Here is a 144,179-nt window from a genome sequence, read left to right as displayed (position 1 = left end):
GTCCTAAAAACTTTTAGTAAAAGTTCATGAATTTATTCGTTTTATTCAAAAACTAAGATGAACCGGAAATTCTGTTGTATGATAGTGGTCTAGTCCATTGCAAACTAAAACTGTTAAGTTAAAGGTGTCACTGATGTAAACGGTTACAGCTCGAAGTGGCGGTGAGGTCTGGAAAAATATTGACAAGGTCTTTAAAAAGTCTTAGAAAGGTATTGAAATTAACCTCAATATTCCTGTATATACCCTGCACTCAGACTGCTTTTCATTAGTGGTGGTCTTATTATGTCTCTCTCATGTCTCTTTGCCCTGTTTTGAAGGCCAACAGCAGTCTCGGGGGGATCGTGTTAGTGGAGAAGACCAGAATCAGTGAGCAGTACTTCCCTGCCATGCAGAAGTTTGTGGTGTTTGAACTCGGTCTGACACTGCTACCTGTTGGCAGTCAAACAGAAGCCTCCCAACTCATTTCTCAGATAGTAAGTCATACTCTTTTTTTTTTTTTACCAAAGTATAGGCTACTTTACTTCCCCCGTATAAGAAAACAAGTAAAGAGTAATAATGAATGACTTTCAGTGGCTGAATAATTGGTGATTTTTGGTTACTTCCGCGGGTGTTTTCTGCAGGTGCATGGAGAGAGTAAAGAGAACCCGTTCCGCAGGAAGAGTGTGTCTCGGTTGTTGGACCCTGTGGTCCTGGCCCTGGTGCAGCAGATCCCGGGGGTGGGGAAGGTCAAAGCCATGGCTCTGCTCCAGAACTTCTCCAACGTCCACCAGCTGTGCAACGCTGGGACCCATGAACTAGAGCCCCTGGTGGGCCAGGCTGCAGCCCAGCACATCCATAACTTCTTCCACAATCCGTTGGTTTGATTTACGGTACAGCCGAGTGTCAATGCTGTTAAAGGGGACCCAAAAGTTGGGAGTTGTTGAAGGTCTGAAAGGAATAGCGATTGTGATATTTAAAATGTTAAATTAAACAAGTTGTGTTTAAGCTCGTCCCAACAGTCCCAACAGTTCAACTGCGGCCTCTCCTCAGGAGGCTGTAGAGGTGTATCAATATAACATGACTGCCTGGGGCTTATTTATTTTAGATACAAGAGGAGTCAGAGGGCAGTGTTGTGTGATTGTGTGTATCTGACGTGAAATATATGGTGAACCAAGAAAATATTTGCTAAACTGGTCTCACTTAAATTACTTTTTCCTCGTAAAGGAAATATATGTATTGTGTTGTTCAATGAAAAGTCTAAGCAATAAACTTTATTTCACACAATTTAAAGACCGCTCTTATCAGTTTGAATAGTTTTATATTTAAGTTGTGAAATGTCATGGGCTGCAAACTACCTGCCGTTCAGGACATTTACTCGAGGTGCAAGAGGAAGGTGGTAAGATCATCAGAGACCCCAGCCACTCCCTGTTCTCTGTTGCCTTCTGGCGAAAGGTACCGGAGCATCCAGACCCGGTCCAACAGGCTCCGGAACAGTTTCTATGCGCAGGCCATTAGAAATCGCAACTGATTCACCTCAACCGCCACTACCTCAACAATAGGTAAATGTGATTTGGTTTGATATGTATACTGTATGATATATGTTTATACTGTAGGCCTTACCCTATACAGCATGATGAAGCTCTTTATGAATCTCACACTATTGACAGACCTGTTTATTAAACACATATTTCTTGGTTTTTTTGTTGTCACCCTCAAGGACCAGAGAAGAAACACAGTGGTACAGGAGCTGCACCAAGCTTGAAACATAGTCTACAGATGAACATGATTAACAATGTGCACCATAATGATATAGCCCCAGGCTATATAGCCATATATACCGTAATGATATAACCCCAGGCTATATCTATGTGTAAAGACATAGTCACCACAGGTCAGGCACAGCGTCCACTGTGTTAGTTACAGGTGCTTAGCCTGAAGATCCAAATGTGGATGTACCCTGCGACCCCTTTAATAATTTTAATTAATAAATAATTTTGCCATTTAGCAGACGCTTTTATCCAAAGCGACTTACAATTACGAATTACAGGGACATTCCCCCTGGAGTAACTGAGGGCTAAGTGCCTTACCCAAGGGCACACTAGTAGGGGTGTGGCTTCAGGCGGGATTTGAACTCACAACCTTCCGATCCCAAGTACAACTCACTATCCACTAGACCACCACCACCCCACTTTACGCTGAACAACTGTGTTCATGGAACAGCATGATTGACAGACACCATGGAGAGAAACAAATGACCAACTTACAAAATGGAGGCTGTGAGCTGTAAATGTCATAGCTGAAATATTTCATTTTTCTTTTTCAGAATAAAAGAAAGGCAGTTACATAAAACGTGTGTGATGGACACATAGCCTTGTCAGTGCCTGCTGTTGCCATCTGCTGTTATGTTCTGGTAGTGCATGTTGTGTTCTCCAGTAGGAGTACTGAGTTGACACATGATAGAAGATGGCAATTAAACAATGGTTTAGGTTCGATCTGATTCTTATGATGAAAAAAGTCAAGCATTTTCAGGAAATAAAGTTCAAATCTGTTATACTGTTCCTCTCTCTGTGACTGTGTGCAAGCACAATGCACTGCATGCTATAGCTAAGTGTCTTTGCAGAGATTGACACAATGATATTTGAATAACACCACGCAGAAGATCATTGGATTTTCAGCATGCATGATTTTCACCCTAATTTGATGGTTGTGTACATAGAAACAGGCCACAACAGTCCTAAAGCCACTGTCCATGGTGATGGGGTGCTGAAATGTGTCATGTATAGGTATAACTATCAGTATATCCCATAACTATGTTTAAACAGTCTGTGAAAATAAGTGGAACTTGAATTCCTTATTTTAATCTGAATAACTGAATAACAGAGACCATGAATTCACAATCCCACCCCTTCCTTCCTGATTTACTGCTTTTGCATGTTGGATTAAGGTCGGAACAGGGAGACTGTGAAGGGTAGTGTGAAGAGACATTAGGACATCACTAGACTGTGTGAGTTGATCTGATCCGAAGCCTCCAGTTGGGGCAGTGAATGTGTTCCCCAGCCCCTAGTACACACACAGTTTCAGTGATTGAAACAGATGATTGAAAGGTGGCAGCTGCATTGCCACCAGGAGAGGAGGGGCAGTGGGGTCACAAGGGGTCAGGGGGTGAGTGGAATGCAGGGTAGGAATGTGGTGTGTGCCAGGGGACCAATTCCAAAGGACAAGGACCACCATATATCACTCCAGGAGCCACATCACAGGCCGTAAAAATGGTCATAGAATAGTTATAGTGAGGAGAATAAAAGTAACAGATACCACAGTATGAAAAAGCATGCACTGTAAATGGAAATCTAAGTGAGGGCAGATGGACAACATGTTTAAATTACAACTGTTTTAGCGGGACCTTTTTGCGTGATTTCCATCTATTGATTTTGTCTGTTATCCACATTACTTTAAAAAGTTAAGTCTTTTTTTTGTGCATTCCCCCCCCCCCCCCCCCCTCTGCTTTTCTGTAAAAGAGACTCAGATCTCAGTAAGATGTCCCTGAATAAATAAAGTAGGTAAAAAAAGAAAGAAAAAAATCCTCTTATTCAGACATCAGATGTTACCACTCAGAAATTTGACATTTAGAGAAAGGCACACAGAGAATACAGATATGACATACAAATAATTTCTCATGCTTGACAGGGCATTTCAAATCAACCAGAATAGTTCCAGTGAGTTGAGTTCTTTATTAACGTGAAATGTAGACCACAGAGATTATCACTGGGATGTTGCTAGGACAGGATGTGCCAAATTGACTTGTGCGTTTGTATGTCATCTGTATAACCCATCTGGACATATGTGTCAGTCAGTTGGTGTGTGTGTGTGTGTGTGTGTGTGTGTGTGTGTGTGCATGTGTATACAGTATAAGGCTATCAAAGTTGTGTATTAGGTTGTATTGGCAGGTTCTGTGGTGGTTCAGCAGGCAGGTTATTCTGGGCTTCAACGTCATGTTCAACCGGAGCTTTGGCACCTGAATGAGAGGGAGACCATTCCATTACTAACAGACCAGAGAATAAATAAAAAAAATGTCCCTGATTCACTCCATCCCCTTTCCTTTCAATCTGCTCTCGTCTCGTTCACCTTGATCTTCCAGTTTCTGCATCTCTTGGTGGAACTGCAGCTCTCCGTTAGGACCTGTAGGGGGCGCCACCTCCTCTACCGCCTTCTTCTCCTGTCTTTGAGACATCTCTAATACTGCCTGGAAGAAGACGTCAAAGACGTCTATTATTATATGTACACAATAATGGACACAATCTATAGGATTATGAGTGTATGCAAATTCATAATTTCGTTCCATGCATTACGATGAGCCAGTCCTTCGATGTGAATCGGGCCTGCACTTACATGTATATAGTGCCTTATTTCAAAGCGCTTTATAATGGCCTCTCTTTCACCCATTCACACACACATTCACACACCAATGGCGGCAAGCTACCATGGAAGGCGCCGGCCCGCTCATTGGGAGCAATTTGGGGTTTGGTGTCATGCCCAAGGACACCTCAACACATGGCTAGACGGGGATCGAACCGCCGACCTTGCGATCATTAGACACCGGCTCTACCTTCTGAGCCAAAGCCGGCCCAAAATGCTCCCCTGTTGGGCAGTATACACTGGGGCAAATGGCTTGGATTGATGGTATGGCGGCTTTACTAATACAGTGGGGTCATGCTCATATGAGATGTCAAGGGTTTTCTACCTGTTGGTACTCTCTCCTCTGTGCCTCTAGAGCTTTGCCCCTCTCCTTTAGCAGTTCCTGCTCCTGGCGCAGAGACTCCGCCCTCCGGCCCAGCTCCTCCTCCTTCTTCAGCAGCTCCATCTCAAACCCCTGGAGCTCCGCCTCTGTGTACACTGGCTTGGTGTCATCCAAAGTCTGGAAAGTGAGTGTGGACTGTAAGTGTGGATGCTATGGAACACACACTCACATATACACACCCTTCGTCCTTGAACATACACACGTCTGTAATCACTAGAGCCCGACCGTTACTGGATTTTTTGAGTCTAATACTGATGCCGATTTAATTATTATTATTTTTTATGTCCCGAAACAGACATTTCTGTAAAAGGCCAATTATATCGGTGCTCCGATACATCTGCCAGGCTCTAGTAATCAACCTATGTTTCTTTCCTTTCCTTACCTCCCATTCTTTAGCATTGTTGAACTCTTTCTTCTCTGTTGATTTGAGAAACTCTTCCAGGCTAACAAGTCGATCTTGATTGATGTCCACCTGCATTAAAAAAGGCAAAAGATGAATTAGACAGTAATTGTTGAGAAGGAGTGATAGCAGAAAGACAAGGATACTGAAAGGGTGAGAAGTGAACAGACAGACAGACAGACAGAAACAGACAGCATCAAGGGGAATCAGGTGAAAAGGGTGAGAAGTGAACAGACAGACAGACAGACAGAAACAGAAACAGACATACTGAAAGGGTGAGAAGTGAACAGACAGACAGACAGACAGAAACAGACAGCATCAAGGGGAATCAGGTGAAAGGGTGAGAAGTGAACAGACAGACAGACAGACAGACACAGACAGCATCAAGGGGAATCAGGTGAAACAAAGACTAAAGAGGGCCTAATACTGACAGTCTTCATGACATGCTCTCTCATTCTCAGCCTCTCTTCCTCCATCTCCGTCATATCATCCTCCTCATTCTTTGGGTCGTAGACCTTCTCCAGCTAAGGAGAGAGAGACAGGGGAGTTGGCTGTTACTGAACACTGCATATAACACTGCAGCTACTGAGAAGAGGTCGATATTAGAGAGTTGAGAAGGTTCACTACTGTACCTCTTTGGTGAAGAGGGCCTCTAGTTCCTGCTCATCTAGAACACTATCTCCATTTGTATCTGCAAAGAAGACAATTATATAATTATATATATATATATATTTTTTTTTTTTATCCTTAACTGAACAAAAAAAACATTAAGTGAGCAAGTGAGGTCACGTAAGCAGTGTTTGTAGCATTATTTAAGTCTCTGCCATCACTGACTGAGGCAAAGGCAAAACCAAGCTATGGTTCTACAGTAGAAGAGTACTCCACAGAGTCGTACTGAGGAATGAGGCTGGGCCTAACTGACCATGAAGTTTAAAGAAGGTCTTTGGATTGAATTCCTGTGGGTCCAGTCCATCTGTCTCCTCCCACACCTCGCGGAGCTGAGCTACACTGCCCTAAGGAAGAGAGAGAAGAGAGACAGAGAAAAAAGAATGAATTCTGCTGGTCTCTGAAGCTACTGACATGGATGGGAGAATACTCTGTGACTCCCTCCCTTTCCCTCTCTTACTGGAGCATTGACTTTTGGGTGCTGGCGATGTTTCTCCTTCAAGTCCTCCATCCTCTTCTCCTCCTTCTCCCTCTTCTCCTGGTCCAGTCCCTTCAGGTACTCCCGTCTCTCATGCTCCTTGAGCATCTCATAGCGTTTGAACTCCTCGTGTCTCTCTGCATCGTAGTTCTCCAGGTCCTTAGTAGCCTAGTAGGGACACAGGGGAGAGTGATGAGTGGAACGGAAACATCTATGACGTGATAAGAGCCTGTGCTTTAGATAGATAGATAGATATTGGGGTGGATAGGTCTTAAGTGTTGTTTTGCCTTTGTTCAATGCATTACCGTTGAGATGAGCAGCTCAAGGTCTTTGGCCTCGAAGGTGTTTTGATTGTGTGGATCCAGGTGTTCAAATTGCTTCAACAGAGAGACATGGTCCATCTGCAAACCTGGGGAATAGACACAGGAATTGTAGTAATCATTATGCCGACACACGCACACGCGCACATGCACTCACTCACTCACTCACTCACTCACTCACTCACTCACTCTGTGTGTTGGTGCTATCCAGTTTGGCCTTCAGCAGCATCCTAAGACGAGACACCTCCTGCCTCTTCAGTTCATCCAGGCGAGTTCTGACATGGTGACCCACCAGGTCCAGCTCCTTACTGAGACGCCCATTCTGGAGGAGGTGAAGATGGACAGACAAACAGAAAGACAGAAAGAGAGAGAGAGAGAGAGAGAGAGAGAGAGAGAGAGAGAGAGAGAGAGAGAGAGAGAGAGAGAGAGAGAGAGAGAGTCCGTGCAAAGAGGTGAGAGTGTACTTAATAATGATCAATCACTATTAGCAATGCTCATCTAATTACGATGTGAGATACTATAAGAAAAATAATCCAGGGAAGAAAATACTAAATTCAAGAGATTAGGTGAGAAGGGAGGATGAGATGCTGAGAAAGGAGAGAGACTCACCTTGATGTCTTCTGTATTGGCTGTCTGGAGTTTCTCTCTGAAGTGTGGGTCGGTCTCCAGCACCTCAATCACCTCCCTTAGGTACCTGTCATAGTACAGGCCTGTGTCCTACAATGTCAGACATAAAAACACAGGTCAAACACACACACACACACACACACACACACACACACACACAGGATGACAGAGGAGGGATTACCATCAGGGAGAAAATCCCAGGCATCTTATTTGAGCATGACCCCATGCTTACAGACACAATAGGACAACATTGACAATCTGATCCTGCCTGACACAGGTGGTACACAGGTGGTGTACACACACACACACACACACACACACACACACACACACACACACACAAAGAAAGAGGTGAAATGCAAGGTACTGAGCTGTGTCATTATGGAACACTACCACGCTATCCTCCGGTTTGTCCTCCTGCGCGGGCCGGGCTCCCTGGGGGGCTCCCTGGGGGGCTGCATGGCGGTCAATCGGCACCGACCACACCTCCAGAGAGACGGACAGGAGCAGGAGCAGCAACAGGCGAGGCTTCAAGTTCATCCTCCTTCAACAGAATAATAATAGGCCTATGCATGAATTCTGATCTGTCTATTATTATCAGGTATGACCTGTCATTTAGTTGCAGTGGAGGGTATAACCGTAACCAAATATGCCACTAAACACCATAGTAATAATGTTTCACTAGTCAGCCGTATCATCGGGCACTCTGTTGAGCAGACTTCAGAAGCTTCGATAGAGAACTAGCAGCCAGTGTCATGCTAGCTAGCTATCCATGGTGGTCGTATGCTAGGGCCATTTAGGACGTTCAATGATGAGAAACGTCGCGAGCTCAACAAAGTCATGTTCATGAAGCAGCATTTCTAAATGGCAACGCGCCTCGACAGTTTCAATATCTGAGCGGGTATAAATACAAATTCCGAATTCGTGTGTTTAAAAAAGTCAGTTTCTCCTCCAAAGCTGGTCAACAGCATAATGTACAGTAGCAGCGTTGTCTGTCGACCCTGGCTGTCTAATTCTATTTGGCGAAGGTGGAGAGGATCGGTCACGAGCTACACTAGCTATCACTATCCCCCATAGTCCACATTTACCATCATATCATAATAGATATAGCATAACATATTCTTGCTTACCCTTACTCGTTGATCAATACAAATGTATTCCTGTCCGCTGTAGCCACTACTTTCCTTTTACCCAAAAAAATAAAAACGCTCGTTTGCATTGTAGGAATATGACGTCAAAGGAAAGCGACTATGGGACTTGTTCGAATACTTTAGACATGGATCTTTCCTTTCTGTTCTTCCTCTTTCCTTATCCAAAGATAAGATATTTGCCTAAACAAATCTGAAATGATTTGCCTAGTGGAAATGAATAGCCAACTCCAACACGCACGTGTAGTATGTCTTTAATTTATCTAAAAATAGATTTGTATATTTTTCATCAAATATCATGGCACATAACATAAAAAAACAAACAATGGAGGATTTAAATAAATTAACATTATGCAATTAGACATAATAAATAGATTAATAAATAATAGATTAAGGACATTATGTCAACAATAAAATGACAATTCACAGTAATGACATAGATAATAAATATGGCACCAGCAACACAGTCTCACAATGATGTCAATGAATAAATAAAGAACAATTAAATTAACAATGGTAAATATCATTAAAAAGAATGTAGAACATGAGGTCATAATGAATTTATATCAGTTTCACTGATTAACTTGATTTTGATTCGCACTTTGAATGCTACACTCAATTCAGTGTTTAAAAATCAATCTCTCTCATATCAGTGGGAGTGCCTGCTCTCTCATCTTCCATCTCTCCATATTTCTCCATGGGGCTGTCTTGTCCACGTCTTAGTCGTTCTTTAAGAGCACCTTCTATCAGCTCGCTGTAGCATTGTAATACAGCCTGGGAGGAAAGACAGATTTGAGGGTTAACACATTTCCAGGAACCATAACACAACCAATATATCACTTGAACACCTTTTGCTCTGTGGCTATTGAGCAACAATCTATCTCCCCTTCTCAAAATATAACCAATTTCAACCTATTACTCTGTCTTTCATTAAACTTCTACTTTGAAAAAGAATTAGAGCTCCTGTGCCCTCAAGTTATTTGAAAGACACGTGGACAGTTTAATAGGTTCAGAGCATAGGCTAGTGGAGGTAGCAATCGGAGGACAGGCTTTAGGGTTTTGGGCACTCACCAAGTCAGTGTGACAGAGTTCTGCTAGTGTGGCACTCATGTGACCCAGCTGACCCAGACCCTTGTTGCCCAAACCCCGGAGGGCAGAGTTCAGAGCTGCGGCAGCAACAAGGGATGGAGGAGCTCCAAGGAAACGGGAGTCACAGACACACATAGCAACCAGGGTATCGCTATGCCGGCGCAGTGTGGAGATAAACTCTTCTGTGTCCATCTCTCCATCCTTCCTCTTTCCCAAACGAGGAAGGAAATGTGGGAAGAAATCCTGAGGGGTAACTGCTGCAGTGTCCCATCGAAGAGTCCCAAGGACAACACGTTCCATCTCCTAATGTGGGCAGGGAAATCATATCAATATACTGTACTATGCATGGAATGGAATAAGGAATAGTATCAAACATGTGTGGTTCTTCTTCCAGCAGCCTTCTCTAGTGTTATATCAAATCATAACACATCCTGTGTCACTAATCCATATAAGCACAGTCACTCACCCGTAGGTTAGAGGGCATGAAGCTGTACTCAGCTGCAGCACAGAGGGTGTCAGCAGTGACAATCTCACTCTCGCTCAGTTTGGAGGCAATGAGGATGCAGGCTGCAACCAGGCAGTAGGGGGAGCCAGGTGAAGACAGAGTGGCAGACAGGAACCGGTCCAACAGAGAGACAGACAGGGGAAACACCATCTCATCACAACCACACTCACCGCACACCTATCAGAGAGATAGAACAAATTAGCCTCACAGCTCAGTGACCTATCACAGAATACCTGAACAATCCAGAAATGAACAGAGAAAATGAAGAGAGAAATAGAGAAATGGACAGAGAGTTTGTACTGTACCTCCAAGGCCCATTTGGTGAGTTCCTCTCTGCGCTCTGGTTCTCTCTGGATGAGGGCGATGTAGAGGGCGGAGGGCTGGTACCTCTCCTCCACCTGCAGCAGCCTCTGGATCACACGTTGCCCAGAAACGCTGGGGTCCCATGGGGCCCGGAGCTGAGCTGAGCCCCTACCTTGGCCCCGGCCCTCCTCTTCACACCACAGAGACATAGACATCACTCAGCTCACTGACACAACTACCTGGGTGGCTTCACACTCCTCTCAGTCCAGAGAGAGAGAGAGAGAGAGAGAGAGAGAGAACAGTCAATGAAGCTTTGGTCAGCTTCAGAAAAGACAGAATATTGGACGTAGTGGCTATGGTGGAACTGCAGCTATTCCAACTTTATCTTCTTGAATTCTATGCTGAATGTCCTCTTCTAACCTTGAAACTCCTTTCAGTGAATCCCTCTGTGGTGTTCCTCTGAATCTAACCCTCCACCTCTCCTCTCCAATGTTTTATACCCATCGGAGAGAGAGAGTGTCAGAGAGGGTGTGGTGATGAGGGACAGAAAGAGAAAGAGGGTAGAAAGAGGGGTGGTGACATAAAATAATAACAACAATGCTGTCTGTGCAACAATGGCATCAACAGGTGGAGAGAGGGAGAAAAAGAGAAGGAGAGAGAGGATGGGGAGGAAAGGGAGGGTGCACACAAGAGAGGGAGTTGCCCGCAGGGACAGGGCAACAGCTTGTCTTCGACAGTGAACAAGAGAAGGGGAGAGAGAAGAGAGGAGAAAAAAAGGTCATCTCCAAACTCTGACAATGGGAATGGAAAACAAAAGGGGGTTGTTTGTTGACACTTTAAGTGCAGGAAGAAAAGTATGATGGAAGAAAATCTAAAATATATTTTCTGTTTACAGAAAAAATACAACATATTTTCTTCAAATTGTTTACAGAAAAAATACAACATTATGCTTCTCCAATGAATTCACAGCTTAATTTCTTGATTTAAGCTCTACTTAACCCTTTACACATTTATCATATTTTCCAAATATATTCAATTCCATTTATTTCTCAAACTGCCTCTGTGCATGCGTATATGTGTTACATCTTCTCTTTTGGTATAGAGCTCTCTCGTGCCTCATTCTCAGAGGAATCTCATTGTCAAAGCAACCTGTCCTGTCACCCTACTCCCCCCATTACCCTCCCTCTCCTTACCCCTCCCTTGCCTGTGGCAATCTGCTCCTCGTGTTTAAAGAGCAGTGAATCCACTGGGGATGGCAGGGCGAGGTATGTGCAACAGACAGTGAAGCCAGGCAGGTCAATGAGCCGTATTGTCTCCCTTTACAAATCAGTGTCAGACACCAGCCCCTGGCCTTCTGCCTTCTCCTGTGTCCTCTCTCTCTCTCTCTCTCTCTCTCTCTCTCTCTCTCTCTCTCTCTCTCTCTCTCTCTCTCTCTCTCTCATACACACACACACACACACACACACACACACACAAACAAACACACACACATTTCACATTCAATGGGCTGAAACACTCTCACACACTTCTCCTTGGGGACTCCCCTGACGGTCACAATGGGGTCACACTTCACAGTGGAGAACTCAGATTGTATTTGCCACAGCCATTACAGGTGGCTAATCACACATCAAGGGCTTTGATGGGAGCTTGGGTTTCCTTTAGACTTTGTTAATAGTTCAAGATGAAGGATTTATTGATACAATTTCATATTGTAGCTTTACTCCAATTGAATACTCTATGTCACCAACCTGATGTTACATTAGATTAGGTCTCTCAAAGGGGATTATTTAAAATCTGTTTAAATCTTTACAGCATTATTACTGAGCCATTTTAATAGTTTTAGCAAAGTGGACAGATTTTTCTTGTGGCCTAGAAGTCTGTATTCACTGTAGAACCACTTGAATTACAGATCCAAACCTTGCTCACCTGTTTGATTGTGTGTACTCAACATGGGTTCAAATCTGCTGGCAAACCTCAAGCATTTTCCAGAAGTGAGACTACAGACTCAGTGGGGATTTTAAAAATCCCAGAAATTAAGTCCTTTGAGGTTTCTAATAGTGCTGATAATAGCTCTTCTAAAAGCAACACAATCATAGCAAGAGGGATTATCACCACAAAACACTGGGACCATTGTAGAATTAGAGAGAAGAAATGGGGATTAAAGCTGTTGAGAGAGCCATCAACCATAAACAGTGAATTGAGCTGCACTGACTGAGTTTGAATGAAAGACTGAGTGAGTTTGGTTCTGGGAGGTCAGGTCAGGTCCGGGGAGAGAGGGGCGTGGGGAAGAGAAACAGACTGACAGACTGTCGGCCTGTTTAAGTGCCCTACTAAATTCATACATTGCAGCTGTATTCAAACTAACACAGTGAGAGCAGAAGAGGGAGGGAGAGAGGGAGACGGACAGCCGAAAGAACAATCCAATCGGTCTTGAGAGGGGTGTGTGGTTGCCCGCCCCTCATTTTCCACCCCATTTCCCGGGACAGTGGAGAACACAGCTCCCATTTTCCACAGCTTTTCACCTCACACAGACACCTGCTGACCGAGAGGGGGAGGGGGGAGGAGAGTTTAAGCAGCTCACTCTGTTAACATGCTGCATAAAACTATAAAATAAATAAACCCTAACCCTAACCACACTGGGCACAGACTAAGCCTGCAAGAGCTATAGTGCTGTCCCATACTGTTTTGGGATTACTCTTGTTTTCTACTTTTGCTAATACTCTACTGTGGGCTGCAACAATAACTAACAGTATCTAACTGTGCACAAGCAGAGATTTACTTCCAAATTGTATTCAGGTTACACACTAATGCAAAAAGGTTTAGGTAATTGCTTTTACTATTGTGGTGGCATTATTTCATTGATTAGTCTTCCTACAATATCTTATTATTACTTCATAGACGCTTCAGACGTGGGTGACTCACACATTAAGATTCATGAGAGTGGTGGGATGGACAGGCTTGCCTGAATAGGCAAGGCAGCACAAAAAAAATATAATAGGCAAGGCAGCGCACACAGATGTCTGGCAATAACCTGTGACAAACAACATATGAATAAAAGTCCATATAAACAGAAACAGAAACAGTTTTGATACTCTTTATTTGGTACACGATTAAGCCATATGAGGTCAATGGAAAATATTGTTATGACATAATACAGGTAGTTAAAAACCTAAAACAATACTGCATAGTACTACACTCTATAAGGCATGCAAAATCTGCATAGGGCTGGAATGGCATTATACAGTACTAACAACGGGCTGTCAGTGGGTTTTTCCTTCATTTTAATCCCTTAGAAAGTAAGAGTGGCAAGGGAACACCAATATGGTAAGGAGATGGAGAGATATAACAGCTGGGGTACAACTGAGAATAACTTATGTTGTTTATAACACAGAAAAACAGCAAATCCACGGGAGAAACAGTCAGAAAAAGAAACGTAGGGATAAAACAATCTGGGGACACATGTAAAAGCAACAGCATTACACACAATGTAGGATAGAGAAAAAGACAAATCAAAACAACTTATACAAAAGCTCAATGTAAAATAAAACATATAGGCTGTAATATGAAGACAAAGCACAGCATATATAGCGTTTTAATATCTTGGGGGATGAAAACACATTAAAACAACCTCTCATCTCTCACTCACCAACGCCCCCTGTATGTCATAAGTGGGAATAACAGTCTGCAATTCTCTTTTCCCTAGAGTACAGTATAGTCACCTGTATAATTCTCCTTAATTTGCAACACATCTTCCATTATATTATCCAATGTATATCTTCCTATATGACCGCCTCACACGTCAGTCCATTCAGTTCAGCAGCACGTCAGTTGTCTAGTCATTCAGAGTTAAGGGTAGCTAGGGGCCGGGCGTGCAGTGGCTCCTCCATTACTCGATTGGCTGGGAGCAGCAGCAGTTGCCTGTGACTGGCTAAGAAGTTGCTGCGTTTCGTTTGCCTCTGAGTCTGGGCTCTCCTCATCAGAACTGGAGGGAACATACAGACCCAGAACCTCCTGGACTTTCACTGGCAGCTCCTGAGAGAGAGCGGGATGAGAGTAAGAGAGGATGAGTGCAAAAGGAAAAAGGACGCAAAAGTGAGGATATTAAGCGCAAGAAAAGATGTTTTGTGTTTAAATAAATTACTTAGACAATAATACTTAAACATATCAATTTCCCAGTTCCCACCTTGCAGTGGGCCAGTTGTAGGTAGATGGCCTCTGATCCACGCAGCACGGTCTGCAGATCCAGCTTCATCGTCAGTTCATTGATGTGCTGCAGATATAAATGTTTATAGTCCTTTATACTGTATACACACGAACACACAAATGACATCACTCAGAAAAAAAAAAAAACTTCAAATACCCATCAAACACACCTTCAAAATAGTATTGAAGTCGTGGTTTGAACCAATGAGCTCCCCCCTTTGTGCTTCCAGAATGGAACAGGCCATCAGCAGGTGGAAGTTTGCACATGGCAATTGGGTCCATAGAACCTAGGAAAGGGGGTTAGAAGATGAATATGTATTGTATATGTTACGGTACATGTGGGAATACGGTACATGTGGGAAAACTAGGGTTAGGGTTAGGTGCTAGGGTGCTAGGGTTAAGGTTAGGATTAGGGTTAGGGTTAGAATTAGGGTTCGACATGCCAGCATGTACCAAGTCACCCTAGCACCTAACCCTAATTTTCCCACATGTACCGTATTCCCACATGTACCGTAACATATACACTGTATATTTACTTACACATTTGAGTAACGGTATGGGTGTTGTAAATGTATGTTAGAGTTTACAACAAGTGCTAAATGTGTGTTGCTCTCACCTCCCAGAGGGACAGGATATCCTCAAAGGAGAACTCCCTCTTAAACCAGATCAGTAACCAACGGAAACAGAAGCACAGAGACCCACTGTCCTGAGAGTCTGAATGAGAGAGAGAGAAATGCTGCATAATAAACAAAACAAAACAAAACAATAGTACTACTTGATGAGCGAATGAGGAAGTGAGCGAGTGAGAGAAGCCATCTTTGCTAACCTAGGTAGTCACAAAGCTCTGGGTCCAGAGCCTTCATGAGGAGACTGAGCTGAATGAGCTGCTGCTTCATGGCCTCCTGAGACTCCTCGAAATTCTGGTGCTGAACAAGGCAAAGAGATAACAAAAGATTGTCAGACCTTGTCCTACGCACAGCACTATACTGCTAAATATAACAGGATAATAAAACCGTGTTCCGTGTTTCTGCGAACATTTCCAAACTAAATAACAACTGCATTTAAACCACACCGGTCCATTGCTAGTTTCAATGTCATGTAACTAAGACATTTGCTGGATAAAAACGTGAACATTATGGACATATTCATTGTTGAAGTACTTTGCATTGAGCAAGTGGGGGGGGGAGAGTGGAGGAGACACTATACTGAATTGTCATCGCAATTCCCATTGAAGTGAAAAGAGGGAGCAATCCAGCATATGATGCCTTTGAATATAACAGTATAATAAATAATACAACAAAATAGCATTGGTATATGTAACAGTATAGGTACTGCTGTTTATTTTACTGATGTTCAGGGACTACGGATGAAAACTAGCCTTCTTGGCTAATTCTGGTGCATTCTTTGATGTACACTGTCCCTGCCAAATAAACAATAATATATATATATCTTTTTAAAATATATAACAGTTTAGAAACAACTGTTGAGGAAAAAAACCTAAACTAATGAGGACATGTCTGGCCATGAGGATGTGAGGTGCTCACCACCAACTCCATGAAGCCTGTCAGACACCAGAAGGACTCCACCTCGTTCTGGGTGATGAACAGCAGAGGGGCCAGGAGGTCACTCATCCCCTGGACGTAGCCTAGGGAGAGAGAAGGGAGGAGGAGACGGACAAAGGGGGAGAAAGAGAGATCCACTATCAAAGTGCAGAATTCATTGACTACATCAATCTACATCTTTCTCATACTTCAATGAATGTGACATTGGTGGGAATTTCAGCAATTCTCTGCATTTCGGCAAGTCGTGCAAATTACCAAAACGCTTTTGAAAAAGTGTTTTCATATTATGAGATTTCATAGTGCAGAACTGACGTGCAGTCAGTGCAGTCATCCAAAATCAACATTCCTTGACAGAATCAATATGAAATGTTCTCACGCTGTAATAAAAACCATTTGAAGTAACCATTAAAACACATCGTGTCCAGTGGTGGACAAATCAAAGTGTGGACCTCGAGACGAGACGTACCCAGGTCAAAGTTGAACATGCAGTAGGTCATCAGCACATCATTGAGAAGAGTCAGTCCGGGGTTGTCATTGCCAGAGAAAAAGGCGTTGTGTCTGTCCGTCCTACTCACGTCCCTCTCTGTCCAATCAAACCAAAGAGACACAAATGTATCGAATCATCCAAGAAGCAGCAACCAATGGGGTGTACAAAGATGTTTAACAGACAACAGGACCGACCTATCAGGCTACGGTATCCTCTGAGGAGGGAGTTCCTCATCTCCTGCTCTTCACTGACTGACTTCCACTGAACCTTCATTCTGAAATACTCGTCACTGAAGCGGGAGAAACACAGAGGTTGAGTACACGTCATTTTGACACCAGTCCAAATCCTCTGAGATAAAGGTAGCCCTAAACAGATAAAGTGATAGACACTAACGTTTTCATCCTCAAAATGTCCTCTCTCTCTTTGAAAGTACTGTTCCAGGGATAAAACCCTAGCAGAAACTTCCACACCTCCTTCCTCAAGGATTGAGTGATTCCCTATGAGAAAGATGAAAGGAGAGATGGTTTGGCTGGTATGATATGGACAGCATAAACACATCTGTTAGAAATATGGCATCAGACATTCCTTGCATGAGAGGACTGATATTTAGAAATGGTCTTACCCCTCTGAAGACCAGTTCTTTGACTCTCTGCGGATCCTTTACACGGCCCTCTGTGTCCATGAACTCTTCCCAATTGTCAAGAGGCGGTCCCCTGATTACCTCTGGTCTGGGGCCAAGCTCTGCCCCCTGGTGACACAGAGGGGAAAGCACACTCTTTCATTTCCATGTCTAAATTTACATCTGTTTGAATCCTATCCATCCTAACCATCTGTACGTGATACCAGGGTTTCCGTTAACCGGTAATTACCGGTCTTTGTCCGGTAAAATGTGTTGAAGTCCGACATATTTAAACCTCTTCGGTCATAATGTCCGGTGAAAATAATTCCCTCTAAGCACAATTTGAATACAATTCGCTATAGTTTAATTGTCACATTCTGATTCCTTCTATATTAAAAAATACGAATATATAGGCTATGTTTGTAATGTACTTGACAGACACGGACACGACTTTTTATTTCTGGTTGCTGGACGCGACCTACGGCAACTCCGTTGGGACACGACGGATACAGAAAGCGAATCGCATCAGTGTGTTAGTGTGGTGTAGTGAGACAACACACAGTATGTTACAATGTTGTGTCTTGTTGTTCTCTCTAACTTACAAGATACACTTTATAAGTACCACACTACTAGTGGCCAAAAAGTCTCGAGGGTTCCGAGTTAAATGGAAAGAAAATGTCCCCTGGCTGCGTTTAGATGGGGAAGGAAAAATGTTCTGCTCACCGTGCAAAAAATCGGGGAGGAATAACGGATTCACGAGAGGAGCAACGAATATGAGAATGTTGCACTTTTCAATAAAATGTTATAAATCTAGACATTGTGGTATTTCTTTATATACGTATCCCAGCCTGCCTATCAATTGTTTCTCAATAAACAGTTATGTTCTCCTCATTGTCATACTCCCGAGTCCGATTAAGTATGATTTGACAGGCAGTTAAACTAAATGCCTTCCCAACCAGCGAGACCTGGTTATAGAAATGACGTTGTTTTATTGATAAAAAAGGGTAAAACTGGAAAGAGAAAATAGAAAACTCACATTAATCCCAAACAATTTAACAGACTTCAGTTAACGTAATGTGGAGTCCGTTCATTGATCGATGCAGTCTGTTCAGTTCCCAGTGTGGCGCGCGTTCAGCGCTGGACATGACATAGCGCGCATGCGAATCATGAAAGCCTATTATTATATTTATTATATAGCTCGCATCTAATCGTATCGGATGAGAAATAGACATTAAACGGCATATATAGGCTAGGCTACAAAACAGTAATCACCGCGACAAACAGCTATATTATATTTTAATATGATGACCGGAATATCTCCCGTTTGTCCGGTAAATTGAAATCTTCCCGGACACGTTGACCGGCGCCAATTTTTTCTAACGGAAACCCTGCGTGATACATCTGTATGCTATAAGTATTAAGTCAGGTCCTATTCTCTGTCTACTGCACCCACCCCGTATCCTGCACCCCCCTTCCCCCACACCTCCTCCCCACTCTTACACAGGTGATAAGCTCAAAGCCGGGCTCTTCGTCAGCAGAGGGGGGTCTATGGGGGTCTTGAGGAGCACGTGGATGGAGGGTGGACTCTGGTGGTCGTAGGGCCCCCCGAAAGAAGTTGGTGACCTTGGAGAACCCCCCAAAGGTGGTTGCATAGGGGTCCTGGATGAATCTCTACAAGCAGAGAAATGCATATGTTTACTTACTCACACAAACATACCCCCATGATTAAAAATAAAGAAATGAAAAGATCAGATTTCTCACAGATGCAAAAAAATCTTACAGAGACAAGGTCCGAACTTCCATCATCAAACATCTGCAACTCATCAAAGGACTGAGAGAGGGCACCAGAGTCATGAGGATAAGCTAGGAAGAGCCGCCCGTCTACTGGGGACCTGAAAACCAGGGGGAAACATACAGATATTCAGAGGATGTGAGGCAGACAGTAAAGGACAAAACACAGACTATCAGAGAAAAAGGGTGCATTCACACCTGGCTCGTTTGTCCGAATCAGGGAGCGTTCCCCCCCTAATTCGGTTCGTTTTGGCATATGTGACACAGCAATCGCACTCTGCTCCGGAACAAATCAACCGGACCGAGTCCACCTAGAGAAGGTGGTCTCGGCCCAGAACTCAGTTGCTCAATTACCCTGCACCGTCACATTTACGTCTCAAAACTGGAGCTTGTGGTCCACCACAGCTTCTATGATGGAATAATTTGATAATTTAAAAATTCTATTAAAGTAATCTGCATTTCCATTTGTCGCAAAAGTCTTGTGCTATCTAAACTCGGCTGCAGAGGGTGTTTTCATGTGCTTTGGCTTCATTATTACATTTATGGCCGTGACCACTTGTTGTGAAATAATGCAGCATGTGGACAAGCCTATGCCAAAAAAATGGGAAAGGGAGAGGTATTCTCTAGGCGTAGTCTTTAAGCTTGCTCAAACTGAATATGTTATTCATATCGAACACTGTATATGAACCAGAGAAGAGATGGATGTATGACGGGCAAACAAAACTTTTGTAAACCAAAACTTTTCACAAAACAGTTAGCAAGCGCGTGGTGTTGACAGTGTATTCACAACCAGAGCAGACCTAAATATAGTTTGCTCTGTCAAGATTGCAGTGTGAACACAAATTGAACCAGGTCCAAGTGCAACATTATAACATATTCTGAATCGGAACAGTCTGAGTGGGACCAAATGACAGGTGCGAATGTACCCTCAAAGAAAAAGAAATGCAGGGGTGGGTCAGCTGATTGTGGAGTTGTTGTTGTCGCTACTCACGGGGCCAGGATGATGTAACGCTGTAGGGCCCTCAGCAGCTCCCTAGTACCGCCCCTGTGGAAGTGCAGAGCAGGTAAGGGGTGGCCCCCTCTGCTGGTCAAGACCAGGAAGTTACGCCCAAGGGAGAAACGAGCCCTCTTCAGAGAGTACAGCTCTGAGAGGGGCAGAGAGAACGACCACTGACCTGAAGAGAGGAAAAGACAGGAAAGACAAGTTGAACAGCAATCTCTTTATCAAACACACGCATACATAGAATAGAACTAGAACCGCTTACACAGACGGGCATTACCTGTCTCCTGTTTCACTGGGGGAAGCTCTATATCTCTCTTTACTGTGCTGATTACGGCCCAGTCTGGCTCATAACCTGGGTCAAAGTTTGTATCCTCTTCCCCTCCTTCTCCATCCTAACAGGAAAGAAAGATGCGTGAATAATAATAATAATAATAATAATAATAATAAAATAATACATATTATAGTGTTGCTACAGACAGTGAGTGGTGTATTAAACCTTGATGTGAATTGCATGAGAAGCACTTTACAGATAAATTATGTAGTTACAAAAACAGCTCTTACCTTTTTAGTGTAGAATACAGAAGGAGCCGTTCGACCCTCATCTTCTAATGGGCTCCACTCTAAAGCTGGCTCTCCTCCCTGAGAAATAGAAAACCATCTCTCATCTCTCTCTAATCAAGCTTAGAATGGCATGACAGAACAACAGGGGAAGTTTGAGGTCATACAAGTGCTGAAAACTGCTGAAGACCAACAACATCGTGTACAGGACTGATCTCAGAGGCCTTAGCACAACACATGAGAACTTAGTGTCCTGATCTGCATAAATACAGCTTCCTCTTACCCGTTCTACAATCCTGATAAACCCAGGGATAGTGGTGTCCTGGTTGCTCCTCTTGGCATTGGTGTGGAGGTAAACCCCCTCCTTCTCAAACACCAGCTGTGATGAAAAACACAAAACACACTTTGAGATATTTTGTTTTAAACACAACGCAGAGACAACAGACATTCATACAAACACACCAACAGCCAACAAAGGGGACACAACGTTTACTGTACGGGTGGGGTGCATGTTCCTGTTCCTAGTGTAGCTACATGACCAACCTAATAAGCCTTAGGTGAAATGAATACTAAGTGTGTGAATGGGGTGAAGCAAGGTTGACAATCCTATCTGATGATAGTAGGGTCACATGAATATGACTCACTCTCGCCTACACTCCCGACTCACAATCTACTACATGTGCCACCGGCTGTGATTCCCCCTGTCAACGTTGACCTGTCGTGTCTACATGTATACAGTGATAAAATGGCATTACATTAGACTACGTTTTTGGAAAAACAGTACGCCTGGTAGTATAGGTAACAGATAGAACACCTACTGTATGATCGTGGTAATACATGATTACGGTGTCGCTACGCTTGACACCTATTATACACACACAAGCAGTGGATTCTCAGTCATCTCGCTAACATAACCCTTAATTACTCTGCAGGACCAACGAGTTGTCTCAGGAGCTATTTAGCTAAGAAATCAGTGCAAAAATGTAGTTAGTTTGTACTAGACATTAGCTACATACAGTTAGTCACGGCCAAATACATTTAAACTCGCCAAAGCTACGGCTAGCTCCAGATAAGCAAATACGACCCAGTTGTTAGCGTCAGTCTCCACACACAAAACCAAACTACTTTGAAGGTGACACGGGCTACCTGCAACAAATGTGACACAATCAAAGTGTCTTATACTCACAGACGGGCTCATCATTCTGATTCATTTCAATAAATACATCGATCTTACCTTAATACTCTCAGCTTTCGCATCCATTCTTCCTTCAGTCGCCACTGTTTCCAAAACAATATTCCGTCAGACTTCCGACATATCCGGCCCTTGCGTCACGCCCCCGCCCCTTTTTAGGTGAAAACAGTCCCTATATTTTTGACTGGCGGTAAATTCAAATGCCGAGTTCTTTGTCAATTTAATCGCATACAATAAGAATACAGTATTGCTTTTTCGCTATTAGGTAGTGTCGGATGAAACTAATAACATTCACATTCAAAAGTTATGATTATTATTATTATTCAACACAAATTGTGTCGGAAAAAGTGTCGCTCTGTCGATGCAGTCGATACAGCAGCTCCATAATGCCATCTGCTGGTCAGGTCGTGGTATGGCGGTAATCGACTGATTGACAAGTCAGGAATTTAGGGCAAAATACAATAAGCCCACTGTCATCTGTGATGTCTTGTTCAATAAAGGTGCTGTGACAAACTGTGTCGATGTGTATGTGGCCATATATGCGGTCTTAAATATGGGTGTGTCTAGTAGTTGGGGGCCTTAGGGATATTTTGGTGCAAATTTGTGCAGAAGCACCAAATTCGGCCCAGATGTAGCTCAGAGTATGCTCTAGTCTAATGATTTAGCCAGGGCGCCCAAGCCAACCAAATCAATATGGCTGCCCTCTGAAAAAGGTTTCGGCTATAACTTTTGAACCAAATGAACTAGAAATGCAAGCCTGGTGTCTGTTTTATGTTTTTTTACTATTAGAAACACACTAGAATGCTTATATTCATGATTGGGTGTGTCTGGACCCCTAATTTGCATAATGCAATTTTTTTGTTTTGTTTGGCTTTTGGGTCAGGTCGATTGGCAAATGTCAATGTCCATGGAGGACGATATCATTGAACACTCAGGTTCAGCAACAGATGTTGTGAGACAGTTGGACGGGAAGGAGCCGTCAAATGTGTGGGCTCGTTGTAAGCAGTACTTGTGTAAAACCAAGGCGGCCCTCATCAACAGAATTGCCTCATCCTGAGCCAATTGTTCCTCTTAGCCACTTGTTCCTTGTTTGCGATGTAGGTTTCCCTCCCCTTCTGGTGTTCACTCTATTCAGGCAGATAGCTGAGGAGATGTTGCTTGAATGTTGTTGTGTGGGGTTCATAATCAGACACAAACACCTGCATTCTTTCATAAGGTTCCTGTAGATTTGCCGTAATAGGAGATTGTGAAGGAGGATCTGAATCCTCAACCAGAGCAACCATTTGTGCAATAGTTAGATGGTCAAAGGTTGTCCCCCACTCACTGGTAGATGCTTGGAATCAACATGATCTGTTACTGCCTTGTGAAGGTCATCCATATCCTCCCCCTCACATAGGCTATGACACAATGAATGCCACAGGCTTTGGGTTGACATGATCGAAGCTTTTTAGGACTCACTACTAAGGAGGAGCCAACGTCATACTTTGGAGCCCTTTTGACACGACAACTACTACAGTAGCTTCTACAGCGTTTGTGATACATAGCATTATGTGTTTTAAGCGTTGCTGCAATACCTGAACCGTCATTCAACTGATCAATTGTAACATTAACAGAAGAAGGAAGAACATTAGCAATAGCATACTCTGAGCTACATCTGGGCCAAATTTGGTGCTTTTGCACAAATTTGCACGAACATAACCTCATATAGCCCTAAGGCCCCCAACTATAGTAGAATATAGCCTAGTAGAAAGTTTAGCTTGTTTGAATTGATGACCTGTCATAAATGTGTCTGTTGTAGTGACTACATTATGGGTTCATGTTCTCCTCTTACTGTTGGTTGTGTAGTGGGAGGGAACCAGTTCTGGCACTAGGGGCAGAGGGGAGGATTATTAACGTTGCACCTTCCTGTTTAGATACACGAGTTTTGGTAACCATTTTCTGGTCCTGTACTGAGAGTACAAGTTGTTGTTTTGATTAAACAGTTATCATTACGTTGCCTACGTCTTTCCTTTTTCCTCCGGCACTACACTGGTGACCCGACGTGGATTTTTGTTAACGTAATTGTGTACGAAAACCAGCGACGAACATTACAATCCTGCAAAATGTCCGGGCGAGGAAGACGTTCAAACCAGCGGCAGCCATCACCATCCCCTGTCAGGGTAACGCGTGGTGCGCACACTCCCACTCTCAAGCTACCAGAATTCTGGGACTCAACGCCTGCTGCATGGTTTGCTATTGTAGAGGCACATTTCAATAAAAGTGACATCGATGACGACGACGACCGGTACAACCATGCTGTGGCAATGTTGGGCAGCTCCACCGCGGCTCGAGTGGTAGGTTTTTTGTCTGCTCCCCCGACGACGAACAAATATGAGCGCCTCAAGGCCCTGCTTCTAGAGACATTTGAACTGTCCACTGCGGAGAGGGTGCGTCGCCTATTTGCCATGTCGGACTTGGGTGACGAGAGGCCTTCTGCGAGCATGGAGAGGATGCTAAACCTGCTCGGTACAGAAGACCCCATGATCCTCTTCACAGAGCTGTTCATGCGCACATTGCCAGCTCAAGTTAGGATGGCGCTGGCCAACACCGCCATCATGGAGCCCCGCGCCCTGGCCAGGGAGGCGGACCGGTTCGTCTTGGCCATGCCTCAACGGTCCCCCGACCTGCTCGCTCCCGCGGCCGCCCCGCCACCCGACCGTCGCAGGAGAGCGAAGGATGACGCCAGACCTTCTGGCCAGCAGGGTAACGCTGCGGGCCATTGTTTCTACCACGCCACTTTTGGCGCCAAGGCCAAACGGTGCCGCTCACCCTGCACCTTCGGACCGACGGGAAACGGCGGGGCCGGCGCTCAGTAGTGGCCCTGAGCGCTGGCGTCACCAACAGGCTGCTCTTCATACAAGACACCGCCTCTGGTCGCAGTTTCCTTTGTGACACAGGTGCCCAGTGGAGCATCATTCCGGCAGAGAGATCGGATATGGCGAAGGAGGAGCGTGGTCCGCAGTTGGCAGGCGCGGACGGCACACCTATCTGCTCTTACGGCACTAGGGCGGTGGACGTGTGCTTCGGAGGGCAATGTTTTTCGTGGGATTTTGTCATAGCGGCTGTCACATTTCCCCTCCTTGGTGCGGATTTTCTGTGCGCCCACAACCTGTTGGTGGACGTGGGGAACAGGCGCCTGGTCAACTCACAGACTTTCGCTTCATTCGCCTGTACGCAGGGGGAGGCGGTCTACAGCGGGTGGTCCAATACGCTCGCCGAAAGTGACCAGTACCTTCGGCTGCTCGCCGAATTCCCCGACCTTACCAAGCCCACCTTCTCCGCGCCCACGGTGAAACACGGAGTGGAGCACCACATCGAGACCGAGGGGCCTCCCCTCCACGCCAGGGCCAGGCGCCTCAACCCGGAGAAGCTGGCCATCGCCAGGGCGGAGTTTGCGCATATGGAGCAGGTGGGCATCGTTCGGCGCTCGAGCAGCCCCTGGGCGTCTCCCCTGCACATCGTCCCTAAGTCAGACGGCGGGTGGCGCCCATGTGGGGACTACCGCCGCCTCAACGACGCGTCCAAGCCTGACCGCTACCCGGTCCCACATGTCCAGGACTTTTCAGCGAACCTGGCAGGCAAACGCTTCTTCTCCAAAGTGGACCTGGTACGGGGGTACCATCAGGTGCCGGTGCACCCCGAGGACGTCCCTAAGACGGCCGTAATCACGCCATTTGGGCTCTTCGAGTTTCTGCGGATGCCGTTCGGCCTGAAGAACGCGGCGCAGACCTTCCAACGCCTCATGCACTCGGTGCTCCGGGACCTACCATTCCTCTTCGTCTACTTGGATGACATCCTCGTCGCAAGCACCACGGAGGAGGAGCACCTGTCCCACCTCCGGGCCCTTTTCACACGGCTCAGCCAACATGGGCTGATTGTCAATCCGGCGAAGTGTGAGTTCGGACGGAACGCCATCGACTTTCTCGGGCACCGGGTCTCCGCAGAGGGGGTGACCCCCCTCCCCTCGAAGGTAGAAGCTGTCGCTGCTTTCCCGCGCCCCAGCACAATCAGCGAGCTCAAGGGGTTCATCGGGATGGTAACCTTCTACTATCGCTTCCTCCACCACATCGCTCACATCCTGCGGCCTCTGTACGATGCCCAGAAGGGCAAGACTCTGAAGCAGCCGGTGGACTGGACGGCGGAGCGTGTCAAAGCCTTTCAGGACACCAAGGCGGCCCTGGCCCGCGCTGCCATGTTGGCCCACCCCTCGCCCTCGGCACCCACTGCTCTCACCACGGACGCCTCTGACTTTGCTGTGGGAGCGGTGTACGAACAGTGGGTTGGGGACGCCTGGCAGCCTCTTGCATTCTTCAGCCGCCAGCTGTCTCCCAGAGAGCAAAGGTACAGCACATTCGACAGGGAGCTCCTCGGGCTGTGGCTTGCTGTCAGACACTTCCGTTTTTTACTGGAGGGCCGCGAGTTTACGGCCTACGTGGACCACAAGCCACTCACGCACGCCATGTCCAAGGTGGCGGAGCCGTGGTCCGACCGCCAACAGCGCCAGCTCGCCTACATATCCGAGTTCACCACAGACATCCAGCACGTTGCTGGGAAGTCCAACCAGGTCGCGGATTGTCTCTCCAGGGCGGTGGTTGGTGCGGTCCAACTGGGTTTGGACTACGCGCGCATGGCTGCAGACCAGGCCGCCGACCCCGCCGTCCAGGCTCTCAAGTTGTCGGACACAGGACTGCGCCTAGAAGAGGTGGTTTTCGGTGACGCAGGGGCCACGCTCCTGTGCGACGTCTCCATGGGTCAGCCACGACCGGTGGTCCCCGCCAACTGGAGGCGCCCCGCCTTCGAGGCGATACACGGCTTGTCTCACCCTGGTAGGAAACCGTCCTCACGGCTGGTGTCAGAGAAATTCGTCTGGCATGGGCTCAAGAGGGATGTGAGGGCCTGGGTTGACACGTGCATCGCCTGCCAGCGCGCCAAGGTGCATCGACACGTCAAGGCCCCCCTGGAGCAGTTCTCTGTGCCTGAGCGGAGGTTCGATCATGTAAACGTGGACCTGGTAGGGCCGCTGCCCCCCTCGCACGGATACACCTATCTCTTTACCATGGTGGACAGGACGACTCGCTGGCCGGAGGCAGTTCCGCTCTCCTCAACGACAGCCCCCGACCTGGCCCGGGCGTTCATCGCGGTGTGGGTCTCCCGCTACGGCACCCCTGCTGATCTCTCCTCGGACCGTGGCTCACAGTTTACTTCAGAGCTGTGGGCAGCGGTGGCGGAGAATCTGGGGGTCAAGCTCCACCGCACAACCGCCTATCACCCGCAGGCGAACGGGCTCTGTGAGCGTTTCCATCGATCCATGAAGGCCGCCCTTCGAGCCAGCCTCACGGACAGCAACTGGCTTGACAAGCTGCCGTGGGTCATGCTGGGGCTCAGGACAGCGCCTAAGGAGGACCTCCAGTCGTCGTCCGCTGAGCTGGTGTTTGGACAGCCGCTGCGGGTCCCCGGTGACTTCATTCCCAAGTCAACGGAGCCCTGGTCCGCCGCCGCTCAGCGCGCCTCCCTGCTGGACAGCGCCAGGACCTTCGTCCCGGTCCCGACTACGCAGCATGGTGTCCCTACTTCGAGGGTGCCCCCGGAGCTGCACTCGGCGAGGTTCGTTTTCATTCGTCATGATGGCCACAGGACTCCACTACGTCCTCCTTATGACGGGCCTTTCCGTGTCATCGAGGCCGGAGCCAAGAACTTCATGGTTGACATGGGGGGTAGGCCTGAGTGTGTGTCCGTTGATCGCCTCAAACCGGCCCACTTGGACCTTGAACTGCCCCTGGACTTGGCCCTGCCACCGCGCAGAGGCCGGCCTCCAGTCCTACCTCCCCTGCAGCGCCCTGGCCATTCCCCCCTCCGACCCCGACAACCCCCCGCAGCTCGCGAGCCCCCGGTCGTCACTGCCCCCCGTCCTTCCCTGCAGGAGGACGTGATGGGCGATGTCACACCTCCTCCCGCACCTCCTGACTTTACCTACGATCGTAGGGGCCGGGCCATACGCCCTCCTCGCCGTGAGGATTTCCAATATTGAGGTGAACACTGGGGGGGCTGGTGTAGTGACTACATTATGGGTTCATGTTCTCCTCTTACTGTTGGTTGTGTAGTGGGAGGGAACCAGTTCTGGCACTAGGGGCAGAGGGGAGGATTATTAACGTTGCACCTTCCTGTTTAGATACACGAGTTTTGGTAACCATTTTCTGGTCCTGTACTGAGAGTACAAGTTGTTGTTTTGATTAAACAGTTATCATTACGTTGCCTACGTCTTTCCTTTTTCCTCCGGCACTACACTGTAGTCAATATGACGTAAAACTTTTCTGATATGTAAAGACAAAAATGTGAATGACATTTAGGCATGTGTGGGACATGGCTGTGTGACAATTGGGGCAGATATAGATGGTCAACATGTCAAAAAAGGGGCCACGGTGTTGGTACGTGCTTGTGGGACAGGGAAAGAGTGCAAAACAAGGCTATATTGTGGGAACTGGACAGAGATGTGCTTATGTGGACAATAACATATTGATTGCTTGTGTACATGAACAGGCAAAGTGTGAGAGGGACATGGTTGTGTGGGGCAGATTACAGATTTTTATTCAGGAAAAGAATTTGCTCCACTGTGCTGCGACTGAGACTATTCTCTTCTAACAAATCATGATACAGGTGATGGTACTCCTGCTGGGCATTGCTGCCTGACGCACCTCCAACAGTGCCTTTAGAACAGGTGTGCTGTGACACCTCACTGAACACCTATGTGGGCCTAACTGGGTCATCAGCTGGGGACCACCAGTCATTGACGTTTCGCTCCTTTAACCCCAGTACATCTCCTGGTGGCGGAGCGATGGCAGGGATCTCTCCCTGCCACCCCCTGCTGATGCCCTAGGTGTTGTTCGCCCCCCAACCCTTATGCTTCCTTCTTAGCCACAGCCAGAAGCTGCCTTTCTCCGCCTCCTCAGCCAGCTCTTTCATGACTTTCCGATGCCTTGCTCCTGTGCATCCTATGTCACGGAGTAGGCGAGCAGCTGAGGAACCTACGAAGCCCCTACACCCCACTTCCACAGGGCACGTAACGGCTTTCCAGCCAGCCTCCCTGCACTCCGCCGCCAGATCTGCATACTTGGCTCGCTTCCGCTCGTTGGCTGCCTCCAAACCACCCTCCCAAGGGACAGTGAGTTCGACCAGAAGGACTGTCTTGCAAGCCTCTGACCACATGACCAGGTCTGGTCGGAGCGATGTTTCCACGATCTCCCTGGGGAACTGGAGCTGTCTCCCCAGGTCGACCCTCATGGTCCACTCACTACCCGGTGCGAGGAGTCTTGCTGTATCTCTCTGACGGGAGGGTTTGACTCTCTCTCCAGCCCTTGCAAACTGGATGGGATGTCTGTCTGGAGCGGAAGGTCTGCTGTTTGCCTCCTGTCTGCATGTCTCTGCCACCTCTGCCAGCTTTTTCAGCACCAGGTCGTGTCGCCATGTGTAGCGGCCTTGGGACAGCGCTGTCTTGCAGCCTGTCAGGATGTGCTGGAGGCTCGCATTGATGGTGTTGCAAAGGGGGCAGGTCTCTTCGGCAGAAAACCATTGGTGGAGGTTTCGGGGACAAGGCAAGGTGTCATATGTTGCTCTGATCAGGAAGCTGAGCCTAGCTTGGGGGATCTTCCACAGGTCAGACCATGACATGGGCCTGTTTGTGAGACCTTCCCATGACGTCCAGCGTCCTTGCTGGCCCTGGGACACCGCCTTTATGTTAAGGCGTTCCTGCTCAGTTCTTGCCACTTCTGCCACCACCATGGCTCTTCGATCTTCTTTGGAAGCCTTTGACCAGAACAAGGGAGTCTCGCCCCTTCCAAGGCCTGCTCTACCCTCCTGGACTCTGCCGACCACCTCGCGGTGCTTCAGCTGGCCGATTGCCAAATCAACCTCCTCTTGGGCTTTCCACTTCCTTCCAGTTCTTATCTGGGTGCCCGCTGCTCTCACCAGCTGGTCAGTGGATTCCCTCAGCTCTAGCACCAACCGAGCCTTCTCCTGCTTGTATCCAGAGCTGATGGATCGCAGTGGCAGTTGAAGCGTGTTCCTACCAAAGAGGCCCACGTCTGAGAGGCATCTTGGCAGTCCCAGCCACTTCTGCCAAGATGCCTCTCTACTAAACTCTACTAAAACTCTTCTTGCTCACAATGTCCTCTGCTTTGGAGAAATCCATTTTTGCAGGGCACAGAGGTTGCTGGCATATGGAGGTATTTCTTGGCAAACTTATACAAGTTCACATATACAGTTCCATGTGTGGCCCAGTACTTCAGTGGGTCCTCCCCTCTGGGGAGGTAGGGGTCACTCAGGTACTGCTGCACCTCCAGTGTGGCATCTGTTGTAGGGCTCTGGACATTATGTGCTGCCCCTGTAGCAAATTGTCAGCTTTTTCATGTGATCCTCAACAATTGACTATGTTTTGCAACCAACCAACTCAAGTGTCCAGAAGCTCCCAAAAGTTGTCTGACTCTTCGGCAGGCATTTCCTGTGCTGAGGTTGCCTGCTTAGAGAAAGATAAAATTAACTTTGTGGTCCTCTGGGACATACAGTATGTGCTACTGTTTAAATACATACAGTGCAAAGGGAAGGGTATTACCTGTGAGGTTGAAGGTGCGTTCTGTGTGCTTTGAATTGCTGTTGTACACTCAGCTGTCAGCCTCTTGACTGCCTCCTGTGCATGGGACTGGTTCCCAAAAGCCAGTGTTTTAAAACGAGGCTCCAGCACTGTTGCCATCGCCAGGACCATAACATTCTCCACAATGCACCTTGCTGTCAGGAGCTGGAGCAGGTGCATCCCCAACTGTTAGGCAGCAGTGTTGGTCATCCGTCCACACTTATCAGACACCTTGCGCTGTATAATCCTGATGATCGGTATGACCTTTGAAGGTGACACCCGCTTCTCCTCAGACAGCTCTGTCGTTGCATGATTAAATGGTGCAAATATTTCAAGGTACTCGGCCATAGTGTCAAATTCTCCACTGCTCAATGCAGAGATGTCTGTGCTCAGGCTGGCGAGGGCCGCTCCCATCGACAGGTGCTGCTGCTCCTGCATCCTCTGTCGATCTGTTACCTCGGTAGGCAAATTGGTGGCGGTCTAGGAAGGTCGGTAGCTCCCTGCAGATCAGGATCTTGATGATTTTCTCAAAGCATTTGCATACTATTCAGATTCAGATTCATTTATTTATTCAAGGGACAGTGCATATTAATAAAACAAAAATAAATTGTAAATACGCCAGAGTTAGCCCGAAAGCTAGTTTTCATCCGCAGTCCTTATGCAATGATGTTGTATACGGCTCCCTGGAGGAAAAAAGTACATTTAAAAGATAAAATATAGGTAGACCTAGGCACAAAAAAGTAGACAGGACAAGCATTTAGCTTAAGGGCATAACATAGGGGGTTAAAAGTGGGAGGTTAAATAGAGCATACATTAATCATAGGCGGTTAAAAGGAGGGTACATACAAGCAGAGGGTTAAAAGAGCATACATTAATCATAGGCGGTTAAAAGGAGGGTACATATTCGGTAAGCAGACTAAAAGCAAGCAACATATACGCACGATAAGCAGACTAAAAACAAGCACACAGACTGTACAGGTAAGACATGTTAGGCGGTACACAGACAGGCGGTACACATGACATACAGGTATAGGACAGGACATTTCAATGTTGGCAGGTGTGTGTGTTGATCATCCACTGTTTTAGGTGCTTTCTAAATGATTTAAAGGTGCCTAATTCTTTAAGGTGCCCTGGAATCAGATTCCATTCACGTGCCCCTCTAACTGACCAGGCAGACTGACTAAAGGCACTCCTCCTAAATATGGAGGTGACAGCAACAGGGCACCAGTCGTTTAGGCATGTCACCTTACCCTTCTTCGGTACGGGGATGATGACAGATGACTTGAAGCAGGAGGGCACTATGCCTGTGGAGAGTGAGAGGTTGAATATGATGGTAAAGATACCAGCCAGTTGTTCCGCGCACACTTTAAACAACCAGCCGGGGATTCCATCTGGTCCAGCAGCTTTGTGTATATTTATGCTCTTAAAAACTGCTAGCACATCTTCCACAGTGATGAACGGGAGAGCCTCTTGTGTTGTCTGTGTGGTGGGTTCTCTCTAGAAGGTTAGTGTAGTCCTGTTCAAAGAGGGCATAGAAGCTGTTCAGCTCGTCTGGTAGAGAGTCAAATGTATTGTTTGTGTCGCTGGTGCTCTCTTTGAGGTCAGAGATAGTGTGTAGCCACTTCCAAGATAGTGATAGTAGAGATAGTGTGTAGCCCCTTCCAAGATAGTGATAGTAGAGATAGTGTGTAGCCCCTAATTGGTGCACCTAGAATTGTGGGAGTGCTCAGGATGAAATAGCTGATGAGTGAGGGTGCAATAAAGTGACTTCAATCCACCTCTCCTAGTATAGTCAATATGAAGGGACAGGATGGTGAAAACATGGGGGATCTATCAAAGGTATTTGCTTAATCTGTCCATCTTATTATACATCCTATTTCTCCACCCTTCACCTTAAGTATGCACTTCCTCAAGTTGATCTAAAACACAGCAAAGACCTAGGTTCTGGGCCCTGGACAGTCTGGACGGATTGATGGCAGCTGCTGGATTAAAATCAGGTGTAGTGCTGAGGCACAAATATGTACATTTCAAGCCTGCAAACTGCGACACTTTAAATGAATGTGCAATAACACTATGTGCAATATGACAACCCTAGGGTACATAAGGTTGCAGAGAATAGGAAATGTTAGAATAGGTATAGCATAGCATAGAGTACAGCACAGTGTTTTATTTGTATAGTATAGTATAGTGGATAGTGTACATAGCCTTTATTTATGTAAACCAGCTCCTTTCCCTTCTTGTTTTTTTCTTTCCTAGCACCAGGGGAGCCCCCCCTCCCAAATTTCGTTGTTTGGTACCTGTACTATATCAATGACAATAAAGACCATTCATTCATTCATTCATTCATTCAAAAGAAGGCGATTGGTCTAAGGTAGGGGTTCCCAAATGTTTTTGTCTCGTGACCCCAAATTGACAGAATAAATATGTACAAATGTATTCTAATCACCTAAATATGCTCAAATTGGTTGGATTCAACCCCCAAAGCACTGCCATAGGCTACAGGTGCAATAGGCAATGTCTGTCTTCTTTATCAAAGCAGAGGTTAGTTAGGTTTTCTCAAGGGACCCCAATCTGAAATCCTGGGGCCCCCTCTTGGAGCCTTGTCTAAGCATTGGCAATCTATTCCGATTTAAATCCACGTGAGGGAGTGCACAAGTGCATGCTTGGAGAAATGGGACGGAGCATAATTACAATTCAATGGGCTACGTCAGGGAATGAGCGAGCCAACAGTGAAGCCCCATGCAAAGACTCGTCCACATGCCCGCCCAGAACCAGGCGAGTACGAGCCCGCCCACTGCGCCCAGCAGTCACGTGTACGACGCGCGTCTGATTGGAGCGTCTGTAAACAACGCCGTCGGAGTCTCCAGTCTAGGGGAGAGAAGTCTTGAGAGAAGAAGCAGACAAAGAAGGACACACGAAGTAAAGTTAAAACTACAGAGAAGCCTGCAACCGAGAAAGGAAGAAACTGAATGTGTAAGTGAATCTCTACTCCAAGTGTCTCCTTTTTATATGATCGAGTTGTGCTCCTTCGTATCTGAAAAAAATGGAGGTGAAATGTGGTCATGTTGTTGGGAGGAGAGAGTGCGCATAGCTAACCAGTTAGCTTGGTATGCAGCGAGCAAACAAACGAACAAAACATAATGAGCAACAATGCAAAAACTCCATGGCATGCATCTGTAAACAACGTGTATCTGGCCGTGCGGTTGGCAGGAATGACATTGGAAAACTAGCAGGGCAAAGCTAGCTAGAGCAGTCAGCGTCATACATGGTTTTGGCAGCGCCAGTTGTTATGCTAACGAATGCGCGAGATGGTGGTGGCAAGGGGGAGCGGAGAGGGACTGCGACAGTGACCAGGTTCGCGAGAGGAGACACGTAGTTCAGAATCAGATTAGGTGTTGCACAGTCGGTTTTCTATTTTGAAACATGCTCAGACTGGCATGCATAATAAACTTATGGCATGCATGAACGATGCCCAGAATAAGCAATGAATGGATGGGATTTTATATTCAGTAAGTATTCATGTGATAAATATTTCAAAAGCACGCGTTGACTGTAATTGCAAACCACTACATCCGTTCATCTGACCAAGTGAGCCTTATCTGAAACGGCAACTAGGCTAGTCTTAAATATAGGAAAAACATGTTATTGTCACACAACAGAGTGTCAAAGATGCCTCAAGGCCAATGCACACGGCGTGCGATGCAACAGCAAAATTCCATTTTCAACTCACACCATTGAAGTCTATGAGAAAATCATAAAAAATCTCACCCCAATGCACACGGCGTGCGAGATTTTGTTGCACCACAACATTCCATTCTCAATTGTTACTTTATTGTTACGTAGTCGGACCAGGCAGGCTGATTACAATAGGCTCTGCCAATATTGCTTGCCTTGCTTCCACAATTTCTACAAGATACAACTGGACATATTGTTGCAACAAAAATCGCACGCCGTGTGCATTGGCCTTCAGTTGTTTGCAATGAATGCCTTTTCGTTGTATTAATCCATCTTCATTTCTTATTTGCAGAACAACACCAGCAACGTTTCATTCCTTCATCTCTCCCCTAGCTCTCATGCACACAGACACAGCCATACATCATATCAACCAATCACCTTGTGCCTCTTAAACCTGCTGTCTTATTTCAACTGCAGATTGGGTTCTCAGCTGTAACAGGCAAACCAGCCAAAGAGAAGAAAACAACACATAGTTAGATAGAAACAAAACGTTTACACAAATTTTACTACTAAGTATATTTTGAAGACATACAGACATTATACACTCCAATAAAGTTAAGACGCAAGGTCAACTTATCACGAGACACACGCTTGAGGAGTACCTGCCATCAAGACTGGAGTCCTACTTGCATATTACACTATACTTTTGAGCTATTGACCAATACAACTATTTACAATTGCTACATTCCTAGCACTAATAGATTAAACACCTATCATGGCCTCCATCACCCAGTCGTCTGACCCTGACATCCCAGACAACCACAAAGAGAGCTGGCTGGCACTACTGGCTGCGGCGGAAGTATATTGCCAGAAATCTGTCTGTGACCTGGCCATTCTTACAGCCTGTAAGAAGTTCCGGCCATCTGTGGCAGAGGGAGATGGAGTAAGGAAAAGGGAGAGTGGTGGTATCTTGCCTGCCGGAACTCTTGCTGGCCGGAAGTGGGATTTCACCTATCACGTGTGGGGTCAGGGGGCTTTGGCAGAGTCCTCACGGCGCTACATGGACGACATTGCTGTGCTGCACTCCACATCCATGCTGACGGCGCATAGGCATACACGTTTGGGTGCTGGAGATGGAGGAGCTAAGCTTGTTGTAGACATGCCCACTGATACTGGATCCAGGGCGGTGAGTGGTGTGCATGTGGTTCAGTCCTTTAATCCACTCATACTAGTGCACAATTTGTGAGGTTAAAACTCCCGTCCTTGCTTTCTCTCTCGCGTAGAGCTTAACAGGTGAGGGGGCAGGAACCATCAGCCCCAATACCAGACTCTATTCGCAGAGCTACCCTTCAATCTACAGCACGGGGGCTCTTATTGGTCAAGCTGCTGGGCAGCACGGGAATGGAGAGAGGGAGAGAGAGAGTGTGCTGGAGGAGGCCGAACGAGGAAGAGAGAGGCCTGGAATTGCAGACTTGGAGGAGGAGTGTGAGGATGAGGAAGAGGAGGAAGACATGGATGAACGGAGACGGAATTTGAATGAGACTGCTGGTGAATACCAAATTCTGTTGTCCTGTTTCTCTGTCAGTGTTGTGTTTGGCATGTATATTTAATTATATTTGTTTCTCCTTGTTTCAGGGGTGTTCTCCATGGATGAGGACTCACTGTCTCGTGACTGTGAGCCGTTCTTTGAGTCAGATGGAGAGGAGGAGAGCACTGATGGTGAGTGTGTGTGTGTGTGTGTGTGTGTGTGTGTGTGTGTGTGTGTGTGTGTGTGTGCGTGCGCGCGTGTGACGTTACATTAGTTTATGGTGATATAATGACAGTCTTCGCTTACAGTCTTTAACCTCTTTCTTTATTTCTCTTGCGTTATCTCTGCCTTAGGCTCCTTGAGTGAGGATGCCCCTCCTCCCCCACGCAGCATGGCGATGGGACATGCCTCCTACTCTCGACACCCTAACCCCATGGCTATGGCCCGCTCCCTCCCTGTGTCTGTGCCTGTGTGGGGGTTCAGAGGGAGCAGAGGCGCCCAGGGAGACGGCCACAGTGGGGAACGGGTCAGTCAACCTAAACTTACAGTTGTATACTCATGTATTACTCTACACTATGCTTACAGTCTCATCTTCAGATGTGCATTATCTTCTTTGTCAATCAGTCACAATCATAGACACTAAAGCCTTGTCTGTCTGTGTGTACACACCAGGCCGGCTGTGCTGACCTGGATCACATCGCTGCCAGTATGAAGGCTCTTTTGGCTCCTGGAGCCACCGACGGAACTGAAATGTTTGGAGGACTGCCTCGGCCTCGCCTCAACACGGGAGACTTTTCCCTCAAACACTGAGTGAGCTAGATAGATAGATAGATAGAGAGACAGAGAGGAAGTGAGAGAGAGATGGAGATTGTGTGGGTGAAAGTGAGGGACCTGATTGGCTGGCAGTATATGATACTAACAAAAGAAAAGTACCCCCTGTGTATTAATGACTAACTAAAAACAGCAACAACATTAGTGCTGCAAGAAAAAAAACTGATGTAAAGAAACACGCTGATATACACAGACTCGGATCATTCTTAACACAGTACACATACTTAAACACAACACAGTTGAACACTACATGCAACTTGACCTCAAATGTGCTCACAGTGACCCACTGTACTGACCAACATAGGCACTAACATATTTGATATGATATTCTAACTGGCACAGCCGGTTGCTTTGTACCTTGTGGGGCTAAACTTCAAAAGGGTGGAGGATGCAGTCACCCTCTCAGAAATGGTTGGGTAAAGGGGCTTCAGTAACATGAAACCTGTAGCTTTTCAAATTGTAAGTGGAGGGCTCCCATGCCTCCATAAATATGCCTATTTGTACTTCTACCTTGCCAATGAATGACTGACTGATAGAATGATTGTACAACGCAGCAGTGGAGGCTGGTGGAGAGAGAGAAAACAGGACTGGCTCATTGTAATCCATGGGATGGAATGAGGAATGGCATCAAACACGTTCCGATTTCTGCCTCCACCAGCCTCCACTGCAACACAGATACTATCTGAAAAATGGTGACACTATAATAATATGCTCCAAATATTCCGACTGAATGAGTGAGTGAGTGTGCGTGAAAGAGAGAGAGAGAGAGAGAGGTTGAGCTGAATAGAGATGTGTCCATCTCCAACATTTCAAAAGCTGTTAAATGTTTAATTCAGTTTACTTGTATGTTTTAAATAAAGGAGCAAACAGTGATCAAGCTGTTTTGTGTCTCTGTCCAAATGTTACTGCATTTTGATGCATTAAAAAGGATATGCCCTTGTGGGATTTGTTGCATTAGACTTGTTTAGTCACTAATACATTTTATGTGATTGGCAAACAATAGCGTTGGGGCAGATGGCAACATTTTTTACTTATTTTGCTTCAGTGGTGGGTTTCCGATCCCTCTGTGTTAAAGGTTCATCCATTCTTGAAAAAACTGATGTCAAGGATTGGGCTGTAAACTGTCAATGACATCTGACCTGATCTCACTGGTTCCAGGAAAATTCCAAAAGCTTTTAGAAGGTCACAGCTCAACAACATTTGGAATCCACGATAGTGGTGGAAACCTGTGCAGTAGTGTCCTACAGAGGGCAGCATGAGATTGAGTAAATTGCTGCATAGAGGGTTTGGTCTTTCTTGAGACCCTGATCCTCTGTGAAATATGTTATAATAGTCAGCAGGAGTATTGATACCGTGTTCTCTAGAATTGTGTTTTCATTATCCTCTATAGAAACCATCTAGATGTGTGCATTAGTTTAAGTCGGGAAGAGCCAACAAATGCAATATTATAATTGAGCCAGGCATTCTTCCATATAGTTGTATTTATTCACCACATTCACATTCATAAACAAATCAGATATACAATTATACAGGCTCTGAATTCAATCTAAAGTACACCAAAGTGGTCTATGTAACAGAAGCAATGACTAGAACTATTACATTCTACTAAGTAAAACAAAAGACAATACTCATGAATAGTTATGATAGTAGTCAATTAGATAATTAAGCATCCTTTTGCATATCATCATGATTATAGTAATTCATAACTAGTTTTCCTTATGCAACAGAGGGATAACAGCAAACCCTTAAAACTGTAAAAAATAATATGAATCCACAAATGATTTCATGTTGCAAAATCAAAATCACTCTCCCTCCTTGACCTAAACCCCTCACTCTCTATGATCCTCCTCTCCTTGCCTCCCTCGCTCCCGATTCCTACATCTACCCTGTTACTGATCTTTCTTTTGGATCCAGCAGAAGGATTTTCTGCCGACCCAGAAACCAGGCCTGAGCTTCTCTTTAAAGGTGGTTTTGTACCTTTGCAGATGTCGCACCACCTTCTCCTCCCCCTCTCCCTCCACCAAGAGGAACTTGATGATGCCGGCAGGTTGGTCAACATACACGCCAATGGTGGGGATCTTGGGCAGCTCGACCTCCGCGTTCTCCGAGTTGTGCCAGCAGTGGTAGCTGGAGCCTGCCCAGCCCACCCCCCAGGAGCTGTCGTTCTCCCCCAGCCCACAAGGCCCATCCAGGCCTTTCCTGCACACGCTCTCGTAGGTCACCCCAATCACCACCCAGCCATCGTAGGCCACCTCCCAGTAACCACGCTGCCCCAACAGACCCTCCTTACAGAGGACCTGCACACAGAGACATTTACATTTTAGGTGTTTAGCAGACGCCTTATTCCAAAGTGACTTACAATCAATACATCTGACTAAGCAAGTGAATCATCAGAGGAGAGGACTTGGGGACGCATACATGAACCAATGACAGTTTATATAGAATTAGAATTTTGTATGCACATGGTCAGTCAATGGCATACTGTCTGTAGGCAGGCTCACCTGTGGTGAATGCTCATATCGCTCAGGTCTGTTAGGGTATGGACACACTTCCTCTACGTTACGGGACACCTTGGCCCCACCCTCGGAGAGCCACAGCAGCTTCTGAGCAGTTTTGTCATCCAGGGAAATGGGGAGCCAGTCTGAGAGGAGAGAGATGACATGGGGGGAGATTTTCAACACTGGCGTCTAGGCCGGCAGGATCCAGCATCAAACACGTTTCAGAGGAAGAGCGCCAAAGTGATAAAGCCAAAGGGCCAAAATACGTAAACTCACATTTCATGAAGTCAGCTCTGGTGGTAGGTTCAGGAATATTAGGCTCGTACACAGGCACGTTCTCTGTGATGGATGAAGAGAGACGTTCATTAACTGTTCACTGATTGGATAATCCGATTTAAATGACACCTGACTCTAATGTACTGTAATTTATTAAGTATTTCTATACAGAAAGTCCTTGCAGTAATACAGTATCATTGTTCTTTACCTGCAGGAGGGGCCTTAGTTTTTCTTCCTACAAAAAAAAGAGACAACTTAATGAATATACATGTGTGTATACAGCTCTGGAAAAAATTAAGAGACCACTCCAAATATTTTGTAAATCAGCATCTCTACATGTATGGCAGCGATTCCATTCCAGTGTCTGTTGAATTCCAACACAGGCACACCTCATTCTACTTAGTGAGGTACTGATTAGGTGATCACCTGAACCGCGTAAGGAAAAGTATGTCTGCATGTTGTAACATTTCTCTATTGTTTTTTGTTCTGTTATGTATATATATATAGTAAATATTTTATGTATTTTTTTGTGTTTTCCTGTCTCAGTAAACACCTGTGTATGTGGCCTTTGTAGTCCACTAAACCTAGGACTACAAACTACAATTCCTTTGATGTCTAGCCACTAGGTGGAATTCTTTGAAACAGGTGTTGTGCATTTGGCTAATCAAGTGATGTCGTTTGAACTGTAACACTGCATTAACTTGTTACTGATGTATGCCTGAAGAAGGTCTATGAAAGACCGAAAGTGTGTGCAATAAAAACATAGATTTTTGCACAGTTTTGAGTGTGCGGATGTTGCTTTTTTTCATTCCATTTGATACTCTACAGCTCCAGCACCTCAGCTAAATCTGATTACGGATGAGCAGTGGTATTTTCACTACAAGGAAAATTATAAAAACCACTGCTGTGGTCATCACTCCCCAGCTGGATGGCAAAAACGGCTAATTCCTCAAAAGTAATTGGAATAAAAAAAAAAAACTATTGACCATGCCAAAAGAGTTGATTTTGAGTGAGGAAAAGGAGGGTTCAATTCTGGCTTTACTGGCAGAGGGATACAGTGAGCGTCAGGTTGCTTCCATCCTTGAGATTTCAAAGACTTTCAAAAAAAGATTTCATAAGAACAAGGTCAAGCAGCAGACATTGGGGACAACAAAGGTACAGACCGGCAGAGGGCGAAAACGACTCTCCACTGACCGGGATGACCGCGGCGCCAACTCATTTGAATGTCACTCAACAACTGTAGGATGACATCAAGTGATCTACATAAAGAATGGCAAACGGCAGCTGGGGTGAAGTGCATGGCAAGGACGGTTTGAAATAGGCTCCTTGGGGCAGGGCTGAAGTCGTGCAAAGCTAGAAAAAAAAGCCCATCATCAATGAGAAGCAAAGAAGAGCCAGGCTGAGGTTTGCAAAAGACCATAAGGATGGGAGGGACCGTAGTGGACTGGAATAAGGTCATCTTCTCTGATGACTCAGCTTTGCCCAACACCTGGTAGTGTAATAGTTAGACGGAGACCTGGAGAGGCCTACAAGCCACAGTGTCTCGCACCCACTGTGAAATTTGGTGGAGAATCAGTGACAATCTGGGGTTGCTTTAGTGAGGCTGGAATCAGGCAGATTTGTCTTTGTGAAAGACGCATGAATCAAGCCACGTACAAGGTTGTCCTGGAAGACAACTTGCTTCCTTCTGCTCTGACAATGTTCCCCAACTCTGAGGGTTGTTTTTTCCAGGACAATGCTCCATGCCACACAGCCAGGTCAATCAAGGTGTGGATGGAGGACCACCAGATCAAGACCCTGTCATGGCCAGCCCAATCTTCAGACCTGAACCCCATGGAAAACCTCTGGATTGTGATCAAGAGGAAGATGGTCACAAGCCATCAAACAAAGCCAAGCTGCTTGAATTTGACATAAGTGGCATAAAGTCACCTGACAGCAATGTGAAAGACTGGTGGAGAGCATGCCAAGATGCATGAAAGCTATGATTGAAAATCAGGGTTATTCCACCAAATATTGATTTCTGAACTCTTCCTAAAGCCTGGTACACACATAAAGATTTTCTAAATTTTAACAGATTTTTTATCTGAGAGAGACCCCGCACATGAAGATAAAAAATCATGGATTGAACAGTTTTGATCGTATTGTGTGTGGTGTGCTCCGATATTCCCAATACAGCACACCACATACATAAAGATCTGTCCTACGACAGGCTAGAGTCTCGTCCCCCAAGCCAGAAATCTCGCATGATCAGGGTAGTAGTATCCTGACTGACCTGTACGAGGCAGCCATGTGCGACAGGGCAAATAAAGTGCCGAAGAACGAAAAGAAGAAGACGAGTCAGCCAGCTCGCTTCTTGATTGGCTACATTCCATTCCACGTTACAATCGGAATCAGGAGTTGTCAGTTTTGACCACAGACAAAAATACTTTTGATCGTAAATATTGAACACGTTTAATATTTACGATCACCGGACATTTTCCGAGCAGATTGTCGGGAGAAATTGATTCTTAACACACCTCACACCACAGGATAATCTTGTAGGATAATCTTTAGAGCCATCCGATAATCAGGCATTTTCTGTCCTTGGTTGGAAGGGGGGAAATCGGGCCAAAATCAGCCAGATTATCTTAATGTGTACTAGGCTTTAGTTAAAACATTAGTATTGTGTTGTTTAAAATATGAATATTTGTTTTCTTTGCATTATTCCAGGTCTGAAAACACTGCATCTTTTTTTGTTATTTTGACCAATTGTCATTTTCTGCAAATAACTGCTCTAAATGACAATATTTTTGTATTGTATTTGTATTTGTAATTTGGGAGAAGTATTGTCAGTAGTTTATAGATAAAACAAATGTGATCAAACCAATCATTTTGCAGTGGTCTTGCAGTGGTATTCCAGAGCTGTATATACAGTATTTATATATAGTAATTTGTACTGTAGATTGTATTCTCTTTCACACGGCTCCTGTAACCATGTTACCCATCATCCCCCACTACTCTTACGCTATCTATGACAGCAGAGCATGCGTGCTATGCTGAGTCTTTTTCTCTTAGCTCTGATTCATGTAGTTTACCCATACCAGCCCAGGTTTAGGTTACGGCTTAAAGGCATGCCAGGCCTAAACTTACATTGGCTAAGGGCACCCATCACAGCCTCTGACAGCAGGTTCATTCTAAGAATACACTTTGTATCTGACGGTTCATCATCCTGTGTTCTCCGAGAACTGGGTATTATTGTGGTCATGTCTCTGCACTCCGCCCTCACTGTCAATGTCTTCTATGGGCGACTTAAGCTTAAATTACTGTTACTAAATGTTCATAGTCATTCCTCTTTTTCACCACATAGTGGAACATTATAATGTGCTAAAAGTAGCTTACGTTTTTTGTTCATTTCAATAACATAAAAACAAAACAAAATGTACCCTATACTTGCGTATTTACTTTAAAATAACTTGTGTAGCAACATGCTTTGTGCCGTCCTAGAATAAAAAGTGCTTACATAATCACATGTTGTCCCATTGTGCAGAGGTACTTCACTACTGTCAATAAGCCATGCCATAAGATGAGTAGGGAACAGAGGGGATATGGATGAAAGAAATCTGACACACACACACACACTCACACACACACACACACACACACACACACACACACACACACACACATATTCACACACACTCACACTCACACTCACACACACACACACACACACACACACACACACACACACACACACACACACACTTGTATCCGCAAGAGAGAGAGCTGCACAGAGTAAACGTTTCTAAATCATTAACATCCATCTCCAACATGCTCTCAGATGGCAGAAATGCGTGTGTTTGAAGGTGTCACTTGATAGCCCTCAATGATGGGAAGGGATGATGGAAGGGTGAGAGAGACCCATCTAACATCTGACAGTCCGCAACCTTGCAGGGAGCCTGGGCTGCCACAGACACCAATGGATGGCTTTTTAGAGGACATGTGGTCATTGATCATGGAGGTCCTGCCAACACGTGGCTGAAAGGAGAGGGCAGTCAGATCTTTTACCCTGGCTCTTTCTGGGAGCACAGTCAGTTCTGGCACCAGTCTGGGGAAACCCAACTCTTTAACAAGGACTTCTCGGTATAGTGGAGGGGGCCAACAGTATGACGAAAATGAGGAAAAATGTGAGCTTGTTAGGGGAACAAGCTTGGGAAGACTAGGGAGATGATGCAACGTTTTGAACAAGGCTGAGAATATCACTGCCTTCGCTGGGCCACGTCAGGTAGAGAGCCTGGCAATTCTAGTTGAGTCCTATCCACGTCCTCACATTTGGGTTGACTGGTTGACTGAATCTGACCTGCAGACCTTTTAACTTTAATTTCAGGCTCTTCATGTTTGTGCCTGAAAGGCCTGACTTGCTGTACTGTATGTCATGAGAAGGTGGGATTAAATATACAGCTGTGTGAGGGTCTATGATGTTGCATAAACACTACTTTAGTTGTTGCTAAGACAATTAAATAAGATAATTCACTAGGAATGCAGAAATATTAATTGGCCACTACTGAAGCTTAGGATCGTGTTACAGAGAGAGATTTTCCGTTTGGATCCAGCCCATGTGTCTAGAATGACTGCTACATAACAGCTACATACTATAAAAATGAGTAACGTAGAGAAAGAAGAAAGAGGTGTAATATAATGAATCGGATGAACAACAGATAGAGGTTAACATGAGGGAGGAAATGCTTTCCAAGAGAGAGGGAGAGAGAGAGTGAAGGTCATATGGAACGGTAGAGAGGAGGAAATAAGTTGATGACAGGTCACTTCATCAGTCACCCCCCCGCCCCTCAATACTATTCCAGAATTCTCCCTTAAAGGGACAGAGTGGGAGAGGGAGGGACACAGAGAGAAAAGCAAGTGAAAGAGCAAGAATGAGTGAATGGGATAGCAGTGGTCTAAGACAATGATAGAGGGTGTCATCAAGACATTCAGGGGTATCATTGAGAGGGTGGGTAAAAGATAAAAGTCTTGAGCTATCATGGAAGTATCATGGGATACTATAGCGTTTGATAGACATCCAATGAAAAAACCAAGGGAGTCTAATCCTCATCTGATTCTGAACAGAATGTTTCCCAGGCAGTATGTGTAACTGAGGAGGCTGATGGAGGTAGACATCGCAGGACGGGCTCATTGCATGGAATGGAATGAGGAATAGTATCAACACGTTCCATGCATTTCTACCTCCACCTAAACACAGTGGAGGTAGAAATGCACGTAAACATGTTGAGTCACCTTGAAGTGAGACATCACAGTGGTTATTATGAGCGGGGTAAGGGGAGGACTGAGGCCTGTGGCATATGAGAGGAGGGCTCTGCCAACCCCTGTTGAAGTTAAGCCCTGCCAAATACATATCCACTATCAATGGGATCAGCAGCAAAGCCCTACTGAGATTGACCGATGGATAAACAGATTCTCTGATTGATGGCTTGACATCAGACATAGAGTTGTATAAAGAAAGAGAGCAGCGTTGTGACTTGGGAGAACATTCAGGCACATACTAGACACAAAGCAAGACGTACTCCATAGTGGTACCTAACATACTGTAGGTAAAATAATGCATTAATCAGGCGGTGATGGAAGTGGAATGGAGCTTTTACACAATGGGAACTAGATACATTTCCAATTGTGGAATGGAAACCTATATTTGGGGAACAAAATGGGAAGTTTACACTTCAAGGTCAAGGTCAAGGTTTTCCACATATTCATATCCAGAATGTATTTTTTTCACATGGATAGGGTGTCCACTCCAATAACAGGAGACAGGTCAGATGATAAATGTGTGGACAGACAGAAGCTGCTAGGAGAATGAAATTAAGAACATTGATCCACTCTAAACCGTGCCTTGGAGGATGGCCATGTCGGGGACATCTGTAGGTGCCTCTTACTGGTCAGGATAGTGTCCACTTGACACTGCAGAAAATAAGCTGTTTTCTTTGGGACGGGCGGGTTAGTGGATGGCGCCACCCCCCTCGATGAGAGAGAGCTGCGGGTCAGGATCGGGTTCGGATCCAACTGAGATAGCGGGGTCAGAGAAGCTACTGATCTGAGTGGGTGAGATCAGGAGATCTCATGGGAGGAGAGGCGGAGGGAGCGGGCCTCTGATCCATTCCTCTGCTCCCTGTTATGATGTGTTGAAAAAACCCTCATTATGACCCATGCCAATGATGAGTGCGTACATGAAAATTGAGACGGATGGAAAAAGCGTGGGCGGACAGACGGACAAACAAACAACAGTATTCTTGATGGCAACATTTGCTTTCCAGTGATAAAATGGAGGTTAAAGCTTTTGAGTCCTAACAGTGAATTGACTGGTCAAAGAATTCACCAAAACGTTGTAGTTGTGATAATTGATAAAGAATTGCTTAGTCATACAGATTTTCTCTTCCTTCTTTTCCTCTGTCTTTGCAACATCGGATCCGGGTCACAGCACCAATGTAACAGGTGTCGTGCTGTTGCAAACAGTATTGATTCCTCGCACTCACATGAGCTTCGAACCTGCGTCCCCACAGAAATACCAGATGTTAACCAGCTACGACACGGAAAAGCTAGCTATTTAATGGCACTGGTGGGGGTATTTCAACTTGAGTTTGTTTTCTATCTCAACCTGGCGACACTTGCATTCTGTAATTTCTGTGGCACATCTGATGAAATATGATTTTTCTTGGTTCTCAGAACCAAAGCAATCAAACACTTAACAACCACTCTAAATTTGGTATGTCAATAAACTTCCAAAGACTTAAATAACTGTATAGTTTTTCACACTTCATTAGCATGGGAGCCAGAAGAGGACTTAGGAACAGTGGGGGGTTCTGGGATATTGAGTCCACACTGTCACTGGGGAAGATTGGGAGGAACAGGACAGATGCAGGGTAGACATGGGCATTAGGGGGCGAGATTAAGTTGCATTAACAAACTGAGAAGAGGTGTGAGACCTGTGCCAGTGAGGTTGTGTGAGGTAGCAGACTGCTGAGAGAGTGGATTTGATTATCAAGAAAGATGTAAGAACATATTGGTGTGGTGACGGTGCGACACATGATGAAAGGACGGTTGGTTGAGATGATTTATGAGGGAGAGACTTGGCAGACAGACTGTCAGAGAGAGATGTTTGGCAAAGAGACTGACAAGGAAATATGATGAGCATGATGCCCATATTTAAGATGGCCAATAAACAACATGTTAGCCACATCATAAATAAAACAAATAATACCTTCAGTAAGACCACTTGAATGTTCTTTCAGTCAGTCAGTCAGTCAGTCAGTCAGTCAGTCAGTCTGTCTGTCTGTCTGTCTGTCTGTCTGTCTGTCTGTCTGTCTATCTATCTATCTATCTGTCTGTCTGCATTTCACCATGTGACACACCATGTGACACTTTATCTGTCCTCTTCTTTCTTAAGCCAAATAGCTCCAGTCCAAATGCGTACATTTACAATATACATATGTACAATACAACACAGACCTCTCTTCTGTGCCCCCTTATACCACCAGTGCCAGTTAAAACATGTGTGTATGGAGTGAATCCACAAGGAGAGGGCAGGCGGCTTATTTGTTAATTTAAAACAAGTCTTCTGTCTTAATCCTGGTGCTCAGAGGAGTGTGGGTTCAGGCCCTGGGCTTTACTTTGGTTGTCAGAGTAAACATGAGGCAACATTGGCTTCACTGACTGTACTGTACTATATGTCAGGACATTCACCATAGATGGTATTTTTGCTGAGAGGGACACACACACAAGAAGGAATGATGTGTCTAAAATATTGCATTTGTTCTGAGTGTTGATAACAACATTGAACCCTAAGTATTCCAACAACTAAAATCATAAATATCATAAATTGACTAGAGCAGGACTGTAGTAGACACAACATCTCAGTATTTCACTAGGATTTGTGGAGTTGAGAGAGAGAGAGAGAGAGAGAGAGAAAGAGAGAGAGAGAGAAAGAGAGAGAGAGAGAGAGAGAGAGAGAGAGAGAGAGAGAGAGAGAGAGAGAGAGAGAGAGAGAGAGAGAGAGAGAGAGAGAAAGACAGACAGACAGTATGTAGTATGGCTCTGTAATGCTAAAACTAAAAATACTTAGGTTCCTTTGACATAGCTGAATGATGAGGGAATTTGACTGACAAAAAAGACACAAATCTCCTTTGATCCTTATTCTCACTTTAACATTTTCAGCAAAATTCAACTTCATTTCTTGAATCTGCAATAACAAATTAAAACCCCTTAAAACTATTTGGCAATGTAGAAATGGATTATGAATACCGATTCAATATCACAAATGATTCATATGAAAGTCTCAAATCATTATGTACTGTAATTTGTATCAATAATCACTATGGCATTTGGTTGTAAATTCTGATCAATTAAGCTATTCCATGTCAAGAGGAGAGTGTACTCAGTCATGGCTTTTCACTGTCTTGGCGCCCCGCTTACTTGGTCACGGCTTTTCACTGTCCTACTGTCTTAGCGACTACAGTCCTGCAGAGGGGGGCTGGTCGGAACGAGGTTCCCACTGCTGTCAGGACTGCAGAGTAGCTACCTATCTTCCGCCGTAGACTGAAGACCCATCTCTTCAGGCTACACCTTAACTATCCCTTCTAAGACTTATTTATCCCCTCTACCCCCCCTCTACAGTTTCTCTACTGTAAAAAAATAAAACAAAAAAAAACAACAACAAAAAACTACTTAATTCTTCCTTCTTCTAGCATTATAACTACCAATGGCTTTGGATAAAGGCGTCTGCTAAATGCCCAAAATGTAAATAAAAATCTAATGTAGCATTTTAGTCCCTACAAGTGTATAGGGGAACAGATAGATGAAGATGAAGATGAAGATGTGCTCTTACCTGCTTTCTTAGGTGCAGCCATGACTCCATTGGTACTTGTAGCGTTGTTTGGCATGGTACAGTAGGGTCTTCAGCAGAGATTGTGACTGTCCCTCTCTGAAAGTACACTCTTATTTCCTCGGGGAAAATGGGGAGGGGATGAGAGGCCCAGGTTCAGGGAAGAGGAGGGGTGGGGCGGGCGAGGTTTGGTTGGATGTAATGGTTACCAAAGGGTTGGTCCTGACATATGAAACTCCTGCAACTGTAGTTCAGAAAGCTGGACCCAAACACACACTCTCGATATTTCGCAACTCACACATGCACACGCGTGCACACACAGAGAGCGACCCCCATATTGAATTTATTCATTGTGGGCGTCTTTCTAGAAATGTACCAATAAGATTTCCATACTACATGGCTTCCGTGATGTGTATGCTGTGTTATTTCACCATGGTAGCGATGTCTTCTTTGACTTTGACCACATAGCAATTGACCTCAGAACTGAGGACTGTTGACTAGAAAATCACTACAGCCACAATGACTTCATGCTGGAAATCTCCGGCAGTCAGAAGTGTAAGTATAAATGGACTGACTTATTTAGCGCCTTATTCCAATGGCCTTTCATTCACACACACATTCACACACCAATGGCGGCAAGCTACCATACAAGGCGCCGGCCCGTTCTTTGGGAGCAATTTGGGGTTCAGTGTCTTGCCCGAGGGCAACTCGACATGTGGCCAGCTGGGGATCGAACTGTCGATCTGCTGATCTTGCGATCTTTAGACGCCGGCTCTACCTCCTGCGCCACAGCCTCCCCGAAGTATGGTAGGTAAGGTACCATGTTGATTTGAAGTGAATGCTCAATTACTCTTGCTTAATCACACAGACAATGACCAGGCAATTGTGCAACCATCCGCCCCCATCCTAAAACCCTGTCAGAACATGGGAGGCTTTGTATGTCTATAGATAGGAAATAGCATCACGAAACAGTGTGTCATTTGGCCTCTTTGTGTGAAGACATAAGCTATTAGAGAAGGCATTTTAATGAAGTGTAACTGCCCGCTTAGCACTGGCCTGCTTAAGACCAGATATGTTTAGAGAGCGGTATGCTAATAAACTTCATCAGTGAGTGGACTTAAAGAGTATTATGCCATGACCTTCGAGCGTGCTGTGGGAAGCTATGTAGCAGCACTATATGGCCATCAGGAGAGGCTGGTGGAGGTAGAAACTAGAGGACGGGCTCATTGTAATGCATGGAACACAATGAGGAATGGTATCAAACGTGTGCAATCCGCCCCATGCGCTACAATGAGCGCGTCCTCGATTTCTACCTCCACCAGCCTCTCCTAATGGCCTACTACTAATAACATGTTTGTGTCCATACCAGGAAAGGTCCTTTGACTGAAACAATTGTCTGTGGGACAATAATGGGAGGTAATGCTTCTCAGGCTCTTGCAATCCTTGACTAATAGTTGTTCTGACTCCCCACTGGGTGCCTGTCACCAGCTGATTGACACACCAGGTGCTCTTCTCTTCTCACTTTCCGATGGTGGGTGTTTTCGTCTGCATGCATTTTGTGTTTCAGTGTGTGAACCGGAGGAGGCTCGTGGAATTAGAAATTGGAGGACAGGCTCATTGTAATGCATGGCGTGGAATGAGGAATGGTATCAAACATACCATTCCTTATTCCATACCATGCATTACAATGAGCTCGTTTTTCGATACCTATCTCCACCAATCTACCCTGGCAAACATACTGTAACGGTCTGTCGATAAGAATCTTGAAAAGTGACCCAAGAGCTCTACTTGCGCTGACCCACCAGAAATGCCACTTACTCCCACTGAGGGTCACTCAGCGTGACAGTGACAGTATACAGGATATGTACATAACCCGTAACCCAATGTTGAGGAATAATACGGCACTTAGCGCTTACAGTGGTAAAACAGACAGTGTGTCAAGTATATCACTTCTACCTGGTTATTTCTCACCATCAACATTTACATTACATTTTTGACATTTAGCAGACGCCTTTACCCAAAGCAACTTACATTTGTCTAGAGTAAGTGAATCATCTATACATTAGTCATCATCATAATAAATAAAAAAAAATGCTAGGACCAGGCTCCAGGACCAGCAGTCATAATGCTAGAAGAAGGAAGGATTACTTAAGCCATACACTGTTAAAATGTTCACAGTGTGAAAACTTTGATTGATTTGATTTGATTTACAGTGTGAGAAACAACAGTCCTAAACCCTACTCACCCTTGTAGCTTCAGAGCAACATGAAACCCATCCCAAACTTCTGACATCATCACAGGCAGGGGGTCCCCTGGCTGCCACGTGCTGAGGCTGTCACGGTGACATTGTTGATCTCTTAGCGACAGAGAGCGAGTTAGAGATTTATGGTGACCACCAACATGCATGCAGCAGTCTGTTTTGTCTTTCTCTTTAATTTATTAGTCCTCTACCCACATCATTGTCTCACCTTCCCCCATTTAGCAATTATCCATTGTTAACTATTCTGCCTGTACTCTATCCTTTGGACTGTGAAATCTGCTCATTCCTTTAGACACTATAGATCAGTTCATAGCGCTGTGACCACAGCCCAACTGGTGAAGATATAACGTACACTCTACAGTAGTAAACACCTGCCAAAGTCCTGCATCACCAACCACAGCAGAGTAGCCTATACTGTAGTAACATACTGTATTAAATCATAGAAATCAAATGAAGTGTTCAACATGACATGGAATAAAACATGTGTAAATGTGTACATAGACGCTCGCTCTCCACCTTAGCTAGCAAACAACTTCGATATGGAACATAGATATGATTTTTAGGATATTTACTTCATTTACAAGTAAAGGTAAGACCAATCAATATATATTTTCATTTGTGTTGAATGAGTATGAATAGTGGAACTGCATTTGCCTATAACATGTGAATACATCAGTTACCTATACGTGTGTGTTACCTGAATGTGTGTGCAAAGAATGTTGGTATGAAATATGAAACATACGGTCGCCAATAATATAGCAACCTGCCAATTGAATGGTGAATTTAAGCTTCCTCTATCAGGTTCATATGTCTGTAATTCTGTCTCTGATAGTGATACTAGCTAGTGCCTTCCCAAGCATTGACCTCACCGCACGTCACTGGTGTACTGTATATGATATACAGTATACCAGAGGAGGCTGGTGGAAGTACAAATCAGAGGATGGGCTCAGGCATTACAACGATCCGATTTCTACCTAGGTCTAGTCTGTACCACTACATTTGACTTTTTGTTGGTAGACTGATTCTATTCTCTTGTATAGAACTTGTTTTGGCATTTTCCAATAGGCCTTTTTTAAGCTGGGCAACAAACGCATAAGATTCCATTCCTGAAGATCACACAACACTTGTGCTTCTCAGTGTCAGCTTCCCCCTGTTTCCTAGTAGACAGGCATTCGTCAGCGTCCGGCACGGACCGGCCTGTTCTGAATGCTATTTGTGGTGAAAGGAAGAAAGTTACCTGACCCTGATGGACTACAGGTTGGTCAACCTGACGAAGGATGTTTTGCTTTATGTCAAACTGGGGTTCAAGATCAATGGTTGGTATGGTAGATTTAAGAGCTGCTAAGTGTACTTGAAAACTCATTTTCACACATTCATCCAGTGTTCTGAACACTGTTGATGTATGGATAACGTACTACGGTCCACCTGACACACTAGCATATCTCTTTACTAACAAATTACTTAGTCGCCCTCTCCTTCCATCTCCATTCTAGCTCTCCTCTTTCTTTCAGCTGTTCTCGATGCATCAACCCTCACTTTCTCAAGTGAACAGGGCAAGAATGAAGGAATGCTTGGACGTTATATACAAAACATTCAGGCACTCACTGTACTGTAACTCACTTTGGATAAAAGTGTATGCTAAATGACATATACAGTAATGTCATTATTATACACAAACGAGACATAGAAGGATGGAAAGAGAGAGTGAAGGTTACAGGGCGGTTCCTAATGCTGTGTGTTTGTGGGACTGGTGGGGTATATTGAGAAAGTGGTACGTTACATTTTGGCTTGGTAGCTGGTGAAGCGGAAGGGGGCAGGGCACTAAAGTGATGAAGCTCAACACTGAGCCACTTCAAAATAAGGGGATATTCCTCACAGCTGGACACGGACTAAAAACAGATATATGGACGGACAGCGAGACTGATGGGGTCGGGGGGCGTGATGTTGACACAGGGGTTCTGGAACATTCTGTTTCCAAAGCCATATTGCTGTGAATCTACATCCCCTGACTCATGCATATAAATAAGAGGGAGAAGGGCGTTGGAAAGACTAACTGCTAAAGGTAGCAGAGATGAGGGGGGATAAGTGGATGTTTTTGTCTGGACACATATTGTGTTTCAGTGTGTGAACTAGGGGAGGCTGACGGAGGTAGAAATTGGAGGATGTGCTCATTGCAACACATTGAATGGAATGAGGAATGGTATGGGACAGACAAAGGGATTAAGATGGGATAGGAAGTGATGAGAGGAAGAGGAAGAAGGATCCAAGGGATTTTTGACAGCAGCATAGGAGTAACTAGAGACGTGAATGATGACTCAATATTCTGGGAATATTAACAGGAGAGGTCAATGACTGAATATCTGCAGTAAACTCTCAAAGGTCTACAGGTCAAGAAGGGACTCGTTTTCAGGCTAGGTTCCTATTGCTCTTCATCCATTTCTCAATATACTGTTGAAATCAACTATTTCTAGGAGGAAAGACATCTAGTGGAGGAAACAGAGCAGAACTTTGTTTGCTTGACTTACAACACATTGGCACCATACTGGAAAAACACAGTCAAACAGACACAGTTTTCAGGTATTAATAAATACTTTATTTAGCCATCAGTATTAAAAAATGCAGTCCATGACATACGTTTTCAAGGTTAGGTAATCTGTCCATACCAGTCTAATTTTGTTAAATGGTGTGTGAGTGCATTAATTTGTCAACATAATTATGTACAACGAGTAGATCCCAGGAAATCATCGACCTCCCCCATTGGCTGCTCCACCACCGGCTCCTCCCCCAGACTGATCCTGAGCTCCTGACATCATCAGGAAGAGGACGAGAGGAACAATGTACATCCACTGGAGAGAGAGGTTTGTATCATTACAAAGGCACACCGTAACAAACATGTCTTCTCCTAATCAATATTCAGTTAGATTATCAGACAAGCCGTGATTAGTAAAACTCTCAAGCACAATAGTCCCAGTCTTTTTAACTTTTCACCCCAGTCAATGTCTACCTCACTTAGGTGGGAGACAGTGAGAGACTGCTGAACAGAAACATCTAAGAGTCAAATGCCAATGATAGATGTAGGTATAATAGGGCACAACTTGACTGTGCTGACCTAATATATGAGTTCACCCCACCCTAAATCATGGTCCTTAGTTTATATTGGTTGTATTGTATTTATTGTTTAGATTGTTTGTATTTTTCTTGTTGTAAAAGCATTTTGAGACAATTGTCTTTGTAAAAAGTACTTTGATTGACTGTAGTTGGCTACTTTTGACTATGAGGCCCTCTCAATGAGGGAGTGTAGTAAATACTGTAGTTAATATATCACAATGATCATCTTCTGCTAAAGTTTATAACTTAATTAGGTAAGGGGTATTCAATCTGTTACACAAAGCTGAAGAAAGTAAAGATGCAAAATTAATATGTAATCATTGGCATTGACCAGTAATGACAAGGGCATGGGACAGGAGGGAAGGACAGGAAAAAGAAGTGGTGAATATATCAGAGTTAGTCAAATCTGTGGAAAAAAAGCAAAAAAACAAACGAATAAGCTCGCAAGAAGCAGAACAGACACAAAGCACAGCACAGACGGGCCCCAGAGTGAGTTGCTGAATGAGCCAAAGTGAGAACAGTACTTAAGTGGGAATCAGCTCTGCTCGCTGTCTCCCCCTTCTTGGGGCTTTGCCGCACTGGTGGCCATGAGGAACACTGCACCTCCCAGAATCAAATACCACTGGAACACAGCACAGCACAGCAGCGAGTCAACACACGTCACAGAACAGTCAGGCACAGCACAGGACAGCACAGGACTAGGGATGGGAATTGATCAGATGTTTTTTTGATACCGATGCCATTACTGATTCTGCTTATCGGTCCGATTCTTTATTGAATGAGAAAAATCTCCACGCAGAAAATTATCTCTTGAGTCTCTGAACAGTGTTGAATGTCTGCCTAATAACATTTTAACATGTTAACATGAATTACAATGCTCCTTGTATGCCTACTAACATTGGAATAAATTACAATACTCCTTTTCAAAAGGGAATAAGCTTGAGCCAAATATAAAATTTTACTGGCACATAGAATAAACAATTCTAGAGGCTACAGTGCAGCCAGCGGTATCATTATGCTATACTGATAATATTAAACTATGCATTTTACCTATATATAATAGATTTTCAGTTGTCTCATTAATTGGAAGAGTAACATCATAATATAATTACCAAATTACCATATATTAAACCAAAGGAACATTTACATACAACTTCAAGTGAGATACTATAGAACTTCAAGATATGAATAACATATGCACGATTCCTTGACCTCACTTGAGACAAAGAAACGTTAACACATTGGTAACACTAACTGGCACGGTGCGCAAAGTATCAATGTATCACGTTATTATTCAATAGCAGCGACGTGCAGGCCGTCTACCATAATCCACGACGTTGACTTCGTTTGACTTTGTCACATTTTAAATAGATAACATGCTACTTTAGCAGCTTTCTCAAACAAAGTTTGTGAACGGATACCAGATGTTGTGGCGCATAGTATTCAAATACTGTCCTTGTTGTGACTACATTTTTACACTCCGATACTACACCGCAGAGTTTGACGTCATGAGTTTTTGCAACGCGCAACTGTCCGCATCGATAAAATAAATCGATAATCTTGGAGGTGTACGATTCCGCTGGATCGAACAATTTGGAATCGGTTCTCAACTGGAACCGATTGTCGATTCCCATCCCTACACAGGACAGCACAGGAAACAAGCAAGGGTCAATCAATGACGATTACAAACAGCCAACACATTAGTACGAATAGCATTAAAGAAAGTCACACACAGCAAGCCATAGCACAGAGAAAGCATACAGCATGGCACAAATCCAGATTGACAGGGAACCAAAAATGATCACAAAACATCAACAAATACTAGAAAGGAGCAGCTGGCAACTGTTAAGCAGAGCAGAGAGAGATAAAGAGTTGAACAGCACAGAGAAGCACATAAGACAGTCACAGAGGTGCAAGCACTGACAAGCAAATAGCACAGTCCGTGCAGGTATCTATGCAGTGTACACTTACATATTTGGCAAAGAAGGACTTCTGTTCCTGTGGATTCTTGCCTCTCTTTTCAATTTCCATTTCCATTCGCTCAATAAACAGAGCTGTCTCCGGCCTGGGGGAGAGGGTGAAGAAGAAGGTTACTATTAGACAAGCCTACAGTCAGGGGTGGGAAAGAGAGATCCGATGGAGAAAGAGAGCATATATATGAGAATAGTCTCCCTACTGCTGGTACAAGCCAGCAGCAACTAAACTCAAGATAAGGAAAGCAGAGCAATCATAGACTGGTGTACATGTGGGATCTCCCAAATAGACATTTGAGGGAGTGGGTGTTTAATAGGTCAGCATAAATATTATATATAGATGACAATAAGGTATATACGGTTAGGGTTAACCATTTAACTGACAAAATTTTATCCAAAGCAACTTACAGTACAGTGAATGCATACATATTTTATGGTCCCAGTGGGAATCCATCACACAACCGTAGCATTGCCAGCACAATGCTCTACCAACTGAGCCATAAAGGACCATAATATGGTATAATATAGTACGCTAACTACAGTGAGCAGGAGTATAGGTCTATTGGAGTGGGATAATTTTGCATATCTACATGACTCATGTGGATGACCATGACCTATTTTGATGTAAAAACTGGGAATTTTGCCAAAAGGTGACAACACTGTACAGATTACTCAATAACAAAATAATAATTAGTTGCAGCTCTAAACTAGAGAGAAAGAGATATGTCAGAGTCGAAAAAAGCGCAGTAGAAAAGCCAGCACAAGAGGCATTTCAGTGGACACTCACATAGGAGCATTGACAGGTCCAATGACGCTCAGTGTGGTATTAAATGCCTCAAGATCAACTTCATCCTCGACCTCTGTCCCACGACACGCTCCTGGGATCGTCACTATGGAGACACCAATGAGGTAACCAGAGACATCCGTGTGGAGGCTGATGACATCACTCAGGTGGGACTCAACCAAAGAGCACTGGGGGGAGAGAGAGAAGAGAGAGAAGGTACAGCGATGAGAAAGAAGCAAGGATAGTCGAGAAAGGAGGGCCAAATCAGTGCATTATGGTTTCAAAGTAGTTATGATTGTGATTAAGAATACTGTTCCCCAGAGGCTTTTAGCCTGAGAGTAAGTGACATACCGCTCTAACGAACGCTGTGAGGTAGCCATCCAACTGTCGCTCCGTCTGTCTGTCCGTCTGCAGGGCCACTCTGGGTACCCTGATTCTATATATACCATCTACCGCAGCCACTTCCTGCATAATCACACAGATACAAGAGGTTAATTAAACCACCTACACTTTTAACAATCATCAACCAAAACATCTGAATAATGCCTCTCGCTGCCCACCTTCAGTGTGGTCCTGTCCTCCTCCGATAGCGGGCTCTGAGAGAGTGACACACTGGGTTCCCTACCAGATTTCAGCTGCAGAGCTCCACGCACCCGAAACCGAGGTACGTCGTCTGAGAGAGGACGAGAAAGAAAGAGAATCCTCATGAGACTTCACGTGAGCATCAACATTCTAGAAGCAAATAAGCCACAGAGACTAACTCTAGTCCAGTGTGAAATGTGGAATTGGAAGAGGAGATAGTATGTCACCAATAGCCAAATAACAAGTGACTTATTAACTCACCAATTTCAAAGGAGTGCTCTAGTGGAACAGAGAATCCACTGAAGTCTGAAGTGTCCACAAACTCATCACCAGCCTGTGGAAATAAAATCATGCGATGTTCACATATGCCACTCAAATAATAAGCTGATCATCTAATGTCTAAAAGTGGCACATTTAGGATGGCCATGCAATTGAGCGTATTTTCTCGAGAATCCGCTGCTGGCTTCAACAGTGTTGTCAGTGATGACAGCTTGCCTGTCACGTTACTCAAGACAAAGCTTGCATAACCCTAGCATTAGGTTGTATTAGATAGATAGCTAGTTTAGCTGGCTGACAGATAAATGAACCACACATTATCCAAGTTAAAAAAAATAAAAAAATACACTGAATAAATGAAAGTAAAGTAGCCAGCTATTGTGTTGTGCAAACAAAGGCTCAAACGTATATGGACTGTGCCTCTATGGATAGGTTAGCTAGTAACTAGCCAGTTAGCATCTAGTATGCAAATCCACCAAGAAGCTCTCCGGTTACCCACGGTAGCTAGCTGGACATGATTCTGATTCATTGCCCCCCCACTGATCTGTTAGACTCTCTGATCTCATGCAACAATCGGTAAAATGCAATTGTTGATTTCACTTACCCTTCTGCCAGTGTTGCAACAGGCAAAATCAGTGCAAAATAGATATAAAATTGCCGCAATTGATAGAATCAAACCGGATAGGTGTGCGGAAGCCATTTTGTTAATCGGGAACGTCAATGACGTGTACGTGTCTATGCGAGAACTACAATATTGCGCCATTACGTAAAAAAGCGTAAACGTCAGAACTAACTTGGGCTGTGTTCGGAATAGTGTACGAGCATACTGCATACAAACATGCAGTCGTATAACGTGGCTGTTTGTTTTGACTAGGTTGCTAGCGAGTTTAACTTACCCTTCAAACTTTGCACGAGTACTGAGCCCCTCCACTTCTCATTGGCAATGATGTGTCCATAAGGGGGGACAGCATTTACAAGCACTGCCCTTTTTGTCTCCATTTGGAATTACGAACAGGACGAGTTTCCTGGGATTAGTTTGCCTCCAGAATTGCAGATCTGTGTTCCGTGACTCTGCCTGTCCACCATACCTCCTCGCTTCAAAAGAAAAGCGCCAACGTTAAACTTGTTTTTAGCATTTAGTATAGAAATAGTTACTATGGATAAAGGAACGACACATTATATTTAATTTATCTATGGAAATAAACATCTCAATTATTGCTTTTAAGGGTTTGTAATTCTATTTCTAATATCCTAATTCATTTGGTGAAAAACGTCAGGGACTGAAAGTGAAGTTTCTGACCGGACGTGAATACATCTATACCGCCATCTGGTGGGCAGCGGAGGGGATACATCTATACCGCCATCTGGTGGGCAGCGGAGGGGATACATCTATACTGCCATCTGGTGGGCAGCGGAGTGAATACATCTACACCGCCATATGGTGGGCAGCGGAGTGAATACATCTATACCGCCATCTGGTGGGCAGCGGAGTGAATACATCTATACCGCCACCTGGTGGGCAGCGGAGTGAATACATCTATACCGCCATCTGGTGGGCAGCGGAGGGAATACATCTATACCGCCATCTGGTGGGCAGCGGAGTTTATTTGTTTATTTAAAAGGATCCCCATTAGCTTATGCCGTAGCAGTTTGCTAATCTTCCTGGGGTCCACATATAATCAACAGACAAACACCTAATACATTAATACAACATATAATACATTAAAGGGACAATGCGTGACCCTCCGCGACATCCACACACTATCCCCCCGATACAGTAGTAAATACAACAAAATAAACTAAAATAAATAAAAATTTACAAAAAGGGCAAATATTATTAATCCATTAAAATATAACGACCTATAAAGACATGATCCTAACGCAGTCATCTCTTCTATGAAAAAAGGAATCAACCAAAATAAACAAAGTGAAATAAAACAGCTACCTGTCATCAGCCACTTAATAGGTGCCTCTTCAGTCTCTTTTTGAATAACCTTTTACTTTTTTCTTGGCGGATATCAAGAGGTAATCCATTCCAAATTGTACTAGCTCTATAAAGCACTGTTCTTTTCAAAAAAATTGTTCTTGGGTGGGCTTTCATAATGTCACCATTGCCGGCCTTCCTGGTATTATGGCTATGAACAGTATTACAAAATACTATGTGATCTTGCAGGAACTCAGGTTTGTGTGTTCGCAGTGTATTGCTAAGAAATGTCACTGTGCCTGAGGCTAGCCTTTTCTCCACATTAAGCCACGATAGGCTAGACTGCATTTTATGAATGCTAGTTCTAGAAGAGCAACCCAGAACGAGCCTAGCAGCCCTGTTCTGAGCTACTTGTAATCTAGATAGTTCTGTTTTTGAGGCCGAGGCCCACACCACTGAGCAGTAATCCAGGTGAGTTAAAACTAGTGATCTACAGACTTGTTCCAGGATATGAGATGGTACATATGGTGCACATTGTCTTGTGATGTGAATGCCAACACCCATTTTCTGAATGATTCTGTTTATATGCTCTGACCATGACAGGTTGTTATCAATGACCAAACCAAGTAACTTTACTTTCTTCACTTGTTCGATGGGTTCCTTGGCTATATATAGATTCAATTTAGGCATAGAAGCCAGTTTGTGCCTAGACCCAAAAACAATACTCTGAGTTTTGGATATATTCAAAACAAGCTTGTTCAATGTAATCCATTCATGCACCATTTCTAATTCTTCTGAAAGAACTTGATTGAGTTCGTTATACGTATTTGCTGCATAATAAATTGTAGAGTCATCGGCATACATCACAATACAATAACTTTTTATAGCATAAGGCAAATCATTAGTGAAAATAGAGAAGAGGAGTGGTCCAAGACAACTTCCTTGAGGCACACCACAAGCTAATTTGCTACTATTCGATAAGCTGCCATTATAGTACACTCTCTGTGTTCTTGCAAAGAGATAGCTTTTAATTAGGGTAATGGCAGGAGGTGTGAACCTGTAACACGTGAGCTTTCTAATTAACAGCTCATGATCAATGACGTCAAAAGCAGCACTGAAGTCTAGCAACACTGCAGCCACTACCTTTGAGTTATCAATTTCTCCTAACCAGTCATCGGTCATCTGTGTGAGCGCAGTTGAGGTAGAATGGCCTTGCCTGTACGCATGTTGGTATTTGGTGGTTAGTCCATTTGACGTGAAATAGTCCTGAATCTGAACATAAATAATCCTTTCCATGACTTTGCTGAGTACAGGAAGAATACTTATAGGACGACTGTTAGGTCCACTGAAAGTTGTTCTACTATCCTTTGGCAGTGGTATAATTTTACCCTCTTTCCACAATCCAGGACACATTCCACTTAATATACATCTATTTAATATATGACCTATAGGCCCAGAAATGTGATTAGCGGCTATCTTCAATATCTTACTGTCTAGGTTGTCAGTACCCGCCGAACCATAAGCAGGGAGGGACTCCAGCAACTTCCTAACCTCCTCAGTGTCAACACATTGAAATTCAAATGAACAGTTCTTACCCTTCATTATTTCGTTGCTTATTAGTTTACAAGTGTTGGAATTGGTGCAGCACATGTTCTGTCTCAATTTGTCAGTTTTACTTACAAAAAAATTATTAAAGTAATTAGCAATATCTAGTGGTTTTGTTAGGAACATCCCATTGGCTTCAACAAATGAAGCACACCCATTTTTCCTTCTTCCCATGATTTCATTCAGAGTGTTCCAAAGTTGTTTACCATCATGTCTAACATCACTTATTCTTTGCTTATAATATTCCTTCTTTTTGGTTTTGTTCAATTTAGTTACCAGATTTCTCAATCTACAATAATTTAGTCTGTCATCTAGTAAACAAGATTTTACTGACACCCTTTTAGCTTCATCCCTTTGTTTCATTAAACATTTCATACCCTCATCAATCCAAGGGGCAGTTCTGGATTTCACTGTGAACTTTTTCATGGGGGCATGTCTATTAACTAGTTCCATAAAAACATTCATGAAAACATTTAAAGAAATCTCTGGGTCATCAGCAGTGTACACATCATTCCAATCTAAATTTCCAACATCATGTATGAAATTGTCTTCATTAAAACTTTTGTATGTCCTTTTGAAAACAATTTTACGGCTTGCTTTTGGAATCTTTGATTTTCTTGCAGTAGCAACCATGTTATGATCACTGAATCCTACTGGCAAAGAAACTGGCTTTGAACAGTGCTCAGAGACATTGGTGTAAATATGATCAATGCATGTTGAAGAAGTATATCCTGCATGATTGGTAAAGATTCTTGTTGGCATAGAGACTATTTGTGACAAATTACAAGCACTAATTACAAGGAGTGAATAAGGAGTGAATACATCTATACCGCCATCTGGTGGGCAGCGGAGGGAATACATCTATACCGCCATCTGGTGGGCAGCGGAGGGAATACATCTATACCGCCATCTGGTGGGCAGCGGAGTGAATACATCTACACCGCCACCTGGTGGCAGTAGAGAACATTACACATTACCTACCCGATAAGTAGCAGCTCGCTGTGATTGATCAATCACATTGCAGGTGCCAGTCAGGTCTGTGTTCGGTGCGTTGGACTTCTTGCTCAGCGAACTAGCAAGCTACTAGCAAAGGTACAAAACTAGTGAAATTGCTAGCTATCACGATTCAAAGGCATGTGCAAGCGAATATCTGCTAGCTGAAATTATAATTAGCCAAGAAAATCTCCGTTTACCATATGAGTTTATTACCAGACTGCGTTTCTCGTGAAGTCATTAGCTAAGCAGGCTAAACGCAGGTGCTTATTTTATTGAGCAAAAATCATAAAATGCACGACTATAACTAACTATTTTAACCATTATTATATAGCTTATAGATTTGAAGAACACACCAAGCTGAGTTTGTTGCTGTGTTGTGGAAACTAGTTCATAAAGCAAGTTTCAATGATATGTAATACAGCCACGTGCGATGTTCTTTGTTTTAACTTGCAGTTGGCCAAGCTGTTGGAGGTTTGAACGATGCTTGACACATCCATTTTGAAGGTAATTATTTCATCATTGCATAAATGTGTAGTATTAATAGTGGCTGATGTCGGTTCAAGTTCTGACCTTGTTAGAAGAAGAATGAATGTTTTATTTGCCATGCAATCAACTTGTCAATCAATTGTTGGAATTTGGTATTTTTTGCTCTAGGCACAGGGTCAGCAATAGTCGGCTCCCCTGGAGCAATTAGGGGTTAAGTGCCTTGCTCAAGAGCACATGCAGCTCCCTCATGAGGCGGGGATCGAACCAGTGACCTTCCGATTGCTAGCCGGCCTCTCTAACCACTAGGCTACCGCCTCCCCCATACCATATTGTTACCTTGCATCTTTGAGACCTAACCTGTATAGTTGACTTGACATGCTTTCTATCGAAGGCTGAGAATCCGTTCTGTCTCTGGGGCCGGATCGTGAAGGGACCAGGGATCGAACCAGAGAGTCCAAAAGCGTATGAAGACCTGCAGGTGAAGATGAACCTCTTCTATCATGAGGTCAACCAGGATGTGCAGAAGATAAAGCCTTCATCTATACACAAAGGGCAGGTAATGACTGTGAACTGTTGTGCACACATTCTCCATCTACCTGTTCTGGAGACATTTTCATGGTATAAGAAACACATTTTGTAGTTTCTAGTAAAAGTATGCCTGCATTTCTACATGGCTTAGCTCAGTGGTTCTCAAGCCTCTCCTCGGGGACCCCCAGCCGCTCCACATATTTGATCCGTTCCACCACCAGCACACCTGATTCAACTAATCAAGTACAAAGCAATTCTGGTTTGTACTCTGGTTTAGCCCATGCATGACTTGAATGTGGAGGTGAATAGGGATGGTGATCGATAAGATGTTATTGATACTAGGGATGCCCTGATACCGTTTTTTTTTTTGCCACCGATCATCTATGAGCAATATCTGCCAATATACTGCCAATACCGATATAAAAAAATAAAGAAAAATAAGAAAATAAAATTTAAAAAAAGAATAATGAAGATTTGTGTTTTTAATTAACACATAAATAACATTAATCTGGTGTAGTCTAAAGAAATATGAATTCAAGAATACAAATAGTGAATTAAATAACACATATTATTTATTTATTACTAGGCTAGAAAAAAAATAAACAAAAATGACCTTATGTCTTGGAACCGCTTTGCATTATTGCAAACAAAATAAATAAATAATATTAATTCAATCAAAGCTCGTTTTCCATGGAGAGTGGCTTATTTAGGCTATTGAGCATGCAACTGTTATGTAGGACACTGTGTTTTGGTGTTTGCGACGTCACTAAAACTACAAACACACCACGGAACGGTGTGGACCTCAATTCTTTCATGCCTCTGAAATATAACATTGGCGAAGAGGATGGCTGAGTTTTCACTACCAACACCAACACCTTTCTGGTCTGTGCTCGACAAGCCTCTGACTCCGTGCGGTTGAAGGAGCACAGCTGTCAACGATAATCAAATCATAACAAGAAAACACACTAACGTAATCACAACAAAACACACAATAAAGAGATGCATCTCTGTACCTCAAATAAACACAGCAAAAATAGGCAAAAGGTAGCAAGCTGCACACCACTGCTGCATAAAAGATATAATTCAAAAGCAAACTAAGTCACATCACACAAATACATACTGATAATATTAAACTATGCATTTTACTTTGCATCATTCTGCGGAAACCTTTATTTTCAACTACACTGCACGGGCGAAGGTCCTTGCAAATAAACCCAGCAATAGAATAGTCGTAGCCCTCTGGGAGTTAAAAGGAAGCCTTGCTTTAAAATATAATGGTTCCAGACTTTAGATTTGTATGTCAGAGGTGCTTTTCGTATGAGTTTTTCCCCGCTTTCAGCCATTCATCATCTTCAACGTAGTTGGTTCATCTCCGTTATACAACGCTCGTGCGCAGCTTGTTTCTCCCCTCAATTTCTTTTTTCAAATATCGATATTTGGCGACGTGAACTGATAATTGTATCACAAGAGGCCGTGACACAATAATCGCTGTATCAATATTTTGTCCCAGACAAAGAAACTAAAACTGAAATTAACACATTAGTAGCACTATCTGGCACGGAGCGCAAAGTATCAATGGGCGCATTATTATTCAGTGGCAGCGACGTGCAGTTCGTCTACCATTTAGATTCCACAATGTTGCATTTCCTTTGACTTTGTTTGTCACATTTTAAATAGATAACATGCTACTTTATAATCAGCTTTCTCAAACAACGTTTGGGAACGGATACCAGGTGTTGCAGGCATCCCCCTGCAATTTGCATACAGACCCAACCGCTCAGCAGACGACGCAGTCAACTTGGCGCTCCACTATATTCTGCCACACCTGGACAATCGGAACACCTATGCCAGAATCCTGTTTGTGGATTATAGTTCAGCCTTCAATACCCTTATTCCTGACCTCCTCCACAATAAACTGGCCCAGCTGAATATCCACCCCTCCATCAGTCAGTGGATTACTGACCTCCTCACCAACAGGAGGCAGTATGTCAGGATGGGCCCTCATCTGTCTCAGCCCCGCACAGTTAACACCGGTGCTCCTCAGGGCTGTGTGCTCTCCCACTTGCTCTACTCCCTGTACACCAACGACAGTACCTCTGGTGACACATCTGTCAAGACCATCAACTATGCAGATGACGCCACCATGGTTGGGCTCATCACTAATAATGATGAGACTGCCTACCGGAGGGCGGGAGGTCGGCCGCCTGGTGTCCTCGTCTGCAGCCAATAACCCGGAACTCAACAACACCAAGACAGTGGAGGAGATTATGGACTTCCGTAAAAAGGCTCCAACGCACTCTCCACTGGTCATCAATAACTCCCCTGTCACGATAGTGGATGAATTCAAGTTTCTGGGCACTACCATCTCCAACAAACTAAAATGGGATAACAACATCACCCATTTAGTGATAAAAGGCCAGCAGCGTTTGTTCTCCCTCCGTCAGCTGAAGTCGTCACATCCTGGTCCAGTTCTACAGGGCCGTCATAGAAGGCGTCCTAACATCTTCCATCACTGTCTGGTACGACACTGCGTCTGCCCGAGCCAAGGCCAAGCTACAAAGAGTCGTAAGGACAGCTGAGCGGCCCATCGGCTGCCCTCTGCCTCCCATCACAGACCTCCATAGCTCCAGATCATTGAAGAGAGCACGCAAGATTGTGGCTGACCCCTCACATCCAGCTCACAGCTTGTTTGAATTACTCCCTTCTGGACAGCGGTACAGGGCCATCAGGTCAAAAACATCACACCACTTGAACAGTTTCTTCCCCAAAGCCATAGCCCTCCTCAATAACTCCTGATCATTGCACCTTGCACATTACATGTTTTTGCACTAAGTTGTTATTTATTCACTTGTATATATTGTGTGTCTTGAGTATTGTGTTGTCGGCTTGTTGTTGTATGTACTGTAGCTTGTTCAGCTTGGAGAATACCGTGTGCACTGCACATGGCGAATAAAGTTGAATTCAATTGAATTGTGGCATAGCCTGAGAGCTTGAATACTGTCTTTTTTGCGACTAAATAAAACTTTACACTTCGGATACCATAGATATTACACACAGTAGATGCCTCGTGCACGACGATAGACAGTCAGACGCATAGCGGCTACATACAGCAGTGTCCGATGAGGTATCTACGTTTCTATATCTACGCCGGATACTACACCACAGAGTTTGCCGCATGGGTTTTTGCAACGCGCAACCGTCAGAAAAAAATGCCGCCATCGATAAAAGAAAGAACAGATTCAGGTTCTCGATTCCCATCCCTAAGAATGACCACAGCTCTTCCTACATGAGATGGAGAAGGTGGGTCTACTGTGTTGCTCCCCCAGGTGTGTGTGGTGTACGTCTCTGGCCTGAAGAACTGGTGCAGAGCCATCGTGGAGTCCCTCTTCCTGGGTACCGTTGGCGGTCAGGCCATGTGCTTCCTGGTCGACCACGGAGAACACACCGTCGTCTGCTCAGATGAGTATGTCTCGACTCTGCTACTGAAACGATACAGAACTAGAAGAACAATGCGTTACTGTAATCAGGGTTCCCACGGGTCCTTGAAATCCTTGAAAGTTTGTGAATTTGAGAGAAAAAAAATCAAGGCCTTAAAAGTTTTTGAAAATTGAGATGGGTCATTGAAAGTGCTTGAATTCCCCTCTCTCTCTCTCTCTCTCTCTCTCTCTCTCTCTCTCTCTCTCTCTCTCTCTCTCTCTCTCTCTCTCTCTCTCTCTCTCCCCCCCAAAAATATAGGTAACATGTAGAAGGGAATAAAACAACCATACTAGTTTGCTGCGGTTAATTAGTTAGATTTGAAAACAGTTCATGGTCATTCCTATTATATAAATTCTCATCTAGATCTGTCTCAAACTATGCTGTGGTGGGCCCTTGAATTTGAAGGAATTGAGTCTTGAAAGTCCTTGAAAAGTGCTTGAATTTGATGTTTCAGAAGGTGAGGGAACCCTGTGTAATGTAAGTAGGGATGCACTAGTATGAAAATTCAGGGCCTTTACCGATTATTCATAACACAATCGGCCAATACCCATACCGATTATTTGTTACATTTACATTGTTGGCTTTTAGCCGGCGCCTGACATTGACCTAAGACCAGTGACACTGCACTCTGCAACTCTTCGGGTTCAGGTGGTGAAACGGGGCTCTGATCTAGAGTCAGTTTACCATAGGGTAATCATTATGTAGGAAAGGGCAAAACTGATCTTAGGTCATTTTGGGTAACTTGGCTGAACAACCGTTGCAAGAGTAGGCGCATTAGGTCTGACAGGCCATCAGAGTTGGATAGACCTCCGGAGAGAGAGGCTTCAGATAGGCCTTCACTGTCTAATCTTAACATAATCTCAGTTTACAGCATGCGTTGCCCAATCCATCCCAGCTGGCTGTTATAATCACTCACTCACTCAAAAAAACAAACATGAGATTAAAACGGATCAAATGATTTGTTAGAAATAGGTTTGTTAATGGGCAGGAGCAGATTACTGCCTTTCAGTAATCCCTGAGTTTGTGTGTGTGTGTGTGTGTCTGTGTCTGGCATCTGGCATCTCTGGACCTATGAGCATTTTGCATCCATTGAATTTCAGAAACTCACCCTTTTGACCACGTACAAGGCTCATTCAGAGGAGCAGAATGTCTGGGTTTACGGACTTGTGATTTCCAAAACCTTTCAGAGAGAATTCACGCTGGTTTTTAGTTACAACAATCAGCCACCAGTGTTTATTAGGATCTACCTAGACAGTATATTCCTTCGGTGAATTGATCACGCACAGACATTAAGAAAATATTCCTAATCAAATGATCATGCCAGGTTAGATATCGCAATATCGGTTTGAATAATCAGCCATGTCAAAGCATTCGGCTGATCAATTTCCTAACCATTATCGGCCAATACCGATTGCTGCCCAATTAATCAGTACATCCCTAAATATATAATGATTATGACATTGTAATTGTCTCCAAAGAACCCTTATATTTCTTTCTCCAGGGTCCGAGCCCCGTTGGAGAAGTTTCTGCAGCTGCCCTTCTGGGTCAGGAAGTTCCAGCTGGCTGGTATCCAACCTGTGAGGCTCCAGGTATCCATCTACGAAGAGAAAGCTGAACTAGTGTAAGGGTTGACTAACTACTGAACTAGTGTAAGGCTTGACTTACTACTGAACTAGTGTAAGGGTTAACTAACTGCTGAACTAGTGTCAGGGTTGTCTAACTGCTGAACTAGTGTCAGGGTTGTCTAACTGCTGAACTAGTGTAAGGGTTAACTAACTGCTGAACTAGTGTAAGGGTGACTAACTACTGAACTAGTGTAAGGGTTAACTAACTGCTGAACTAGTGTAAGGGTTGACTAACTACTGAACTAGTGTAAGGGTTGACTAACTACTGAACTAGTGTAAGGCTTGACTTACTACTGAACTAGTGTAAGGGTTAACTAACTGCTGAACTAGTGTCAGGGTTGTCTAACTGCTGAACTAGTGTAAGGGTTGACTAACTACTGAACTAGTGTAAGGGTGACTAACTACTGAACTAGTGTAAGGGTTGATTAACTACTGAACTAGTGTATGGGTTGATTAACTACTGAACTAGTGTAAGGGTTAACTAACTGCTGAACTAGTGTAAGGGTTGACTAACTACTGAACTAGTGTATGGGTTGATTAACTACTGAACTAGTGTAAGGGTTGACTAACTACTGAACTAGTGTATGGGTTGATTAACTACTGAACTAGTGTATGGGTTGATTAACTACTGAACTAGTGTATGGGTTGATTAACTACTGAACTAGTGTATGGGTTGATTAACTACTGAACTAGTGTAAGGGTGACTAACTACTGAACTAGTGTAAGGCTTGACTAACTACTGAACTAGTGTAAGGGTTAACTAACTACTGAACTAGTGTAAGGGTTGATAATGGTCTTAAATCACTGTAATTGCAATAGTGCTATTAGATTTGAATTGTGTGGTTATTACTGATCCTTGAGAGCTTACGTTTTCATTCTAGACCGTCAAATCAATGGGACAGCTCTGCTACGCGCTATCTGCACAACCTCTTACAAGGTAAACTAATGTTGTATCATTGCAAGATAATTCTGTAGCATTGTAAAGATAATTCTGTGTCATTGTAAGATGAGAAGCGTGATTTTAACATCTTTGTTGATAGTCTTATACAACTTCAGTGTTGAGATTCTCATATCAGCCCCAAATCAGCACTAACTATATTGTCTGTGTGGCCTGGGGTGGTCCAGTGGTCTAGCTCCATGGTGTACAGTGCACACATATCCCCATGTTGGCATGGGTTCGAATCCGGCCCATGCCCTGCTGACATGCCCTCTCACCCTTCTTCTCCTACTTTCCTGTCTGTCTTCACTATATCTGTCCAATAAAATGAAAAATATGAGTGGGACTGCCCCACTCATAAAAATAACTATATTGTCTGTTCAATTGTTTACCTGAAGCATCCAACCAGATGGAGGCTGTGTTGTGTGAAACACAAGCTGATTCCACTTTCATTGAGCTCTACCTGACCATAAGAAACGTGAAGGTGCGATGGTGCGGAAATGTGGATTTGCAAAAAGAAAAAAAAAGTGTGCAGAATTTCTAATGTACATTTGTTTAACGTTAGTCATAGAAGCTAATTCTCCCACTCTCTCTCCCAGATCTGTGTAAATGACGATCTAGTCACCAAGAGGTTTGCATGTTTCCCAAGCGGGAAGAGTCATTCCCCTGCACAGAATGGTGTTGTGGATCGATCCCCTGCCATCCTGACTTGTGACATCTACTCTGACACGGAGAGTTTCCTGGCCACAAATGGCTGCACCATACGATCACTGTCACCCCTGGTCTCACCCAGGCACCCTGCTGTCACTAAAGGTGAATGCACCATTATTATTCTTATTATTATTTTCCCCTTTTCCACAATGCTAATGCATGTATTTTGAAAGGGGTAGATTTTGATGGTACCACTTATAAAAAAAGCCCTCTATATTGATTTCTTCAGTGACCGGTAATAACATCAGGGCAAGTGGCATTGCAGACTTCCAATGGAGCATCACAGGTCAGTGTCACTGCCCATATCAACGTCTAGGAGAGATTACTGTGATTTGCAATTGAATTTCCCCAATTAATTTAAATGTTCTTTGTGGTTTTATTTAAGGGCCAAGGAAAGGTCAGAAAGTTCTCTGAGGGAGGCGGAATTAACCAAAAGGAGGCGCACCATCCAGAGCTTGACAGTGACGAGGGGTACAAATGTTTTTACATCGTTTTGAGAATAAACTCAGAAATATGGCTGCATTATATGCAGCATGATGTAATTAGATCTGAATTGTTTAAACATGTGTGGGTTTAGGCACCATGGGTTGAGAGAGGACACACAGGACACAGAAATTTCTCTGGTGGCAAACTTGTTAAAAAATCTGAATCGGGTCAGGTAAGATATTGACTTTTAGTTTTGTAATAGCTCCAAAGAGAGTCAAGTTCATTCCTACTTTTTCTTAACAGATTCCTGACGTTTCTGAATCCTGCTTCGAGTGCTCAAAGGCCGGTTCCTAATGTGAGTGTGGCTGTTTTTAGTTTTCTAAACTTGCAGTATATTTCACATCCCCTAATGTCTCATTCCTACATATTGGTGATTCATCATCCAAATCCAGGAAGTATACAGTTAGGTCCATATGTGATGGCAGCTGATGAAAGGTGCAACCAGTTGTCAACTGTGAAACCTTGTGAATCCTAAACATAGCTTTCTTTTGAGCAAAATGTGATTTTAGTTTTTCATAATACGCAACTTGAAGTACCCACGCGATATAACAAGCAACTGTTTTACGATTACTAAATACGCTTAATTTGTCAGCAAAGTGAGCTTGTTTTTCTATCTGCTAACAGTAGGGTTTGGGGGTGGGGGGCATGTTTTGTTTCCAAGAAACCAAAGGGGCGGGATAAACAAAAATGTCACAACAAGAAGTTCAGCCGCGAAGTTGTTGCACTGTTGTCCTATATCAGTGCAGACTGGCAGGGTAGGAGCACAGGTTGCATACAGGTTAGAGCACCGTTATTCTGTCATGGTCTGATAATGAAGCATTGTTATTGCTATTATTCGGCCGAATACATTCTGTGGCCAAACCTTCGGTGCATCCCTAGTATCGGCAGATATTGCTCATAGATGACTGTCTTCACTTTTCAGAAAGGCAAACTCAATGTAGAAAGATACCGCACGAGTGAGAGCCGCAGCAGCTCCGCGACACACGCGCTGCTGAGGTAGAGGTAGCCCTGCTGAGGTAGAGGTAGAGGTAGCCCTGCTGAGGTACAGGTAGCCCTGCTGAGATAGAGTTAAGCTGCGTGCACACAAGGCCATTGCGTTGCACCGGAAGTCATTCATCTCAATGGGGCCGTTGCGTTGATCAGTTGCCTTGCTCTGCATTGCGTTTCTTGACCGTCAGGGTGCACCAATCAGTCAAAAAATTTCCGCTTTTTGCGTTGCGTTGGATCCGTTAAAACAACCGGAAGTAAACCGGAAGTCGTTTCTTGCCCAGAGCTCTCGCCTCAGATGTAAAATCCTAAATTTTGGCCGCCATTGGCTAAAATCTGTAATTTGGCTCTACTAGTGTTAATATGTCATTTTATGAAGTTTTTATATGTTTTCAGGCGAGAAAGTAACCATATATATTCACAAAATGTGTCTAGTTTATCAAAATAACCCGTTTATATATCTGATCTGACGTTTTTTTCCCCACTTCTGTGGGAAACTTCGCTAGCAACACGAGTAGAGTTGTTGCGTCTGCATCGCACGTTGAAGTACGTCAAGTCCATCCCACCAGGTTGCGCCAGAACGGTGGGTCACGGTCCGCGGTGTGCACGCAGCTTTAGCCCTGCTGAGGTAGAGGTAGAGGTAGCCCTGCTGAGGTAGAGGTAGTGCTGCTGAGGTAGAGGTAGCCCTGCTGAGGTAGAGGTAGAGGTAGAGGTAGCCCTGCTGAGGTACAGGTAGAGGTAGCCCTGCTGAGGTAGAGGTAGCCCTGCTGAGGTAGAGGTAGCCCTGCTGAGGTAGAGGTAGCCCTGCTGAGGTGGAGGTAGCCCTGCTGAGGTAGAGGTAGCGCTGCTGAGGTAGAGGTAGCCCTGCTGAGGTAGAGGTAGCCAGTGTGGCCCTAGTGTAACTGTTAGCCTGTGCTGCGGTAGCAAAGTAGAATCTTTCACTACTGGCTTTTGAGGACAACAAGATGATATTTCACCTGAGCATGATAATAGGCCGAACCGTCCCCTTAAGTACTGTGGATGTTTTGATGTTTAGACTGATCTTGAGGAAGAGAATGAAGAAGATGATGTTCATGGGATCTCTGGGGCTAAAGATGAAGAGGAGCTGGTTGGTGCAACCCAGCAGACCGTAGATGAAACAGCAGGATGGTATGAATGCACGTTACACAACTGCTACTACTACCACCCCTAAGTAATTGTTAGATTTTAAATTCCAAATTGTTGGAGTATATAGCTAGAAGTATAGAGCTAAAAGAAGACAAAATACTTCCTCTTTCCAAAAAATTACACTGTATTCTATTGAGGTTAGGGCTGCAACTAACGATTATTTTGGTAGTCGACTAATCTGTGGATTATTTTTTCGATTAGTCGTGTGGATTCGATGGATGTGCCATTTTTGATGGAGGGCAGTGAGCGGGAGACAAGAGCATGTAGTCATTGCCACACTGATAGCGATTAGCGATAGCTAAGGAAAGTAAACACCTACACAAACCGGAAGAAGCACAGCACAGGCATTGAAAACACACTGCCAACTAGCGTTGTGGCGGTGTAATTGCAGGGTGACACAAGACCGACCGACGCAGAAGTAGAAATTGAAACAGCCCTCTGCGTCGCTGCGCGTAAATGGCGACGCAGAAGCATAAATCCGGCTTAACTAGCTATCTAACCTAACGTTACGCCAAGCTACAGCTGCTCACAGAGCTAGTTGATTGGCTAGCTAGCATTGCTGGCTAGACTACAGACAGCTCACGTTAGTAGGCTACGCTTGGCGCTGTTTATCTTACAGACAGCTCGCTGGTGGACTCAACATAATTGAAATAGCATTCACTTATCAAGCATCATTCATGATCATCCACCATGACTACCTGGTATTTTAATAGCGACCACCCCTCACTTCATTTCATCTCGCGTTCTCCTGGCTTCAACATGGAAAACCCCTGCTACCTAACGTTACATACAAGCGCCTCTGTCTGTCACACGCGTGCCACAGGGCAAATAAATTAATAGCACAAACGCGTGTATTGACTATAAAACAGTATTAATGCATTTTAACATTGAGACATGTATTTTGTATTGACTATAAAATAGTATTAATGCATTTAAACATTGAGACAAGAAGCTGTCTTCTGTACCCGCTCTCCCAATATCTCAAACTGTGACCCCCCTCCCCAAGAAAAAGTTTCAGGCACAGGATTTTTTCCCACTTTAAGCCCTGCAAAGGTATAACCACTTGAAATGCTAATGTTGCCTATGCGCAACATCAGGTGTTAAGGACTATAAATCACACATTTATGCTTAGGCTATCATGTAAAATAATATTTTTGTGGCTCAAAGGCTGAATCAAAACACATGTGGGTATTAACTGCCTATACCTGTACAAAAAAGTCAGACGTGTTATCCCTTGGGAAGTCCTAATCACAGTTTAATTTCATGCAAGGCAAACTGGGTCCGGGTATCAAAGGGTTATGGGGGTAGAGCAGGGTATCCGCGGTGTCTTGAAAAGTATTAAAAGTTGATAAATACATTTTGGGAAAATCAAGACCCTTAATAAGTATTAAAAAGTCTTATCGCTTTTGAGGTCTTGAATTTTGTAGGTATTTTTCTGAATTAGACTCTGTCCAAAGAGTTTGAGTCCTAAAAACTTTTAGTAAAAGTTCGTGAATTTATTAGTTTTATTAAAAAACAAGGATCAATCAGAAATTCTGTTGTATGATAGTGGTCTAGTCTATTGTAAACTAATACTGTTAAGTTAAAGGTGTTGTCAGTGGTTACAGCTCGAAGTGGCGGTGAGGTCTGGAAAAATATTGACAAGGTCTTTAAAAAGTCTTAGAAAGGTATTGAAATGAACCTCAAGATTCCTGCATATACCCTGTAGAGCAGGGGTGCCCAATACGTCGATCGCGATCGACCGGTCGATCGCAAATGTAGTATGGGTAGATCGCATGGCATTGAACAAAAAGAAGAAAAAAAAAAGAAAAAGAAAAAAAAGTTCGCCTATCATCCATCCTCTGGCTTTTGCCACTTGATTGACGTACAGGTAAGCCAGTCTGAGATCTGATCTTTTCACCCACACCTAACACGCGGTTCACCACGCATGCGCAGTCAACAGCACCAACTACAAAATACAAAATACCGGCGAGACTAATTACCTAGTTAGCCTTCCAATTTCTACTATTTACTATATAATACTAAATAAAGGCTATACAAATGAGTGGGGAAGCTGGACCAAGTAAGAAACCAATAACGTATAACTTCCATCCAGAATGGGAGGAGGACTTTTTTACACGATGTGATATTGGAAATGCGTCTGTCTGATCAGCAAATCTACGATGGCTATTTCGAAGAAGGGAAATGTGGCAAAAGAGTGAAAACGTACGGCTGCAACGATAGCTTCTTATCGCGTCAGTCACGTTCTTGTTAAACACAAGAAGTCATTCAAAGACGGCGAAATTGTGAACAAAGTTTCTCGAGGCTGCAGATTGCCTTTTCGATGACAGATCCACAGTGGCTGATGACACCTTGCAACCAGCTCCTACAGCCCTGACTATTAGAAACTAGCTGCCTCCTCCCAGTGCCAGGTCTCCCACTAAGGTAGAGAAATGCATTTATTTCCTCCTTTCAAACTAGGGAACTACCTGTTTTGTATCTGGTTTACTTTTCTGTTTGTTGGATCAGTAGTTGGCTATGGTACTGCAGACTGGCTGTCAGTGTGTGAGTGAGAGAAAGTGTGTGTGTGTGTGTGTGTGTGTGTGTGTGTGTGTGTGTGTGTGTGTGTGTGTGTGTGTGTGTGAGTGAGAGAGAGAGAGAGAGAGGGAGAGAGAGGGGGAGAGAGAGGGAGGGTTTGTGCTATGGCTCCCTATGCAGACTGGCAAATGTGTGTGTGTGTGTGTGTGTGTGTGTGTGTGTGTGTGTGTGTGTGTGTGTGTGTGTGTGTGTGTGTGTGTGTGTGTGAATGTGTGTGAGCGAGAATAGCAAAGAGGGAGGGTTTGTGATGGTCTTCTCCTGTGGCTGTGTGAGAGAGAGAGGGAAAGTGTATTGTGAGTTTACTATGCAGGCTGGGAAGTGTGTGTGTGTGTGTGTGTGTTTGTAGTACGTGCATGTACGTTTGCGATGTTGAAACTAGACTGGTAGATCTTGGCAGACTGGCTACTTGAAAAGTAGTTCTTGGTTCCAAAAAGTGTGAGCACCCCTGCTGTAGAGGGTCTCCACAAGACAGTTGGGTACAACTATCAAACCCCATGTCTCCTAGTGTTGTCATAAACAGACTTTATTTGGCATAATCAATCGGTGTACAGATCCCCCCAAAAATCTGCCATTCCTGGTTAAATTTTACGGATTTCAATCACTTGAGATTATGTTTCCCATTCATCTTTCTCCCCACAGATGATCCTGTTGTGTCTGGAATGCACAAAGATCTCAGTGCTGCTTGGTTCGTTAGACTTCAACCCTGAGGTGGTCCAGAAGACCCTCATTATCGCTAACTCTGCAGAGGAGGTCGAGCATGTCTTTAAGGTACAACACTCCTGTGTGAAGAGGGTTTTTTCATTTTTGCAACCTTATATTGGGAGACTGTCTTTTGCAGGGGTAGTGGAAGAACCAAAAGACCATTGTTGTATATTTGATGTATCACCAGTTGCCTAGTTATGGCTTTGTTATGCCTACCATTTTTTGCCTAATTTTAGCCATTTGACCAGTGATTGTTATGCCATTTCGTATGTTAATTAATTTAATTTTAATTAATTTTGCCATTTAGCAGACGCTTTTATCCAAAGCGACTTACAATTACGAATTACAGGGACATTCCTCCTGGAGTAACTGAGGGCTAAGTGCCTTACCCAAGGGCACACTAGTAGTGGTGTGGCTTCAGGCGGGATTTGAACTCACAACCTTCCGATCACAAGTCCAACTCACTATCCACTAGACCACCACTACCCCATGTATGTCTATGTCTATGTATGTCTGCTCACTGTGCCAATGTCTACACGTCTCCTGAATATTGTAACAATTAGTTTGTGCCATTTTAGTTTAGCATTTACCTTTGTAAACATGTATCTTGTCATGCAAAATATAAATCACTATCTTGGAGAAAAAGTACTGTAGAAGTATAATAAATAATAGTTGGTCATTAATTAATACATGTTTAAAAAAAATATATAATCAGTATTTTATTTAATTTTTCATATTGTCACATTTGGTCAACACATTTCTTGACTCATACAACTGTAGTATAAAATGATAACTATCACAGAATAACTCGATTGGACAATTTCTCCTACATAACACTGTCACCAAACATTAATACATGTTTTTAACTTTTAACTTATCTATTTGATCTTCCCTCCTTGTATCTGTCATTCAGGGTGTGACCAGCACATCTGCATTCTCCCTGAAAGCTCATGAGGGTTTAACATACCAGTTTGACTTTGTGATTGAGCAGTGGAGGAAGGACATTGGACTTGGCACTCATGTTATTCTGGGTAAATTAAATAAATACATTATTTGACATTTAAATCTTGTCAATTTCATATTATTGATAACTTTCAACACATTTCTCCCTGTATTTCCCCTGTATTCCAGTCTGTATTTGCCCTGTATTACTGTATTGTCCCTGTATTCCAGTCACCACCAATGAGTGTCTGAAGGCCCTGGGCATCAGGGATGCTACGTGTGTCGTGCATTACGGCTTCCCAAGCTCCCCTAAACTGTTTGGCAGCCGTCTGTTCTGCATGTCTGACAACTTCCAGAACCTCTCTGACAAGGTAGGACAGACCAGCTACCCTCCACTCCTTTCACAAGCATACTGAGTCCACAGGTCTTTTTTTATTTATTTATTTTCTGTTTTATACACAAGACAAACAAACAAACTAACAAACAACAAACTGCCAGGCATACATGTCTAGTATGATTTGGTTCAAAGCAAATTCCCAAAATGCAACATCGTCAGGTATTACAAGGGTACAAGTAAAATTACAAAATAAAAAGTAAAAATAAAAAACTGCACAGGCTTGCATCACTACAGGATATAATCAAACATTTGAATAAACTTTGAGAGTCAATAATTGGACCCCATATGTTCAAATATCTATTGGGAACTTTAGAGTTGTAGAAGCGCATTCTCTCCATCTGCATGATACTGATTAATCCGTTGAGCCATTTCTGGAAGCAGGGAGGTGGAGGTGATTTCCAATCCAATAGAATAATTTTCTTAGCAGCAACAATACCAGTCATTCATTCCGACAGTTCCTCAGGCGTATAGTTGGAAGCAGTCTCTGAACATCCAAAGAGTGCCAGTTCAGGATCAGGGGGAATGTCCCTTCCATAGACCCTGGAAAACCACCAGAATTTTTTGCAAATGAGGACCGAGCCAGAAAAGATGCGCTAGAGACCCATCTGCATTTTTGCATCTGTCACACAGTGGAGAAACCGATGGATAAATTCGGTGTAATGTCTTTGAATAGTGGAGTCTATGGATGTCTTTGAATTGGATCAATTTGTACCTGACATTAATTGATCAAGATTGAATTCTAGCTAAACCTTCATTCCAAATGTCGTCAGTCACCTCGATATTAAGGACCAGGCTTCCCTCAGATGGTCAGTGGATACAGATGTGCCTCACCTGGGAAACCCCATTGCCAGTGGGACAAAGCCCTAGCGTTGGCTGCCCAGAAATAGTTACGAAATACAGGAAGGCCTAATCCTCCCTCAGTTTTCGACTTTTGCAGATGTGCTTTCGATATGCGATGAGCTTTATATCCCCAAACAAATGGAAAGATAATGGAGTCCAACTTCTTAAAAAATGCTGAAGTGAGGAAGATTGGGAGATTCTGAAATAAATAAATAAAAACATCTTGATCGTGTTGATACGGCCTATCATAGATAAGGGCAGAACGGAGAGGAGCTCTCGAAAGCACGTCTACTCCATCCACTACTCACTAGCGCCCCCCAGTTCACAGGTCTTTTAATTTGCGTATTATACCTGTTGCTTTGCAAACGTCTGAGAAATGTGCCCCATTTCCCAGCACCATGATTGTATTGGGTATGCTTTCTCAACCTCAAGATTGCTGTCTGGACTCACCAAAGGCTTTTCTTCAACAGGACAAGAAGGGTGCATCCCACCCCCTGAAGTCACTCCTGCTGCTGTCTGAGAGGAACGCCCGTCACGTCATCGGGGTCCTGCGCTACCTGAAGCGCACCGAGGCATCGCTGCCCCCCGAGCTGCTCCACTTCGCCCAGGGGGTCCTGCAGGCCAAGGAGGAGCAGAAGACTGACAGGCCCTTCTGCAGCTACCTCAAGAGCTTCGGCTTCTGCAAGTCAGTGTTTAGAATACGGACGGATTTACCTAAAATGTACTTGATTTGACATTAATGATCTGCTAACATGCAACAGTAATTAGCTGAACCCTGGATTCGGCTATTTTGCTTGTAGGTATGCGTCTGAAGAAAGGTGAAGTGGAACTGAATTCTGTAATGCTTAATGACTTTCTTTCTGTTGCAGGGACAGTAGTGTTTGTCCTTATCGACACAGCATCAGCCCCAAGCAGGACCGCCCACTTCATCAAGACTCAGGAACTATAGTGGTGAATCATAGTTTATGATTCATCGTTTATGATTCACCAAATTTTTTGACTATGGTCCAAATGTCATTCAGAGTATATTATATGGGTGGTAGTGGGTGCTTGTCTATCTTCCACAATGAGATGAACCTCTAACTGTAACATGCCTATCTGTGTATGTACACTCACTCAATATTTCCCTTTTTACCTGTTTGTCATCCAAGGTTTTGCCCTTGCACATCAAGACCGCTTCCCTCTATGGCCGCATTGTGAGCAACAAAGACGACTGTTACGAGAGCCTGGCTGCAGAGATGGTCTCTCACTACGCCAAGGAGAAGCTGTGTGCCAAGGAGGTGCTAGAGGGAGGCCTCTATGGAGTACAAGAGGAAGAAGCCTATCATAGGTCAGGAAACCCCCCCCCCACCAAACACAACATGAATACAACATTTCAGCTATGAAACGACAATGTTCTCAATGTCTTTCTTTCTTTCTTAATTCTTTTTATTGATTTTTTAGACATGAACATAGACAATACACATTACCGATTGGGGTGATCGGGTGAGCTGGTTCAGATTAGACACGAATAACAGGATGTAGGCAGCATTACAAAAAAAAAAATATATATATATATACTGTGTATATATATATATAAACAGTAACAACAATGGAGAGCCAAAACGTGACTCCATGGCATCTAATCATGTTCTCAATGTCAACAATCGGGTGACATTAGAGAGAAGTCCCGTTTGAGTGTGTTTTTTTGAGGCGGCTCCTCTGAGAGACTTAACCGTCTCCCCGCTCTGACGTTCATCTCTGTCAGAGTGCGGGTGACCTCGGTGCCAGAGGCGGCCGGGCGTCTGTTCTCCAGCGTGACGGTGGCGTTCCTGGACGAGGGGCGCGAGCAGGAGACGAAGGCCCACCAGCTGCTGCAGCTGCCTGCTCAGTTCCACAGCCTGCCTCCCCAGGCCGTGGAGATGGTTTTGTGCCGGGCCAAGCCCGTCGACGCTGAGGTGGACTGGAACCCCAAGGTCAGTACAGTTACAGGACTCGAGTATCACGATTCGCAAATCTATGTACAAAAGAGACAGAGATGAGCAGACCAGCTAGCTAGCTTGCTAGTTCTTTGACACTATTCACACCATGGAACTATAATCAGACACTTTCTAGTCACAATAATAACGACCAATTTGAACCAGCGTTCTCTGTCACAATTATATTTGCTAACGTTTCAGCTTACTTTCATCTGCAGACATCTCACCCTGCAAAAACTCTCTCGCATTGCGGCTGCACAGTCGCGCAAAAATCGTTATATTCTCCAGCGTTGGCCTTGTGGGCGACCAGGTGCCCGCGGGCACCGTATTGGCTACCCCTGCTGTAGAAGAACATCATACAATGACATTCCAAGGGTGTAATTTACCCGCTCTGGGCTCACCATCTCTCCTCTGAGCAGGTCACGAGAGCCATCAGTCAGAAGATCAAAGGCCTGCATCACCAAGCCAAGGTCGTTCTGTGTCTGGGAAACACCGTCTTTGTTGATCCCATGGTAGGCTTTACATTACACTAGGGCTGCAACTAACGATTATTTTGACAATCGATTAATCTACCGATAATTTTTCGGTTAATCGATTAATCGGATACCCAAAAAAGTGGGGGGAAAAGATTTAGAAAAAAAGTTTTTTTTAATTATTTTTTTTACATTAACCTTTGACTGCCAGCCATGTTCAGAGCGGAGAGCTCCACACTGCCAGACTTTTGGGGCATTTTCGCTGAACTTTGAAGACCCACCAAATATTGACTTTTCGGACTACATAAACATTGAACATATCTACCAAAACTTTAGACTCTCTTCTTTCATCAGAAAAAGAACGTTTGTTTCTAGCCTCTTTGAGTGTTTAGAAATCGGCCGTAGAACATAGGGTGGTTTCAGCAAAAACACCTGATTTTGACCAATAAACAGAGAAAACGAGCTTTTTCTGCAGAACTTTTTATTTTTATTTTTTTTGCTGCACTTTTTCTGTATCATCCGACTCTGAACTGTTTGAAGAGTCGCGCGATGGCCGCGCTGCTCCGCGATGCTCCGCAATGCTCTGCGCCGCAATGCTCCGCGCCGCGTTTGGCACATACCCTGATCCGTTTCGCCATTACTACAACCCACAGCAAGCCACTTCCTTCTCCAGGCTTTTATCGAACTACTGCCCCCATCTGGGACCGAAATACATTACACCCAAGTCTGAAATTCACTCGCTAGGTGTAGAACATGTCAATAACGCGATCCCCGCGAAAAAAAAAAAAAATCTATAAGACGCCAATTGGCGTCTTTGGCAGTCAACGTTACTATTCTATAAGACGCCAATTGGCGTCTTTGGCAGTCAATGAGTTAAAAAAGATTTCTTCACTATGAACTGGAGTAAATGGACCGAATGAATGAGTAGGAAGGAAGCCCCCCCCCCAACCCTCCCCGATCCCACCCCTCCCACCCTCCTCCCTTTGTCTCTTACTTTTCTATTTCTATCCCTATAATTTCTCTCTTCTTTTTTTCAAATATATTTTCTCTCTAGTCTCTATTCTTTATTTTCTTTATTTCTTGTTCTCTCTATAAAAAAAAAAAAAAAAAAAAAAAAAATGATGCAGGATGAACTTAAACAAGTGAAGAAAACTTGTAAAGTGTGTGAAATGAACTTGTGAAATGTAATGTAAAGTCCTGCAATAAAGTATATAAAAAATAAAAATAAAAGATTTCTTTTGCAAATGTTATTTTATGTTTTCTAAATCAGCCAGGCCTATACATATACATGTGCAAAATGAATAAGTATTAATAAATATATAAAACAAATATAAATAAAAAAGGCTTTGCTACATCAAATAGGTTTAACAACAGGCCATGGACTATGGCGGTAGATTGTTTCAATAAAGTAGTTGAACTCTAGCTCAATACATGCATTGTTTTAGGTAATAACTTTGCTTAATGTAAAGGTCAGTAACCCAAAGTGCAATATAGGCTACAGACAAGACACTAATGTTTTTATATAACAGATATGCTCCAAAACAATGCAATGTGTCATTGTGTCCTCTCACTCCATACAATAGGCTAGGCTACAGTCAGTGCCTCACTCTAACTCACGGGTAGCTTGGTAGGCTACCACTAGCTAGCCTTTAGCTTATCACCTCTGCTCTACCACTGACGTTAGCCAGCTAGCTAAATACACTTGTCATGCAATATTGAATTCATGAATGCGAGCAAACACTCACTGGCTATCGCATTACATTACAGTCATTTAGCTGACGCTTCGCCAGAACTCACACTAACGCATTTGCATGGAGAGCAGGAGACCATGGAAGGGCTGAGCCCAGCAGGACTTATATAATAAAACAATAGGAAGTTAGCTGTAACCCTCCTCTATAGAAACATAGTTAGTGTAACCCTCCTCTATAGAAACATAGTTAGCTGTAACCCTCCTCTATAGAAACATAGTTAGTGTAACCCTCCTCTATAGAAACATAGTTAGTGTAACCCTCCTCTATAGAAACATAGTTAGTGTAACCCTCCTCTATAGAAACATAGTTAGTGCTCTGGTTCTCAGCACAGCTACGCAGACTACAGCTGGACGAGCAGCGTAGTGACAGTCAGCTAGCGGCAGCAGCGAGCTAACCCTGCTAGCTAACTCACTAGCATGTCCTGACAGCAGACAGTCATAGGACAGTCATAGGTTCTGCCCTTTCCGGCCATAGGTAACGCTATGATTCGCTATGATTCGCGATGCCTACACCGGCCTCAAGACAGCGTGGCGTGCGTCAACAGGAAGTAGGTTTGTTATGGAAACAAAACCCGAAAAAAAAAAAAGAAGTAAAAAAAAAAAAAAAAACGACGAATCGATAATGCCATTCGTCGCCAACGAATTTCGTTATCGATTATTATCGATTTAATCGATTCGTTGTTGCAGCCCTACATTACACTTAGCACTATAGCAACTTGATAACCCAGAGTTATCTCTACTTCATTTCAAAGTCAACTGAACTCCTGGCCTAACCCTTGTGTGGCATGTCTGTAGGTGAGAACCACCCGTCTGCCAGGCCTGAAGATATCCATAAACGAGTACAACGTCCACGCCGAGATCCTGAACACGGGGATGGGCACCAGCAACCTGCATCACCTAGACCTGCTGAAGGAGCTCTGCCGGGGGGCTGTGCCTGCCGGCGCTGGGGAGGTCACTCACAGCCTGGGGTGAGCGATGAGGCTTCCAGCACCACACACACCAGACATCCTAATGACCTCCTAACACGTCAGGGGACCCGTGGCATTTCGTTTCTATATGATAGAGAGATTTGTCGTTCTCAATCTCAACCTAGTTCCCCAATAGTTGCTGAGAGCACTTCACTGGCTCCCCATTAATAGTGTGTGTGTGTGTGTGTGTGTGTGTGTGTGTGTGTGTGTGTGTCATGTTAGGCCGGAGGGCTCTGAGGTGACTCTGGATGTGTACCAGGAGGTCCTGACAGACCCACCCACCCAGGCCCTGACAGACCTACCCCAGGCCCTAACAGACCCACCCCAGGTCCTGACAGACCCACCCACCCAGGCCCTGACAGACCTACCCCAGGCCCTAACAGACCCACCCACCCAGGCCCTAACAGACCCACCCACCCAGGTCCTGACAGACCCACCCACCCAGGCCCTGACAGACCCACCCCAAGTCCTGACAGACCCACCCACCCAGCTCCTGACAAACCCACCCACCCAGGTCCTGACAGAGGTCCTGGCTTCCCCAGAGCCATGCGAGGCCCCAGTACCTGTCGCAACACAACCAAAGATGCAACAGTGGAACAGCCTCATAGCCAACCTGAAAAACGCCACTGAAACACTGAGGTTTGTTTCTTCTTCTTGCCCAGAGAGAAGGGGCTTCAAAAACTGACACTAAGGGCTAGATTTCACTGGCTGCGTCAACCTCGGCGGCATGTTAATGGGTTGGAGCAGCCATACAGCCCATGTTAATGGGTTGGAGCAGCCATACAGCCCATGTTAATGGGTTGGAGCAGCCATACAGCCCATGTTAATGGGTTAGAGCAGCCATAGGGGCCCACCTGAAAATTATCGTACCAGCAACATACACTACAGTTTCAATGTCTACCTCTATAAATATGTCTTCTTCTTTTTTTTTTACACTTTCGCTAAAAGCCCTGTAGGTACTATTATACTATAGTAGGTGTTGCTGAGGTAATTAAGTACTCTTGCTCTGAAAGAGGGTAAACAAAAACGACATGACTGCTTTCTGCTTATAACCATTTCACTTTTCGCTCATTAAGGATGGATGACAGCAGACTGAACCCAGAACAATTTATAATGAAGTGAAATGAAACAGGATATTATTGACGGCCATTATCAAAGGCAAACTCAATGTACAAAGATAAGGCTGGCTGTAGCAGCTCTGCAGTAGAGCCGCAGTAGAAACACTTCCAGTAGTGAAGACGCAACTCTGTGCTGCGACAAATAAAAAGTAATGTTTGGTTAAACAATGTTTGATTGTTGTGCTTTCTCTCACTACTCTATGCAACTTTACCCCATGACGCGTTTGAGTGCTTTTAGAGTTTGTATGGGAAGTGTGAGTAGTGAACTACTTGTCATGTCCTCTCTGTGGTGCCTTGATCTCACATCTACATGTGATGTTCACCAGACAGTTGTTGTCTTGCAGGAATACTGGCCTGAAAGGATTGTCTCCCAAAGAATGGATTTCCGCAGTCCAACCCCCATGTGAAAATGGTATGAAAACATAATTGTTTGCATGCAACCCTGCTTTCAAATCAATGGCTCTCTCTCTCTCTCTCTCTCTCTCTCTCTCTCTCTCTCTCTCTCTCTCTCTCTCTCTCTCTCTCTCTCTCTCTCTCTCTCTCTCTCTCTCTCTCTCTCTCTGGCGTTTTTAATGTGGTGAGCCACATATTTATTTCTGCCATATTATTAAATATTTTTGCTTGAAATGATGCCCAGTCAAACTGATCGACAATATCCACTTAAATGTATGCCTAGTCTACCATGCTGTTTTTTATTTACTTTAATTGACGACTATGAGGGCTGTCTTATCACTGAATATTATATGTCCTATTTAGGTAATTTGATGGAGGGCAAGCAGGTCATAAATGTTGAGAAAGCCTTTGCAGAGGACTCTGTAAAAAGGTACCTGAATATTTGTTTGCCTATTTCAGAATACCACGTTATATTTAGTCTGTATATCATGGGTATACTGTGTGCATGTCTTTGTCAGTTTCCACCCACAGATCAAGTGGTTTCAGAGAGACGACCGAGTCGTTGTGAGAGTAATGCTGCTCAACTCTGTGGAACAGAGATGTGAATTCTCCTCTGAGCGAGTGGTGTTCAGGTTTGTCATGCAGGACATTACATAATTTTTTTAGGTGTCAGTTTGGACATCTGAAACCTGTTCTTTCTCTTCATTGGAAACGAACGGTATGATCCTGTTCATCACTCCTCCACATGTTGACTCGTCTTAGGTCCATCTTGCCTCACAGGCTAAATAATAACACATTCCAGATGGATGTGTATGTCACCGTCAATGCTGTCTTTGTGGAAAAGGGAATAGTAGACGCTGCACTGATTTATTGCCTAATTGATTTTATTATTATTATTATTATTATTGATTATATAATTCTCTGTAGTGCCACTGTTAATGAGCGACCGTACCGGGCAGACCTGGAGCTCCATGGCCCCATCGCTGCTGAGAGCTGCTCCTGGGAGGTGAAGTGCAATGAGCTAGTCATACAGCTGATGAAGAAGGACCGGGGAGATTGGAAGATGCTGCTCAAGCAGAAGGCAAGTGCTTTGTGATCAATGTCTTGATTCACCCAACAATGTCTTCAACACGTCGTGACGTTAGAATTATAAGGTTCTATCTCCATTTTTGTCCAAATTGAGTTTTTTACATAATTTGATCCATTAGGTGTTTATTAATGCCTGTGTGGTGTTATTTTTAAAATGTTGACATTTTTGAGTTAGTAATTCATAAAATACAAAGGTTCCATCTCACAAAACATAATGGAATGTAAAAATGTTGACGCTCAATATCTCTGAACTACCCTAAACGGAGATAGAACCTTTTCTAAGCTCACGACGTGTTAAAGTGTCTGTACCAGATCAAGTCACAAAAAGAAACGACTTTCTTGAACAAGAGGTCCTAATAAACACTTCAAGCACCTTCTGGTGAAAACTTACGTTTTCGATGGGTTAGTCTTGGGTGAGTTTCTGAAATTCAGTGGATGCAAAATGCTCATAAGATGTCCAGAGAAGTACATTTTCTCAGTCACTTGAAATGCCAAGGTATACACAACATCAGGCGTTAAGGACTGTAATCACACATCCATGCTTTGCATAGGCCTCATGTAAAATTATATTTTTGTGGCTCAAAAGCTGAATGAAAACTTCTATTCTGGATCTCTTCATCACACATGAGTGTTAAGCACCTGTATTTGTTAAAAAGGACAATATATTAGTTATTTTTTCAGAATGTTTTATTTTTTTGGTCTTTGGGCAGTCCTAATCCCTGCTTAATTTTCATGCAAGGAAAACTGGGTTCGGGCACGTAAGGGATAACTCAGTCCTGTTATGGATATTCAACTTTGCTTTGTGACCAAATGAAAATCATCCAGTTGGTATGAGAGTTATGTTCACTGTAACATAAAATAAGTACTAGTTGATACAGAATTGACATTGCTTTATTTGATATTGGTTCATCATTGTAGTAGTGTGAAGATACTGAAAATGTATCATGTCGTCCAACAGAGCTCTCTCAAAGTCTGGACTTTGATCATTTTGAGGACAATGAAGAGGAGATTCCAAATGGTAAGACTTAAATCTCTTAACACTAGACTTGTTGTATTGTTCTGCTGTATTAAGATATTCACTCTGATAATAATCTCTCAGGGATCACCTTGTTTTGTGATTGTCACCAGGTCGCTTGTTTTTCGAGGAGATCGGGGGAGGGGAAGACTTCTATGTGAGTTCAGAGAGTGGCAGTGAGAGCGACTGAGTACTTCAACCAGAACCCCCATCAGTCTGCCCTGAAATATCGCCTTGGAACCCTCAGAGGACTTTGAATGAATGAATGGTCTTTATTGTCATTAATATAGTACAGGTACCATACAACGAAATTTGGGAGGGGGGGCTCCCCTGGTGCTAGGAAAAAAATACTAAAAACAAGGGAAAAAGAGCTGGTTTACATAAATAAAGGCTATACAGGTGCTGGTCATATAATTAGAATATCATCAAAAAGTTGATTTATTTCAGTAATTCCATTCAAAAAGTGAAACTTGTATAATGTATACATTCATTCCACACAGACTGATATATTTCAAGTGTTTATTGCTTTTAATTTTGAAGATTATTACTGACAACTAATGAAAACCCCAAATTCAGTATCTCAGAAAATTAGAATATTACTTAAGACCAATACAAAACAAGTTTTTTTTAAAATGATGGCCAACTGAAAAGTATGAACATGGAAAGTATAAGCATGTACAGCACTCAATACTTAGTTGGGGCTCCTTATGCCTGAATTACTGCAGCAATGCGGCGTGGCATGGAGTTCATCAGTCTGTGGCACTGCTCAGGTGTTATGAGAGCCCAGGTTGCTCTGATAGTGGCCTTCAGCTCTTCTGCATGGTTGGGTCTGGCGCATCGCATCTTCCTCTTCACAATACCCCATAGATTTTCTATGGGGCTAAGGTCAGGTGAGTTTGCTGGCCAATTAAGAACAGGGATACCATGGTCCTTAAACCAGGTACTGGTATCTTTGGCACTGTGTGCAGGTGCCAAGTCCTGTTGGAAAATGAAATCTGCATCTCCATAAAGTTGGTCAGCAGCAGGAAGCATGAAGTGCTCTAAAACTTCCTGGTAGACGGCTGCGTTGACCCTGGACCTCAGAAAACACAGTGGACCAACACCAGCAGATGACATGGCACCCCAAACCATCACTGACGGTGGAAACTTTACACTGGACTTCAAGCAACGTGGATTCTGTGCCTATCCTCTCTTCCTCCAGACTCTGGGACCTTGATTTCCAAAGGAAATGCAAAATGTACTTTCATCAGAGAACATAACTTTGGACCACTCAGCAGCAGTCCAGTCCTTTTTGTCTTTAGCCCAGGCGAGACGCTTCTGACGCTGTCTCTTGTTCAAGAGTGGCTTGACACAAGGAATGCGACAGCTGAAACCCATGTCTTGCATACGTCTGTGTGTGGTGGTTCTTGAAGCACTGACTCCAGCTGCAGTCCACTCTTTGTGAATCTCCCCCACATTTTTGAATCGGCTTTGTTTCACAATCCTCTCCAGGGTGCGGTTATCCCTATTGCTTGTACACTGTTTTCTACAACATCTTTTCCTTCCCTTCGCCTCTCTATTAATTTGCTTGGACACAGAGCTCTGTGAACAGCCAGCCTCTTTAGCAATTACCTTTTGTGTCTTGCCCTCCTTGTGCAAGGTGTTGTAGGGATTTTATCAAAAGTGATGGTCTTGAAGATACAGATGACAAACGACAGACTCAGAGATCTCTTTCTTAGTTTAATGAATACGACCGGTCGGGAAGAGGTACAGGATACAGTCTTCAAAAGTTTAAGTCGACATACATGAGTTTATATAGTCTTCAGAGACAAAGAACTGTTATTCAGCCTATAGGATTTGTACACGCTCAATTACATAAGCATTCCTATATGAATATTAAGCAATATGGTTCGAGTCCATTAGGTAACACACAGACACTGGACTCTGAGACACATTAGGTCAAAGCTCATCTTTAGAGTGGTCGTAACTCTCTAGTAAAGTCACGGTCTCTTACTAACAACAGATGATAGAGGCCCAAGAACAAGTCCAACCACAGTTCAACGACATAAACAAAGCTTGTCAACTTGCTAGGGAGAGTTAACATGTGCAACCACTTAGTGACTTATGTCTCGACTACACATTATACAAAATACACTCTTTAGTGTTTAGTGAAATATAACAAAACTAAAACTAGATGAATACATAGCTTAACTTTCAGCCATTACCCATCAGTGTCAATGGTCGTCTTTTGGACAACTGTCAGGTCAGCAGTCTTCCCCATGATTGTGTAGCCTACAGAACTGGACTGAGGGACCATTTAAAGGCGTTTGCAGGTGTTTTTAGTTAATTAGCTGATTAGTGTGGCACCAGGGGTCTTCAATATTGAACCTTTTTCATTAGTTTATATTTCACAATATTCTAATTTTCTGAGATACTAAATTTGGGGTTTTCATTAGTTGTCTTTCATTGGTTTCATTTTTTGAATGGAATTACTGAAATAAATCAACTTTTTGATGATATTCTAATTATATGACCAGCACCTGTATACACTTTGTGTTTCCCCCAACCTTTATCCAGCTCTCTCTTTACTGTTCAGCTTGCCAAACTCCTTTAGCCTTGGGGGCCTAGGACGCAAGAGATCCTAAATAGTTTAAGTCTGGTTCAGATATACAGTAAAAGACTAACTGGACATTTTCAGAATGTTAAAACACTCTTCTTCTCCTCACATATCATAAAGAGAGAGGAATACATTTTTAAGACATTTGAATTGGTTAAGACCCAGCCAACAATAATTAATTCCCCCACACGTGCACACACACAACAAATCCATGAGTGTTCCTGAGAGGCGACCGACTTGCCCATGCAACTAAAACGCCATGTTCAAGGTGATTGTCCTGAGAAAGGTGCTTTGCAGAATCCTGTGAGAAATGACTGGCCATGTCAATCATCAGAGTTAGATCCAATTTAAATTCCATCTTGTGGAATCAATGCCATGAAGAATTGAGGCTATTAGTATAGTGTTCCTAATAAAGTGTTCATTGTGAATATAATATTGTGAATGTAATATAATGTACAGTGCATTTGGAAAGTATTCAGACCCCTTCACTTTTTCCACATTTTGTTGTGTTATAGCCTCAATTTAAAATGGATTGAATTAAAATAATTTGCCATCAATCCACACACAATACCCCAGAATGACAAAGCGAAACCTCTTTTTTAAAAATTTAAAATACAAATAGTGAAAATACCACCGCTCATCCATGATCAGACTTTGCTGAGGTGCTGGAACTGAAGAGTATCAATTGAGTGCAAAATAACAGCATCCGCACACTCAAACACTGTGGAAAAAACTTGATGGTCTATAGCCCAATGCACACGGCGTGCGATTTTGTCGCACGACAACATTCGATTCTGAATTCACACCACCGAAGTGAGTGGGTGTGAATGGAGAATCGAATGTTGTCGTGTGACAAAATCGCATCGCACGCCGTGTGCATTGTCTCATTCAAAACAATGGAATCGAATTCGGCGGTGCGACAAAATCGGGGCCGTGTGCATTAGACTTATGACCGAAAGCTTGCAATAAACTGTTTTTTTTTTTCACAGTGTTTGAGTGTGTGGATGCTGTTATTTTGCAGTAAATTTAAAATACAGAAATTGAAATACAGAAATACCTAATGTACTGTAGGAAGTATTCAGATCTTTTGCGATGACAATCATAAAATGCAAAAATAGCTCAAATGCAAAAATATCATCAACAAATCACTCAATAAATTGAGTTGAGTCCATCTTATGGTTCATGTAATTTTGGAATCAATATCTTTGTTTTTATATGGTCGCTGATTTGCATAGGAATCAATTACACACTGTAGATCAGGTTGTCATTACAAATTCAGCAAATGGAGAGGAACAAAACTGCTCAGGAATGCGACCCTGAGGCCTGGGGAGACTACAAAAGACTACAAAAGAAAACAAAGTTGAATGGTGGAGAGGAAAAAGCACAGTCAATGGGACAACATCATCTCAGTCACTCTACAAAATTGGTCTATAACCAAGTGGCCAAAAAGAATCCCTTAATGGAAAAATTATCATAATAAGAAAGTGGCTGGAAATGTGTTTATTTGCTGAGTTGGTAGTGACATCCTAATCTTAATCTTAATCCACTTTAAATTGAGTCTAATATAACAAAATGTGGAAAAAGTGAAGGGGTCTGAATATTTTCAGAATGCACTGTATGTCACCAAGTCCCCCAACTTCTTGGACTGACTAAATGTTTTTGGAAATAATTTAAGTAAAATGACCCTTTAATGCTGGTTGGAATAATTATAATATTTTTTTTTTTTAAATATATATTATTATTAAATAATACATTTAGAGATGTATCAGTTTTTGTTCTCAGTTCAATTATCTTCCTCCAGATTTCTGTATTAACTTTTGATGAGGTTACTCTACTGTATAAGCAGTTTTTATTTTTTATTTTTATTGTGCTGCTTGGTTTGAAGGGTAAATTAAAGTTTCTTAATTTACACTTGTTTACTGTTTGTAATTGTCTATAGAAATCTGTATCATATTCAGTCCATCTGAACCCCACCAAGGAGTTGCTCAATTTAACTGGGCCAGGTTCTGAATACATTTTCAACATGCATGGAAAAGGAATGCCAATCTCAGACTTTTCAGCAGAAGGCAGTGGAAGACAATTTAACATGCCCTAGTCTAGCCTTGGGTAAAGCTTTTCACTGACATACAGCTTTAACTGTATATGCCCATCTTGTTCTATAATTAACTATATGAAAGTATTAGTGCATTGCACCAGCATGTTCTCACTAAAAGGTATATACCAGGCTGTGAACTCAGGAATTTAACTGTTACCCTTCTATGTGTAACTAGTCCGAATGTCTGTCTTTCCTTGATAACTCATGTGCTCTCTCCTGACCTCAGAATGTATTGGAGGAGAATTTCAGGATAGATAGACAAGGAGTCAAGGAAAGACTTTAGATTTGGGCTCATATGCCTCTTGTTTTTTCTTCAATTCCTTGCAACCTCTCTCCCAATCTACTCCTCAAAACACACCGTAGAAGAAGACATGAAGAGGAGACAGCCGAGTTGGGTAAACGTATACAGGTCAAACAATGTACACTTAAGTAGGATGAATGTGCATGGACCCTCTAATGTAGTCCAGGCGGGAGGTGAGTCCAGAGTGATGGTCAGAGTATGGCAATGTTTCTTAGGTGGAAGAAGGCGGATCTGGTGATGGACTTGATGTGAGATTGGAAGGAGAGGGTGGAGTCAATGATGACTGGCACTGACGGTCTATAGACAGGATCCTGTCCAGTACTGCCAGGGCTAGCATCTGACAGACGAGAGAGAGAGGATGGAGGAATAGTAACTCAGACAGAGAAGGGAAAAGAGGTAGCCAGCCAGCGAGAGAGAGAGACATGGGTGCTCTGCACTATTGAGAGAAGTAGAACAATGCCCATTGTTACTGTACCATACCTGTCAACATTGGGATTTCTAAATAAGGGAAATTGTGTTAAGTTCTAATGCTTTGGTCTGCATATCTTTAGCTTAAAGGGTCTTACCTTATTAGAATACCAAGATAAACTAAATTCTCTGTTGTTACAATGCTAATTGGCATTGTATTTTATAACGTTGGAAAGCCTGTTTATTTACCTTTACAATGATGTCCAACTTGTAAGGATCATGCATTTGTGGGATGGCCAAAATCCTCTGCCAATGCTAAACAGTGTATTCTCCTGTTGGTATTGACTCTTGTTTTGAGTTGTTTGGTGGATTGGATGATTGAACTCTCTCAGTACAAGGAACAAACAAGATATATTGTCAATTTGACACTTTATTCATTTAATACACCGTCAGGAGCCTCAGTAGCAGGTGGAAGATCCATACACATTTTTCATCATTATAAGCATGATAGTGTTGTATCCAGTGGCGGCTGGCCAATAGAGGGCGCTAGGGCGCCGCCCCCACCTTCCAACGCAGCCCCCAGGGGTCGGCAACCCGCGGCTCTTTTGCCCATCTTCAGTGGCTCCCTGTGGCTTTGACCACAAATGGAAATTAACAACGATTATTTTATTTTTTTTGCCGCGGTGTCTCTCCTTGAACTACAACTCCCTGCTTACGCTGTAATGTTGTACGAGGGCCAATATCATTAACATCAGAGCCAAAATTTGGACGAGGAGAAAAACTCTCCCTTCGAACTCTCTCAGTACCTGGCCCACTAACATTACCTCTGTGAATTAACACATATTCATCGGCCAAGACGGCTGCGTCACTCGCCGTCTTCGCCTTCTGCTCTGTAATATAAGTTGCCACATTATTAGGTAACGAGTTCTTAAATTGTTCCAATACCATCAGGTCACACAGTTGCTCAAAAGTTTCTACCCCAGATGCCGAACACCACCGGGTAAACGGGGTAACCAGATCACGTGCAAACTCCACATGAGACTGATTATCTCCCTTTTCCCATGTTCGGAACCGCTGTCTATACGCTTCCGGTACCAGCTCATAGGCTCTAAGCACCGCTGATTTAATACGTTCGTAACTTTTACAATCAGCGGGACCCAACGCAGAGTAAGCCTTCTGGGCTTTACCGGTAAACACACATTGTAACATTATTGCACGATCCTCATCAGGCCAGTTTCTACCGTCCGCCAAACGCTCGAATAATAAAAAGAATGTATCTAGGTCCTCTTCATTAAATGGTGGAAGCAGACGCAACCGTCTCGTTAAATCACTTGATGTAGCTGCCCCCAACAGGTCGACCCTATCCTCCATATCAGATGACCTGGGCAGCCTACCCTCGCTGATCAGACGTAGTTTCTCGTGTTCTAACTCTACTTTAGCAAGCTCAGTCCTTTGTTTGATTTTTTCAAGCTCCAACTGTGTCTGCGTAGATTCCAACTGTAACTGCGTCTGTGTTTGCTTCAAAATCAAAAGCTCTTTCTGTTGTTCAAACGTTAATGTGGTGAACACACCAGACTGAACTCCCTCAGTTGGTTTGAGAACACCTCCCACTACCAACCCAGATCTTAAACTGGCCATGACATCTTCCTTTAGTCTTTTACTAGGAATTTCAATCTCATAATGTTCCGCAATAGACAACAACTGGTCCTTAGTACACCGATCTAATAGTTCTACTGATGGGGACCTCACAAACTCCTCTATAATTGAGGCCATAGTAACCTATGCAACCAAAGAAAAAAAAAACTAAATCACAAACCCTAACACTGAGACCATCAAACTGCGATAACTAAGTATAGGACAGACAGCCCACTTTACCTGGAACCTCCCCAGCCCTAACTTAAAAATAACTACCTAACTAACTAACTCAAACCCTAGTCTTCGTGCCGCTACTGGTGGGAGGTATTTATGCACTAAAACCCAGTGGGCAGAAGAGAACACTGCAAAACAGCGCCATGTTCTTCTTTTTTCTTTTATTTACAATTGAGAGCTGCTCTGAAAGCCAGTGGAGTCTCTCTGCAAACTCCTCTCACACCACATCCATTGCACAAAGTCCTTTACAGCACTGATGGCTCTAGTGGCCTGGGTTCTAATCTCTATCGTTTTATTTCTAAACACACTTACACACCCCTGGCTTTGGATACTATATGGAGGGCCGACATCCCAGAACTAGATTCAGCCTTTGATTGGGATAAGGTCTGGTCCAACATACTGTTAGCATCTAGAAATCCTGACCACCAGCAAATTCATCACAACTTCATACATAGAGTTAACCTGACACCCAAGAAACTTTTCTTGATGAAAATTAACACACATCCTACTTGCACCTTGTGCGCTAACAAGGCCTATGGCACCTACATGCACATGGTCTGGGAGTGTCCTCCAGTGGCTAGTTTCTGGGAGATGGTGGCCTCTAACCTCTCTGAGCTATTTGAGACTAATGTGCCTTACTCCCCCATTGCACTTATCTTAAACAATCTATCCAATGTGGGCCTACCTCTGATCAAGAAGCGAGGCTTACTAGCCGGAATTACAGCAGCTAAAAAGTTAATTGCCACACATTGGAAGCCTCCATACACTTTCTCGGAGAGTCTGGGTCCTAACTTACCTAGACATAGCTAACAGCCCGGATGCACGGGGCAAAACAGCCAATACTGGAGATGTGGAACTCAATTTCGTTGAGCCTCAAAAGCTTAGTATAACCACTTGATGTAGCGAATAGCCTGGATCCCGGGTGGGGGGGTGGGAGGTCGTCATTTTAATTTTGTTGTGGTTTATTTTTGGTTCTTGTTTTATTTTATTGTGCCGTGTTGTATGTGTCGTTATTGTTTATAATGTACCTGTCTTGTTGTCGTTGTTTAAAAATAAAAAAAGTTGATCACAAAAAAAAAAAAAATGTCGGCGTTTCCCTGGTTGCGAGATCTAAACTACTAGAACTGAAAGCGGCAGGTAACAGGCACATAACATCCATATGCTGTATATATAAATAAATATATTTGACTACCAGCAAGACACCGGAGCACTCGTATCCATAACAAATGCGGCGATTGAAAAACTTGCTCAGCAAGGAAGAAGCCACTGCTCCAAAACTGACATGAAAAAGCCAGACTACGTTTTGAGTTCATCTCTAGGGGACCCTACCTTCTATCTACTGATGCAGCCTCCTGTCCTCATCCTTTGGGAGGGAGGATAAGACAGAGGAAGATAGAGAGGTGAGGGAGAGGGTTCACAGGTTGCGACAAATTGATACAGTATGGGTAGTCTGACTGGGTGGATATGAGGGGAAGGGAGGATACAAAATGATGGTCAGAAACTGAAAGAGGGGTAACAGTACGGTTGGATGTATGGGAGGATCTGGTGAAGACAAGCTGTTTGCCCGCCTTATGAGTCAGAGGAGAATGGGAAAAAGTAAGGTTGAACGAGGAGACAAGGTTAAGATGGCCAGACGAGTGAAACTTCTCTGACGGGATGTTACTCTAACCACAGACACACTAACCACAGACACTCTAACCACAGACACTCTAACCACAGACACTCTAACCACTCTAACCACAGACAGTCTAACCACAGACACTCTAACCACAGACACACTAACCACAGACACTCTAACCACAGACACACTAACCACAGACACTCTAACCACAGACACTCTAACCACAGACACTCTAACCACAGACACTCTAACCACAGACACTCTAACCACAGACACTCTAACCACAGACACTAACCACAGACACTCAAACCACAGACACTAACCACAGACACTCTAACCACAGACACTCAAACCACAGACACTCTAACCACAGACACTAACCACAGACACTCTAACCACAGACACACTAACTACAGACACTAACCACAGACACACTAACCACAGACACTCTAACCACAGACACTCTAACCACAGACAGTCTAACCACAGACACACTAACCACAGACACTCTAACCACAGACACTCTAACCACAGACACACTAACCACAGACACACTAACCACAGACACTCTAACCACAGACACTCTAACCGCAGACACTCTAACCACAGACACTCTAACCACAGACACTCTAACCACTCTAACCACAGACACTCTAACCACAGACACTCAAGCCACAGACACTCAAACCACAGACACTAACCACAGACACTCTAACCACAGACACTCAAACCACAGACACTCTAACCACAGACACTAACCACAGACACTAACCGCAGACACTCTAACCACAGACACACTAACCACAGACACTCTAACCACAGACACTCTAACCACAGACACTCTAACCACAGACACTCTAACCACAGACACTCGAACCACTCGAACCACAGACAGTCTAACCACAGACACACTAACCACAGACACTCTAACCACAGACACTCTAACCACAGAAACTCTAACCACAGACACTCTAACCACAGACACTCTAACAACAGACACTTTAACCACAGACACACTAACCACAGACACTCTAACCACAGACACTCTAACCACAGACAGTCTAACCACAGACACACTAACCACAGACACTCTAACCACAGACAGTCTAACCACAGACGCTCTAACCACAGACACTCTAACCACAGACAGTCTAACCACAGACACTCTAACCACAGACACTCTAACCACAGACACTCTAACCACAGACAGTCTAAGCCACACCCACTTTGATACAGGCAAACCCACATTGATACAGGCCACGCCCACTAACTGTCTAAGCCACTCCCACTTTGATACAGGCCACACCCACATTGATACAGGCCACTCCCACTTTGATACAGGCCACACCCACTTTGATACAGGCCACTCCCCCTAACTGTCTAAGCCCATCCCACATTGACATAAGCCACTCCCCCTAACTGTCTAAGCCCCTCCCACATTGACGTAAGCCACTCCCCCTAACTGTCTAAGCCACACCCACTTTGATACAGGCATCTCCCACTTTGATACAAGCCACTCCCCCTAAGTGTCTAAGCCACGCCCACTTCGATACAGGCCACACCCACTTTGATACAAGCTCCACCCACTTTGATACAAGCCACTCCCACTAACTGTCTAAGCCACACCCACTTTGAAACAGGCCACACCCACTTTGGTACAGGCCACTCCCACTTTGATACAGGCCACACCCACTTTGATACAGACCACTCCCCCTAAGTGTCTAAGCCACTCCCACTTTGATACAGGCCACACCCACTTTGATACAAGCCACTCCCCCTAAGTGTCTAAGCCACTCCCACTTTGATACAGGCCACACCCACTTTGATACAAGCTCCACCCACTTTGATACAGGCCACACCCACTAACTGTCTAAGCCACTCCCACTTTGATACAGGCCACTCCCCCTAAGTGTCTAAGCCACTCCCTTTTTGATACAGGCCACTCCCCCTAAGTGTCTAAGCCACGCCCACTTCGATACAGGCCACACCCACTTTGATACAAGCTCCACCCACTTTGATACAAGCCACTCCCACTAACTGTCTAAGCCACACCCACTTTGAAACAGGCCACACCCACTTTGGTACAGGCCACTCCCACTTTGATACAGGCCACACCCACTTTGATACAGACCACTCCCCCTAAGTGTCTAAGCCACTCCCACTTTGATACAGGCCACACCCACTTTGATACAAGCCACTCCCCCTAAGTGTCTAAGCCACTCCCACTTTGATACAGGCCACACCCACTTTGATACAAGCTCCACCCACTTTGATACAGGCCACACCCACTAACTGTCTAAGCCACTCCCACTTTGATACAGGCCACTCCCCCTAAGTGTCTAAGCCACTCCCTTTTTGATACAGGCCACTCCCCCTAACTGTCTAAACCACTCCCACTTTGATACAGGCCACTCCCACTAACTGTCTAAGCCACACCCACTTTGATACAAGCCACACCCACTTTGATACAGGCCACACCCACTTTGATACAGGCCACTCCCACTAAGTGTCTAAGCCACTCCCACTTTGATACAGGCCACACCCACTTTGATACAAGCTCCACCCACTTTGATACAAGCCACCCCCCTAAGTGTCTAAGCCACTCCCACTTTGATACAGGCCACACCCACTTTGATACAAGCTCCACCCACTTTGATACAAGCCACTCCCCCCAACTGTCTAAGCCACACCCACTTTGATACAAGCCACTCCCACTAACTGTCTAAGCCACACCCACTTTGAAACAGGCCACACCCACTTTGATACAGGCCACTCCCCCTAACTGTCTAAGCCACTCCCACTTTGGTACAGGCCACACCCACTTTGATACAGGCCACTCCAACTAAGTGTCTAAGCCACTCCCACTTTGATACAGGCCACTCCCACTTTGATACAAGCCACTCCCCCTAAGTGTCTAAGCCACTCCCACTTTGATACAGGCCACACCCACATTGATACAGGCCACTCCCCTTAACTGTCTAAGCCACTCCCACTTTGATACAGGCCACACACACATTGATACAGGCCACTCCCACTTTGATACAAGCCACTCCCACTAACTGTCTAAGCCACTCCCACTTTGATACAGGCCACTCCCACTTTGATACAAGCCACTCCCTAAGTGTCTAAGCCACGCCCACTTCGATACAGGTCACTCCCACTTTGATACAAGCCACTCCCCCTAAGTGTCTAAGCCACACCCACTTTGAAACAGGCCACACCCACTTTGATACAGGCCACTCCCCCTAACTGTCTAAGCCACTCCCACTTTGATACAGGCCACACCCACTTTGATACAGGCCACTCCAACTAAGTGTCTAAGCCACTCCCACTTTGATACAGGCCACTCCCACTTTGATACAAGCCACTCCCCCTAAGTGTCTAAGCCACTCCCACTTTGATACAGGCCACACCCACATTGATACAGGCCACTCCCCTTAACTGTCTAAGCCACTCCCACTTTGATACAGGCCACACACATTGATACAGGCCACTCCCACTTTGATACAAGCCACTCCCACTAACTGTCTAAGCCACTCCCACTTTGATACAGGCCACTCCCACTTTGATACAAGCCACTCCCTAAGTGTCTAAGCCACGCCCACTTCGATACAGGTCACTCCCACTTTGATACAAGCCACTCCCCCTAAGTGTCTAAGCCACGCCCACTTCGATACAGACCACTCCCACTTTGATACAGGCCACTCCCCCTAACTGTCTAAGCCACACCCACTTTGATACAGGCCACTCCCCCTAAGAGTCTAAGCCCCTCCCCTTACTGTCTAAGCCCCTCCCACATTGACAAAAGCCACTCCCCTAACGGTCTAAGCCCCTCCCACATTGACGTAAGCCACTCCCCCTAACTGTCTAAGCCCCTCCCACATTGATGTAAGCCCCTCCCACATTGACATAAGCCACTCCCCCTAACTGTCTAAGCCCCTCCCACATTGATGTAAGACATTCCCCCTAACTGTCTAAGCCCCTCCCACATTGACGTAAGCCACCCCCCTAACTGTCTAAGCCACACCCACTTTGATACAGGCCACTCCCACTAAGTGTCTAAGCTACTCCCACTTTGATACAGGCCACACCCACATTGATACAAGCACCTCCCACTTTGATACAAACCACTCCCACTAACTGTCTAAGCCACTCCCACTTTGATACAGGCCACTCCCACTAACTGTCTAAGCCACACCCACTTTGATACAGGCCACACCCACTTTGATACAGGCCACTCCCCTAACTGTATAAGCCCCTCCCATATTGACATAAGCCACTCCCCCTAACTGTCTTAGCCCCTCCCACATTGGCGTAAGCCACTCCCCCTAACTGTCTAAGCCACACCCACTTTGATACAGGCCACTTCCCCTAAGTGTCTAAGCCCCTCCCCCTAACTGTCTAAGCCCCTCCCACATTGACATAAGCCAATTCCCCTGACTGTCTAAGCCCCTCCCACATTGATGTAAGCCACCCCCCCTAACTGTCTAAGCCCCTCCCACATTGACATAAGCCACTCCCCCTAACTGTCTAAGCCACACCCACTTTGATACAAGCTCCACCCACTTTGATACAAGCCACTCCCACTTAGATACAAGCCACTCCCCCTAAGTGTCTAAGCCACTCCCACTTTGATACAGGCCACTCCCACTAAGTGTCTAAGCCACACCCACTTTGATACAGACCACTCCCACTAAGTGTCTAAGCCACACCCACTTTGATACAGGCCACTCCCACTAAGTGTCTAAGCCACACCCACTTTGATACAGGCCACTCCCACTAAGTGTCTAAGCCACACACACTTTGATACAGGCCACACCCACTTTGATACAGGCCACTCCCCCTAACTGTCTAAGCCCCTCCCCTAAACTGTCTAAGCCACTCCCACATCAAGACAAGCCACTCCCACTCACACGGGTACACACACACACACACACACAAACACACACACACACACACACACTCACACACACACACACACACACTCACACAGGTACTCACTCACACACTCACACACACACACTCATACAGATACTCACTCACTCACTCACTCACTCACACACAAACACACACACACACACACACACACACACACACACACTCACACAGATACTCACTCACTCACTCACTCACACACTCACACACACACACTCACACAGATACTCACTCACTCACTCACTCACTCACACACACACAGCCCAGTAGACACACACACACACACACACTGAGCTGGGCAGTAACAGAGAAGCAGGCCTGCAAGCATACAGCATCCCACTGAAGCATCAGGCCTTGTACACCAGCAGTCTTTACTCAGTGCATGCAGTAGCTCACAGGACAGCAGATGGCTGAATAACTGGTAATGTACACACACACACACACACACATCCAGTCACACTCACACACACACACACACACACACACACACACACACACACACATCCAGTCACACACACACACAGACACGTCCAGCAGGTCTGGTATTAGTCCGGCTGGACTCGCCTCGAAGAGTAGATGTCGAAAAATATGCATTGTGTGGGGAAAAGGTGAACGAAAAAATAGAAGAAAAATAAGCCCCGCCCCCTTTTTTAAAGCCCCGACCCCTTTCCCCCTTCCCCATAGACTCCCATTCATTTTGGCCTTACCTGTTCTCCGGTTCTCCTTGGGGTCCCACACTTAAGCCCTCCCCGAGATGCAAGCCCCTTCCTGGGCTCGCAGCGAGGAAGAGCCCCTCCGCGATCCTGGAAGTATTGATAACTGGTACCCTAACCAATTTTTGGGTTGAAATTGAAAATGTGGAAACGGACTGTTCCACCGGGGATTTGAACCCAGGTGTGTGTGTGTGTGTGTGTGTGTGTGTGTGTGTGTGTGTGTGTGTGTGTGTGTGTGTGTGTGTGTGTGTGTGTGTGTGTGTGTGTGTGTGTGTGTGACAGGAGACTTAACACACTGAGCCACTGTGACAGAGCTGGGAGAAGAAAAAAAAAATCACCTACTTGAAGAAATTCAGTCCCACATCTGTTCACAAGGCTCTGATCAGTGTAGAATCTCTGTCCTCTGTCTCTCTGTCCTATCTGATCATGTGTATCATCATGTAGTCATGTAATCCTATCTGATAGAATCAATCACACTGTCATACAGGCAGCAGCAGCAGCAGCAGACACAGTCTAGAAAAAGTCAATAGGTCATTGGATTTGAACCCTGGCCTTCAGCGTTAAAAAGACAGACTGAGACTTAACACACTGAGCTACTCGGGCAGTCCTGAGAAAAAAAGACTCATCTACTTCAAGACATTTCACATGATCTCATTTCACATCTCACCATCATAGTGAAGTAGCTACATCAGGTGCATCACCGTTACGCAGCTCTCCCTGAGATGATGTTACAGGCCACTAGGGAGAGTGCTGCTGCTGCAGCCTATGATCAGTCCACTCTGCTAGTAGGTGTGTCAAACAACATTAACCATGGGTGTGGTGGAAGCACTTATTGACAACTACACCAAAAGGGTACCTTCTTTTAAAGAAAAGGATTTATTGCTTTAGTAAAAAAGAACATTTACAAGTGGTTACAAATATTCAGACAACATTCATATAACATTGAACAATGAACACAATATTATATCCAACTAGTCAAACAACCCTGACTCTTCTTCTTTTTATTTGGTATTTCTGAACAAGGAAAGAGAATGTGAAATTACGTATTTTATATTTATATATTATTATTATTATAGAATGACTTGTCCCCTATGAGTTCATGGATGACTGTGAGGCTGTTTGAACTTCAAAAGTGACTGACGTTGCCCATCTGAGTGGAATACAAGTTCCAATAGCCACATCAGTTACAGAGATGCATATGCTTCATACACATGTTTTAGGGCTTGAACTTAAGGCTTGAAGATTTATCAATTGGATTCTACAAAGGCAAAGTAAGGTCATCCCACTTCCTTTCTATGTTCCACATTAATATCACAGTGAGTACAGGGCAGGCTAGCTAGCTAGACATTAATAATATCACAGTGAGTACAGGGCAGGCTAGCTAGCTAGACATTAATAATATCACAGTGAGTACGGGGCAGGCTAGCTAGCTAGACATTAATAATATCACAGTGAGTACAGGGCAGGCTAGCTAGCTAGACATTAATAATATCACAGTGAGTACAGGGCAGGCTAGCTAGCTAGACATTATTAATATCACAGTGAGTACAGGGCAGGCTAGCTAGACATTATTAATATCACAGTGAGTACGGGGCAGGCTAGCTAGCTAGACATTATTAATATCACAGTGAGTACGGGGCAGGCTAGCTAGCTAGACATTAATAATATCACAGTGAGTACAGGGCAGGCTAGCTAGCTAGACATTAATAATATCACAGTGAGTACAGGGCAGGCTAGCTAGCTAGACATTAATAATATCACAGTGAGTACAGGGCAGGCTAGCTAGCTAGACATCTGTCTTTATCAGTCTAACGACCTCTTCCTCTCTTTTTTCTTTTCTGGAGTCTGGCCTCCTCCCATCGTTTTCTTCTCCTCCTCTCTCTTTCTCTTCTCCTCCAGCATGACCTCCATCTTTATTTTGTCTACTATCAGTCTAGCTTCCTCATCTTCTTGAGTCTGACCTCCTCCATCTTTCTCTTCATCACCACCCTTTATCACCATAGCAACATGATGACACACACTGAGGCATTGCTTAAGTTGATGGCCTTATCATACAGAGAGACAGACAGGCAGGCAGGCAGAAAGATATACAGGCAGGCAGACAGACAGACAGACAGACTGTCAGGCAGACAGATAAACAGACAGACAGACTGGCAGGGAGACGGACAAACAGAGACAGGCAGACAGACAGACAGACAGGCAAGCAGGCAGGCAGACAGAGAGATAAGCAGACAGACAGACAGACAGACAGACAGACAGACAGACAGGCAAGCAGGCAGGCAGACAGAGAGATAAGCAGGCAGGCAGACAGAGAGATAAGCAGGCAGACAGACAGACAGACAGACAGACAGGCAAGCAGGCAGGCAGACAGAGAGATAAGCAGGCAGGCAGACAGAGAGATAAGCAGGCAGACAGACAGACAGACAGACAGGCAAGCAGGCAGGCAGACAGAGAGATAAGCAGGCAGGCAGACAGACAGACAGACAGACAGACAGGCAGACAGAGAGATAAGCAGGCAGGCAGACAGAGAGATAAACAGGCAGACTGATAGAGAGTTAGATAGAAATATAGAGAGATAGATAGATAGATAGATGAGATTACCCGTTCCAACTTCTAAAGGAAATTATGAAATTGACACTTCTTAAATCTTCACTACATCAAACTATACACCATCCTCTATTTACATATTCTACAGGTAGGCCTACAAGTAATATGACCTTACCTGTTGGAAGTTTCTCCAATAATGAGCACTTGACACTTTGAAACTTCTGCATCTGCATGCTCCGTTCTGCATCTTTTTGTAACTGCGTTTAAGTGTTCACACTGAGGCTGGCTCTCAAAACAACTCCAAGCCTCCAAGTAGCCTAATATGGCAGTGTTCTTGGCTCTTGTCCAGTCCAGTAGCCTACAGTCCTTTATGTGTTCCCTATACAATCTAGAGGTGGCACTTTGAACTGCTGGGCCACAGTTAATGATTTTTTCTTTTCTTCTCCCAGCTCTGTCACAGTGGCTCAGTGTGTTAAGTCTCCTGTCTATTAGACCGGTAGGCTGGGGTTCAAATCCCCTGTCCATTGTTTTAGTATCTCTTGATTTGTTCCAAGTATGTGACTACTCATGCCTGTCACACACAGGCAGACGCGAGGAAGAAGCAGACATGCCGACGGAGAGAGAGCCGACAGCGCCACCACGTGTTACAGATGTGGAATGACAACTCACAAGGCAGAAACACGTGGAGCCAAAACAGCAGTGTCTACTTGGTCACTACCTACCTGGACTCTAGACTACTCCACTTTTGCACCATATTTCACACTGTATGACACTGTGTGTCACATCGCACTGCAACCTGCACAGCATTTTTGCACAACCTGATACTCTAATCGGAACTTTCCATAATGTTGCGAAATTAAGAATGTTGATATGCTGATTCGGATTCTGCTGCTATCACCTATTCTATTATTGACGCTCTGACGATTGTATACAGTTGTTGATTGTTGTCTACAGTGGCGGCTGGTGGTGATACTGAGTGGGGGGGGGCTAATAAATCCATTAGGCCTAGGGCAGGGGTCGGGAACCTTTTTGACTGGGAGAGCCATAAAAGCCAAATATTTCTAAATGTATTTCATTGAGAGCCATATAGTATTTTTAACATATAATAAATTTCATGTCTTACTTTTAATGCGATTTCTGGTGCTGCATGGTTTTGCTGATGTCCTTGTAGTCTGGTTCATACGTGGTGAGGTTGAGCTTCATGCAGGCGTTGAGGCTTCCATCAGTTAAACGTGAGCGTAGGTTGGTCTTAATGTTCCTCATATGCGAGAATGACTGCTCACATACATATGTAGAGCCAAACATGGTCAATACGGCAATACTAACACGCTGCATTGTGTGGTATGTCACAGGAAGCTCGTTCCAAGTTTTCAGAATCAGCTGGTCTTCAGGTTGAAGTTTTTTCATTTCTGTCCACTTGTGTTCCCTCGCCAGCTCTGCTCGCTGTCGCGCAAGACTTTCCAACTCTCCATTAAGTGTCTTGAACTTACTCATCCACATGTCTGATGCCTTCAGGTCAGCAACTTCCAGCTCAAAGTCTCCCATAGAGACCCCAGGGATGCATGTCAGGTCGATTTTGTCCACTGCACACTCATGTGGATGAGTGATGAACTTGAAAAGACCAGTGCGCACACGAAATTCTCCAAAACGTGCTTTGAATGACTGCAGGAGATTGGACGTAAAGCCAGCTAGCTGCTGGAGATCCAGATGTTGAGTGGAGTCACTTGCTAAGCATGCATCTCTAAATTGTTGCAGTGTTACAAAGTGCAGAAGACGACCTGTTTCAATGTCCCTGAGAAAGACTTCCAGCTTGCTTTCAAATGCAAACAATGCTTGTTGAAGGGATGAGATTGTATTTCCAATACCTTGCATTTTCACATTGAGCTGGTTCAGATGGCCTGTTATGTCCACGAGATAGTGAAACTGCAGGAGCCAGTCAGTGTTGTCTAGCTCAGGATGCTTGACGCCTTTCATTTGAAGAAAAGTCCGGATTTCACTCAGGCAAGCTGCAAAACGGCTGAGCACCTTTCCCCTTGACAACCAACGCACGTTGCTGTGTAAAAGCAGACTGGGATAATGATTCCCAACTTCTTCTAACAGAGCTTTAAACTGGCGATCATTTAAAGCTCGGGCAACAATGAAGTTGACCACTCGAATGACCAGCGACATCACCTCACCTAGCTCCTGGCCACACGTCTGAGCGCAAAGCGCCTCCTGGTGCAGGATGCAATGAAAACTTAGGATGGCTCTCTTTTCATGTTCACGGAGAAGCGCTACAAATCCTTTGTTCTTCCCCAACATACAGGGTGCACCATCAGTACAGACAGAAATAAATGTATCCATCGGCAGTTTTTTTTCTTTAGCAAACTCCATGAAAGACGTGAATAAATCCTCTCCTCTGGTTGTCCCTTTCATTGGCAAAACAGCCAAGCTTTCCTCACGCAGTGTGTCACCTGCAGCATACCTGGCAAATATACTGAACTGAGATAGATGGCTAACATCTGTTGACTCATCTAACGCGAGAGAAAAGTTTATTTATTCACCTTTACAACGACCTCTGACACTCTCGCGAGACATTGGTTCCCGACCCGACCCACGGGTCACGGGTCATGGGTCCCGTGAAGAGTCCCATGAAATTTAACTTCAAAACTAATTTCTGTTTACTTTAAAATGACACAGTATTATTACGCAATATCACAAGTATTTTAAAATCAGTTCCAAACTGATTTTTTCTTTTTCAACTTTTTATTTTTTTTATTTTTTTTACTTTTCAACCCAATTGTCTGGGAGCCATATGCCGTCACCGGAAGAGCCATATATGGCTCGCGAGCCATAGGTTCCCGACCGCTGGCCTAGGGTCTATACCAGGGGTGGGCAATTCATTTTCACAATGGGCCACATGAGAAACCGGAACTATTGTGGAGAGCCGGACCAGTTGGCTCAATATTACTTTACTTTACTTTATAAAAAGCAGTAAATTATATGGTTTTGACTAGCTGCTACTGGTAAGAATACATGTTACGATAAGGCTATGAAAATGTGGAATAGGTCAAATATAGAAGAGCAAGAGGACTCATTTAAACACAGGGAAGTAAATGCAGCTATAGTTTTGACCTTTTGCAACATCAGTTTGTGCCTATTATTTATTAACATTACATACATATAACATTACGAGTCACAGTGTAGTATTTCTATAGTTCTGAAATGATGGCTAGGACTGGTGATATCAAGCGAAAGGTTCTTTATATACAAATCTGCTGACATACACTTGTGATCACTTTCTTTTTTAATAAAACGAGCTATTAGATATTCACTTTCAATTCATTGTACAATTCACATTTCTCAAAAACAACAAACTGTCAACTTATCTCATCTTTCTACAAGACATTCTGGAACCTGCAGTTCTTCTTCTTAGCTAATACAACAGAAATGTACTTCTGTCAATCAATCATGTAACATATTAATCAATCTATTTTAACTGTGAATCAATCATGTAACACATTAATCAATCTATTTTAACTGTGAATCAATCATGTAACATATTAATCAATCTATTTTAACTGTCTAACTAACTATAAAGTTACAACACACAGAGCTAAGCATCTGAGTAGAAAAAGCAACAAGTGCTTTTGATATTCAGTTCTTTTTTGTGTTCAGTGAGAAAAGTCCAGTCTGCTTTGGGCTTGAACAAGTGCACTGAAGTCTGGTTGAATGTCTGAGGTGGAGATGCGAAGGACAGCTGACAGGTGATCATCAGTGAGAGAGGATCTGTATCTGGATTTGTTGAACTTCATCACTGAGAATGTTTGTTCACATGTGTAGGTAGATCCAAAGAGAACTAGCATCCTCTGAGCATGCCTCCTCATGTGTGGAAAGTTCTCCTCTTTGAGAGAAGAGTAAAAGTCCAGCAGTGATACTGACATAAAGTGCTCTGCCAGTAGTGTATCAGACTGCAGGTCAATGAGTTCGAGTTGAACGTCGCTGGGTGTATTATCCATACTGCAGGTTAAGGGAGAACAAATCATGTTAATTTCATTCTCAACTATTTTGAAGTCTTGAAATCACCTTGAAAACTCACCATGCATAGCTCCTAACATGGGTAGGGTACCTGCAGAGGTGTTTTTCGGACTTTTATTCTGAAACTTTTTTTCCCAGACTTTTATTCTGAAACTTTTTTTTAGGACTTTTATTCGGAAACTTTTTTTTAGGACTTTTTTTTAGGACTTTTATTCGGAAACTTTTTTTTTCAGACTATTAATTAGCCCAAATTTTCGGGAAATCAAGGCGGCGCCAACACACCTGTCAATCACGATGTGACAACAATGATTGGAAGATGATGCTAGGAGTTTGGGCTGTAAAAAATCAGCTCATTTAGATATATCCTGAGTTTTTTGTGACTATTCGGTGCTGTTGCTGCTCTAGGTTCCATCAAAATCAATCAGTTCTAAGGTTGAACAATTATTATATATGAATTATATTATTCAACAATTATTATATTTTAATATTTCTTTAATTTAATAACTTTCTCATATTTATTGTAAAAGATAGGGGGGCTTAGCCCTGCTAGCCCATTGATACCAGCCGTCCCTGGTTGTCTATATCCTGCTTATTCTTTATTGATTGTTGTTTATATCCTGCTTATTCTATTATTGATTTTGTATTTCTACTGCAATGCCAATGCCTAATTGAACCTGTACCCAAGAATTGTACTTATCGTACATTGATGTAATAAAAGCAATTCTGATTCTGATTCTGATTCTGATTCTGAAGTAAATCATTTATCCACCAGTCATAGCAGGAAAAGTAATCTATGCTCAGGCCTAGAGCCATTGGCAGACATCATACTAGATGATTTTCTTTTCTTTTTACATTTTTAAATTATTTTATTATGACACTGGAGAAACTGTACAGGTGGGTAGAGGGTAAGTAGATGTCTCAGGAGGGACAGTTAATGTGTAGCCTGAAGAGATGGGTCTTCAGTCTACGGTGGAAGATGGGGAGTGATTCTGCAGTCTTGACAGCAGTGGGAAGCTCGTTCCACCAGCGGGGAACCACTAGTGAAGAGATGTGATAGGGTAGTGCGACTGCCACATCTGTGTAGAGGCGGTGGAGCCAGTCGGCCTGCAGAGGTGGAAGAGCGGAATGAACGGACTGGTGTTTGCAGGGTGACCATTGCTTGCAGGTAGGCAGGGGCTGTTCCCCTTGCCGCCCGCACCAGGGTCTTGAATCTGATACAAGCTGCTATCAGGAGCCAATGAAGGGAGAGGAGTAACATTAGAGAATTTCGGGGAGGTTGAACAAGGCAGCAGCATTCTGGATGAGTTGCAGAGGTCTTATAGCAGGGCGGGGAGCCCGGCCAGGAGTGCGTTGCAGTAGTCAAGGCAGGAGATGACCAGTGACTGAGTTGAGCTGCTTCTCTGGTGAGGAATGGACGTATCCTTCTGATGTTGTAGAGGAATAATCTGCAGGAGCATGCTGTCACTGTGACGTTCGCTGCACAGGATAAGTCGTTGTCGGGGATCACCCCAAGGTTCTTGGCTGTCCGAGAGGAGGTTACGATAGAGTTCTCGACTGTGATGGAGAAGTCTTGGACTAGGAGGGCAGTTATATATGCCATTTAGCTGCAGCTTTTATCCAAAATGACTTAAATTCTTTAGTATATGGTTCCAGCAGGAATCAAACCCACAACTTTAGAGTTGTTAACACCGATCCTCTACCAACTGAAACCTGTATCTTATACCTTCTTACCAGGATGTTTGTTTCAGTTGGAATGTTTGACTGTGCCATATGGAGCATGATGACACCTGGTCATGCCATTCCCTCCCTCACAGTCTCCCCTTGCTGGGACAGACCATTCCTCTCTGTCAGCACCCTCAGACAATGGTACTGCCTTCCACACCTCCTTACTATTCTTAGGATAATCTGCAGTACTGCACAGCAACAAAGCACGTCCCTTCATGTGAAACCGTGGGATGACCTTCATTTGGAAAGAATACACTGTTAATATCCTATGATCCGGTTGGGAGAGGTGAAGAACCTTGGAGAATAGAGAGTGGGTGGCATCAGTAGGCTTAATATTCTTTTTTTTGGTAATCAGTATTTTATTGAACTTTTCAATAAACACATTTCTTGACTTATACAACTTTTGTATAAAATGGTAACAATATCACAGAATAAGTCTTGCTGTCATCAAACAGAAATAATACAGAGAAAAGAACAAAATATAAAATAAAAATAAAAATAAAAATAAATTGAAAAGCACCCATAGATTACATTCATCACTCATCCAATTTGTCAACTTAAGTCTTACTACCGACCAGTGTTGCCACAGTTACTTTGAAAAAGTATTCTGATTACTGATTACTGATTACTCCTTTAAAAAGTAATCTAGTTACTTTACTGATTACTTGATTTTAAAAGTAACTAAGTTAGATTACTAGTTACTTTTTTAGTTACTATTGGCAGCTGCCTAGGCACCCGACCCCCCCCCCCCCCCCCCCCGCAACATAAAAATGAAAACTGGTTTTGCCAAAACTCACTTTATTTTAACAGTAACTTAAATTACATAATTAAACTTTAAACAATAACTTAAAACAACAAAATAAAGAGTCTTTCTTTGCCTCACCCAACATAAATACTTGTTTTTAAACAATAAAATAAATATAATCTTTATTAAACAGTAACTAGCAAGGAGTGGTTTCACAAAACCTAAAACCTACCCTGACCATTCAGGCTTTTACAACAGGACAATATTTTCTTGCCAGCACAGAGTGTACAACGAACATTTATGTTCTTGTCATCCTTTGCTGACACAAACTCAAAATAATCCTTAGATTTCCAGCTATTTAACGCATATCTCTGTTCTCGCTCCATTCTTCTGTTTACACTGTGCAATCAGCGTGGTGATACACGTGAGCGATTCTGCTGCAACCTCGTGTTGAAAACGTGAGCACTGACGTCACTCCCCAAGACACGAGAAAAGCAAACAAATGTTTGTGTACTATCGAACATTACAAAGAAATACTGCATTTAGCCTAAGTTATGAGGTAGTAACGCAATAGTAACGCACAGTCACTTGAATAAGTAACTTTAATCCGATTACTGATTTGGAAATAGTATCGCGTTAGAATACTCGTTACTGGGAAAAGTATTCAGATTAGAGTAACGCGTTACTTAGTAACTTAGTAACGCGTTACCGGCATCACTGCTACCGACTAGCAATATATCCCAAGTAGCCTCCCCATTTTGCTGTGTATTGTTCAGTTCTGTCATTAGAACTGAAGGACATTTGTTCGTATGCTGCCACCTTTGCCAACTCTATAAGCCATTCCTGGAAAGACAGCTCCCCTGCGTTCCTCCAGTGTCTCATAATAATTTGTTTTCCAACCATTATACTGGTCTGAATAAATTCTGCAGCTCCACATAGAGACGTCATTTGTGGATCACTGAGAACATACAGTCTCAGACAAAACTCAAAGTTGTCCTGGGTAATGTTTTGCACCCATTCGTGGATCTTTCGCCAGTAATTTTGAATCATAGGACATTCCCAAAGTAAGTGAACCAGGGTCCCTTCCGGCCTGCAACATTTCCAGCAATCAGCATTGTCCTTGAGCTTCAGCCTGAACATCCTGGAAGGCTTAATATTCTTAAACTGTACCTCAAATTAGAATGTGAATGTTTTAGAATAGTCAGGTAGTAACCTCTACTAAGTATGATTGGGTCCCCTACAGGACAGAGTTGAATATGTGATGGCAGTTGGTGAAAGGGGGAACAAGTTGGCAACCAATCAAAATGTTCTGACTTTTATTCAGAAAAATGTAAATAGATTTCAACAAATGTAAAAATGTCAACCCGTTTCTGTTCACATTTGTAATTTTTCAGTTGTTATTCAGTTATAGAGTTTTATGATACACCTAATAACACTTTAAAAAAATTAAGATATAGGAACATTGGAGAAATATTGTATGATATCAGAACAGGAGTTCATTACAAAACAAGAATATCATGCGAACTGCTGACTTGTTTTTGAGATCCGGAGATCCGGGGCTATTCATAAAACATTCGGGGCTATAGCCTCAGATGCCCAGACCTAACGATGCCACTAGGGAACACAAAAGGTAACATGAGAGGACCATACTTGTGAACAGGTGGGATTCACTCACACACTGGAATAAGCACTTTCTTTCAGCATTGCTATAGCAAGTGTTGTAATAGTGTCTTTGTCAGTGTTTAGGTCCGGTAGTTTAGTTTGGTAGTCTGGCTTTCCACCGGATGTAGCTTCTCCTCGGTCGGGTGCGTCCCTCGGTGACCTTTGAATGAGTTTCACTGTGGGTAGTAGTCTTGGTCAGTAGGTAGGTTCACCAGGTATGCTGGGCTGTATCTCTCAGAGAGCTTCTCCAGGTCGGAATGGCGTCCAGAACAAGGCAGATGTGGTGACGTCGGTCGGGAGCTCTGCAGTCAAACCCGTCCAGCAACAAGGTGGTCGTGGTGGCATTGGTTGAGAGCTCCCTGGTAGGGTAGTGTCCAGCAACGAGGTGGCCGTCGTGGGGTAGAGATCTCCGCAAAGGTACGTGCAAAGGTATGTGTCCATTTCCTTTATGTCTTCAATTCTGGGGTATGTTTGCCAACTAGTTCTGGGTGGAAGAAGGTGAGAGGGATTGGAAACTGCTGTCCCAGTCAATTAAGGCCGTGCCAACTGCAGAATCACAACATAATATGCAAAGCACAACCAATGGTAAACCAACAGCACACGCGATTGGAAGGCACTCGGTCATGCCAGTAAATACCAAGACATGCTGATGTGTAAATATAAGAGACGCGCGGGTAATAATCTATAAACTATAAGGTAGAATGGCAGTTTCTAGTAGCAACAGAGTCAGTGTCGCTTGTGACAAATACATAAGAGAGACTGCTCTCTCGATCTCTTTGTGTCTTATTCACCCCCACTCTTCCTCTCGCCCTCTCTCTTCCTCACTCTATTTTGCTCTGCTTGAACATCTCAAGTTGCACACTAAAAATAGCCAATCTTTCTGTCTTAAGTTCTCTCTCCCAAATTAAAGTTCAAAAGAGTGTTTATTAGTTTGGCAAGGTTAGGATCACGTTGGCAAATTTGGGCAAGAATGACGAGTTGAGAGAACATATGTTTGGGGGCCAATACACACCTAAAGTACATGCATGTTTTCAAATGTGTGTGTGTGTGTGTGTGTGTGTTGGGAGGGGTTGGGGGATACCTCCAGGAATTAGGTGAAATCTCCCTTAGCCATCTCTGACCTTGGTCCTACTGTGAAGGCTCAATAAACCCTAATGTGTTAACAGGAAAACCCACTGGGGAACTAATCGGGTGCCTGAGAATAGCCTGAGAAGAAAATGCTGTTGCACAAACTACTCTGAATTGGTCTCATTTAAAACATGTATTGAGTGTCAACCAAAACATCTACTACCGTTTAGATTAATTACCGTTTAGATTAATTACCGTTTAGATTAATTATGACAGCTGTTGGTGAAAGGGGTAACAAGTCGGTAGACGATTTAATGTTTGGACTTTGAAAAATTTAAATACATTTCAGCGTTGTTGAAAATCAATGACACACTCGCTAGTCAACTAACACAGCTTGTTTTGTGAGCCTGCTAACAATGTAAAGTAGGATTATAGGTAGCAGTGGGGATTACTCACCGAATCCATTGGATAGCAATATTTTGGCTTGACTTTCGAGTGTGTGTTGTGATTTTCAACAACGTTGAAATCTATTTCCGTCTTTCAAAATAAAGGTCCGAACATTTTGATTGGTTGCCGACTTGTTCCTCCTTTCACCAGCCGCTGTCACAATTTTCCAAATTTAGCTCAGATCAGGCGGCTCTCTTACCAGTTAATGCATCTCAAGTTAAGAAGAAGGTACAAACAGAATATTCAGCTGACACTGGCATCAACCACCCTGTCAATCAATGCTAATCAGTGTTTCAATTCATTAACCGATGGTCCGGCTCCTGCCCTATACGAGTTAACCAATTAACAGGTTCGCCAGCAGGTCACCCTCTTCGTTACTGCATTAAACACTTTTCATGTCTTCCTTGACTTCTCTCCTCACACCAATCCTCAGAGCAATTGGATTCCCAAGGTTTCAAGTGACAACCGTTCTGTCACCCCTCTCCCTCCCTTCCTCCCTCGCTCCTGGGGAGGGGGACTGAAGTGACATGGGGGGGAGAATAAAAAGGGATGATGAAGGAGGAAAAGCAGACAGACGAACAGACAAAGAGGGAGGGAGACACAGACAGACGAAGAGATAGAGACAAGTAAACACAGCTATGCCTGAAGCCAAGAAGAAAGGTAAGCAAGTCATATTACACACATATATATATATATATATATTATTTTTTGTAGATATGTTTTTTTTTACAATAAAACAAAATGGTTATCTCAAACAACCAGGAATCTGATTAATACCATGTTGTTGTCAAGAAAGTAAAGTGGAGGGAAGAGATGACAAGAAAAACGGATGAGAGTTACTGTATGACAATGAAGAATGGAGACATGGGCAGAGTAGAGGCCTGTCTGGATTCTTGATTTATTTGTTTGGAGGGCAGGGATTTGGCTGGTCAAGGGTCAGCGTTCTTAACTTCTGACCACAGGGTCCAAGGTTAAAGACCGCTGTCTGCACTGATGGGACTATACTGCTGACTGCTGTAGTGGAAGTTCAGCCCCATGAGTACAATGATTTTAGAATGCATTATAAATATGGTGGTTTTGGGAGTCTGATTGTACTGACAAGAATAGGTGTTCTTAAGCCAATATATTGTACAGTATTTGTAATAGGTGCAATGTGGAACTGTGTGTGTATGCTCAAACAGCATTTATAATAGCAGAAAGTGGGTCCTGTATTGGCATTACTTTTGATAGCCTAGAGCCTAGACATTCTAACTTTATGCATCTGTTTACAAAACATTGCAATCATTGCCGTCATTAGAATTTATTGCCTGTGTGTATTGATGTTTGTGTATCTGACAGGGGTCTAAAATATGACGGTGTCTCGTTTCAACAATAACCTTAAGGCACTGTAAATCACCTGGCAATATGAAATCTGCCAGACGTAAAAAGAGAGGGAGTGAAGGAAGGAAGGGAGGGAGGGAGGAAGGTGCAGCGAGAGAGTGGGGGGAAAGAGAGAAAGGGAGAAAGATGATAGAGATGATTTGTTATAGTGGTCTGTGCCAAGTCAGGTGTGTAACTACCTTACTTCACCACTCTCCACCTCAGAAGCCCAATCTGTCTGGTCGTGATTTTCGCCTGCTTCTGTTACAGTCGGCATATCACATTCATGGGGCCATGGCTCAAAAGATTAGTGAGGTCTGTTCAAATCTTTAACATTGATTATTAACTGGAGAAAAATATAATAAAATAGAAGAGACTTATTTTACTGTGCTATGTCAAGTTGCCTCTTACAGTATTAATGTAATTATAGTTTAACATTCAGCAATTTGATGAGCTTTTATTGCTCTTGGGCACTGGGTAATTCCATCCTTACGTTTCTTTGCATCTTGCCCAAGTGCAGCCAATCCTACATCATGACATCGTGTGTATCCTATTCCTATCACCACATTACTATCATCCTTCCTACTTCTCTGTCTTGCATTTCCACCAACCCCAAATCCTTGTCCCCCCTTTGAACTCCGTCTCAGCCACCCGACCCCCCTCCTAGAGGGGGGGTCCCCCCCTTGTTCAATTGGTCACAGCTCATATGACCCCTCCTTTGGTGTGACTTACTCTGCATGGGTAAGACTGTCTGGTATTTAAGAAGCCACAGGGATCACGAGAAAGCACGTTCCACAATAAACAACATTAAGAATAGTTCTGTTGCTTTGCGATTCCATGGAGGAAGGTAATTGAACACTGCAAAGGGAATGACTTAAAAGAGAATATCTGAGCTCAGTTAGCCTACCTTGACCTTGCATAGAAGAAAGTTGTACTGGGTGAATATTTAACATCAATATTGATGTATAGCCATGGGTTTCTGGAGTTCAGCTTGAAAGTGATGCTGAGACATCTTAATATCGTGCTGTGTGACTCGCTATCAGTCTGAGTCTAAAGGTTGATAACATCTGAAGAGTAGGTGCTGCTTCATAGCGGTGGGAGAGCAGAAATAACAACACAATTCATTATTCACTGTAATACAGCACAAGACATCTTTACACCCCCAACACCCCCAACATCCCCAGGGAAGCAGAGCGGGGAAATTCTTATTTTAGTGGAGTCTGATGATAGCCCATCTCCTTGTTTTGAGACTGGAGCAGGTGATTAGTAAAAGGTTAGCATCTCATGACCCCTAATCCACCAGCACCCCCTCCCAGTGCTTTGAGAGCGTGGCAGAGAAAGACTGGCAGCGTCTTATGACCCCCCCCCCCACCCCCCCGTTCCCTCACTCAACAGGGGCAGTGTAACATTACCTCATACCATGGCAGTCATCATGCCCCCCCAGGTATGCGTCTCTCCCCTGACGGATTACAAACAGATGCAGAATCAACGGACAGAGCCAGAGGAGTTTACAATGAGAGTGTGTAACTGTAAACTAAGCTGTAATATGTCAATATGTTAACAAAGACTTAACAAACACACAGTAAGCGTTTTGTGGCGTATACGTATGTATTCTAACAGTAGTATTTGGTAATGTTCTTTAAGATACGAAGAATTTTTCTTCTTTGTCTTTGAGCCAGGCCTATTTTGAGAACACGACGACCGAGCATGGAGATATGTGGAAGGGTAAACACACATGAATGTGTGAGTGAATGGAAAAGAAGACAGAAGGGAGAAGACAGTTGGAGAAGATATTTATGGAGCTATTAGTGTTCATGATCTTATACTGGCAGATTCCACTTCCTTAAAGAGAGTTGTAATCCTCCTTCACTAGAATATTTTATTTTGAACGCTCGTTAATAACATCTTGTTAATAACTGTTGTATTAATAACAAGACGTTGCACAATAGCCAAGTTCATGGCAATACTATAGTCTCACCCTCTTATCTCATACTCTTATATTACCTATCATCATCTTCTTCCATTTCCATATACCTTCCTCTTCTCCTTTGTTCCATTATAAATCTTCCCTTTACCCCTGTGGCAGAGATATGCGAGAGGGGGGAGGATTGGGATAGCAGAGAGAGACATCACTGGTGGAATGCATACAGGCTATAATTCGTATCATCATTACTGTCTAATAAACTACAGTGTGATGTACAACCTAGCCCAGGTTTCCTTCTCATCCGTTTATATCCTACAGGCTTGCCTCATTACTGTGCAGTCACCCAGGAGATTCCCAACCACCTGTAAAAACATGCATGGTCCCCTAGAGGTATATATAGACCGGTGTACAGGTTTATATAGACCGGTGTACAGGTTTATATAGACTGGTGTATCAAGACGGTTGTATGTATCCCTTAGACTGGTGAAGTTATACCTACAAGTGCGGCAGCAATTGTAGCGTGTGGGCTGTGTTTGCAGTGACAACCATAGAAACTACCCCTCTTTCTTCCACTGACCCTCATCTCTGCCATGCCACCTTCCCTACTTCTCCCTACTAACCTACTCCAGGTTTCTTACTATAGCCAAAAACTACTACATACTGTAAGCTATACATCTATAACTCATATCATTGGAACTGTCACGTAAACAGCCCAAATGATTGAGTGATATAGAGACCGCAGGCTTAAGTGTACCCCGATGCTGCCAAAAGCATCACTCCCTCTATCCTCATCATCAAATAGTGCAACTACATCAGTCACGCTCAGCCCCCAGCATGGATGTCAGCCAAATGCCAATAATACCATTGATACTCAACCACACACTCAGCGATATAAATAGAGCCTTTGAATATTAATTTCCCGTTTGAGTCCTTATGTGAATATGCCTCCTCAGTTCAATATTTGAATATTATGCAAATTTGAAAATGCCTTGTCTTCCACAATCATGTACTGTATCTGGGTAAACAAACTTTGGTTTTGGTTCTGCGTTCTGGTTCTGGAACCTATGACCAATGAAACGACTAGTATTGCTAAGTGTAAATATTAATTATTGATGTGAGAACGAATAACAAGTTTGGAGATGTATGATGATTTATTGCGTTGGTAAATTGGTAGTTATTATTATTTTTGTCTTGGTGTCGCTTATTGTAGCTAGTGCGGTTCTTTGAAACCTTTGGGCCTACACAGAGAGTGAGCTGGAGTTCAACATATGATGAGTAAGAGACATGTACAGTATACAGTACAGACACATCAATGGGTGTAGAGGACTGTGTGAAGGACACCCAGCCTAGGGCATAACACACTATTGCAAGTTAAAAAAACGATTATATTTTTGCTATAGATGTAGCTGTTGCCAACATAAAGTAAGTTTATGCCCTTTAAGCCGTTCCTTTCTTGGACGCTATTCATTGGCATCCAAGAAAGCGTCAAAGGTGAAGCATTGCGGTGTTAATTTTTGCTTGGGTCAGGGATGAAGTTCATAAATCCCTTTAAGATTGAGCCTCTTATAGTGACTTAAAAATGAGGCTGAACATTGCTGTCCCACTCCCATGGCCTATCTCACTGAGGAAAGAGGGGAAGCACAGAGAGAAGGAAGAGAGGGAAATGTCAAGAGAGATTAACTAATAACATTCCACAGAGGTTACAAACAGAGAGAGAGAGAGAGAGAGAGAGAGAGAGAGAGAGAGAGAGAGAGAGAGAGAGAAAGAGAGGGAGAGAGGAAGACATGGAGTATCTGTACTCTAGTGTTCTTTACTGTGTAGTTCAGGAGAAGTCATGTTGTTTGAATGTTGCTTGTCTATACCATGGTCTGTGTCTAGAGATGTGTCTAGAGATGGATATGACGGTAGAGTGACTTGAGAGGCCCGATTAGTGGTACATTGGATAAGACTGATATAAACTATATTTAAGATGAATATGATGATCTAGCAAATTGATAGGCAGGCTTAACAGTGAGATTCATATGATGGTTTAGCAAGTTACTGTAATTGGCAGGCTTGACAGTGAGAATCAGAAAGGTCAGAGAGAAGTGAGGAAATCCAAACCCGTTTCATCAGCTAGGCTATTTCACACGATATTCTGTTAAATATACACCGTGGTGTACATCACTGCCACTACCAAATCTGAAGGACCCCATAAGGAACTTGAAGCTTCTCACTATCGTTGACCTTCCATGGCCTTTCTCATTTCCAATTTCTCTATATATGAAAAGAAAGAAGATACCCACACACTATCAAATGCTCCCATATCGTTTATTGCGTACAATAGGTTATATTCAAGCAGTTCACTTTGATATGGAGAGATGACTGCCAATGAGGGCTGACTATTCATGAGAAAAGGGAGGCTATACACACAGAGTGTACGTTACTATGCATTAGCTTTAGCATTAGCACTAAGGTTGAAGGGGCAGAGTTGCTCTGTTTTGACTTAGCGCTGTACTTAGAGCTTTTGCTATGGAAGCATCTCACAGGCGGGACCCTGAGCCGGCACTGCTGACAGGTTGTAACCAGAGAGGAACCTTGCCCAGTCTGTGTTAAGGAGAGAGGGGCATGGGGTTAGACAGCAGAGGATAGACAATCACTTCACTGCCTTTTTTTAGAGCATCCCTCTTATTGAGCAATTCTGCGGATACGTGCAGAGTATCTATTGTTAAACACGGTTGCTCTACACAGAGTAGAGCAACAGATGTTACCATAATGAATGCATGGCTTGGGGCTTAGGCCTATACTTAATAGTTCAGAGGAGAGACCATGCAGGGACAATTCCGGTAGCAACATATGTTCCATATGTCTCTGGCTGAAGGTTATGCCTAACTAGAATGACTCATCCTGTGTCCTCTCACAATGTCATTACAGCTTATTTAAGCAGCCCAGGAACCAGAGGCATCAACTTAGGATCTTGAAACATTGGGGGCTTAAACTAGTCTAAGCTTTGTCGACGGGGGAGGCGGGGAAGTAGCAGGGTTTTTGGTTGAGGGGTGCGCTGAATTGACGTTGATGCACTAAATTGATGTGCCATATGGAGATCTTTTCTTTTTTCTTTTTTTACCTTTTCTTTTTTCCAGGATCCGGAGATATGGGGCTATTCATAAAACATTCGGGGCTAGAGCCCCGGATGTCCAGGCCTAATGACGTCACTGCCAGGAACCCAAGGCATTGTCATCAGAGCTTACAGTCTTTGGTTTGAGGGACGTTACCCCTATTAGGGTCAACAACCCCAGACTGTCTAAACACACATATAGACCAGAACTCTAACCACACTCCAGTCCAGTGATCCACTTCCCTGCCATCTAGGGGGTGGGCATAGCACCAGGGCAAAGAACCGGGACTAAAGAAGACATTTAGTGCCTGGTGCCAAACACCCTCCCCCCCACCCCCCCGCCAGCACTAACACTACATGTGCTGAGAACTGCTAACAGACTGCGGCCTGAAAAACAAACCTTATCAAAAATAGATGTGTCAGGCCCACAGTATGCTGGCACCGAGCTCCAAGGCCGAGTCTGATACCTTAGAACCTAAGTTCAGTAGACCCATGGGGCCGTAGTTCTGCCGAGTCGTTGCGATCTGTTGGGGAGTTGACTACAAAAAGTCTGTGGTTGGGTATAGATTTCGCTGACTCTACCCCCCAGGGCAATGAGAGCATTTTGCTCACACTTCAACAGGATCCCTAAACAGGGAAGCAAATTATAGAATTGGGGGGTTACGACATGAGAGCTGTCAGAGTTTGAGACAGGGACTCAAAGAGACTTAAACAATCCAAACTCCAATCCATCCATTTTTACATTTACACCATTTAGCAGACACTTTTATCCAAAGCGATTTACAATTAGGGATTACAGAGTGCCTGGAGTAATTTAGAGCTAAGTGCCTTACTCAAGGGCACACTAGTGGTGGTGCTCCCAGGTGGGATTTGAGTTCATCACCTTCTGATTACCAGTCCAACTCATTATCCACACTACCCTACTGTTACTGTCTGGATGTGTGTTTCAGTGGGCGTTGCCGTAATTCAGTCTTAATTCCCACATACATTTGGCATCCTTAAACTTCAAATGTAGATCTGAGATAGTGATACTTTGATGTTCTGTACTTTGATCCTATCAAAAGCGTCTTACGGCCTTGTTTTTTTACCCTTTTCAGCCACATTATTCATCATGATTTTCTCAGAATGTCTCTCTACCTCAAGTCCCATAAACGTGATGTAATGCCACACTTACAGTTGTTTCTGTACAATATACTGTAGTTCATATCCCCTGTTGAAATCCAATATTCAGTTTTTTTGCCAAAGGCAAATCCGGTAAGAGCTGCAAAAAGCAAGGTTGACACAATGTGCAACTCCTTTGTGGTTAGATTTGAATGTGTTTGTTTATGGTATTGGACTCAGGCAATGTTTATTCTAACATTTTAATAATATTTTTAAATGTTAAATATGTATGTGTATGTGTATGTGTTTGCAGATACACATTATATACAGTATGCAGATGTGGACTATGCATACCAATATTTTTGAAGTAACCTATATTTTATGTCTATATCTTTATGAATGAATTTTTGTGTGCATGTTTGCACAGGTCTGTACTGTATATATGTTTGGAATCAGAGATTGTCAGAGTGGTGATTGTGTTATATAATTTTAGTGACTGTCATATGCTCCATGCTGTTATAGAGGACAAGACAGTACTGTATCTCGTGTGTTTTCACTGGACTGGGCTCAGATGCACATAAGAAACTGGTGATGTGATGTGGGATCCAGGAAGTAATTTTTTTTCTTTTTTTTTAATTGCAGCGGCTGGGACAGAGAAGGCTGCAGCAGCGCCTGCTGGTGAGAACCCGACATGACAACTGTTCTTCCAACAAACCTTGCTAATATTTGTGATACTTTTCTGGTTCTGGTTATCATGTATCATTTTTTCCTTTGACAAAAACACAGGGGGTAGTTTGTGTTTGTGTGTGTTTATATGTGTGTCTCTCTGTGTGTCAACCTATTTGTGTTAGTTGTGTCTGTCATCAACATCTGTCACTCCAAATTATTGTGTGTGTTTTCCCTGATTCAGAGAATCCAGCCGAGCAGGAGGGTAAGGCCTCAAAAACACCAATCACAGAAGTTAGCTTTCTGTGGGGATGGGACTGAGAGTGGCAATGCATGATTTTTCAGTCTAATCCATTACATATAAATGCGATACACTTGAATAAGACTTCACATACATTTACTTTCACATCAGCGGCAATCGCATACTGGATTGTATCGAACATTCCAGTTACACTCTCAATCAGTCTCTCTTTATTTCATTGAACACTGATCTTATGAATGATCTCCCTCGTCTTTTTAATTTGTCTATATTCTTTTTATTTTTTATTTTATTTTTTACCTATGATTAAAGTTGACTCAGATGGCTATTGCCTACTGCCTACTACTGTACCTATGATATACGGTTCTGGTTATGTTTGTTGAGGAGCACTGAGGTGTGTTTATGTGTGTTTATGTGTGTTTATGTGTGTGTGAGTGTGTGTGTGTGTGTGTGTGTGTGTGTGTGTCTGTGTGTGTCCGGACATAAGTGTGTGTGTGTGCGTGCATGCGTGAGTGAGAAACAGAGAGAGGGAGAGAGAGAGAGAGAAAGAGAGTGTGTGTGTGTGCTTGTGCAATTATGTGTGAATGCATACATGCATATGTGAATAGTTGTGTAGGTTATGTTGTTGACATGTTTTATGCACAATTGCTGTGCATACGTTTATATCCGTAAGTGTGTTCGTACAGTATGTGTGCTTGTGTTTTGTACTGCATTAGACAAAATTCATTACACCAGCAAATGTAGTTCCTTTCACCCCATTTCAACCCATTTGTAATGACGGAGGCCCAGCCTATTATAGAGGGTAAGTGCTTTTCTAGCTGAAGGTGTACCTTGTGGGAGTGTATGGATGGTGTATGTGGATATGTGTATTATGTATGAGTGTGTGCCTGCAGTCGTGAAAACGGTATCATATCTTTTATGCAGACATAAGTTCAGTTCCTCCCACTGAAATCCTGTCATTTATATCGTCAGAGGCCCAACCTGCTGTAGAGGGTAAGAGCTTTTCTAATTGAACGTGATGCTTCATTATACTGTATGTGCAGTATGCAACCATTGGGGATGGTACCTTTGTGTGTTTGCACATGGTGTGCAGCATGGGAGGTGTGCATAGAGTGCACATTATGTACAGCAGTGTCCACACTGCATCATGTCAGCTCTTTTCAACATGTGTGTTCTTCTGTTATTCTCTTTGAATGTTTTAAATATTGACAGAGGCCCAGTCTGTTGTGTACTGTAAGTGCTGAATGGGACTGTACTTTTGTATTTTAAGTATAGAGATATCTGTTTGTACACCATGTATGTTATGGTCTCCTCTCTAATGGTTTATACCTACATTGAATATTTACCACATTATGTTTGAGATGTGAGGGTAATCAGTAAGTGCCTGTGTATCTGTTTGGTACAGTGTGTTTTATATGACACAAATTTAGTCCAAGACTAAAACTGTGCCATTTCTTTAATCAGAGGCAAAGCCCCCAGAGAATGGTATAGGTAGGTGGAATGAATGATGTGGTCATGAGGGAGTCTGTGATGGGTTGTAATTGTTGGTTGTATACTGTGTGTGTGGTTACTGTCTGTCCCTGAATGTATGCATACTGTGCATTTTGCATCCAGTACCTTTAATTTAAATTCTGTAATTTGGATTGACAGATGCCCTGCCCACTAGTGGTGCTAAGAGTCATTCTGTGTAATAAGTGTATTATATAGTAGGTTGTATACATGTGTGTGTGCGTATGTGCGTGCATGTTTGGGTTTATATTGCATCATGATTGAGTGCAGACTGAAGTTCTCCTCCTGAAATCCTGTCATTTATAACGACAGAAGCCCAGCCTTCCATTGACAGTAAGAGCTTCTCTGGCTGAATGTGATGTATAAGTACTGTGTGTGTCCCTTGAGGACAGTTTGTTTATGGAAGGATTGTAGTGTATGTGTTTGTACACATACACTACGGTGCGTGTTTTCATGTGTGTGTGTGTGTGTGTGTGAGAATGAGAGAGTGAGTATTTATGAATCATGCCATATTTGCTAAACAATTAGTCCTCTTCTAAAACCCTGACTGACTGCGTGTGTGTGTGTGTGTGTATGTGTGTGTGTGTGTGTGTGTGTGTGTGTGTGTGTGTGTGTGTGTGTGCGCGTGCCTGTGCGTGTGTGTGTCAAGATGCTTGCATTACAACTCCGTTCAGTTCATCCCTTAAAGTACGGTCACTTTCATTAACAGAGGCCCAGCCTGCTGCTGCTGAGGGTAAGTGCTTTTATGGCTGAATGTATCTCCTACAGTATGACAGTGTGATTGTGTACGTTGTATGTGGACATTTGCTGAACAGGGGAGGCTGGTGGAGGTACTGTAGAAATAGCAGGATATGGAATGGAACGGAATGAGGGATGGTATCAACCATGTGCCTCCACTGGTGCTGTTCTATGCAGTATGCCATAAGTGTGTATGTCATGGTGTCCGTGTGTCCAGTTCCACACATTGAAGTCAAGAGGCCTGCTCCAAGGGTAAGAGCTTATTTGGCTGAATGACAAGCCTGTGTGTGTGTGTGTGTGTGTGTGTGTGTGTGTGTGTGTGTGTGTGTGTGTGTGTGCAAAAGACAATACACTATGCTAGAATTTATATTCCTTGGTGTCCTTGTATGGACAGAGGCCCAGCCTGCGCAGATCGTGTATGTGTGTGTGTGTGTGTGTGTGTGTGTGTGTGTGTGTGTGTGTGTGTGTGTGTGTGTGTGTGTGTGCGTGCGTGCGTGCGTGTGTATGTAAAGAAAAAATCTGTGTTGGTGTACAGTATGTCATGTGCTGCATCATGCTAGAATTGCTATTCTGCTTAAGTTCTCCTAAAATCCTAAAATGTTGTAATTTTCATTAACAGAGGCTCAGCCTGCTGTAGAGGGTAAAGCGCTTTTCTTGCTAAATGGTGTGTATGTGTATTTACATGTATGTATGTGTACGTGTATGAAGGCCACCATGCTGATTCTGCTATTATAACTCATTTTGGTTCGGTTCATAACCTAACATTTAGTCATTTTCATTAAGAGAGACCCAGTCTGCTGTAGAGGGTAAGCGCTTTTCTGGCCAAATGCATTACTTAGTGTGTGTGTGTGTGTGTGTGTGTGTGTGTGTGTATGTGTGTGTGTGTATGTGTGTGCGCGCCTGTGTGCGTGTGTGTGTGTGTGTGTGTGTGTCTGTGTTTGTTTACAGTGTGTCATGTGTGTATGTGCTGCATCATGCCATTCTGCCTTAGTTCTCCTAAAATACTAAAATGTTGTAATTTTCATTAACAGAGGCCCCCATGTATGTATGTATGTATGTATGCATGTATGTATGTATGCATGTATGTATGTATGTATGTATGTATGTATGTATGTATGTATGTACGTATGTATGTACAGTATGTCTCACGGGAGGCTGGTAGAGTTGGAAATTGGAGGACGGGTTCATTGTAATTCAGGAATGGAATGAGGAATGGTACCCACGTATTACAACGAGCCCGTCCTCTGATTTCTGGCTCCACCAGCCTCCACTGGTATGTCTGTGTCTGTATGTAGTATGTTTGTTGTATGAACCTATGTCATTGTCTTTATTGGTATACCTATGTATTTTTGTCTTTCTGTATGATCTGTCTTCATGATTCCGTATTTTTCATATCCATATATCCACATTTCTGCACATCATGTGGTTAAACCATTCCCATCACAAACTCCAGAGATCGGGACATTATACTGATTATTTAACCTTCACTCTTTGCTATACTAATGTCGATGTACCAATATTGTTTCTTTTCATTCAGTGTAAAATGAGGACAACGGTGGTAAGGAAAAGAAACAATACACCCCCTCCGGCGGCGTTCGTGTGTGTTTGTGTGCTTTCCTGCTCCCTGTCAATCACTGGTTTAGTGTGAACGTCTGTCAGTCTCTGTCACGGTCTGTCACGCTCTGTCACGCTCCGTGTGTCAATGGACCCGGGGGTCCGTCACAGGGTTCTTACAAACGGAGACGACCTTCCTCACTGAATCCTTGGATTGCTCTGGCGACGGCCATAGTCTCATCTGAGTTGTTTAATACAGTAGGAGAGGTTAGTCAGTTATGAAAGGGATCAGGTACGTAGATGAGTTCTAGAGAGATCTACTGTATATCAGGAGGAGATAGGTGGAGGTAGAAATCAGAGGATAGGCTCATGCATGGAACACACGTGTTTGATACCATTCCTTATTCTGTTCCCTGCGTTACAATAAGCCCGTCCTCCAATTTCTACCTCCACCCCTGATCTATATGGATCATATACAGTATATGCCCTAAGTGAGTACACCCTTTAGAGTTTTGCAAATATTCTGTCATATCCTTTCAGGGGATAACACTATCTTAATGAAACTTTGATATAACTTAAAGTAGTCAGTGTGCTGCTTGAATAACAGTATAGATTTATTGTCCATTGAAAATTACTCAGTACACAGCTGTTAATGTCTTAACAGCTGGCAACAAAAGTGAGTACACCCCATAGTGAACATGTCTAAATTGTGCCTAAAGTGTCAATATTTTGTGTGACCACCATTGTTATCTAGCACTGCTTTAACCCTCCTGGGCATGGAATTCACCAGAGCTGCACAGGTTGCTTCTGGAATCTTCTTCCACTCCTCCATGACGACATCACAGAGCGCACGGATGTTGGACACCTTGCACTCCTCCACCTTCCTCTTGAGGATGCCCCACATGTGCTCAATTGGGTTTAGGTCTGGAGACATACTTGGCCAGTCCATCACCTTAACCTTCAGCTTCTTCAGCAAGGCTGTTGTCATCTTGGAGGTGTGTTTAGGTTCATTATCATGTTGGAAAACTGCCCTACGGCCCAGTTTCCGAAGAGAGGGGATCATGCTCTGCTGCAGGATGTCACAGTATATATTGGAATTCATGTGTCCCTCAATGAAATGCAGCTCCCCAGTGCCGGCAGCACTCATGCAGCCCCAGACCATGATGCTGCCACCACCATGCTTGACTGTAGGCAAAACACATTTGTCTTGGTACTCCTCACCAGGGTGCCGCCACACACGCCGGACACCATCTGACCCAAACAGGTTTATTTTGGTCTCATCAGACCACAGGACATGGTTCCAGTAACTCATGTTCTTGAATTCATTGTCTTCAGCAAACTGTTTGCGGGCTTTCTTATGCATCGGTTTCAGAAGAGGCTTCTGTCTGGGGCGACGGCCATACAAACCGATTTGATGCAGTGTGCGGCGTATGGTCTGGGCACTGACAGGCTGACATCCCACTTCTGCAACCTCTGCAGCAATGCTGGAAGCACTCGCACGTCTATTTTTGGAAACCAACCTCTGGATATGACGGTGAGCACGTGGACTCAACTTCTTTGGTCGATCCTGGCGAGGCCTGTTCCGAGTGGAACCTGTCCTGGAAAACCGCTGTATGATCTTAGCCACTGTGCTGCAACTCATTTTCAGGGTGTTGGCAATCTTCTTATAGCCAAGGCCATCTTTGTGAAGCGCAATAATCCTTTTTTTCAGCCGCGCAGAGTTCCTTGCCATGAGGTGCCATGTTGTCCAGCATTCAGAGAGAATTGTGCCCACCAAACACAACACCAAATTTAACAGCCCTGCTTATCATTTACACCTGAATCCTTGTAACACTAACGAGTCACATGACACCAGGGCGGGAAAACAACATCATTGGGCACAATTAGGACATGGGGTGTACTCACTTTTGTTGCCAGCTGTTTAGACATTAACAGCTGTGTACTGAGTAATTTTCAAAGGACAATACATCTATACTATTATTCAAGCAGCACACTGACTACTTTAAGTTATATCAAAGTTTCAGAATATTTGCAAAAATCTAAAGGGTGTACTCACTTTTGAGATATACTGTACAGATGGATCATATAAAGACTCTTATCTGACAGACTTTAGGGTCGAGAGATCAGCGCTGACTGATATTAGTAATCAGATTAGTTCTGTTAAGATGAGTAAATATATAGCTTGGTTTCGCCAAAGCATCCGAGCAAAGGGAATTATATGTGACAGCAACTGGTGAAACCGGGAACAAGTCGGCAACCGATGGACCGTGTGGACGTTTATTCGGCAAAATGTAAATACATGTTAACGTTGTTGAAAATCAATGACACACTTGATAGTCAGGCCAAAATATTGCAATGCAATGGATTCGGTAGGGATTACTCAACAAGTGTGTCATTGATGTTCAACAACGTCGACATTTATAAAAAAAAATCAGAATAAAAGTCCAAACATTTTCATTGGTTGGTGACCCAGTTTCACCAGCTGATGTCACATATTAAACATAAAATGTAATTGACATGAAATGAATGAGGCGTGGTATGGTAATGTAAAAATGACAAATGATATATATATTTTTATCTGGGTATATATCGTGACCCGTGTGTACGTTTGCACATACTAAGAAATGGTCTGTTGAAGGATGAGTTTTGCTGTTTTGTTGGGTTATACTACTATTCATGTACAATATAAGATAAAATTCCTAATAACCAAATTCCTTATCACTCATCTTTACAAGAGCGATATTGTATAATATAATATATTGATATGAAGGTTTTCTATGTACATCTACAAGTGTTACAGTAGAAATAAAGTAGTGAAGTAGTAATGAAGTAGGACTGCATTATATTGTTCACCATATGCGGTTAAAGAGGCTTCCTCCCTTCTGTTGGTTTTGCTGGTGGCTGGTTCTGATATTCCATTGGAAGTGTTCTCTGTCGCTGCACTCCCAAACTCTCACCCTTAACGCAGCGAGATTCCAATGTGCGAATGAAATAGATGGACCTGAAGGAAAAGTGTCCCGTGTGTGCTGGTCCAGGATCAGCTTTACCCACTCCCATTCTAACTGAAACATACTACAGATCTGGACCTGGACCTGTACACAAGGGGGCACTTTAGATTAACTGAGCCCATAAAAGCAGAGAGAGAGACACAGGCGGTGTGACTCTCTGAATTTATGGAGGCGCATGACCTCACCTGACACCTGACCCTGATTCCATTATCTCGCAACGTTTTTCATCCAATGGATGTGTACCTGGGGTCCTACTCACTCATCTCGATCGGTCGATGTGGCTATTTTATCTGTTGTTTCTCTGTAAACTCTCTTTTTCCATAGAGCTCATGTCAGATTCAGAAGGTGAGAGAAAAAATGGTTTTCACTTGTGCATCGCTAATAATTCTCCTAAATTCTCAACAATAATAGTGATCATGATCATGATGATACGATAACAACAGTGATGATTTTGATAATTGAATTTGACGACAAGGAAGTAACTCATTAACAGTTTTGATTTTAACTTCAACTTTAAGAAAGAAAAGAGACGTTCACCTATATTAGAGAGAGAAGCAAGATGCGTTTCCTGTGTGTGTGAGAGCACGTTTACGTGTGAGCGGTCTTCCCCTGCTGCTGCTCAGGTTTCTGAAGGCCCAATAAACGCTAGTCTTTCAGAATAATTAAGAGATACTATAGCAACTAATGTGTTCCCTCGCTCTTTCTCTCTCTCTTTCTTCCTGATGCAGAGTTGCCAGCCGATGGTAAGACAAAGAAATACGTTAGCTTGTATTTGTCTAGCCTTTGCTGACACATAAGAAACATTTCTATGTGAACACAATAAAAAAATAAAGGAAAAAATAGAGGAAAAGGAACAAGCAATCTTTGAGCTTTAGATAATATCTACTTCCTTAATGTCAATGATGTCAGATGAATCGTTGAAAGGGAAAGATAAACCAGTACCTGTCTTTTTAGTGGCCTTTCATCCTTTAGTAACTCTGGCCTCTTGTTACCTTCAGCCCAATTGTGTGTCTGGTGGACCAACGTGTCAAACTTGGCCTTAAGAGAAAAAATGGCCAATAGAAAAAACATGAATAGCCATTGGCTTTACTTCACATGCATCATCTCCCACAGCACTCCGCCACACCCCCTAGTGCTTGCACATCACACGTTTCTGATTCAGAGCTACGCCTTGCAGCCGTGTGATTTGCTGAAATCAAATGATTTACAAATGCTTTACTCAGTAAATTCATTCCCACTAAGGCCAGGTTTGAGTCATTGTTATTCCAGGCTTATATACACAATTAGTCTGAGGACGAGGTTACTCTGGCCTCTGCAGTACTATCATATCATATACAAGCTCCTCTCCTTACTTAACTAACAGGGTTTTGAGTTACCTTGTAGGAAAACTCCAGGTTAATTTGGTCGCTAATGTCGCACTAAACCTGACAGAACACACAGTAAATGGTGTGGGTTGGTACATAACCTTAACCTCTACGACCTAGGATGCCCTGTCAAAATAATAACAACCTGTTATTATTGTTATATATCTGTTTACTTTCGGTTGTGTCATTGATGTCATCAGTGTCTGTCTTTTCCTCATCTGACCTCTGACCTCTGTGACTCCACCCCCATCCCCTCCTTGTAGAGCCAGGGCAGGAGCAGCAGCACTCAGAGATTACCGGGCTGTTTGTGGAAAAGCCAGAGAGCACCACAGCAGGCAAAGGTAAGACACCCCCCCACCATCTCTTTGAGCCACCAGTGTCCATTGCCATTGAATGTGGGATGATGCTTAACAGGAATCATACAAATGTATGTTTGGAATAACCTATTATGCAACGAAAGTAAAGTCACAATACCTAACTTGTATGAATCTTTCTTTAACCAATTAAACATGATTTATTCCACGATCTATGGTGTGCCAAGTGCTTTGTATTAGTAAGAAGTGTTTAATGATTATCGATCCCATTGTGGATGACAGGGAAGAACATCTCATTCGTTTGCAAAGTGGACTCCACAGACCTGCTGAGAAAGCCCAACATGAAGTGGCTGAAAGGGAAGTGGCTGGACCTGGGCAGCAAAGCAGGAAAACACCTGCAGTTTAAAGAGACCTACGATAGGAACACAAAGGTGTGTGTGTGTGTGTATGTGGATGTCTCTGTGTTTCTCTCATTCTCTATAATCTTCACCTGTGAGATGAGCGTACATTTGTTTTGTGTCTTTATACAATGTGTGTACTACTGTATATGTTTGTGTGTGTGTGTGTGTGTGTACTTGTGTATGTACGTATGCATGTGTTAGCGTGCGCATACTGTGTGTGTGTGTGTCCACCCATCTTTCTCTCTTCCTCTCCGTCCCTCAGATCTACACGTATGAGATGAACATCATTAAGGTGAAGGAGGTAGATGCAGGGAACTACCGTTGTGAGGTCACCTCCAAGGACAAGTGTGATAGCTGCACATTCGACATCGTTGTTGAAGGTGGGTGGTCTGAGGATGGTCTGAGAATCTAGAAATCACATTATTGTCCGCCATTCACTTTGTCAGTCAATACCTCAGAGAGTGTCACACACAACAGTAGCCTGTATTATTCAGTAAGTGTCTCAGGAGGTAATCAACCCATTCTCCAAGTGTCAGTCATCCTGTCTGGTAATTAGTACTGTACGTAGTACCTCTCACGTTCCCCTCCCTCTTGTCATGTTCCAGCCCAAGAAGACGAGCAGCCGGCAAACATCCTGGATGCGTTTAAACGATCGTGAGTGTCAGGGTGTTTCTGTTCAATGTCACCTGTCATTCTGTCTCACACGTGTTATTCTCTGTGTCTCTTGCCCCTCAGGGCACCTGTCAAATGTGTGAGTATGTCTGTCTGTGTGTGCCACTCACATCTGGGTTGGTACAGTGCCTCTAGGGGTATCTGTCTCAGTCACATCTTCAAGTGTGTCTGTAGGAGTGTCTGGCCTCCATTTATATCATATGTTGTTCAACCGTGTTTCCGTATTCCTTTGTATGTCTCTGTAATTTTTGTGTTTTTGTGAGTGTTTGTGGCTTTCAGTATGCCTCTACATGTTACTTCTCTGTCTGCCTCTTTGCAGTGCCTGTTTATGTCGTGGTGTTTAATGTATGTATGTCATTTTCTCTCTTTCTGTGGGTCAGCACAGCACGATACAATACAGTACATGTCTTTGTACAGGGTGTGTCAGGGTCTCGTGTGTGTCACCTGTCACCTCCACTGCTTCAATATATTAGTTTGGTTAGCAGTTGTCGTTGCTCTGTGTTAGTGCACATGGAAATGTAGCACGGTAGTGACATCTCCAGTCAGTGCACTGTAGACTAGTCACTTTCAAATTAGATCGCAGGTAAGTAGGAAAACAAGGTAAACAAGGGTAAAGCCAAAACACAACATGCAAAGGACTGTGTTTTTTGTGATATTGTGTTTGAGTGAGAATTGTAGTGTGTTTATCTGCGGATTTCAATTTGAAAGAGAAAATGAGAGAGGATTACAGAGAGGTGGATGTGAGTTCAGAGATGTTGCTTTGTGGGGGAGTGTTTACAGTGCTATAGTACAGTAGAGTCTGTGGAGGTCTTGGGAGTTCCTACTCCCTCAATCTAGCAAGATGTAAGTATGGAGACTCCACTATTTGGGGTTCTCACCTGTGTGTCCCCCTTCCTCTCGGATTGCTCATCTGTCCTGAGGCACCCTTTCCCCTGAACATATTCCAGAACCAAAACCCAGTGTGTGTTTTGAATCTTTTCGTTGGAAATGTCGCTTGTGTGCATCCATTCTCTGGAATTCTTCACCAGTCCACTGTGTGTGTTCATGTCCTGAAATAGCCCATGCTTACGTTCATATGCTCTCTCTGATCTGAGGCTATTTCTGCTCCAGTTTGTCTGACTTCACGCCCACCGAAAAGGCCTTAAATGGAACCTTCCATACATTACATACGTCAGCAATGCAATCATGAGTCGTATGTCATATGTCTTATGTGTGGATCTTTATGTGAGTCTAAGAGAAGCACAGTGTGGGTGTGTGTCAAAAGCACCTGTATATTATTCCACCACTGTGTATTTGTGTGTAGTTTTTACGGAGTATATATGTGTCGATGTACAAACTTGTACTGTATATGTACAAACTGTTTATGTTTGTTTGTATAGTTAATATAGATATATTTCTGTTTCAATGTGACAATGTATCGAATGGCAAGTTTGTAGCGTGCCGACAGCATATCTCTCCGTGTTTGTTACAACGTTTGTGTCCCAAATCAGTGAAAGATGGTAGCTCGTACTCTCGTTCATTACAAGCTTTGCTCTATGTTCTCACTCATTCCTCATCCTGTTTTTGCGTTTATCAGAGGTAAAAAAGGAGAAAAGAAAGGGTAAGCGTTCACAACAGAGACCGTTACAATGCAACCCTGTGTGTATGCTGATACGGTCCCTGTTGTTGCTTTTATAAGTGTTTAAATCATATTCAGTATTATGTGTGTCTTACTGTGGGAGAAGATGGACCTGTGCTTGTACAGTATGACACGTTCATCTCCTTCTCCCGTCTTACTGCTGCTACTACGTGATAGTAGGGTGGTTCTACTACGTGATAGTAGGGTGGTTCTCTTGTCTTACTGCTGCTACTACGTGATAGTAGGGTGCTTCGTCAAAGCATTCCAATAGCAGAGATATTCACTATGAATGATAATGACAGCTTATGAGCAAAGCCATACAAATGAATCAAATGACACAGTAATGACACATCTGTAGATTACTGTATTTGACAGGAAACTAATCCTCCAATCCCACCCTTCAGGGGAGATGCAGGAGAGGACGCAGGTGATCTGGACTTCAGTGCCCTTCTCAAGAAAAGGTGCTGTAGGACAACTAGGGTTTGATTTAATTCAGAGCATTCCCATTTACCTACACTGCAGAAGATGATGCAGTGAATACTTTGATATCCCCCCCGCCCCCCCCCCCCCCCCCCCCCCACACACACACACACACAGGGAGAAGAAACAGGTGGAACAAGTGGAAGAAGTGGATGTGTGGGAAATCCTGAAGGACGCCCCGGCCTGTGACTATGAGAAGATTGCCTTTGAGTACGGCATCACAGACCTCAGGGGCATGCTCAAGAGGCTCAAGGCCATGAAGAAGAAGGTGGAACCCAAAAAGAGTGACGGTGAGGGGGGAAGAGAGGAGGGCCGTAGAGTCAGTGAGAGGAAAGGTGTGGAGGGAGGGAGGGAAGAGGACAGTGGATTCAATGGATGAAAAGATGTGGGCTAGGAGAGTGAAAGTACAGTAGGCGAGACGGGATAGCTTTTTGAGTTAATGGTGAACTATGTTCTTTGTGAATAGTGTAGATCTAAAGGCCCTGGGTATTATGATTCATGTAGGTTGTCTGGTGTAGCGTGTGGTGTCTTGTGTTTACTGTGGCGGTGGTGGGTGGTGTGTAAAGGGTAACACTGGGCACTCTCTCTCTCTCTCTCTCTCGGCCTCAGCCTTCATCAGGAAGATGGAAACGGCCTACTCTGTGGAGAAGGGCAAGAGGATCGTGTTGTCTGTGGAGCTGACTGACGCCAATGCTCAGGTCAAATGGCTGAAGAATGGCGCGGAAATCAAACCCTCAGCCAAGTGAGACTGTATTTGTGTGTGTGTGTGTGTGTGTGTGTGTGTGTGTGTGTGTGTGTGTGTGCGTGTGCGTGTGTGTGTGGGTGTGCGTGTGCGTGTGTGTGTGCGTGTGTATGTGTGTGTGCGAGTGAGCATGTGTGCGTGCGTGCATTATGTGCATGTGCATGTGTGTGTTTTTTGAGTATGTGAGTCATTCATTTAAAGTTGGGCCCTGTCTCTCTGACCAGCAGAAAACTCAGTCATTAGTGTGTGTCTCTCTCGTCACATGCTTGGTCTTCCTCTCTGCCCCCGTTTGTCAGGTTTTTGTTTGAGAACGTGGGCAACAAACGGACCCTCACCATCAACAAGACCAACTTGTCTGATGACGCAGCCTATGAGTGCGTGGTCGGAGATGAGAAGAGCTTCACCGAAGTCTTTGTCAAAGGTAAATCACTTATCGCCACCATCAAATCTAATTTGGTTCTTAGTTTAGAGTGCGGTTAAATGATAATGTCTGTGTTGATTATTCAAAGTACCTGTGCTTGTTTTGTGTACCGGTACATCATGTACTGTACACGGTCTCTTCTATGTCTAGTGTTGGGGAGTAGTTCCACTATAATGTAGCTCAACTATTAGTTTAACAACATGTTGCTGTAGCTTGGTGGTAGTTAAACTCAATTGATATCTTACTAGTGTTTTCAGTGTGTTACAGTAACTGTTTCTTTGCCATGTAGCAGTGCAGCGAGCTACTGTCACTACTCATTCAGGGGTGCAAACGTGTCACCTTTCTGCTAAATTAGCTGTTTTTACCTCAAAAAAGGTCATCCATGTGAATCGTGTAGATCTGCAAAAGAAATTAGCCTCGCATTGATAATTTTCTTCGTTTTCAGGCCCCAAAAAAAGTGGCATCACCAGTTTGCACCCCTGTCATTACATTTCCCCTCCAAAACAAATATAGAAATAGGAATGTAACTTTATTATTCCAGCCCTTGAATTGTATTGTGTATGTTCATGTATGTGTAATATTGTCATCTACATATATATGTTACTGTGTGTTGTTATAAACATAGTATCGAACCCCAGAGTGGATTGGTACATGTTACATTGGTGGGGTGACTGGGATCTCAGATTTGATGTCAATCAACTGAGGTTCCTGCAGAGGAGGTGGAGGTCATTGGGATGATGGTGGGTATAGCGGCAGATAGTTGAAGCTAGTGTAGCATCGGGGGGGCACATCCTCTCCCCGTCTTCTGGAGACTTGAAGTATTGCCCCTATCGTACCACAACAGCTTGGTTTTGTCATGGTATACTGGCATTGATTGGAACTTTTGATTGCAATGTGTTGTTGTGAACATGGTATGGAATCTGTACATTATGTGGTTGTTTAATATTGTCAATTATCCTTGTAAATAAGGTTTCTTATGGAGAGGGGTTGTGGTTACCGTGTCGTGTGTGTGTGTGTGTGTGTGTGTGTGTGTGTGTTTGTGTGTGTGTGTGTGTGTGTGTGTGTGTGTGTGTGTGTGTGTGCGTGTGTGGCGGGGGTGGGGATTGATGCCCCCAGGCATTTGTGTGGATGAGGTTTAACTGAGGCCTGTGTCTGTCCTCAGAGCCCCCGGTCACCATCACTAAGCTGCTGGATGACGTCCATGTGGTGGTGGGAGACAAGGTGGAGTTTGAGTGCGAGGTGTCGGAAGAGGGAGCCCATGTCAAATGGTGAGCTGGACCCTATTGTACTGGAACAGTCTGTAGTCCATACATTGAGTCCACCAGTCAATCCCTGTTCTTACAGATGTTTCTGTAGTCTTTTTTCTTTGTTGTTCTCTGTTGTCCTTCGTTGCCCTTTCTCTCTAACCTCACACCATTGGTATGCTATTGAGGCAACAGCGGCCTTCCTCTGCGGTTAACCACTATGTCTGTTCGGTTCTAACCCCGCTGTTCAGGATGAAAGATGGAGTTGAGCTGACCCGGGATAGTAGTAAGTATAGGATTAAGAAGGATGGGAAGAAGCACATGCTGATCATTAACGAAGCGACCACGGAGGACATCGGAATGTACCACGTGTACACCAACGGGGGAGAGTCCAAAGGAGAGTTGGAAGTTGAAGGTAACTTTCCTCTGTGTGAGAGGGGGGCTGTGGTGTGGTTCTTCCCTTGTGGATTTCTCATCCCAGCTGATGCATTTCAGATATCCCTTTGTGCCATTACATGCCTAGACATGAATTGAGATCCCGGCATGCTCTCTGTGATGCAGAAATCCAATAATGCTGTGTCCGCCCCCCTCTCTCTCTCTGTGTGAGAGGGGGGCTGTGGTGTGGTTCTTGCCTTGTGGATTTCTCATCCCAGCTGATGCATTTCAGATATCCCTTTGTGCCATTACATGCCTAGACATGAATTGAGATCCCGGCATGCTCTCTGTGATGCAGAAATCCAATAATGCTGTGTCCGCCCCCCTCTCTCTCTCTGTGTGACTCTCTTTCACTCTTCCCTCCATCACCTTCCTCCCTCAGAAAAGGAGCTGGAGGTGCTGCAGAGTATCGCTGACCTGACGGTGAAAGCCGCCGAGAAAGCCGTGTTCAAGTGTGAGGTGTCAGATGAGAAAGTGACAGGGAAGTGGTTCAAGGATGGTGTCGAGGTCGTAGCCAGCAACCGCATCAAAATGACACACGTCGGAAGGTAAAGCGTCAGATAGTCGGGCTAGGGACCCCCCACCCGATTGAGTTTCCGACTGCTGTTGTTCTTGAATAGCCCCCCGAATCTCCTCCATGGGAGTGTTTTGATTAATATTCGAGCCCGTGGCAAGTGTTTCACCATGGTTACAGTGGTCATGCGAGGTGAAAGACATTTGGTATGTTCTTTGACTCGATAATATTGCATTATGGAGCATGTTGCCAGGTAACTGTGTTTTTGCATAATTGCGGGTCACGACGAGTGTTGTCTCCTTGGTAACATTGGGTTACGGTGACTCAGGTGCCACAAGCTGACTATTGATGACGTGAAACCAGACGATGCTGGAGACTACACCTTTGTTCCTAATGGATACGCACTTTCGCTGTCTGCAAAACTCAACTTCCTGGGTGAGTTTTGAGAGACAGAGAGGCGCCCCCCGAGGTTTTTGCTGAATTCAAGCTAAGCGACCCAGAGTTTACTGGCAAAATCATTCATCAGTCTTTCCCCTGTCTCCCTGCAGAAATCAAGATTGACTACGTTCCACGTCAAGGTAGGTGTGGCTACTGTTGGCTACAGTCTATCCACCCTTGTGTTTGCCAGTGTGATATAACCAGCCTGCACCACCCAGCCACCCTCACCTCTCTGTGTTGTTGACAACCTCAGACCCTCCCAAAATCCACCTGGACACCAGCGGCACTGGCAACAAGAATTACCTTGTTGTTGTTGCTGGCAACAAGCTCCGCCTTGATGTGGAGATCACAGGAGAGCCGGCCCCCACTGTCATCTGGAAGAGAGGAGACAATGTGAGGATGTAGTCTTTCTCTCTTTCTCTCTCTCTCTCCCTCTCCCTCTCTCTGTCACACATCAAACCACCGCCTCAGCACACCTTCAAAGGGAGGGTGTCACTATCACTCACAATAACCAACCGTTTGTCAGTGCAAGACACAAAGAGAAGGATGACATTGTGTAGCCAGGTTTGACACACTATCTGATGGCCCTCCGGGGCCCCGTCTGTCTTCTAGGTGATCTCGGAGGCCGAGGGCAGAGTGAGGGTGGAGACGAGGACGACTCTGAGCAGCTTCGTCATCGAGGGGGCGGAAAGAGGTGACGAGGGGAAGTACTCCATCACTGTGACTAACCCGGCGGGAGAGGACAAGGCTGAGCTTCACGTCAAGATTGTGGGTCAGTGCCTCTCTCTCCTCCTTCTCTCTTCTCTCCATACCCACTATATAACCCTCCTGCTCCCCCACTTTTCTCCCCCTCTATTCGTGGTTCCTCCCCGCTTCCTTTCCTGACCCTATCCCGTCTACTCCCCAGATGTGCCCGACCCTCCTGAGAATGTCAGATGCACCTCTGTTGGGGAGGACTGTGCTATCATCCTATGGGACCCACCCAAATTCGACGGCGGCGTCCCCGTTAAAGGTACATACCTCTCGTTTCTCTACCTCTCCGGCACTCGACTGTACTGTACTGTATCCACCTCTCTGGTCGGTGAGATCTGATGACCTCACTCTATGATGATGATGTCACTTGCAGGGTATCTGATGGAGAGGAGGAAGAAGGGCTCGTCCAGGTGGACCAAGCTGAACTTTGAGGTTTTCGAGTCGACCACGTACGAGGCCAAGAAGATGATTGAGGGCGTGCTGTATGAGATGAGGGTGTACACCGTCAACGGCATTGGTATCTCTCAGCCCAGCGGGAACTCCAAGCCCTTCATGCCCATTGGTGCGTTGGCAGTCACCAGGAGGCAGGGTTTTACCGTTGAATTAAATTGTCCGGGGTAGTCTCTTTTAACCAAAAGATGAATATCTTTTAACCAAAAAAATACTCGTCTTTCTCGCTCTTTCTCGCTCTCTCTGCTCCTTTCCCCCCTCTTTCTTCCTCAGCTGTTACCGGCGAGCCCACGCGCCTCATGGTGGATGATGTCACAGACACCACTTGTTTACTGAAGTGGCGTCCCCCAGAGAGGATCGGAGCAGGGGGCATTGACGGTTACATCATTGAGTACTGCAAGGAAGGAGGTAAGAGAGGGGGAATATAAAAGCAGAAACACTCTTTGTGTGAATGTTCATAGATGAGTGTCATATACTTTTTTCATATTCATATTCTTTTTTTCTAATTGTTTAGTTAGAAAAAACACTGTATATATTATTATTTCCAAGGGGGTAATAATCATTGGTCCTCTGCTGTTGGTCCTTCCCTCAGGAGATGAGTGGGTGCAGGCCAATGAGCAGCCAGTGGACAAGAACAACTACAGGGTGAAGGGGTTGCCAGTGGGAGAGAAGTTGCTGTTCAGAGTGTCTGCTGTGAACATCGCTGGACGCAGTCTCCCCTGCACCCTACAACAGGCTGTCAAAATCAGAGAGATCATGGGTCAGACACACACACACACACACACACACACACACACACACACTCACATAGGCATGTTAGACATAACCTGACACACACAGACACAGACACACACACACACACACACACACACACGCACACACACACAAAGGTATCAAGTCATGTATTCATACAGTAAGTCATACACATGTACACCGACAAATTCTTCTTACAATCACACACACACACACACATCACACTTCGTTTCCATTGCACTCTTACACAAATTAACTCCCACCCACCCACCACCCACTCTTCCATTATTTATCTGTTGACATTCTCCCTCTCCTTCCTCTCCCTCCATCTCTCAGAGCGTCCAAAGATCCGCCTCCCCCGGCAGCTGAGAACCAGGTTTATCAGAAAAGTGGGCGAGAAGGTCAACCTGGTCATCCCCTTCCAGGTCAGAGTTCATCCTCTCTGCACCACCCTCCTCGGGCTACAGCCAGTCTCTGGGTCCTGAGTTGGTGTCAACATTGTGTCTCTCTCTGGGAGAGAAGAAAACCAAACTCAAACCAAAAGAGGATATGAGAAATGTCAAGATGGTTCTATTCTTGTCTTCTGTATTCTAGGCTTCTCCTCTCTAGCTGTTAATTGTGCTTTCTCCTGTCCTCCCTTACAGTAGATGTGTTTCAAGCTTCAATTCAATTCACAACAACCCCCTCTCTCTCTCTCTCCAGGGTAAGCCTCGCCCTATTGTGACCTGGTTCAAGGATGACCAACCCCTGGATGATAGGTCAGTGGGCATCCGCACCAGCGACGTGGACACCATCCTCTTCATCCGCTCCACCGAGAGGGCCCACTCTGGGAAATACACTCTCTGTGTGCAGATCGACAACATGTCCGATAAGGCTGACATAGACATCCAGGTCGTAGGTCAGTGTCGCCATGGTGATATGAAAGATCAACTTTCATTTTGTGTTAAAACTGTTTCACTGTTTTATAGAGAACTATTTCTAGTCATTCTGGTGGAATGATAGTGTGGACTATGTATCTATGACACCTCTGAGTTTTAATATGATGATAATTCCCAATTTCATACTCTGAGGGATGTAAGACTCAAAATAGCGAATCATCAAAGGACTGATTTCTCTCTTCCTTCTCCTACTCTAATCCTGGCTCCTGCTCTGCCACTGTCGCTCCCTCCCTCCCTTCCTCCTTCCCTCTCTCCCGCCATCCTTCTCTCAGTCCCTCGGTTCTGCGCTTACTGTGCCTCTCCCTGGGTCAGAGTTCTATGTGGATTATGTGGCGGGGTTCCGCAGAGATGATTTGTTGTGTAGACTGGGATTAGGGTGGGATTAGAGGCCACTCTGTCGCTGCCCCTGCCGGGAGGTGAGCTAATGAGAGAGCCCAGCCCTTCAGATCAGCCCCGCAACCATTTAGTCACAGCATGGCTTCAGCCGTGGAGAGCAGGAGAGCACGGAGCCCAGGATTAATGACAGACATACTCTGTGTACACTGTATACGCACCAGACACACACAACATCCTCCCTCTCTCTATACTCTATGTCTATCTATCTTTCTCTTCCTTGTTCTCTCCGTCTGTACACTGCATGGCTCTCTTCCTCTCTCATTTTCAATATTCACTCTTTATCTCCCTCTCTTTCTTTCCTTTGACACACACACACACACACACATGCAGAGAAGCCTGGTCCTCCGATAGCCGTGATGGTGACAGATGTGTGGGGCTTCAACGCTGCCCTAGAGTGGAAGCCCCCCAAAGACGATGGCAACTGTGAAATCATCGGCTACACCATCCAGAAGTCTGAGCTGAAGACCAAGGTCAGCCTGAGGAGGGACCGTAGATAGGAGCTGTATGGTAGCACAGCAGGGAGAGGCTGGTGGAGGTAGAAACCGGAAATCGCAATTGTAATGCATGGAATGGAATGAGGAATGGTATCAACGTTGGAAAGACTAGACTAGAGCAAGGCAGAGAACGCCTTGGGTAGCATTGGAGATTCATTCATTCAGATCCATTGCCCTCCCAGTCTATCGACAGTGTCTCTGTCTCATGTACATCCGTATCTCTTTCTCTCTGCACTGTTCATCCACTTCATCTCTCCTGTTCTGTACTCGTCTTAAGGCCAGTTCACATCTAGGATTCGCAACGCAACGGGTCAGTTTTCTGAACGTTGCAGAGAAAAAAACTCGGCAGTCATTCCAAAGAATCTGGACGTCCTGCTGAGACTTGACAAGTCAAATCGCTAGCGACGCCTTCGCAGGGCCATGGCAGGCTGCAACTTGAGTTGCGTTGTGTTGCGAATCCTAGATGTGAGCTGGGTGTTATATTGTCCTCTCACACTCTCACTGTTTCTCTTTAAAACCTCTGTTTTCCATTTCCCTCTCTGCTCTGATCCCCCCCCCCGCCCCCATTCTCTTTTTCTCCCTCTCCCCCCCCCTCTCTCTACCTCCCCCCATCCCTCTCTCCCTACCTCCCCCCCCCAGGAGTGGTTCACGGTCTATGAACACAACCGCAGGCCCAGCTGTACTGTGTCTGACCTGGTCATGGGGAACACGTATATATTCCGCGTGTTCAGTGAGAACATCTGTGGCCTGAGTGATGAGGTTGGCTTCAGCAAGAACAACGCCGTCATCGGCAAAGACGGTAATACACTACTGTGCTCCACATGCTCTACTCAATGTCATATCCTAGCTATAACAGATGACAGAGATTGTCTTTTTCCTATTGACAGGTTATACCATGGCATACTCTCTATCCCTCCCTCTCTTAGGTCTGGTGCATAACCGAACACCCTTCAAAGAGCAAGACATGTGTAAATCCCCCAAGTTTACAGCACCCCTGATGGACAGGTGTGTCGTTGCAGGCTACAGTGCTGCCATCAGCTGTGCTGTCCGTGGTTACCCAAAGGTATGTTTTTTAATAGGTATGATAAAATCAAGTGAGTCTGCAAGAGAGAAAAATCAAGTGAAGGAGTGTGTGTGTGTGGCGTGAGAGCAAGAGAGGAGAAAAAACCTTTTCATGTGTGTTTGTGTCTGTGAGTGGGCGTATATATTTTTTTTTGAAAAACGTTGCCCCAATTAAATTCCCTTCTTCCCTTTCTCAATCCCTTGTTCTCCATACCTCTCTTCCTCACTCTCTACCCCCCTCTCCCTCGCTCTCTACCCTCCTCCTCCCTCTTTCCCCTCCTCCTCCCTCCAACCCCACCCCCTCTCTCGTCCTCTCCTAACCTCAGCCTAAAATCGTGTGGATGAAGAATAAGATGATCATTGGAGAGGACCCCAAGTTCCTCATGCAGAACAACCAGGGGGTGCTGACCCTGAACATTCGTAAACCCGGCCTGTTCGATGGGGGAAAGTACTCCTGCAAGGCCATCAACAACCTGGGGGAGGACCTGGTGGAGTGCAAGCTGGAGATCCGAGGTACCACCACATGAATTACCACTTCCTCAATACTGTTAGAGACTGGCCGGGGGGGGGGGGGGGGGGGGGGGGGGGGGGGCGGGTCGCAATGAGGAAGTCTCGAACAGTCTTCAATCATCAGTTACACTCATTCTTACAAATCTGTTCAACATCTTATCCTCCCTGACTTACTGTATCACTTTGTTCCCCAAACTCTTACTAGAGCGTAGGGTCACAACTGGGGGAACATGTAGAGATTGTGAGACTGTGTATCTAGGCAGATGAGCAGAATATAAATCGTCTTATTGTATTCAGTTAGTATTTGTCAGTTAGCATTTTCAGTTACATGGATGACATTAAGTCCTGTAGGTTCTTAGGAGGATAGGAGGCTCTCACGCTGTGTGTGTCTCTCTCCCCCACAGCCGCACAGGAGAAAGGAGTAGACGAGAAGAAATGAGAGACAGGACGACACACCAGAGGATTCAGTCGGAGCAGGAATCATAATGGATTATGTATAACAGGATAGACATGAATAAATATGATTAGATTAAAACACTGGTGAGAATCTTAAATCCCCCCCACCCTTCACCTGTCCTTGCCTCATCACCAGTGGCATGACAAATACCACATCGGTAATAACTGAATGAATTATTAGGATAACAGACCACAGCATGGAGGCAAACCTAATTGAGAGTAATAGAGTACTGTAATAATGTCTGAACGTTACAGCGTAGAGATGGATTTGTCTTATCTGTGAAGTGAACCTGTGTGTGAAGTGAAACCGAACATAAAACAGTCATTCACAATTGCATTGTCAGTGTTTTGTGTGATGTCCTGGACATTTTTATTGGAGGTGTTGAATTTATGATTGTAATGCTGGTAGGCTACCTAAAAAGCATTGTAGTGTGACGGCACACCTACCCCCATGTGGCGTTAGACGTGGGAGTAGAGGAGACAGGCTCTCTGGCGGAAGCCTCTTTAAGCTCCAGGCTGGTTCTACACAGACAGACAGGCAGGGAGTAGGCAACCACTGCTCTGCCATGCATGTCCATCAACTTATTTTAAGGATTACATAGCTAGCCTACTTACAAACACGCACACACACAGACACTCATAAGAGAGTGCAAACACCTCTCACTTAGACATAGACACACACATAAGCTCTCTTGCACGCGCACAGTGAATCAGGGTCTCATTAGCATAACACACTAGAGACTAATTAACGCACCCATCAACACTGCCCTAATTAGCTCTCCCACGTCATTACTGAGCAAACGAATTACCGCTAATTTACACACCCGCAAAACAAACACAGCACCGTCTCCACTGGGAAAGACCGCCGCGGCTCGTCTCGCACACTAAATGTATAGCCTAACCAGCACGATACAGCCCAAACCACTGCCTCCAATGGGGCCAAGAATTCAACGTTTTGACAGAAGAAGATTTCCAAAAGATTAAAGTGGAGAGAAGCTGCGTGAGTACTGACAGTACTAGTGTTTACCAGGCGGGATAAGTTGGAATACTAGGCCTATCTATGTTGAATATCCTTCCGCTGCGATGTTTTGGGGGAGAAGAGTATTCCAGAATTAAAACAACGTGGGGGACACATGAACTGAGTGAGTTCCATTCACTGAAGCCTGACTGTGCCCATCGCCACTAGAGGGAGCAAGCATACAGTGACTGAGCACTGACCACCTCGTAGCCTTTAGCTAGCTAGTGTGTGCGCGCGCGCGTGTGTGTGTGTGTGTGTGTGTGTGTGTGTGTGTGTGTGTGTGTGTGTGTGTGTGTGTGTTTGATTGATTGATTGATTGGCAGGTCTACAACAATTTTGAACTTTTAAAGACTACTAAAAGCATTGACTTTTTTCCAAGATACGATTATCCTAGAGTTACTTCCTGCCAGTAATGAAAAATGTAGGCTACACATGGGTCAATTTAAGAAAAACATGCCCTGCTATGGTAAGCGAAGCTGTGAAGCAAAGAGTGGACTATTTTGGGCTGCAGGTTGTCATAGTAACAGTGGCCTTACCACAGCGAGGG

General features: G+C 44.1%; 8 protein-coding genes and 1 pseudogene across 12 annotated transcripts in view; 4 read left to right on the top strand and 5 right to left on the bottom strand.

The window, feature by feature from the left end:
* Nucleotides 1–863, top strand: part of LOC308152046 (Fanconi anemia core complex-associated protein 24-like) — a 29,931-nt pseudogene extending 29,068 nt beyond the window's left edge. The window contains exons 3-4 of the transcript in view: nt 318–473; nt 621–863. The product of the transcript in view is annotated as a Fanconi anemia core complex-associated protein 24-like (transcript). The remainder of the gene's footprint in view (nt 1–317; nt 474–620) is intronic.
* A 2,805-nt stretch (nt 864–3,668) lies between these two features.
* nucb1 (nucleobindin 1) lies at nt 3,669–8,493 on the bottom strand. Of its 3 annotated transcripts, none has more exons than XM_080524578.1 (13): nt 8,396–8,493; nt 7,638–7,809; nt 7,248–7,355; nt 6,828–6,960; nt 6,624–6,727; nt 6,301–6,486; nt 6,097–6,187; nt 5,807–5,865; nt 5,606–5,698; nt 5,157–5,246; nt 4,718–4,891; nt 4,102–4,219; nt 3,669–3,991 (listed from the first exon to the last, which is right to left on the bottom strand). In XM_080524578.1, the coding sequence occupies exons 2-13, from the start codon at nt 7,803–7,805 to the stop codon at nt 3,894–3,896; spliced, it is 1,422 nt and encodes a 473-aa protein (XP_080380704.1). In that variant the 5' UTR covers nt 7,806–7,809; nt 8,396–8,493; the 3' UTR covers nt 3,669–3,893. The 3 variants fall into 3 exon arrangements, with proteins under 3 accessions (XP_080380704.1, XP_080380705.1, XP_080380706.1); XM_080524579.1 differs by having other exon boundaries at nt 7,659–7,809; XM_080524580.1 differs by having other exon boundaries at nt 7,662–7,809.
* A 547-nt stretch (nt 8,494–9,040) lies between these two features.
* Nucleotides 9,041–10,525, bottom strand: ccndx (cyclin Dx; the record flags this gene model as incomplete). Its single annotated transcript, XM_080523813.1, has 4 exons — nt 9,041–9,187; nt 9,485–9,805; nt 9,969–10,184; nt 10,313–10,525. The coding sequence occupies 4 exons, from the start codon at nt 10,523–10,525 to the stop codon at nt 9,041–9,043; spliced, it is 897 nt and encodes a 298-aa protein (XP_080379939.1).
* Nucleotides 10,526–13,417: 2,892 nt separating this feature from the next.
* tbc1d17 (TBC1 domain family, member 17) lies at nt 13,418–21,804 on the bottom strand. The gene is made up of 17 exons (XM_080522343.1): nt 21,768–21,804; nt 20,817–20,912; nt 20,537–20,614; nt 20,253–20,367; nt 19,964–20,147; nt 18,962–19,073; nt 18,682–18,852; nt 17,185–17,310; nt 16,956–17,059; nt 16,757–16,851; nt 16,542–16,658; nt 16,058–16,158; nt 15,340–15,439; nt 15,130–15,227; nt 14,684–14,800; nt 14,494–14,580; nt 13,418–14,342 (listed from the first exon to the last, which is right to left on the bottom strand). Exons 1-17 carry the CDS (start codon nt 21,792–21,794, stop codon nt 14,157–14,159), a joined length of 1,914 nt encoding a protein of 637 aa, XP_080378469.1. The 5' UTR covers nt 21,795–21,804; the 3' UTR covers nt 13,418–14,156.
* An 11,418-nt stretch (nt 21,805–33,222) lies between these two features.
* On the top strand, nt 33,223–37,279 carry akt1s1 (AKT1 substrate 1 (proline-rich)). Its single transcript, XM_080524893.1, has 6 exons — nt 33,223–33,360; nt 34,415–35,248; nt 35,346–35,610; nt 35,698–35,781; nt 35,944–36,116; nt 36,263–37,279. Exons 2-6 carry the CDS (start codon nt 34,838–34,840, stop codon nt 36,398–36,400), a joined length of 1,071 nt encoding a protein of 356 aa, XP_080381019.1. The 5' UTR covers nt 33,223–33,360; nt 34,415–34,837; the 3' UTR covers nt 36,401–37,279.
* Nucleotides 37,280–38,310: 1,031 nt separating this feature from the next.
* LOC308150578 (tripartite motif-containing protein 16) lies at nt 38,311–48,086 on the bottom strand (the record flags this gene model as incomplete). Its single annotated transcript, XM_080523395.1, has 4 exons — nt 38,311–38,718; nt 38,923–39,062; nt 39,196–39,258; nt 48,065–48,086. 4 exons carry the CDS (start codon nt 48,084–48,086, stop codon nt 38,311–38,313), a joined length of 633 nt encoding a protein of 210 aa, XP_080379521.1.
* A 4,811-nt stretch (nt 48,087–52,897) lies between these two features.
* Nucleotides 52,898–57,749, bottom strand: emc10 (ER membrane protein complex subunit 10). 2 transcript variants are annotated; one of them, XM_080523691.1, is made up of 8 exons: nt 57,649–57,749; nt 57,030–57,102; nt 56,747–56,859; nt 56,538–56,651; nt 56,190–56,374; nt 55,401–55,494; nt 53,954–54,051; nt 52,898–53,167 (listed from the first exon to the last, which is right to left on the bottom strand). In XM_080523691.1, the coding sequence occupies exons 1-7, from the start codon at nt 57,742–57,744 to the stop codon at nt 53,965–53,967; spliced, it is 762 nt and encodes a 253-aa protein (XP_080379817.1). In that variant the 5' UTR covers nt 57,745–57,749; the 3' UTR covers nt 52,898–53,167; nt 53,954–53,964. The 2 variants fall into 2 exon arrangements, with proteins under 2 accessions (XP_080379817.1, XP_080379816.1); XM_080523690.1 differs by lacking the exon at nt 53,954–54,051.
* Nucleotides 57,750–62,049: 4,300 nt separating this feature from the next.
* On the top strand, nt 62,050–82,584 carry LOC308150577 (putative ATP-dependent RNA helicase TDRD12; the record flags this gene model as incomplete). Its single annotated transcript, XM_080523394.1, has 16 exons — nt 62,050–62,073; nt 62,447–62,611; nt 65,910–66,046; nt 67,562–67,681; nt 68,567–68,622; nt 69,021–69,106; nt 69,222–69,404; nt 75,190–75,318; nt 76,166–76,283; nt 76,426–76,565; nt 77,902–78,116; nt 78,301–78,382; nt 78,583–78,761; nt 79,179–79,386; nt 79,809–79,901; nt 82,408–82,584. 16 exons carry the CDS (start codon nt 62,050–62,052, stop codon nt 82,582–82,584), a joined length of 2,112 nt encoding a protein of 703 aa, XP_080379520.1.
* Nucleotides 82,585–84,579: 1,995 nt separating this feature from the next.
* mybpc2a (myosin binding protein Ca) lies at nt 84,580–142,597 on the top strand (the record flags this gene model as incomplete). The annotated part of the gene is made up of 29 exons (XM_080523393.1): nt 84,580–84,583; nt 85,051–85,176; nt 128,484–128,504; nt 129,787–129,864; nt 130,120–130,268; nt 130,501–130,618; nt 130,844–130,892; nt 132,933–132,989; nt 133,126–133,298; nt 133,618–133,750; nt 134,047–134,171; nt 135,334–135,439; nt 135,667–135,830; nt 136,233–136,398; nt 136,693–136,799; nt 136,913–136,942; nt 137,056–137,195; nt 137,415–137,574; nt 137,710–137,814; nt 137,929–138,117; nt 138,279–138,413; nt 138,598–138,765; nt 139,095–139,183; nt 139,461–139,656; nt 140,423–140,562; nt 141,226–141,385; nt 141,513–141,649; nt 141,975–142,161; nt 142,563–142,597. The coding sequence occupies 29 exons, from the start codon at nt 84,580–84,582 to the stop codon at nt 142,595–142,597; spliced, it is 3,447 nt and encodes a 1,148-aa protein (XP_080379519.1).
* Between the last annotated feature and the right edge of the window lie 1,582 nt (nt 142,598–144,179).

Source organism: Nansenia antarctica (assembly GCF_963989245.1).
Source record: "Nansenia antarctica genome assembly, chromosome: 2".
NCBI lineage: Eukaryota > Metazoa > Chordata > Actinopteri > Argentiniformes > Microstomatidae > Nansenia > Nansenia antarctica.
The sequence above is the reverse complement of the archived record's forward strand: the minus strand, read 5'-3'. Positions and strand labels throughout refer to the sequence as shown.

Bases quoted from the DNA above. Each gene is read 5' to 3' on its own strand.
- nucb1 (XM_080524578.1), bottom strand. From the start codon at position 7,805: ATGAACTTGAAGCCTCGCCTGTTGCTGCTCCTGCTCCTGTCCGTCTCT. The intron at 7,356-7,637 runs GCTCAGTACCTT...CTGACATTGTAG, and splicing joins TAGTGTTCCATAATGACACA to GACACAGGCCTGTACTATGA. The intron at 3,992-4,101 runs GTGAACGAGACG...CCTCTCATTCAG, and splicing joins GCAGAAACTGGAAGATCAAG to GTGCCAAAGCTCCGGTTGAA.
- tbc1d17 (XM_080522343.1), bottom strand. From the start codon at position 21,794: ATGGATGCGAAAGCTGAGAGTATTAAG. The intron at 15,228-15,339 runs GTTAGCAAAGAT...TCTCTCATTCAG, and splicing joins AGAGCTTTGTGACTACCTAG to ACTCTCAGGACAGTGGGTCT. The intron at 14,343-14,493 runs GTGGGAACTGGG...GCTCTCTCTCAG, and splicing joins TACAACTGGCCCACTGCAAG to GAGCTGCCAGTGAAAGTCCA.
- akt1s1 (XM_080524893.1), top strand. From the start codon at position 34,838: ATGGCCTCCATCACCCAGTCGTCTGACCCTGACATCCCAGACAACCAC. The intron at 35,249-35,345 runs GTGAGTGGTGTG...TCTCTCGCGTAG, and splicing joins CTGATACTGGATCCAGGGCG to AGCTTAACAGGTGAGGGGGC. The intron at 35,611-35,697 runs GTGAATACCAAA...TCCTTGTTTCAG, and splicing joins GAATTTGAATGAGACTGCTG to GGGTGTTCTCCATGGATGAG.
- emc10 (XM_080523690.1), bottom strand. From the start codon at position 57,744: ATGGCTTCCGCACACCTATCCGGTTTGATTCTATCAATTGCGGCAATT. The intron at 56,860-57,029 runs GTGAGTTAATAA...GTCCTCTCTCAG, and splicing joins AGAGCACTCCTTTGAAATTG to ACGACGTACCTCGGTTTCGG. The intron at 56,652-56,746 runs GTGGGCAGCGAG...GTGATTATGCAG, and splicing joins AGGACAGGACCACACTGAAG to GAAGTGGCTGCGGTAGATGG.